Genomic DNA, 112653 nt, shown 5'->3' on the forward strand with positions numbered 1-112653 from the left:
ATGTTACTGTTGTAGCGTTGTAGGCTATAATATTGAGAAGATTCCTATATTGTTTTGCCCATCTATGTGTAACGTACGATCCCTTGAAATGATGTATTGTTTCGATCCCATTGTTTAGGCCAAACTTTACCCGTACAATATTGAATTCAAGTAAAGATATCACACTTTGATATCTTAAAACGTTGATTTCTTAATATCACACTTTGTTGCAAAAATGAATAATTCATAATTATAATTACACGGTAGTTTACTAGTATGACTTTTGAAAGTCGAACAAATTTGAAAGACAAACAAAAGAAAATCTACAATATCCTATATTCAGTCAGTACAGTATTGTAAAAATTATCTGTTAGAAGGATATGATATTCAATGAGAGAAATGGCTATAATAGTTATTTGTGCAACTAGTGCGCAAAGTGACAGTTTGCTGCACCGAAAGAAACGTTTATGCACGAGCCATAGGCGAGTGCGGAATGAAGGTTTCTTGAGTGCAGCAAACTAACATTGCGCATGTATTTCACATTAAATTTTTCCTAGAGTTACCATTGAATATGAAAAGTGATTAATTATAGGTAAAATTCCCTGAAATCCATCAAATGTGTTTCTGTGTAATTTTGTTATTAATAAAAACCTTAATTTGTTTAAAATAAAATAATAATAATTTAACTATAATGATTAGTAATTCAATTGAAAATTTATTTCAATTAATAATTGAAATAAACCAATTAATTTGCAAATGTGAATAATTTTCAATTTCTAAATAATTTATCAACCAATCAATTTTTAAATAAAAAATTATATAGTATGAAATAATGAATGATAAATAAAATTCAAAATTTATAATTGAATATATTTAGATATTTTATATTCAGTATTTTAGTATTTATAATAATATCAAATTATTTATTCATCATTTATTGAATTATTAAATTGGTTTATTAATTATTCCATCATTAATTATTTTAATTTCAATATTAAATATTTTTATAAATTATATTATTCCAAATAATAAGAATATAAGTGAATTTATTCATTATTAATTCATCAATTAGTAATTAGAACAATTTCCATTTCTAATTCTAATAATTTATTTTAAATATTTAGTTTGTCAAAATAACATGAATAATTGTTATTGAAGTTGAAAATTCTCAGCAGAAGTTCTCAGTTTTATAATATTATACTAAAATAGCAAAGAATACAGATAGAACAAATTCGCATTCAAAATTCTCAGTCAACAACAATGTTGATAGCTGATTGGGATGGCTGCAAAATGGCTGAACCGACAAGCGCACGACCTAGTGGAGAGAATTTTATCAGATATTTAGACTTATGGTTAACTAATAGTTAACTATTTTGTGTTGTCATGCTGCAAATCTGGAGTACACAAAGTAATACTTTGCGCACTAGAGCAGAAAAGTGATTCTTTGCGACCAGCAATCAGTGCAAAAATGGTCACTTTTCAAGGAATCTGTAGGAAAAAAATATTTTGTTGATCTTGTAGGCTATCCTCTTAGCTTTTAAATGCTATCCTTTTTTCATAATTCACCAAGCGAAGTGAGGTCTAAGATTCAAGTCTGACGGTTTGGCATTTCTCTTAACGTTTAAATGTTTATATGTTGCACATTTACATCGAAATGCAGTAATAGATTTTCATGAAATTTGACAGGTATGTTCCTTTTCAAATTGCGCGTCGACTTATATACAAGGTTTTTGGAAATTTTGCATTTCAAGGATAATATAAAAGGAAAAAGGAGCCTCCTTCATATGCCAATATTGGAGTAAAAATCAGACTATAGAATTATTCATTATAAATCAGCTGTCGAGTGGATTATAAATAGCATGCCATGACGCATGCGATTCAATATCTCAATGTAACTTGCTAAAAAATCAGCAGCTATGTAGACTATAAATTGCATGCCTCATTGCATGCATAATTGAATGCAATTTTTATGCACTATTAAATAGGATGCAAAGAACTTAAAACAGCTTGTCTGGGCGCCTAGATGTCTTCTGGTTTTCTTGCGCTAAATTCCGGAAAGTGTTATAAATGATAATTAAATCTTGTGTAAGCATGATCTGATCAAATAAATAGTTGGTGTATCAGTGTGGATGTGCATATGGTTTGGGACGTCGTTCAGTTATAGATGTTATTTATTACATTGATAAGATTTTTGCTCATTATTTGTTATTATATTCTTTAATTTTTATAAGTTTTGAATATTCTCAATTTGTTTTATTTTTACTTTTTTTAAGTATTTGAAATCTTTGTATTTGTCATTATTTTTTGAATTAGGCCTAGGTGGTATTTTTGTTGTTTGTATTATTATCGCATAAGTTCGTATTATTTTTCTTTTCTCACTTGTATCCGTACAATTTTTATTGTTGAGGATACATATATTTGGGGAAACCCGTTGTCTCCATTGTGAATAAATAAATAAACTATTGATTTCGTGCAATAACGCATGCAATAAATACCGTAACTAAAATAACATAGTATTGTCACAGAATAGGTATTCTGTGGTATTGTCTCTCGAACTTTCTCTGCTTTGAACTTGGGCTGTCCCAAGTATGTCTTGAAGGAGATTAGCTTTTGATGTTAGCATTTTTGATAGACCAACCCCAACAGCCATTAGCCGTTTTCACAACGATATCTCGCCGACACGACATACAGACAGGATTTACTCTGATGGACAGTATAAGAGGAGGCTGCAGTTTATTACTGCGCGAGTTATACTGTTCACAGAGCTACTAGTTATAATAATTTATATTATATGAGAATCCACTACACTATAAGGGCCTGTAATCACATTACAGGAAAATATACAGAGATAATAATTTTCCTCATCACAATAGGTTGTAAAAAATAAAATATTGATAGAAGTGTTAAAAAAGTTTAAAATCAATCATATCAGCCAACTTGTGTTAAATTTTAAAACTCCCGCTTTCATGCACAGCTGGTTACCAATTGCAAATGGCGACACCCATGAACATGAGTTTGCCGCCCGCCGATCAATATTTTCAGTTGGCTTTTCAATTTCAAGTTGTGAGATGGCGTGTGTTGTTGTCAGTATTTTATTGTGTAAATAATATTAATTCAATATGCTCTTTAATCTTGAATTTTACAAACGTATTAGTTGAATCTATTAATTCTTAATTATTTGCAATTGCTTGGGATAACTTGTAAATATTTTTCTGCATTCTGAGGTGAGCAAAACTATTAATACTGATTTAGGTTATGAACGATTATAATTTTTTATTGATAACAGATATGTTTGTTTTATTAAATTTTAAATTACAATCAATTGAAATTTATGCTCAAACTTACTATATCCTCCATTTATTTTTGAGTAAATCAAGATGATTTATTCATCGATTAAATTGATAATAACATAAACATTAGAATCAAAATAAGTTATTAAGCTTAGTTTGGCTGTGTTGATAAAATAAAAGCGTCTTGTGTGTTTTATGTCTTAATATTTTTATACTAAATTTTAAATTGGGTATTAAATTTTCTACTAAATTTCCACTAGAAAACAAATTCAGTGTATTTTCTTTACATCTAAAGAAATTTTTTTGAGCTTCTAAAAGTTCTTTTAGGGGTTGATTTAATGTGTAAGGACTTAGAATATTTTGATTTCAGTCAATATCAAATAGCTACCTGTACTGTGTAGGCCTTCTCAATTTATTTTATAAAGTATAATGACTTTACGTTGGCCTTCTATTTATCAATTTAATTCATAAAATTAAAAAAGCAATCTATTCTTATGATCATATATAAGGAAGTATATTTATGCCTAAATAATATCCAAAATTCCAGTACCTATTAAAATACGCCTGCTCCAGTATTCCAGTATATATTATTTTAATTGGTTCTAAAAAACTATTTTTTAACTAAAAAATATTTCTATAGGCTAATTAAGTTATCTCAATTTGATTTCGATGAAAATTCGAAATATAAATAGAAAATGACGAAGTGTCATCCAGGTTACATTAATAACCCTTTTTGTACTGTACAGAGACCCATATTATTATGTCGCCAATTTTTTTTTATTATTTACTCTGAACTGGTATTATTGTATTTTTTATCATCATCGTTATCAGACTAGATTATTAAAGTAGGATATTAGGCCGGCTCATTAGGCCACCTTAATGAGTAAAGCCTTTTTTTAATCTTATTTTTGCAGTGGCCTATTACTGACCTCCTCTATCGATCTATGTAGGTCTCACTGCTAGATTCCGCGGCCCATAAACTAAAGTGCCCCCAAATCATTTTTAACACAGAATTATCAAATGTGAATGTAAATTTATCTTCATCTTGTTGTTTTATTCATTGAATTACCTTGGTACAGTAGTCTACTTGCTAGGTTGCCAGTTATCTAGTTTAGGGTTAACTATGAATAAACAAAAAACATTTTTTGGGCTAATAATTTTTGTTTTTCATAAAATGTCAAAAATCCCAAAAAGGATCCGCAATAAATTATTATTCTAACCAATATATTTAGAGTAGAAGGACCATCCAAATTAATTAATAGTAATTACATTACGGTTCTACAAAGATAATTTGTAACATACAGTGCCGTAAATTGAAAGAGGGCAATTTTTAGGAGTTGAACATTCCTTTATAGCTATAAAATTCACCTATAGCCTACAAAATATTTTGTTGAAAAATTACTCCACATGCAAAATAATTCAACTCGGTCTATAAATTTAATATCTAATCCATTCATTCGTTTTTGTGTCTACATAGGACTATGTAATAGGCTATAATTATTTAACACATATCTATATATTGGATTTCCAGTCATCAGCAGCTATTTCGGCTTTTTCATTAGCTAATATATCACGGAGTGAAGTACAACGGAGTCTTTCCTTATTTTGTGCTAAGTCCTCAGAGTACATGTTTCTTGGAGCAACCCGAAAGTCACTATGTTCTGGATGGCAGAACCTGGATATCTGCACATTTGCATAGAGTATCCCTACCAGGGAGTATTTTCCATTTCAGGAAGTATGTTCGTCTAGCATCTGGGCACTAGCATCTGAGTTCTCAACTTATTCAGTGACTTCCACACTGTATCCAGATTATATCCAACACTTATTTCGTCTAATAGATGGGTGAAGAAGCTCACCTAAATTCATAAAAAATTCACCTCCCATAAATTAACTACCCTAAAAAAGGTCGTTAGTCATTTTAATCACTGCTTATCTTTTTTGGAACTCCCCTCAAGATTTGATTTTAAGCCCCCTCACCCTCACCCCAAAGAATTTCAAGGACACAGTCTGTGTCTAAACCCCCCTGTACCCCTGTCTAATCAATTGCATGTGTATGTTAATATATATTTGGCGTTGAATTTAGGCTACATTGAATTTAGAGATTTATCTTATTCCATAGAAGTGTAAAAATAGTAGCAGTAGATCTAGGGTTTCACAAAGTCATTTATTAATAGCTGATCATTAGATTATTTTTTTTAATTGTACTTATCTACTGTGTCTCATTATATTAACATATTAAGCTGTTATTCAATTTTTAATCCAAGCTCCATCGAACTACTGTACAATATTGTATTTTACTATTTTTATTCAGGCCTAAACTATTTCATGATAATCTCCCATCATCTTATTTCTTGAACCACATAAGAAGAAAGACTACGTTCTTCCATTTGTGCTTGAACTAACCACAGTGTAATATTACAGTAGTACTAGCTCAACAAAAAATAGATGGACGCGGAATAAGATCACTGTTCTATTTTACTATTTTTCATTGATAAATGCCAGATATCATGAATGATTGATGACTTATGAAAAACGCTCCCTGGCCTCATCGTTGCTAATGACAGGTCTATTTAGCGCCCCCCCCCCTCCTTTCTCCAGCTGCCCCTGACTTTTGTGTGGAGTTTCGAGCTATCAGTCACCGAGTCACCGCCGACGCTGAACAAGTAAACACTCTTCCCAGTCTCTCAGCTCTCAGTCAGTCAGTGTTGTGACTTCGTACAGTGAACAGTACAGTGCGCTTTCGTGAACTACGTTATCAGTTGTTTGTAACTAGTGACAATTTGTAACTTTTTCGGAAGTAATTATTACATTTTTGAAATGTGAATACTATTTTCATTCTTATCATCTTGAGTTATTATTACTTCAAATATACCAGCACTCCTCATTATTATCACGTGAATTTTAAGGTAAGGTTTATTCGTTTGCATATGTGCATTTGGAACTTGTGGGCTCTTATCAGTCCACTTATATACTTTGGTTTTGTCATGGATATATCCACTCATTTTCTTCGAAAGCGTCATCTTTATCGACACTACAATTTCACATTGAATGTGTACGTGTTACATTGTGAATCGACAATAATTCCTAGATTAAAGTACAATATTCTATTCTGAATCAATAACAGATATTTTTTTAATTTATAAAAGATTTACAGTGCATCATCTCCAATTATACCTATTCGTCATAAATTCAGAAAGTATTAATTTTCAAAATATTGGAGTTAATTATGCATCTATCCCAAAATAACAATTACGGAAATAAAAATTTGCAATAACAATCTTAAGGGTAGAAATAATAACTTATGTCGAATTGCAATAGCTTTATAATTTATAACACATCTTGACTGAAGAAACAAATTTAACTGTTGACTAACCAAATAATAATGAGCAATTCAGTTGCAATTATTGGAATAGTTAAGAATAATAGTTAAAAGATATAATATTCTATTCTCTATAAGATCTATTATAAAATCTAACTATTATTCTTATATCCTAATTGGAATATTGATACAGTATTACCAAACTCATAAATATTATATATAAATTGTATGTATCATTTTCAGTTGGGTAATATAGAATACTATTCCATTATCAGGCTTAGGTAACGAAGTAGCATTCACATGAATTGGACTATCATTTGTATATTTTTGAATTAGTGATTATAAATACAGTACCAATATTTCCCTCTATTATAATATCGATTTTGTGAAGAGATACGCTTATAGCATGTGTGGATAGTTTACTATTTCGGAAATTTTGATTTTGCCTAATACTGTTTGAAGTTTGATTAGTATTTATAATTACAATGTCATATTCATTTTGATTGTAGCTAAATTATGTTATCAGTGCTTCTTCTATCTATTGGAATTGACCAAAGAATGTGTTTCATATCAATATTTGATTGCACCTACCAAATTTCATTAAACATTTATTATAGCCGCAGTGTTTTCATTTTTTGAGCAGTGCGAATAGCTTGCGTCAATGAAAAGAACGTCATTTAGTTGGGGGTTTCCTTGGCGCTAAAGCATCTCTGACTCATCAAAGCTCAAGTAGATGCTTTAAATATGCAAAAACTTCTAGTTTTTTACACTGAAGCATAATGTGGTTTTTGTTCGGCTCATTATGGAGGCCAAGGAAAGAAGTCGTTTCAAAATACTTGAGTCTGCGTCACCATGGTTTCATCTGAAATGTAGAACACTTGAGATTCTCTTCTGCTTCTTAGTATATTTTCATCTTTATTTTTATATTACAGTACTGAAATTATAGTTGATGCTGTCACATATTGCACATTTTGTACTACTATAAATCCATATTATATCACATCTATATTTACTCTACATTTTTTAAATACATCTAGTCACTTTTGCTCGAGCCACATGTGATGATATCTTAGAATTTTGAATTTATTATGAATATCTATGAAACTTTAAGCAAAAGCCGATTTAATTTTAACCGTGATTAATTTCACGAGAACCAATCAGAGAAGGCCTTTCAGAAGAGACTGCTTTTATGCAACCGGCAGTAAAAGTTATTAATTGGACTTAATTTCTCAGCTCATAAACTCAAGGCACAGTTGTAGCTCTATCCTCCCAATACATTAGTATTTTCTTTCAAAATTCAAGGACTCTGCCTCTCTTGTTTATCTTTCATTTTTATGAATAATTCCTCATTTCTATTATTCATGACTCACCACACCCTTTTCCTAGTAATATATTTCCCAGTGTATGTCCAACTTTGCATTTTTCACTCCATTCATCATTCTCTATTCTGTGAAACATTTCAAGGTTGTTCTTAGAGCAATCACGATCTTGTTCTCGAAAGAAACCCATCTGTCATAGATCAAAAACTAAATTCATTCAAAATATTGCACGTTTCAAAATCCTGAATTATTTTAAAAGAACTGTCACCAAATAAACAAAGACGTCACAGAATTGGACAAATGGGAAAGGCCAGTTTTCCATTCAGTCGCAATTGAGTAGGAGGCTGTCCTATTTTCCCGAACATTTATTTCTTCGCAGTCCCATTCTGTTGGTTCATAGTGTCCATTATTTTCGGCTTTTCATCGATATGACGTAATAATCTCTATAGAACAGAGTTTATGGCGTAATAAATGGAAGTGAAAGCATGCTTCCCTCCGCTGCTCCAGTTCAATTAAATGCCTCTGGTATTGCCGTACTGGTGTTTACGTAGTACAGTAGCCAGATTTTCATCACAATAAAATAGGTCCACTCTAGTTCTCACCAATGGGAAAACTGTTGATCGTTTTTGTAAGGCTGTTTATTACATTTGTCAAAGCTGATATTATCTAGTCATCTCCATAAACAGTAAAATTGGACACCATTGTTCAAATGTTATCCATTTGAATTGATATTTACTGCAATTGAAATACTAATTCAAATCTACATATGAAAAGAAATTGATGCTATCTAGTTCATATTTATTCAGTTGATATATTTGTATCCAATCGATTATGCCCTTAAAATATTTCTACATAGCCTATTATTTTTGTATGAGTGTATTAAATTTATGTTATGTTCATATAATACAATTCTACTGTACTTATCCATTGTATCACACTTACTAGAAAATTAAAAATATGAGATGTTCCGACATTACTTTTCTACTCTGGCTCTCTATGATAATACAATAATTACAATTTCAGAAATATTTGATTATTCAACCCAACTATAACTTAATCAATTTAAGGCTAATTAAGCTGAAATGAAATTATTCTTCAATCTATAAAATAGAATTATAGTACCCTTTGAAATTAATAAAATAATAGAGTAAGAATACAAATTATAACTACTAGAGTAAACATTTATTTGAAATTTATTTTATAACCTGACGTTGGTGTGGTCACCGAAACTAGTAGTCTTAGTTTGTATTCTTATTCTGTTATTTTATTAATTTCAAAGGGTACTATAATTCTATTTTATAAATACAAGAATGTAGCCCTAAATTCATACATTTTAAGAAGATTTTCTTCAATTGTTTATCATGATCATATCCTTGAAAAAACTTATTTCAGCACTTATCTGAAGCTGAACTTGATAAATCTTCCGATATTATTTTGTTAGGTATAAAGAAAAATCACTAAAATAATACTTTTCCAATCAAATAACTATTTAAGCAATCTATCAGACCTACAGGCCTATTTGGAATTGAAATTTATTTGTGAAGCCATGAAGTCACTTGAGCAGAAAAAACTTATTGCAATAAATTCTCATTGAAGCTGTTATTGAACTTATGATGTTGTGAATAATAATTTGAAGGTGAACATCCTGAATGTAGTTCAATGGGACGTTTGAGCTTTCATCAAACAGCCCACAAATTAATCTCCTCCTAACATCAACTCCTTTTCAAGTTGTCTCATAGCTTCGCTTAGCGAAGTTGTCTCGCTATTCATACTTGATCCGCTTGTTAGCTTTGGCATGCATCAACCCATTGTTCACTTGTCTGCCTCAACGCATACGGCTGCACTTGATTTAAATTTGCATTGCATTTTAAACTGCAGCTATGCACTTCAGTTGTGGGTGTCAAGTTCTAGTGCGCTGGTATCATTGTATCAAACTTAATATTCAAACTTTGTTCTCGCAAAACGTTACACTTGTAACTGTTTCAAAATGTGGAGCGGATGTTACAAAATTAGGAATTATGACTATTTTTGTTTCGTGACTAAAAGCTTTTGTTGAGACCGTGCTAAATTCTAGATTGAGTGGAAATTTAGCTTGTTCTATGAAGTTTTGTACCGGTGTATTGTTATATTTTGTACCGGCAGTTTTCAAGTAAATTTATTAAACTTGTTAAAATATTGTGTGTTGCATTTTCCATTTGTCTGATCATAGATGAGCTCAGTCATTTTTTACTATTAAAATATTAATACAGTACCTTTATAATTTTTTAAAATTATTACTAAATATTATTGCAATAACTTTACTTGTAGATAAGGTATGGGCGTATTGTGTGTACTATTTGATTGCCAATTTATTTTATTCTGCATAAATATGATAGAATTTTTTGAATTTTTTTCATCTATTATTCTTACAAGAGATAACTGACCGGGAGAGAAAAACTAAAGATACTCTTTGTACTATTTCAATTTTATTGAAATTATTCAATTGAGTGATTATGAAAAGATACATTATGATAATTTTGATTAAAAAACTCTTTATCACATTAGACTTCTTGGTAAATAGAATAAGATTGACAATACAGTAATGTATAGCTTATTCTGTTAGAAAGGATCTGTTAGAAGGATTCATCTATACTCAATCACCATAGTTTAAAAATATTCAACTTATTTCTAAATATAATCTTTATGATTTATCAAGGATAAAATAACAAAAATCGTGGGTAAAACAAAACTATTATTTTAAAATTGAAAAATTGAGTTGGCTAAATCACCAATTTTGGCAATATTAATTATTGTGTAAAAATTATTAAATCTCGACAATTATATTATTTTTCTGTGGACTTATAATTATTCCATTTTTGTTATCATTTTCGTACACCCAGCTTACATATTTGGTGAAGGTTCTCTCTTCTAGCTTACATATTCGGTATTGTTTACATATCTTGTATCGTGTTTATCAAATACTTGGATTATTGATAAAATCCAATATCCATAGATTATCATCCATCAACAGAATTGATTCATATTTTGTGTTTCTTATTTTTAAAACTCGTGACTGGAGCTCAAGGCTACTTTTTCCAGTCACGCCAAAAACTATTGTATTATAATGTATATTTTTACAAATATTGTAAAAATATTTCTTGTATTTAGCAATAATTATACCTAAGATTTATCACATTAGATATATCGGTTATTGGAATTCGATAGATAGCTATGTATTTCATTGGAAAGAATCATGATTCATAGATACGGTACTTAGTCATACCGTACAGTATTTTAAATTTAGGAAACATTCAACTTTTAACCAACTGTACCTTATGTTTTCATCATAGCAAAGTCTCCGTCCCCAGCCATGACATCATGTTAGAATGACGTGTCAGACATCATGACGTCAAGTCTATTTTGTTATTTGCGCGCCAAAACCGGTTGTAACGTTTATTGCACCATTCAAGTGCATGATGGTGTTAATCGGTACCGTTGCGTCCGTGAACCGTCAACCGTCAGTGCAGTGAAAGTGCCTCAAGCGTGGCTGGCTATAATTGTTATCATCGGTGGCCGTAACTCCAAACACAAATGTTCCTTGTAGGGAGATTCACTTTATAACTGTCAGCATTGGTTGAATGGGAAGCATTCATGTTATTTATAGGGAATGTTGACAGTTTGAATTCAATCTCAATATAGTAAAGGTTTTATGCTTGTTGAAAGTGTCCGATTCAAGCAGTGAGGCCCTTTAAATACAGTACTCCTTCAGCCTCCTGTGACAATAGTAACGTCCACTAGTTGCCGCTATCATTTATTTATGCCTTCATAATCTATTTATTTATTCATTCAATCACAAATAATATAGTGATCATATCATCAATGGCCAAAGCCATCACTCGGGGACTTTATATAGCAGTGTCCGAACCCCTTCTCACAGGGACAATAGTCAGAATTTCAGTAGCCGCTACCAATAGCAAAATCTAGTTGACGCCACAATAATTGTCCTTATGTGCAAGGAGCTAAAGGAACAATAGTGACATCTACTGCACCACTCATTAGTTGTAGTTTCCAAAGTCCGTCCATTGCCCTTTGGATGCTGTTGCTAATCAAGAATAGTATAAAGTTATATACAATCCTTGGTTGCTTATGTCCCTGTCTAATGGCGTTTTGCCACTACTGGCGGCTACCAGTGTAAGCCACTATTGTTCCTGTGTGCAGGAGGCTTCAGATCCGAAACCCCCTCCTCAATATTCACAGATGTCCAGTTTTATATTCATGTGTACTTCTAATTTTGTTCAGTTTGACCTGCGTATATTGTGAGGAATAATTAAGCTAAGGGCAGCATTTGATTTGAGTCATAAAAATGAATCAGATCATTTCAATGATGAGTTTTGATTTTGAATCATAATCAGCATTTTATTTGAGTCATAAAAAGGAATCTTAGAATTTCAATGAATCTGTCTGGCCCTACAAAATTGAATTACGGTTTAATTTTAATTTATATTTAAATTAATGTATTCTATTTGTAATTTAATTTATGTAATTTTACATAATTTTTTATTGTAATGCAATGTGTAAAATTGATTTGATTCGAAGGTTCATCCTTATAAATTTTACACATTTGTCCAATTTGTTACTTCTTGCACTCCATTAAATTTTTAATTAATTCGCACTCTATTGCTACTCCTTATAGTCCATAGATAGGCTAAGTAAACGTTAGATCTGTGTCCTTATATAGACTTGGTAGGGTAGGCTATAGCAACTAAGTTTATATACAATGAATTTTCTTGAAATCAAACGACATTTCTTCTCACCTTTGAGAACTCTATTCTAGTCTGCATTTATAAACTAGCGGTCTGGCTGGAGACAATGTTTTTATCTGGAAAGAATTGATTCTTAACGTTTATTTCTGTTGGCAAGAACTGTTTCTATGTTGAGCTGGAAGTTGCTGTTGTGGAACAATTCCCAGTTTCCAGATGATACCGCAAAGGTGTCAATTGTCGTGCGGTTGTTAAGACGTAAAGAAACGGTTCATTTGCAATTTGAGAGCATGATTTGGTTTCGAGTCTTGAAGCAAGCTCTACTGAACTTGAATCTGTTCAATAGGTGTCTACTTGAAAGTTTGATTTTCCAAGGTTACATTCATTTCCTTGATATTGAGTGAAAAATCAACGTTCAGTTACTGTAATCTAGAATTGAAGTATTGATACTATATTTCTACTACATTTAGTACAATGACAATGAGAGAATAGAAATATACTAATTAAAATTCCATCTATATTAATATGATGAGAGAATAGGAATATTACTAACTCCAATTCCATATAATATGAGTACTATGAAATGAAATGGAGGGTTATTGTAGTGTAGCATTAGAAGGAAAACAAAAAATATGAATGATTCCTCTAAAGCTCCAGAATGTTTTCAAAATCAATAAATTGCTGGTCCTAGTTTATGACTGAGAGAAAAGAAATACACTAATTAAAATACTGTAATATAGCATGAGTTTTATAGTATGAAGTAAAAGGTTAGTACAGTATATCGTATAAAGGTAAACAAAAATTAATGGAGTCTTCAACGTTCCATCATGTTTTAAGAGAAAATAAATTGCTTGTCCTAGTTATGAAAATCCATTATTGTTCTCAACATAAATTAAATTTCTCGCCACAAATCCAATTATTGGTAACGGTTTCTTTCAAAATAATGGATAAATCGAAATCTTTATTTGTCCACTAGTTGCACACAGTAGGCTACATGAATCAGCAGTTGTTTTTTTGTGAATTAATTGATTTTTAACAAGTTTTGCTGATCAAAGTGTTCTAAATATCACCAACTTCCTCTTCCTGCGTTGTGAAAATTTGTTGCTAAAATGTCAATCAACTTCTCACGTGAACTGATTAGTTTCTGAGCATGCAATTTTCTCTTGGAAACTACTAAACTGTAATTAGCATATCACTCTGCATCCTACTTTCTAGTAGGTCCCGTGCATTTTCAACCCATCGAAGTTTGAATTATCGAATCACATTGATCTCTAAACTTACTAAAAAAAATATTCAATGTATTTCAATTTAATTTCAATTTTAATCACGTATTGTTTACGTTTACTTTTATTGTTTACTTTTGGTATCTGTGAGGATGATTAACGCTTTCAAATTGTCAAATTAGAGAAAAATATGGACATTTGTTTCGTTATTATATAAGTTAGGCTGTTTAAATTGTACTTTTTTGTTTGAATTCTAGTAATATATTTCTTCTTTTATAGATTAAGTTCACGAGTGCTCTACCTCTAAACATGGTGGACACAACCAAAGGTGAGTAAAACAATAATTTAATATAGACCTAATTTAATTTATAATTTTGTTGTTTAAGTTCAATAATTGAAAATATGTTAACAGATTATCAATATACTCATCAAAATCACATACACTAAACACTCATCATGCTTCAGCAACGTTTTACAAAAGTCAATCTAAATTAATTTCCAATCATTTTTGGTATTTGTTGTTGTTGATCGGAGATCAAACTTGGAGTGATTTTCATGTCACTGACCGGTTTGTCAAATGAAAGTACTTTCCGGTATCAACTGAATCAGTGTGATTGAAATCAGTGAAAAAAGCAAAAAAGAATTTCCTTTTCAGTGTGATGGAATAAAATTTAAACGAACTTAAAATTATCATGATTTAAAATTCCATTCAGGCTTCAGAACAACTCCACCGTTTAGTATTTGCACGGGAACTTCGAATCATCCCACAATAATATTTTTTCTAGCTTGATTAAAGTTTAACAATTTTTATAAGTCTTTCTATGTTCTTGAATACATTTGATTTTCACTTAATGCAAATGCTTATCTCAGATGAATAGCTCTTCTTCCAAGGAAGACACTTGTGGAAGTCTTATCAATTTTTTCTTAGGGCCGTGAGCTTTAAGTGTAAACAAAATTGTATCAGCTGGTAGTTTTAACTCGTAATTTAACACAGCATTTATGAATAAATTCGAACATAGATTAAATCCTGGATGAAGTGAAACTTGAATTGAACTGCTATTGATCAATTCAATAATTTATCTCAGATGAATATCTCCTCTACCAAGGAAGATACTCTTATGAAGGAATGATCAATCTTTTTCTAAATCGGATGCACTTGTAAACCGAAATAAAACTACATCAGTCGGAAATTTATTTTGATCTGGCATGTGCATCTCGACTAGACTAGTCAAAAATATCTAATTGTTTCCTGTTTCAAGTGGCGAGGCAAGTCAGAATTAGACGCTGGAAATGAAAACCAAAACACACCAGAATTGAATCCAGTAGCTATACAGTGTATAGTGAGATTCACTTCCAACTGAAGCGTTAATGTTATTTATATGAAATGCTGACAGTCTGAAGTGAATTTCAGTATAGCATTTGGAACCAACTGTTCCGACTTTCTCCAATGATAACTTAATGAATTTCATTCTTTCTTTGTGAAGACGTTTTCATAAACTTTGTTGAACGGCTGGAAAGGCAATAGCGGGCTCTAAAATAGATTTCCATAGCTTGTGTTTACGTAGCGTATCTCAAATGTGTTCTGAATGTTTACGATTCTCTTTGTTAACTGCTCAGTCAATCATAAGAAATTACCACATTCATCACTGGTCAGTGTTTAGTGTTCACAGCTGAACTCTGGCAAATATGAGTTCAAACTTCATCAGGGATTTTCCGAAATGAGAAATTGTACTATAGAAATTGAGTTTAAATTATATTTTTCTGAAATTCAATTACTCGTGACTAATACTGAAAAATCACTTTCACCATAGAAGACCAAATAACGTTTTAGTGCATTTCAATTATTAAACATTGTAATTTTTCACTGTAAAATTTGTTCTACCTGAGATATCAAACATGAAGTACAAGAAACTAATAGGAAAGACCATGCAGCTAATTCTTCCTGCAGATTTGTTACTTGTCATTTGTATATCGATGTGGAGCTATAACTTGTGTGGAAGAATGAATCTATGGAAATTTCTCTTTAACTTGGAAAAAGTTTCCCACAGTTGAAAAGTTTTCCGATGCAAATTGTAGCTTCCCTGACTGTCATAATTTTTTTAAAGACATTTGAACGACAAACTTCACGTTTAATGAAACATTAAACATCAAGTAGTTAAAAAACAACTGAGAAACGAAGAAACAAAGTCATTCTAACAATGTAGTCAATACTTTTCATGGGACAGAAGCCTAGTTACTTTTATCAGAGACAAGAAATATAGATTTAAATATAAATATGTAAATATGAATATTAAATATAGTATTAAATATAAATATATAAATATACCTTATGCTTATCTATGTATGCTTTTATTGATATCCATTGGAAGAATTAATACAAAAATTCCAAAAATCTAAAACTATATCTATTACCCTAAGCATCACCTAGTACAAAGATACTAAACCGAGGTACTATTTTCTACATATAAATTACCTTATTTAAAAAGAATACTGCTTAAATCTAAATCCTACTTACTATTAGTTCCTCACTACTTTGTATCCCAATACTGAATAACCAATGTCTAATTTTTCTTTTGAACCTATTGAAATTTTCCTCTCCTTTGATTTCTAATGGTATTCTATTAGATATTGTAGGCCCTAAATATCCTAGTGATCTTTGCCCAAACGCTGTATTCATTCTTGGTACTTCTTGATTGTAACGTTCTCTTATTCTAGTATTATGGCTATGATTTATGATATGGTTCCTATTTTGATGTTTTTTCATATACCCTAATAACAACAATATATACAATTGCCTAACGCTGAGTACTCTATTTTCTATAAATAATTCTACAGTTGAAAACTGGATTTCCCTGTTTCCCATTATTTTCAAAATGCGTTTTTGAGTTTTAAATAATGGATCTATAAAACTGAAGTTAGCTGCACCCCAAACTAACAGACCGTACCTTAAAAGAGATTCAACTAATGTTAAGTATACAGTTTTTAACATTTCTTTGTCTATGATACGCCTTAATTGATAGAATTTGTATATAAGCTTCCTTATTTTGGCAGTTGTATATGTTATGTGTTTGTTCCATTTCAATGAATCATCTACTATTATTCCTAAATACTTTATATTGTCAGAGCGTTCTATTAGTGGGCAATTACAATTATTGTTACAATTTCTATCACAATTATGGAGCTTCATTGTTGTCATGTGTGGTTTTGTGCTATTTGTTAAAGAAAAAGCTAAAAATTTTGTTTTTTCTGAATTCAATGACAATAAGTTATTTCTTAACCAACTAGTGATTTTTGTGAGTTCTATCTCTGCTGTTTGGAACACTTCTTCCCAGTTTTTTCCTTGAAAAAGGAGTGCTGTATCGTCAGCAAAGGCTATAACTCTACCTTGAATTTGAATGGAGCACAACTCATTTGCAAAGATCGAATACAAAATTGGTCCTAAAACTGTTCCTTGAGGTATTCCAAACTTCATGGAGCCCTCTGCACTCATATGGTTCTCAACCTTTGTTTTTTGCTGTCGATTGCTGAGGTAGGATCTGAACCATTCAAGTGGCACTCCTCTTATACCTATTGCCTCAAGCTTTTTATTAATAAGTCATGGGAAACAGAGTCGAAGGCCTTTGCTAAATCTAAAAATACTGCTAGACATTTATTCTTTTCCTCTAAATTCTAGTTACAAATTTTGATAATTCTAGTACAGCTAATTCTGTACTTATACCTTTGCGGAAGCCAAATTGGTTAGGAGAAAGAATATTATTAATTTCTAAAAAGCTTATTAATCTTGATTTAACTAGTTTTTCTAAAATTTTTGATACATTGCTAATCAGTGAAATAGGTCTATAATTACTAATAATTAGTTTATCGCCTGCTTTATGTATAGGTCTGACACAGATTTGCTTCATTGCTCTTGGAAAAATACCATATAACAAGCTCAGATTAAAAATATGAGTTAAAGGCTTAGAAATTAAATCTTTTATTCCTTTCAAGGTCCTGTTATCTAATCCATCTAGGCCTGGTGCACTATTGATGTGTAAAGAATCAATTGTGTTTATTATTTCCTTTTCATCTATGGGGAAAAGAAACATATTACTCTGTACATGCAATTCTGGTACATTATCTGCTATAATTTCGTTAATATTTTTATTCAGACTCTCAGATATTTTGTTAGCCATACTCTCTCCAATATTAACAAAGAAATTATTTACATGACTCAATAGTTCTCTAGGATTATCTTTCAGTGTGACTATGTCACCATTAATTTTCAAAGCATTCAGTTGTATATCCTTTTTCTGTTCTGAATCTGTAGCATCCTTGATTATTTTCCATGTCTTCCTTACATCATTGTTTGCTTCATTTAGTTGCATCTTGAAATAATTTTCTTTTGTAGTTTGGATGAGTGACGTCAGTGTATTTCTGTATCTTCGGTAGTAGTTAGCGAGTTCTCCGTTCTCTGGGTCCAGCTTCCTTCTTCTATTTAGAGAATCCCTTGTTCTTATAGCTGAGATAAGTCCTCGTGTTATCCATGGTTTTATGCTCTTGATCCTCTTCTTTTGTCTGTAATGATGTGTATTGCTCTCCATATGTTTTTGTAGAATTTCTAGGAACTTTTCGTAAGCTGAGTCTGTGTTATTTGACTCAAAAACCTCCGTCCATTGTTCCACTCGCAGTCCTCTCCTCAAGCCGTTCAAGTTGACAGATTTACAGTTAGTTGAGAGTTGACAGTTAGTTGAGCTCTGTTCATCCCCATTTGTTCTGTCTAACTGATGTTCTTCCAGTCCAAGAATTGTAATGAAGTGGTCTGTGATACTCGAGTGATACACGATTGGATGGATTTTACTTTTACAGTTGGTCAACATATGATCCAAACAAGAAGACGTTCCCGCTGTTACTCTGGTAGCCTTTTTAATGCAGTTCTTCAAACCGTGTTCACTCAATAAGTCGTAATAATCATCAAGTTGATAATGCTGATGTGGCTGTAGCGTATTAATGTTGAAGTCTCCTGCGCAAATAATAAGTTGACCTCTCAGTCTACCAAGCACTGTTTCAAAGTCCTCTAAAAACTCTGTTATGCTGGCGTAGGAAGGTGATCTGTACACTGCCAATATATATATACACTTTAAACTATCAGTATTTCTCACAAATAACATCAATACTATCCATTTGATTAATGCTGGCAATGCTTCACTATAGAAACCAGAATGTTGTAGTCAAGGGCAGGTGAGGTTAGACGATAAATTAAAGCCACCGTTTTTATTATGGTGGCCAAGGTTATGTGTTGGAGCGCTTAACTTAATTCAGCGCTCAACTGCATGCTTAGTTGAGAGTGAAGTTGATGATTGCAAATCCGGACTCTGCTCCAAATAGAAATGCCGGTACCATGGATGTGCAAGTTATGCAAATGCTGGACTATTGTTTTAACGGCTCGCGTTTGATGTGTTGGTGGGTGCTGGTCTATTGATTTCTGTACATTTGAATGTGGGCTCTCATGCGATTACGTCATTGTGTTCTGCCACACATCATACTGAGATTCACTCAAAACTTTCAGTATTCGTTAAATGAGGAGCTTTAATGTTATTCATGTGAGGAATGCTGACTGACATGAATCTCTCATTAGAATATTATAATTTGTTGGCGGCTTTTAGTGAGTTTTACATCGAACCATGGAATTAACAATCTAGTAGGCTATAGAAGTTTTCTCTGATCGAACTTTTAGCATTGGCAGAGAAAACTTCTATACTAAATTGCTCATTATATGGCATTGGTTAAATGGGAAGAAGTGATTTTATTCATTAGGAAGTGAATTCACAGTTTGAATTAAACTCAAAGTTAGAATATTTGGGCGGCTTTTGATGACGCATGGAGATACCAAGAACTGTCCGACGAGGAAGTATGAATCACGCGTGTTTTTTATCGCTAACCATTTCACAAGTTTTGAAAATAAGTTTCGATCAACAATGTTGTCTCTTTCTGCTGATAAGAAGTTTATTTTCTCCACAACTTGATAAGTGATCATTGTTGGAAATTTGGAGGTCACTAATGTTATAAATATTAGTATTGAAAAATAGGACAGCTACTGAAGGATATGATAGGATCATATACAAGCCACATTATCAATTTCTCATTATAGTAGGGTATAGTTACTGTAGGCCTACAATGATTGTCAATTTAGTGGAAATGAGATTTCCGAAAATAAATAATCTTTCTGAATATTCAGCATGGGTTACAATTTCATTTCCTTTTATTCCTTCAGGTTCTGATAGGAACTAATGAGTTTTATTATCTTTTTCTTATACTCAGCAGTAGAAGAAGTTATAATATTGTGGTTCAATTCTTATCATCCCTTCAGTTCTGATAGGAAGTAATTATAAAATTGAAGTAGACCTACTGTACTGTATTTTATTATAAAAATAGTGCTTTGAAAATGAAGTATAGCATAAGTTTACATAATATAATACAAATATCAATATCATCATTCAAATAATATTAAATATTGGGGCACCGAGCCTCGCTCCGGAGTACAAAAGCTTAGAAGCATAAAAGCATAGTTTATATTTATTTAATTAAGTTTGTAGCGTGAATGTTGATGTTGTGGAACTTTTCCATAATTGAATAGACTTAAAACGTTGTCAAAAATCCACTTTAATTGAATAAAAATTAATATTTTACAGGAGCATGTATGAGCACACACGAAAGCATGCCCCTGTAAAATATTAATTTTTATTTAATTAAAGTGGATTTTTGACAACGTTTTAAGTCTATTCATTTATATTTATTCATTGATAAACAGAACACAATTCTTTAAAATGATTGGGGAAGGACTAACAGGCACAGCCCAAAACTGTTTCTTCGCTGAATTTTTATTTATACACTATAAATAGTCCAAAAGGTACCTAGGTTATGTTCCATACACTTTAATTCAGGTCCAATTTTCAGTCCAAACATTTGAAAACAGAAAAGTTCGAATTTAGATTGTTCACAAACCAAATTGAATAATAAAATAACACTCACTAATCACTTGAAACTGTAAAATAATTATTAACTTTGAAATATTAATAGATTGCAAGAGGAATATGATTATTTTTTTCGTTACATTAATGATGAATTGAACGTGACATGCTTCAAGTAGATGAGAGTTCTATCACGGAGTAAAGAACACTGCTGGTTTCCTTATTCCGTGGTTCTATATAACGTTGAGAACATTAATTTCAAAGTTCAAATTAGCTGGAGTGTTGTCAAAAACAATCCACCAGCTCACCAACTATAGGCCTACTGCTGGACTTTTCGTGGAGAGTTGCTCATTTCAGAAGAAATGTTGGTTGACAGCATGTCCCGAAGTTTAGTCTGCAGTCTGCACTTCGTCTTCTCGAATTTGATGTTACAGTATTGACATTTATCCGACTCATCTATTATGAAGTTGATACAGAGATCCAGTAAATTCTCATAGGAGAGTAGATAATTTTGTCAATTCATAATATCTTGGCTGTTCGTTATGAAATTATAAAATGCAGTATCAAGAAATTGGACAATCTAGATTTGAATAACTTAGCCAAGTTGTATTTTTTAAACAAAATAAATTTAGCCAGTTCAGCTCAGTACTCAATAGTTTTTCAGATTAACTTTTCCGATCAACAAATAGTTGATTAATTTTTAAAGGAAAAATTGTTATTTTTTTAATTTGATAGGCTTACAAAACTATTTTCTGTTTTTTGAAGACACATTATGGATTATATCGGTTATATTATTTTTCAAGTGATAAATTTTAGTCTTTCATTCAATTTTTATAGTTTTCCACTTAATTTCAATGTTTTTCCTCTAGTTTATGTCTTGAAAATGGCAGAATTGGCCAAAACTAGGTGAATCTTTGAAAAAAGAGCACCTATTAGCACAGCCCCCTTTACTGTAATAAGAGGTAGCTGTATCACTAGTCTTATCAAATTCAAAATATGTTTATTCATATCTATATTTTATCAAAAATCATTTAATTCGTTGTATGATTTGTATTATAATCAGCAATCAATTGTAGACCATTTTATTATCAATTCCTTGCCGTAATTCAATTCAAATCTTGTTGAAACATAACCGCAAAATCCAGTCGAGGGAATTGTTAGCGGAACGGTATTTTATCCGCAAACTGAAACCAGCCAGCAATGAACGTGTGTTGGGTATCTGGGCCACTTTAAAAAGGTGCAAGAGAGAGGGAGTGGGCCACTTCAAATAGGTGCAAGCGAGAGGGAGTGGGCCACTTCAAATAGGTGCAAGCGAGAGGGAGTGAGTGAGGGCTGGTAAACGGGTCAATTGTGAGGGGCCAGGGCCCCAGGGATGTGAAGCGACTCTCTGGACACTTGTCTGTCCTGCTCCGTATAACTGAATGCACCAATTATCGCTCTCACTCGATGTCACCGTGGTCAGGTCATTGTTATCTTTCTATTACACCTCCCATTCATTTCAGTCCGCCTTATATTTGATCGGTCTTCTTTACTGCTTCTCTTCTCAACGTCATTTGTCCGAGATGCTGTAGAACAAATACTGTAATTTTATTATTTTGTTTCCTAGTACACTTCTTCCAACTACTTCTCCAACAAATTATTGGTTTCTTCAATAATGTAATTAAATAACTACACATTTTTCATTCAGTTTTTCAGTAGCCTATTTCAATTTTTACATTCATTTTCTCAACTACTCATGTTTTCAATTTATTTTTACCAATTCTTCCGTTGTGTTAATTGAAATACTCCCTTAGTACAAATATAGATAGTAATATTAATCTGAATATAAAATATTAATAATAATTTTCAAATGACATAGTTAATTGAAAATGGCATTAGTAGCCGAAACATGTCGTGACAAAATAAGTCGTTTTATAAGGGTACTCAGATTAATATTTTTATTTATACTAAAAGTAGCCCTAAAGAAAAAAGACAATAAAATGGCGTATCCCTTAGTAGTATTGTATTACTTCGTAACTTTCATATTTCCACTCCATTCTGAACTTCCTATATAGACTTCCTTTCTCACTTTCCTTTATATTCTTCCTCTTTTAATATTTCAGTTCAATATTTGTTATCATTCCATCAAAGTCAAATTATTTGTCTAGTCCAATGTATTTTTTATTATAAGATATATGCAACATGATTCCTATATTTCTAATCCCTTTTCACCTCTCTCCTGTTCATTTTCTACCTCTATATGTAATTCTCTCATTCCACTTATCATACTTCCTCAATTTTTTCCTATTACATTAAAAATTCTACTCCTCTATCATATTCTTCTCATAAATAATGTAATCTACCAACATAACAGAATCTTTTAATTTGCATTAACTCCTTACAATCTGCTCTTTCTATTCCTCTCTATCTAGTCTCCTTATAATTTTCAATTCACGCGAATATTATTCTTTCGACTTACAAAATCCATTTCACTATTTTTTTTTTCTATATCCATCTAGATCTATATTTCTACTCTCTTTTCCTCTCCATCTTCATCTCTCCAACTCTTTTCGCTCAGCACTAATCACTATTATAGTGATGATGAGCCAAAAATAGGGCGGCATTTCCGCCTATGAAGTCACCGCCGCTTGACAGAAATTCGCGGGGGCCGCCACACATTATCAACCTGATTGGTAGAACTTGCACTTCTATCTCCATTATCATTAGTTCCAATAAGCAATCCTCGAATTCAGTTCAAAGAAATTGATGGAACTAATTCCACTCGTACTAGTAACAATCATCAATTGAATAAGCAGATTCCACTCCTCAGTGGAACTTCTAATTATCTTAATTACTCAATTAGACCCACAAAAATAAAATTCATAAATCGTTCATGAGCTTTCAGAAATTAGTAATGGTATAGAATAGAATGACTGCCTTTATTTTTCCTAGAGAGCGAAGCTAGGAGTCATTCGGCCCCCTCTTACATTCAACTCTTTATATTGTATACTGTATACTGTAATTAATTCTCACAATATACATGAATCAGTGCATCTTTCAATCTTTTATGTTCAATCGCCCATAAAACAATAATAATTCATAAAACCTGATTTCACAAAAAAAAAATAGAAGAATTGTCTCGTAAAGCCATGCATACCATTATTTTTTGGTTATATTTCATTATTATTTGGTCGGGGATAGTGATTCACTATACATTGAAGCTATAAATTGTAATAATTGAAGCTATATAATCGAAGTTGCTATGTTGTAATGATACATCTAATCCAATAATCTAAAATTTCCAATTTGATGTTTGAAATTTGAATGAACTTGAAAAAATTTAGCGATAGTTTTTTCATCCCATTTTAGAGAATATTGTTAGTACACTAAAATACCTAACATTGAATTTAGATACTCTCCACTTATATTTCATTTCTGAAATGGAAAAAATTCAAGTACCCTATTTTTAATAGTATATTTCGCACCTAGGGCCGAAAATGAGATATTTCCGGCTCAAAATCGGTTTTTAAGTCCGAGGCCGTAGGCCGAGGACTAGAAAAGATTGAGAGCCGGAAATACATGGTGCGAACGCTATTTTTCGCCACACCCAAAAAAAACTTCCCAATATATAAGAAATTAAAAAATAAATAAAATTCAAACAGCCTATTTTGATAGTTTGAATCTTCGTTATGACAACTTTTACTGTCAATTAATTTCAATATTACTAATTAATAATTTACAATAATGACCATATTTTTATACTATTAATATTAGGCGCGAGCTTTGCGCCCGGTGCAATATCATGGATAGATGGATGAATAGAATTTTCATTACTATTTTGAAATAATGTGATGAAAAAATTAATATAATTGCATATTTCACAGTTTTGTCTCAAAATATATCTAAAAAATTGATTGAAATTTAAATTACGGTAACTAATATAAAAAATAGGTAATAAAAGTCAAAATTCATCGACAAAAAAAAGTCATTGACCGAGATTCGAACCTAGATCATGTTTGTTCACTGAGCATTGAGTTCTGACTGATGTATTACGCCTTTACGCTCTCGGCCATTCCGTACTGTTGAATATTAGGGCCTGACTGATAACCCTTAGCATACACGTAATACTGTAATACTAGACTTCTAAAAAAGTTTACTTCACTCCTAAAAAGCGTACCGTACAACAGACTTTGGCTCATGACTTATATTATTAAAATTAATATTATTATCTGTCTCACAATAAAATTTTCACTCTGAATTAAGTCAGATAACGTAGGCTATGTAGGCTACTATAATAATAGAGTATAGCGCAAATTTGAAGCCGGTTTGCTGGCATTTTCACAACAAAATATTGCTCTGAAAATAGTTAAATCATAGAGAAAACATTCGAAGATTCAATCTTGAGTGGGCCTAATGTTTTCTCTATATGGTTTAATATTGAAGAAAAATTATCTAGAAGTTTTAATAATGAATTACGGAAAAATTACTAGGTATTTTTCAGTCAAGGCTGAGTTTCACCAGTAGGCTTACCTTAAACTTCAGATCTGTGCTGTATTTGCTTATTATTATTGTTGATTGTATTGCATTAAGAAGTGGAATTCGATAATAAAAAAGAAACAATTATTACTCTACCTCACTTTTAAATATTGATACAATTATTGTACTTTGAATTCAAATTCGATTCTTCACTTTTAAATACTTGCGATACGTACCTTTCTGACAATGGACAATGTAGCCAACATTATATTGTTGAGGCTATGGAGATATATCATCGTATTCTATTGTTTGATATCAAAAACACAATAATAAATATTAAATTATGAAACAGTAATTTATAAAATATATTATTATAGACATAATACCGCGATTCACGATACATAATTATATAGATTATTACAGTCATTATGAGATTATCTCTCTATGATTTTTGTGAGATCGGACACGATCAGCTGTTATTCAAGGTCATTTTACAGCCCTAGGGCCGTAAAGTTTTACCGGCCTGGTCGGAAAACAATCACTTTCGGCCTCCATATGACGCACGTAAACCAGCTCATTACATCCAAGTGTGGCGAAAAATTGTTTACTTAAAACATGTTTCAGCCATGATGCCATTTTCAAGATTTTTTACTTTCCTTGCCCTATTACCATTGGTAAGGAAAGTATTGCTTTCCGAAAAAAATCAAGGTACCCCAATTTCGAAATTTCTATACGTTTCAAGGTCCCCTGAGTCCAAAAAACTGGTTTTTGGGTATTGGTCTGTGTGTGTGTGTGTGTGTGTGTGTGTGTGTGTGTGTGTGTGTGTGTGTGTGTGTGTGTGTGTGTGTGTGTTGTGTGTGTGTGTGTGTGTGTGTGTGTGTGTGTGTGTGTGTGTGTGTGTGTGTGTGTGTGTGTGTGTGTGTGTGTATGAGTGTATGTGCGTCTGTGTACACGATATCTCATCTCCCAATTAACGGAATGACTTGAAATTTGGAACTTAAGGTCCTTTCACTATAAGGATCCGACACGAACAATTTCGATCAAATGCAATTCAAGATGGCAGCTAAAATGGCGAAAATGTTGTCAAAAACATGGTTTTTCGTGATTTTCTCGGAAACGGCTCCAACGATTTTGATCAAATTCATACCTAAAATAGTCATCGATAAGCTCTATCAACTGCCACAAGTCCCATATCTGTAAAAATTTCAGGAGCTCCGCCCCATCAATGCAGATAGATTCCCAGTTATCAGGCTTCAGATACAATTGAAACAAAAAAAATCAAGTGGAGTAGATTGAGCATGAAAATCTCTACAATTAATGTTCAGTAACATTTTCACCTTAAATTGAAAAAAAGCTTTAAATTCGAGAAAATGTGATTATTCAATTGCAAATTATTGTTGATTCTATTAAATCATTCACTATCAAGAGATAGCAGACCTCATGTGTGTCTCCAGCGTTATTGCCCTGTCACCAGCTGGCTCAAATCTTTGAATAGTAGACTTGAGATGCGCGGTAACACTAGCGTCAGGTGATCAATTTTCATAACGGCAAGGAAAGTTGTGTGAGTGCGTCACACCAGATTTTTTCTATTCAAGATTAGCCATAACGAAGAAAGACAATTTGATGGCGAATTCAACCTAATAGATTTCATTTCTGAAATATGTTTTTCAGCCAATATAGAATGCAACATCCTTTGAAATGAGAATTTTATAGGACTCACATTTTTGGCGTTTGAAGTGTTAAAGCTATCTCCAGTCTGCTTTAGTACCATTACAGATAAGATATATAACTAACAACTGTTTGATATTACCTAGTGTTTGTTCAGTAAATGGCCTTGCTAAAAAGATAACTTGAAAATCATGAATTTCAACTGAATTTCCATTCGAATTGTATGTTGCCAGTTGAAAAAATCCAGGTGTTTGAATTTTCACATTTCATTAAGAAAACTTGAGGGATAAGAAACTTGAAACGTATTAATAGGTTCTTCACACTTTTATATATAACGGATCAACTATTATCAATTTCATGTAAATAATAGTGATTCTATTCTTTGATTTCCTTCTTAAGCCAATGTAAATCTTGAAGCTGCATCCATGTTTTGTTGTAATGTAAAGTACATACTGTACTATGAGGTACAATAAATCATTCATTGTAGTTCCAATTATCATTTGCAACACCTCTAAATTATATTGAGCATTGAAATTGCTATTGAATTAAAACTGATTTAAATTGATGCCATGCTCATTTCCCCATTGAATTCAAACGTCTAAACTGATCTTAAGTTGTTGAACCTGTTTGATTGTCAATCTTCTTGTTTAGACAAGAATAGTGGTGCTCAGTGCTCCCCTATAGCTGCAGTTGTTTCAAAGATGAAGAAGGAGAAGGAAAAGAAGAAGAAGAAGAAAGAGAAGAGGGAAATAGGAGTTTGACAAAAGAGAGTTATGTAGTGGAAGAGGACTATTCAATGAAGAATAGGAGGATAGTTATTGGAAGTTGTTAGAGAAGTACGGAGGCAAATGTTTGTCAAATATTTTGGAATTGAAAATATTTCCATTGTCTAAAAATATTTCTCATTGGAATTTAATGCAAAGGTATTAATTTTTAATTCATATCAATCAAACTTTCGTACTTTTTGTTCAATATTCAATAACGGTATGAATTAATAAAAAAGAATAAGTCATTCAATAATACAATTGTATCGGGTCATCTCACTAATCATTATAATACCCAGGTTGACCATGTTCAAGTCAGGCAAAAAACTACCTACTAATTTAATTTCATCCATGCTGTACCTGTTATTTGAGTTTTTTTCAATACCGTACCCACTTTATTTACATGTGGCTAGCTACATAAAATTATATTATTTGCAGTTTTTATAAACATGTAGGTGGAGGTAAAATGTTGTGTATATCACGAGTGGAAAATGCTTTTTCTCTCTCAGGGAAATTGTTGCCCGAGGCGAAACCGATATTATTTATTTAAGACTATATTTCTCGGCTTCGCCTCGGGCATCAATCTTTCCCCTCTGGGAGAAAAAATGGCATTTTTCACTCTAGATATACAAATAACTATATCATAAAATACAATTTTATCTCTTTTACAATTACTTGACTTTTAGTTTTGTAAAAAATATAGTCTTTCCTGGAATTATTTAGATTTCCATTATTATATTAATTTTTGTGTGCTCTAAAACCATATTCCATCCAATGTTTAATTCTTTATTTAGCAAGTAAGATGTACTACTCCACTTTAGTAGTAGTTGATCTTTTATAGTGTTGATCTTCTTGATCACCATGATCAGGGTGAGAGTAAATGACATCAGGAAAGTTTGAGAAAGGAAAGATAAAAATAAAGAAACCAATAATAAAGCTATAAAAATGCCCTTGATACACCTATTATTAAAATGTCTTTACCGAATGTACCTTTACAAATGCATCGAAATATAATTCGTGCAAAAACCGAGGCAAATCGGAACCGCTCACTTTGGATTTAGGTTAGCCATCCATCCACTTACCGCTTTCACGAAAATTTGATAAATTGATAGCAGAAGATCGTGACAGTGATTTAGTCCGCTTTTGCTGGTTAGGCACGGTGATTTGGGATACTTTTCTTGCCATCTTTTCTATAAAAAATGGTTTCACTGTTTACTTGATGGTAGGCTACATCAATGGTATCGATACGTGACTTAGAAGGTGGTCAGTATATTTCGTGGTTTTTGCACCATTCGTGTGAAAATCATGCAGTTCAGTGTTGTATGAAAAGAAACCCATATTTTGGCGTACAAAAAACTAGAAGTAGGCTACTATCTTTAGCCTAGCCTGAAAGAGAAAATATAAATATTATATGGACAAAAAATATGTAGATCTATGGTGATAGATGATCAGATCATCTATATTTATACAAGGTCTTGAGTTTTGGCATAGGGCTAGTCCCTAGTAATTTTAATAAATCACTAGTCCCTAGGTATTATTATTTATATAAGTAATATGCTTTGCTATTCTGCTAATATCAGCTCAGTCTCTTCAAACTTTTGTTCAACTTGCCCAAAATAATAAAGTTATATTTGAAATTAATATTCTTGTACTCTTCTAATCTCTTTATATTATTCATTTTCTGAGTCTTCAAATTGTTCTTAGTCTTTAGAAAGGACTAAGCTATGTTGATAGGTGATATATATTTATACAAGGGGTTGAGTCTTGCATGCAAATTTTAGTCTCATATTATTCTCTAGAAATTTAAATTGACTTTATTTTTAGACTTTATATTAATTATCCTCTCAAAAATGAACTTAGACTTCACTTTAGACTTTATACTATCCTCTCCTCAACAAGTGATAATAGTCGTCAATTGTTGGATCAATAATGGTTGTTATCAGGACCAATATGATACTTCCTGTTTCCCATGGGGGCTGAATGAGTGAGTCAACACCGTTTTAATAGAATCACTGCTCTCAAGTACTCTCGGTTATCACTTCGAGTTCATTCTCCCTGGTTATTTCAATCTAGTTACTGTAGAAGAAAATGAATAGGCTTATAGATTTTCTTAGTTTTAAATTTTACTTCCAATGTATAAATGCAAAGTGGGCCAATGATGAGCTCTTTTCGAATGCTCACATTTAATAAGGAATTTCCATATCATATTTCCATTCTTCTCATTATTTCCCTGTATAATCAGTTGAAATTATCATTTGCAACACCTCTTCAACTTCCTTCTCTAATTGTCAACTAAAACTTCCTCTGTCATCTTGTGATTGCGTGTGACTTACTCAATGCTAGCTTTAAAGGAAGTGAATGAATCATGTCTGATCCAAGTGTTCGATAAAGATAGAACGTGATTGATGGTATATAAGTATGTGTACAACTATATACATATTACTTGTACATAGTCTACCTATTGCACAATAAATCCTTTGTGCGAATCTGTGCTGGAGTAATCAAACACTGGTCATGCATTGGAACTAGTTGCAGTCTTTTTTCATTCTCAAAGAAATTATTGAAATAGAATACCGTGCATGTTCATGATACGAAAACCACAGTATTATTGGTCAGAGGCTTGGTTCACTGTTATCCAATCCAATCCAATGAGATCAGGCCGACCACGCATAGCTTAGAATTCCTGTAATTTAATCACATTCATTTGAGGATTCTGAATTACTTGGGAACAAGTAATTTAGTGGAAGATGTTCTCACAAAAAAAATATCCAACTCGAGTTGTTATTTTGGTTTTGGCTGTTTTCAAGTTTCTTGTATTTGTCTCCACAAATATAGTTGCGAAGCTAAGATTTTCTCGCAAATAATTTTCCCATGGAGAGGGGATCAATAATTATGATAATAAGCTACAAATTAACTCCAAATTTGGCTTCTCTCAGGATCACATTTATAGAATGGATTACTCGTAGATGGAATTGAATTAGTAGAGAAACATAATTTGTTAAAATTATCAAAATAATTGAGACATTTCATATTATGATATTATTCAAATACAGTATTATTTGGTACATCAGTTGCACTACCAATCTATTGTTGATATTCTAAGTGGACTGGTTCTGATGTTATCAATAATGTATTTAAAATGGGAATAGATACTCTGATCTACAACACAAACTTTTATGAACGAACTACAAACAGGCTACATTAGAACCAGTAACAGTAAAGCTACAGTATAAAAAGATATAAACTATCCAATATTTTTCATCTGTTTTAGAAATTGTTGCAAAAGTACCTTGTCTTATTCTGGAGTAGTAGATACTATCTTAATAGAAAAGTGGTAATGATACTATTGGATATTTCTAAAAAATCAGTTATCAAATTAATGATGTCACCTTGTCATTCTTCAACTTATTCCTGATTTTCATTTGAGTTAGTTAACCAATTAAATGTTGTTACTGTCATTCGATAAAAATGTTGATTCGCATTGAATGTAATTATTTTATATACTTTCTGACATCTATTTCAGTTTGTAAATTTATAATTCGCTATGAATTTATCATCTTTGCATTCTATAATATTAAAATTTATTAATTTCTGTGTAATTTTGTTCTGTTTGCAGAGCAAATAGTGATGACCCCGAAGGGTCGCACGGCCAACCAAACCAACCTGATAATCGAACGCAAGGCTGTGAAGATAGAGAACAACTCTGACAAAGATAACATCCATGTGGCTGGAGGCGATCATCAGGGCATTGTCATCAACAAGTTTGTCGCTTCAGGTAAACCAATCTATTCCACTTTCACTCAAATTTGCAAATAAGTAATAAACGTATCAGAATACTAAATAGAATGAATCAATTCACACATCATAAGAATGTGTTATCTATGTCTTTTGAAATTGGAAAGTTGTATGTAGTTGATTTAATCAATATTCTAGGTGAAATGAAAGAGATGTTGTCAGTTCCTCCATAGAGAAAAGATAGCATAAGAAGATATCGCATGGTATTGGTTGTTTATGTTCCAAATTTTAAGCCAATTTTTGTCAACTCAAACCGATTACTGTCGTCTACTGTTATTCTTACTGTTTTGGCCAGGTGAGAGTGTAAGAATGGCACAGTATGAGAGATTGCCAGCGTCACATAGCTTCACGAAAAATAACTAGGCCTACTAGGACTATCGGCTTAAGTTAGCAATTAAATTTGGAACATAAACGCCCTATACCGTGGGATATCTTCTTATGCTTTCTTTTCTATATGGTTTTACATAAGTTCGAGCCAAACTGCATTGAAACTATAGTTTGGCTCAAATAATTTATTTGGAACTGACAACATATCTTTCATTTCATGTTAATATGGAGAACATAAATTCCCTATACCATGGGATATCTAGTCACGCTATTGTTTCTCTATGGTAAAACTCTAAGAAAAAGTATCAATTTCGATGAATTTCAGTTTTTAATCAACAATATCCTCCGATTGTCACCATTAAAATATAGAATTAATTAAAAATTTATCTGGGCCTAATTTTGTGCTCTACAACCTAAGACCAGGATATTTTTATCTCATATCGATTTTAATAGGTGTACCTATTTTTTATATTCACTGAATAGGTTACTCCAGTTTTTTTTTTTTGTTTTTTCTTTACTAAACTGATACTATCAAACATTTTCTTACTTCTTTGTGTGTTTTTTTTCCAGATTACGTAGGATTCATAAAAAAGCTCATGAAACTAATGCAGCTGAAATACACTTCCATCAAGAAAGTAGAAGTTATTATAAGGAAATTAGATGAGCCAGAGAAGCTACCGTCTCGACCTTGTAAGTACCTCTCACTTTTGACGTTCATAACGCTCATTGAACGATACTGCAACTACTCTTTGTGTTCTATGTTGTCTCTGACAATAAATTGCTGCTCTTTCGAAATGATAGCTCCAATGCACATAGTTTCCATTCATGAAAATGTAACCTCTGTCTCTATTTTTATTGATAAAAATGTAGATATATTAGTATTTTCCTCTTGAGAACAAATTCGTACACATTCATACTCAATGGAGAAAATGTGGTTGAATAAATATTAATTTTTATTGCTCAAATTATTTGAATGAATTCAAGGCTGAATTATTATTTATCTAATCTATGAATTTCACAATAAATACTGTAGTATTCATCTTGAAAATACTTTTAAAGGTTGTATCACTTATTAATAACTTGATTGAAGAGATTCTTCCTGTAGCAGAGAATGTAATATTACAGTATGTATGAGAGTTCTGTTTCAAAAATATTCATTTATCAGAGCTCTAAATATTTTTTTTAACAATCTGAAGTTTCAAATAAATCAATATTATCTAACTTTCATTTTTTTTCATTTCAATTCAGTCTCCTTCCTCTTCTCACTTGTTTCGATCAATTTACTAAATATTCTTTCTTACTGAAATCGTTGAATAGTTCTTTCAAATTTTCCAACTCGATATAATATGAGTCATTAACTCTGTTTTGACATCTAGACACCATGTTATGATGAAACAGGAGACAATCATAATTCATAATAGACGGATAACTCTTAGCTCGAAATAGCCTGAGGCTTTTATCTAGCTATGCTTTCAAAGCCATTAGCGATGGAAATTATTTTATTTGTTCACATTCCTTCTGTAGTACAGAAGCCGTGTTATTATAAACCGTCAAATACTTCCAGAGCTGATATCCTGTTAATGACAATATTTTTTAAATAATGATGATTCAGAATACGTGTGAAAGTATTTATTGAGAACTTAAATTCTCGCTTCGGGGTTAATTTTTCGCTATTAATCTTGAACACGATGCCGATCGTTAGAAAATTGATCAGACTCTCATTTGTATTATAATATACTCGTATGTGTTAAGTTAAATCTCATTATTCTTAACCTGAGTTAAGAGTCAGGATATAGTGCCATCAACATTTGGTGATTTAGGAAAATGTCTGTACTGAATCAAATTTGCAACTGAAGCGCTCCAACTCTAAAATTATTCGGCGTGCAATTTTTCTGTTCTTGAACGCTGGAAAGGGGCCGGGGGGAGCGTAACCTGGAGGATTGCTTTTTCGAAAAAGAAGCTCGCATGAACAGTGCATTCTATCTGAGGCAATTTCACTATGGTTTCTTCTACTCTTATCTGTAGCTAAGAGAGCAGGAGTGTCGCAACATCGTCTGGATAGACTAGTGAATCTCACAGAACCAGAGAGCTTTCATTGAGAATTATATTCGAATTGGAGCGCTTTAGTCGCAAATTTAATCCTGTACAGACTTTTTCCCAGATCATCTAAAGTTGTCTAATTTGATCTAGACGTCCTATCTGTTGACTGAAATAATTGTTGTTGAATGTTAAAATAATCCATGAGGCACCCAACAGTTACATCACTCAAATCAAACTCATTTGATTCTATCTTCTTGAGCCTGCCGTTATTCACATTCTTCTATGAATCTCCAGTTTTGGTTTATTAATAACCTTTGTTATAGGAGAATATGAAGTGACTTGATCAATTGATTACTCATTATTATAAATACTTCCACTTATTGTAAATTCAAATGTAGCAATTGGTTTATGGAGAGGTTTAGCACTTCCACACTCACATTGAAGCTGGTAGCCTCAACTATGGTTGAAAAATTATCAATTAAGACACTAGTCATTCGTCAATGAACAGTAAAATTTAAATGAAGAATATATTATACAGAGTGAGTCATATATGTATGGGAACCCTTCAATAGATTTGAGACTGTTGTAGATATAATACTGTAACTTTCAGGATAAGTTATTGGTCAAATACTCTATCTTTTGACGTACAAGTGAATTTTAACCCCTCATAAGGGTGTCACTTGGGGGTTGTAACTCAAATATTTTGAATGTAAACACCCATTTTATGGTACATCATTTTCAAGGTATTTCTGAAACAAGAGAGATGACATCAATAAAAATGTTCTATCATACTTTTATCCAAAATGGCGGCTGATTGAAGTTTTAGTTTTTAAGAAAATAATTGATAAAGTTTAATCAGCCGCCATTTTGTATAAAAGAATCGTCTAGCATTTTTATTGGTGTCATCTTTCTTTTTTGAAAAGGCCGTTATAATGATGTATGTACCATACAATGGGTGTTTACATTTAAAATATTCTAGTTACAACCCCTGAGTGACTTCCTTATGTGGGGTCGAAATTCAGTTGTACGTTGAAAGGTAGAGTATTTGACCAATAACTTATCCTGAAAGTTACAGTATTATATCTACAACAGTCTCCAACTTATTGAAGGGTTCCCATACATATGACTCACTCTGTATATTATTTAAGCTTATGGCGTGGCAAGGTCAACAGTTCAGTGTAGTTTATGATCAACACATAAAAATGCCTGCAAACATACAAAAATACATGCTAGTAGTGTGGATTTGTCATAAGTTGATGAATGAATAAAAATGTATAGAAACCCGTTCCAATAAATATAATAGTTGGTAGAAGTAATTTGGTGGTGGAAGTAAGTTGAATGTATTTTGTAGCCCAAGGAGGATGTCTGCTGATTTCTTTCTCGGGCGTTTATGGATTTGAATCAGGTTTGCCTACCATTTGGATCCTTCATTCGTCTGCCGTTTGATCTGATTTTCTAGTGATTAGAGTAGATTAGCAATTGATTTTTTTTTAAATGACTACTAGCGAAAAATAGTGGAATGTTAATAAACATTGCTTTGAAGACGAGAACAAAAAGTAACTTTTCTATTTTATTGCTATTAACTGAATTAATTATTCGTTATCCTTATGTTATTTAAAGGTATAAATACATAAACGTTAATATAAAATGGTTAATGCTTGATCTTCCAACAAATTCCATGCTTCAACATTTAACAGACTTTTATCGATTGTTATCTTTCTCATTTCTGGAGTGATCCGTGGTCTAGTGGATAGAGTGCTTGCGTAGCAGCATAGAGATCCCGGGTTCAAACCCTCTCAATACCAAAAGTTTTTTAACCAGATCACTCCCGTGTTATCGGATGGGCACGTTAAACTGTCGGTCCCGGCTGAAGTATGACATTCGTAAGGCTCATTGACGGCTTAAATTATACATTCAGGCGGTGGGACCTTCCCACAAGGGACTCCCCACCAACAAAAGCCATACGAATTTAATTTAATTTTTTCTCATTTCTCATTATAATGTGAACATCAACGAAACACAAATACACACACCTATTATTTTATGAAGTTACTACTGACATTCGAATAAATTTGATTGGAAAAATCCAACTGCATCGAATAAAAAAAGATTCCATTTTTTATTTTTATTCTATTTCATAGAATAAAAAAAATGTAATTGCTACTAATTATTATTTTGGAAGTGGTGATTACCAAATCATGTTAACTTTAACATAATTTTTCAAATCAATGAACTTCATTAATCATTACAATTAATTTTGAGAGTAGAGATTCCTCAAAGTACAACATACACATAATAATAGAAGTATAATAAATAAGAAAATATATTGAGAATAGACATTGCAGGTCACATTGAAACATCTACTTGCAACTGAACATGAGCTTCCTTAGAATGGCTTCTCAGACTGTAATTTCTTGATATTATATAGAAAGCTCTAACCTTTGTATATAAACCTTCAACGTATGTGGAGTAGAAATAACATATTTAAATAGTTGGCATGAGAAAATTCTCTCTAATAAGCCCTTTCATTCTAAAAGCTATTTTGTAAATTAATCATAACATAATTTATTGTCAAATCTACTTAACATGCTATTAAATTGACTGCAATTTATGAATTTCTTGAAATGCGAAATTGTAACATTTAATATTAATAACTCAGTGGCTTTCAGTAATTGGAAGTATAACCTCTTCTAATTTATTCATTTATTGATCCAATTATTCACATTTCATTAAAATATCTAAAGATTTGGAAAACTATTCAAACTATCTTGAATTCTAACATAAAAAATGTAAATTGGTTAATATTCTATTTTAGAAGGAAGTTGGGTAAAATAGTTAGCTGTACTGATATTAGGTACTGTAATTCTTTTCTACATTTTCTGTAATATCTACATTTTGAATATTATAAGATGAACAATAAGATAAAATAATGTTGATTAGTAGAACTAAATTACTATCCAAATTGATATGATGATTGTAAGTCAGTTTTTATTTATTAAATTTAGTTTTCAAAGTTTCTCCTATTTCAACTAAACTTGACTTTTCAATCCGTATCCTGTCTTTTTTAGACTGTTAGAAATATAATATAATCAATTTTCTTATTTTTGCAGTATCTGCTGATGAAAGCATCTTTGGCAAGCAGATTCCAATAACAGAGGAGAGAGTTTTGGAACTGATCGAATCTTCCTACCCGAATCCAGTCACTATCAAAGACATGGTCAAGTAAGTTCCTATACATTTAATGCATGTATTTATTGATCATCATGGGCTGCATCTTTCATCAACATTTTCAGATTATTGACGACTTGTAGGCTATATAATTTAACAGTCTATTGGCAATGGATCCCGAGCAATCCATAACCATGCTTTAATCATTGAGTAAATATTTTATATTTAAGCTATCTTTATTTGAATGAATGAATGAAAAAGTATTTATTCTCAAGAAGCATCATGTTACACACATTTGAAATGTCAACTTTACAATAATTTCAAATAATAGTACTCCTCACCTAGAACGAGTCCAATCTCATTGATATGAAGCTATATACTATAAGACAGTATATGATGAATTTTCACAGTATATGAAGCTATATACTGTAAGACATTTACATCTTGTAAGTAGCTGATATTGTCAAAAACGTGAATGAGACTCGACCATCCAGGCTGGGTCGCCAGTAAAGCACCAGCAGTGAGCCACCAATGGTGATGACAGTGTGTAAATCAAGCTAGGACACCAATGAGACACCAGGATTGGTGGCCGGGCTGATGACCCGAGTAAGACACCTATACTAAAGCATTCATTGACGCAACAAATGTGTTCCAAGTGAACACTGATTTCAAGGAATTTGCAATATCAGTTCCTCGTAAATTCTATAATGGAAAACGCATTTAAGTAAACTCGTGTATGCTTCCTCTATATTCTGATTTTTATATATTTGTAAAACTTTTAATTCACAATCAATTATTCATAATTTTCAGAGAACACAGTTGGTCTGATGAAGATATTGTAATCCATATAAAAGAACTGCAAAAGAAGAAACTAGTCAAAGCCATGGAACATGGTGCGTTCACCAGAGTTGTCAGCCATGATCCTGATATACAGGTAAGGAAAAACTCCTCCCTCAATTCATAAAGCTGATAAAAATATTCAGCTTTTAAATATATAAATGACTACAATTTATGGTTAGCGAATTGTTGAATTATGTTGTCAATAGATTGAAGCTGTGCGTCACATTTTCTGCTGAAAAGATGAAATAAATGCTGAATTAAAAATTTGCCATTAAAGAAATCTATACGATTGTTTCACTAACCCATTCTCTTATACTTATCATTCAGTCTTTTGATAATAGCCTTGTCAATAGATTGAAACTGTGAGCCACATTTTTTGCTAGAACGATGCAAAAAATGCTGAATTTTAAATATTTTATTAAATCAATTTATAAGATTGATTCACTAGCCTATTCTCCTATACTTATCAATCAGTCTCTCGATGTAATTCTCTTCATTCTCCTCAGCCACTTATCATTAGTCTCTAGCCAAATAGCCTCAGCCACTTGTCTTCACCCTCTAGCCAAAACTAAATTTATCGTTAACTCTGTGATGTCCACAATTAACTAGAGATTCTTTTATGGAGTAGATTATATTAATGGTAACAATAACTGTAAATAATCTTGTCAATAACCTAATGGACTTGTAGATTCACCATAGAAATTCGCTACAGGCTATATCATATAAAAGTTTACGAGAGTATTCTTTATGTAAGGCTGTACTGAGTTGTATTCTTTGTTTGTTTGCAGATAGTGAAGCAAATGCCGACAATGGTAAAGGCGAAACAGCCGACCATCGCTATAATCACGGCCCAGTATTGTGAAAAGCTTGCAGTTGACGCAATGATTGAGAATAAAGAAACATTTGTGCGTTACACCACAGTGGGTGAGTAAACCATTTATAATAATCATTCAGTTTTAGAAATACATTCCATTTCTATTTCCGCAGGTTCATTTATAAAATCGAGGATATTGAAGTACTGGGTATCTTCACAAAGAAAAAGAAATTAAGATTTTCACAGGAATGTATTTTGAGTATCAGATGAATAAGGAAACTCGTATTTTCAAGATTTGAAAACTTACTGGGTATTGTTTCTCACAAAAATGGACTGAGAATATTAAAAATAAGGGAAACTCATCATTTAGAACTTGAAAAACATTTCATTTATATTTCCGCAGGTTCATTTCAAAAATCGAGGATATTGATGCACTGGGTATCTTCTTATGGAAAATGAAATTAAGATTTCTACAGGAATGTATTTTGAGTATCAGATGAATTAGGAAACTCGTATTTCCAAGATTTGAAAACTTACTGGATATAGTTTCTCAAAAATTGATTGAGAAATTAAAAAGAAATGAAACTCATTATTTAAAACTTGAGAATGTCAGGTTTTCAGAAACATAGGTATGGCTTATGGCAGAGCCATAATTTGATTTTTTTATTTTATTTGTAATTTAAATCTTGTTAAATGCTTTCAAGTGCTAGAACAGAATATGTATGTGAAACTAAACTTTCATGTATTTCATATAAACATACCTACCCAATTAAACTTGAATATCTCCTCAATAATGTTCCTCCACGAGAATGATATAACTTTGACATTTAAGATGATTAGTGTTTCAGTAGGAAACATTTTTTCATTTGCTGGGATAGTAAGGTTCAAGAGCTTTGAGAAGCTCTGCTGGTATAGTTCATATTGAACATGTAGGCTATAATATATTAAACTATTGCGATAATAAAACGCTGAAAATTCCATTACTAACCGACACAGGCCCGGTTGCACAAAAGTACTAATTAAAGACTTTTGATAGACCTTGTGCAACCTGGTCACAGTCCCTTTCCGATAAGGTTAATAATCCCTTCTTGTCAAGTGCTAGTTAAAAAAATTATGAGTTCTTCATCAATTCGAAACTTTGAGGTATAAACACACGATTTTTATACTCTTTCACCTACATGCAGACTATTTAAGAAAAATTAAGCTACTTTAAGACTATTTAAATTTAAGAGAAAATTTGTTTACTCACAGGACTGTAGCTTTTTCAAGTTCCATTAACTTATTGTAATACTCTAGCTCTAGTTTCAATTGAGAACAATTTCCATGTCCAGGTGTGAAAGAATACAGCAAAGATGGAGCAACCATAAAGAGACAAACCCGGTTTGGTAAGGTATTTCATCTGAGGCTCCTCCTTATTTCAACGTTACGCTTCATGTTCTGGCACACAGCTTCAAAATGGTTTCGTTCAGTTTTCGTCAGACTTTGTTGTGTTTTCGTTTGCCTCATGTGTTGTGCATTTGAAAAGGTTCTGTTGTTTTTGTGATGTCATTTTCCACTCAGCAATAATAATGAAAATGCTCACAACCAGTCACAGCTTATTTATGTTAGTGTTACTAATAATAATTTCTAGTCATAACACATTACAAGATTGTTTTTATATCAATATTATGATCGCTGAACTGCTGCCGTCGAAGTTGCGACACATTTCAATGTGATATGTGAAGTGGATTCAATACTGTATTGCTATGAAGGTCCATATTTTTCAGTTCTTCATTCACTGTATTATAAAGCACATTAAATTAATGTTACTTTTTAGTTGGCACTTCATCATCAGATAGATAGATCTACTTACAAGCGAAACTCATTATTCCTTCGTCAATGTCTAAAAATTGTTTTTTTACTTTCAAAACAATGAATAAATTATTAGTTTATATTTATTCACAAAATGCCATCTCTAGAATAATGTTTCTAGCCCTTACACAAATTAATTACATGGGTAATTACTGGATTCTCTCAATTTTGTGTATTTATTTTGTCGAATCTAGTAACTGAAAGGATTCAAGATTGTTTGCTTTTGATGTCTTAATTTTGGATTTGGATTGTGATGTTTCCACTGTACATATAATGGTTATTGTCTGAATCAATGTCATACTAATGAAATGTCTGTATATATAGAAAAATTATTGTATTTATAGAGAAAATCATTATATATATATATATATATATATATATATATATATATATATATATATATATATATATATATATATAGAAATGTCTGTATATAGAGAAAAATTAATTTCACTTGGGTTGAGATATTTTTAGACTGTGATACTTATTGTCATATATTAAAGTGTTTCAAAAGATGCAGTTCAGTAATTGAGAATTATTATCAATCCGTGACCAACACTTGCTGGGTAGATTTCGTCAAGATTAAAACAACACACTCCTAGCTGGATCAGTCTTTACAATAATTTTTGCCCTCACTTACGTTCATTACTTTTGCATGTTTATTTTTTAGTTTTAAAACGGCCAAGAAATCTACGGGTATATTTATGGTCAAGAGTATGCTCATGCATTTCCATGGTTATGAAACGTCATGTTTCTTATATACATCTAACTGAATATGAACACATTTTAACTGTTCTCCTAATATTGTTAGTCATTTTCCCCCGTACATTCCAAAATAAACTTTTTGATAGACTGTATGTTTCAATTCAAGTGTTTACGAGTTTGTGTTTCTTGAATAGTTCCAAATTTCTTAAATAACTCAATATTATTCGATAAAAGTGGTAATTGAGTGGAATAGTTCTAATTAATTTATCAATTTAAGCCATCTAAATTCAAAATTTATAGTTTTAATGTTTATTTTGGACCAAAATTTTATAAAAATTGTACACGTGAAATTCTGACCTTGTCTTGGACTTTGTCATCTATAAATTTGGAAGAAAAATAGCACAAGGACTACCTTATTATTTTATATTTCAATGTTATTACATTAGTGTTATTTGCATTGTAAATTGTAAATTCTGTTCAATTCAGTGGAAGGGGGAGGCTGTCAATAGTACTACTTCCCCTAGATTACTGTATGCACTATGCATAGTATCACATAGTTATCAGTAGTTTCACATAGTAGGCCTATTACATTTAGAATGCGGAATTAGAGACAATATCTAGACATGTATCTATCTGAAAAGCTAGATACTGTTACTTTGGAAACAATTAATAATTGAATGTTGTTAGTTACACAGCAGTGAGATTCTCTTGAAACTATCAGCATTGATCGAAAAGCTAGATTTGTGATAGAATTTGGAGCTACCACTAATTTGGAACTATCATAACCAATGCTAGCTTTTCATAAGAATTGCTAAAATTGTTACTGTTTCCCTACTTCGACTCAATGTTAGAATTGCTTGGTTTTAGTCTATAGTCTTCATAATAATATTGCTGAAATTGTTACTGGTTTCCTAATTTTAACCCAATTTAAGAATTGCTTAGTTGTCATACGTATTGCTGAAATTGTAACTGGTTTTCTAATTGTGACCGTGTTTGCCTACAGGAGAGTCGAACGTCTATACCCTGGGCAACATGGGCGCGCATCGCATTGTCTGCACCAAACTGCCAACTGTCGGCCACACGAGGGAAGCCATGACTGCGGCCGGCAACACAACCACTCGACTGCTGGGCACTTTCCAGAAGGTTGACTATGTCATACTAGTTGGCTTGGGAGGCGGAGTGCCTCACTACACCGATTTCAACAAACACGTCAGGCTGGGAGATGTGGTTGTGGCGCATTCTACAAATAATAACAGGTAAGATTTTTGTTGAATCCATAATGATGTTGCGGAACTTCTCCACACTTGAAAAGCATTCAGATTGATAAAATTGGATTTGAAACTGATGCAATGTTTTCAAATTACAGTTGAATTCACATTTTTCTCAAAACAAAATTTAATACAGTATTTTTAAAAACTGAAACAATATCTAGACATGTATCTATCTGAAAAGCTAGATACTGTTACTTTGAAAACAATTAATAATTGAATGTTGTTAGTTACACAGCAGTGAGATTCACTTGAAACTTTCAGCATTGATCGAAAAGCTAGATTTGTGATAGAATTTGGAGCTACCACTAATTTGGAACTATCATAACCAATGCTAGCTTTTCATAAGAATTGCTAAAATTGTTACTGTTTCCCTACTTCGACTCAATGTTAGAATTGCTTAGTCTTAGTCTATAGTCTTCATAATAATATTGCTGAAATTGTTACTGGTTTCCTAATTTTGACCCAATTTCAGAATTGCTTAGTTGTCATACGTATTGCTGAAATTGTTACTGGTTTCCTAATTTTGACCCAATTTCAGAATTGCTTAGTTTTCATGCGAATTGCTGAAATTGTAACTGGTTTTCTAATTGTGACCGTGTTTGCCTACAGGAGAGTCGAACGTCTATACCCTGGGCAACATGGGCGCGCATCGCATTGTCTGCACCAAACTGCCAACTGTCGGCCACACGAGGGAAGCCATGACTGCGGCCGGCAACACAACCACTCGACTGCTGGGCACTTTCCAGAAGGTTGATTACGTCATACTAGTTGGCTTGGGAGGCGGAGTGCCTCACTACACCGATTTCAACAAACACGTCAGGCTGGGAGATGTGGTTGTGGCGCATTCCACAAACAATAACAGGTAAGATTTTTGTTGAATCCATAATGATGTTGCGGAACTTCTTCACACTTGAAAAGCATTTAGATTGATAAAATTGGATTTGAAACGGATGAAATGTTTTCTAATTACAGTTGAATTCACATTTCTCTAATACCTTTCCATGCGAAAGATTAATAGATGAAACGATTCATATCAGATTAACGTTTATATAGAATAAACTATTTTTGTTTCAGTATTTCTCAAAACAAAATTTAATACAGTATTTTTAAAAACTGAAACAATATTTTTCAAAATCAGCTGTTGAATTCACAGTTTCCTAATACCTTTCCATGCGAACAGAACCTTTTTCCATGAGACCTTCGTATGTATCCCGAACCAATGTCAACATAGTCTCACGATCATGTAATATATCTCACACACTATTCATTTTATTAAGTTTTGATGGTGAATGTTTCTCCCGATAATCTAATAAGTTGTACCATTAGGATTTGTCGAAAAAGTATTATCATAGACAAATAATGTTGATAATAATATAATCTAACGTTTATTTCTATAAGGCTAGTTGACAGTATTATTATACAACATCGAAGAAAATGAGGAAGGTATTAGTGATACTACTGTATATGATAAGAATAATGTATATAATATTGATAAAAGTAATCGTATTTATGTGAAACCATCTCTAAAAACTATAATCCCAATTCAAATGCTTCTATTCATCAAGTTATTGGACAGACAATGAAAACATTGTGAAATTCTTATTGTAAATATACGTTATGATCTACAAGAATACTGTTACCGTCTCAAATATTTATTGAGTTTTCTATAGTTGATCCATAAGGTTGATTGAAGAGGATAGGATGAGAATTATTTAAATGAGATGTCCAACCAAATTTATCTGTTCGGTGATGGAACTTTTGATGGTTGATTCCTACTGGTTTTTAATTTTTATTCTATTCCAGAATATAATGTTGTTTTTCTTCTAATCAACCTTGAATTATTGAAACGTTTCTATTTTATTTCAGGGCAGTCTATACTTACTGTGAAAACGCAAATGAAAGGCCTGATGGTCAGTTGGCATTCGACCACAAAGACTACCAACCATCGAACTTCTGTTTGCAGCACATCGCATCTCAGCTCAAAGCACAAGTATGTTATTTATCAAACAGATTGTACTGCAAGTCAATTCTAACATAAATAAATAGAATAGTTTTGTGTATTACATTCCATCAATATAGACAGAATTATAAATTATTGAAATGAAAGTAAATTAGTTGTCTTGTATCTATGCCAACTAGGCTACTGTCTGTGTCGTTATCAAACTTCAGTATAAAATAGCTATATATGATATAATAATAGCTATAATAGCTATATATTAAGAGCATAATGCGCGACTTTATCGTTCGCGCAAAACAGTTACCACGGGACGCGAAGCGGAGCGTGATAATTTTGCAAGAGCGATAAAGAAGCATTACGCGCGAATTACATACAAAATTTTTCCTACAACTGCCCAAACCTGTTAAATTACTTATATCGGCGGAGTTAATAATAATTTGTCTTCACTGATATCCATCATGGCTGCATAGTGCAGAACCGGTACAATTACCGACTTTTTAGGTTAAGATCTGACCTTCTTTTGGCGAGCTGCTTACCATCAGCTGATTAGCGAGCGTAAAGAAACTCTTCTGCGCATGCGCAGTTGGTTAGCGAGCTAAAAAGTAGATTCTCCTCAGAAATAAGCTGTTTTACGAGGAGAATTGAGTATGTTAATTCTTTTTTTATGCGCAGTTGTAAATTAAATGATTTCTATTTTATCATCAAATTCAGTGTGTATTTAACTATAACAATTTCTGAGAAAATATAAATTTCTATTGTTAGCCAACTCCTTCATATTTATTTTGAATCACTTTGAAAAAATGAATTTGTTATTCAATAACAAGTTTTACAATGCACAAAAGAAAAGAGACTACAATAATTTATTCATTACAAATGCCAGTAGACTCGAGAAATTGATGTTTCCTTTGCAGTTTGCTTCAAGTTTTATGATGACAAATTATGTATTGTTTTGCAGTCTGAAGCAGAGGGCGATGCTGCACCATGGCTGAAATATTTAGTCGAGGCTGAAAATATGCTGAGCTCAGCAGAAGCCGAGAGTGATTTCCGAAGACCTCCAAAAGAGACCGACAAGCTTTACATGAGTATAGGCGAGGAAGGAGTCATTGAAGTGGCCCATCCCACTTCCACCGACCCAGATTTACAGAAAAGGTAATTTATAAACACATGTTTATTCATTTATACAGGAACAAATCATACAATGATCGGGAGCGATCGAACACTTCGCTTGAAACTGCTCCTCTCCTCAATTTTCATAGATAAAGATGATTCTAAAATAAAGTCATTTCAAGTTATTGTTGTAGTTAACCTATTGTTGCTTCAAAGTCAGCATATGTGTAAATTATCCACCTTTCAATTTATGTAGTCTATTTCTATGAATAAACATGTAACGATGTAACACGTTTTTCTAAACAATGTTTTATTTTTAAATGTCCCAAGTCTATTAAATAAATAAAAGTCTATTTTTCAATCTGATCAATCTTTATGCTGATTATTCCTAGGAAAGAGAATTAATTTCCTCAATCTTCCTGTAATGTATTCCTAATGTTAAGGCTGTTCGTACACCTTTTTATTTTTATTTAAATTGTATAATCTTTTTCAATATAATAATTGTTAAGATCATTATAAGATTGAGAAAAAGGGGCAACTGAAACTTTCAAGTGGTCTAATAAGCGAGTTATGGGTTACAATTATATTGAAAAAGATTATATCCAATTTAAATAATAAAAAAAGTGTACGGAACAGCCGTAATATATCAGAGAGTGGTTTTTGAAACCAATATAACGATTTAGTCCAGTCAAATGGTCGTTTTTCAGGAAACAGCCCCGAAAGAATTTTTCTCGACGGTTCTATATGTATTTTGGGGCGCTGAATTCGAATCTGAAATTTTCTGACACGCCAGAGGGCGGCTTCACACCCAAAATCCCCCGAAATTTCGGACTTCAATTTTTCAATTTTACCATTTTATCTCGTAAACCTTGAGTTTCTCAAGAAAAATCATTCTCGTCAAAATTAAAGAGAATAAAATTTCCAATAAATTGAGTGGTCGCGCAGGATTCTACCATTTTTGGTTCCGGAGCTACGAATTTTCAAAAAAGGGGTATTTTTAAGGGGTTTTCAAAATTATGCAAACCTACCACTTCCGAATTTTCGAAATTCGGGGGATTTTGGGGGTGAAGCCGCCCTCTGGCGTGTCAGAAAATTTCAGATTCGAATTCAGCGCCCCAAAATACATATAGAACCGTCGAGAAAAATTCTTTCGGGGCTGTTTCCTGAAAAACGACCATTTGACTGGACTAATTATCAAAATTATAAGAAGGCTTGATAGTGGGTAGGCTTTTTATCATTGACTTTCAATTTTCAACTTCATTGCAATGAGGTCTCAGGCTTATTCTGGGAAATCTCAATTTGTGGTTTGGAGTTTTTCAGGCCGTACACAAGTGTATGAAATTGTCCTCCGGCTTCATAGACCAAACTAGGCTCAAATTAAAGTATACACTCATGAATTGTCCAATAACGATTGTTTTTGAAACTTATTCTTTCACGATTATGGAATGACAGAAGTAAAATAATTACGTTAATTATTCTAATTGGATTGTTGCAGATTGGAGGGCCGCTCCCGTATCCACACAGGAGTGATCGCGTCGGGCCGCGCCGTCTGCCGCAACGAACAGCTGCGTCAACAGTTCTCTGAGCAGCGAGTGGCGCTGGCCTGGGACTCTGAGTTCGACTCGGTCATCGAATCGGTGCAGGGCAACTGCAAGGACTGCTTTGCACTGGTGAGGGGCATCTCCGACTACAAGGACGGCACACGCAAGTCGCCCTGGCAGCCGTACGCCGCTCTGGCCGCCGCCGCCGTCGTCAAGGCTATTGTCTGTGCTATGGACCCGCCTACTGATGCCTAGACTCAAATGGCTCATTATTTCTATTCATAGACAAAAACTGAAGTTTCATTCGTTTCATTTTTATTGTTCAGGCATTGGTTACATTGCTTTTTCAAACAGACTTACGCCCAATACACACTGAGGTGGTGTGGCGCTGACGTGGCACAGATGTGGCGAAGGCGTGGTGCTGACGTTTGTAACTTCCATGTAAACATTGGTTCAATGCAAACAGAAATGGCGTGGCGAAACGCCACTCCAATTTGCATTGGACCATATTATGTTTATATAGGAGTGTCGTGAAAGTGGCAAAACTTCGGTGCCAGCGCCACGTGACTCCAGTGTAAATTGGGCCTAAGATTTAAAATAAAAAATACATTAAATTTCAATCCCACTTTCCATTAAGAGCTGCTAGTTTATGTATAAATTTTAATACCTTTTTTGAAGACATAGTGACCTGTTTTCTAGGACACTTATTAAATCCAATCATATCTGTGGGTTTGATGGTCTATTATATTTAATAAGTGTCCTAGAAACCGGGCCTAACTTTTGTAAATAATAGCAAAACGTCTACTCACGTTGTAGAGTGCTTTAAGACAACATACATCCTTAACAATGTCTTAGTGATTATTAACTAGAAGTTTGATTTGATTCATTAACTAGCAGCTCTTAATGAAAAGTGGAATTGAAAATAATCAATTTGTTTGATTTGAAATTGTAGACTGTTGAAAATAAATATTGTAACCAATGCCTGAACGGAACTCAGACTTTTCCTTGGTTTCCTATCATTCTCGTTTCAAGTAAAGCATCGAAAAAATGCAATATTGTTAATGTATTCCTATTGGTAGGAATCTCTTTCTTCAACCGAATTGAGGAATTTAATGAAAAGTATCAAACAAATGCATTACTTGGTGATTTAACAAGTGGAATTTCCAGCTGATGCTTGAATACAAGACACTTGTTTGATCTTTTAATCGTAGACTCTTGGCGAAAGCATTTCAACCGATTGATTCAATAATTTCAATTTAGTTTTTATTTCGTTTTAAACCACTAACTATTGATGAAAGGTTATAGCTACGGTACGCATTAGAAGAGTGGTCATCGAAAGATATTCTCTTGAATTTTCCCGACCAGCTTATGCGTATATCGACTGAATGAGAATATGCAGTTAACGTTTCCAAAGCTATAGTCTGTGCAGTAAACTGAACAATTTATACTTCAAATGCGTATGTATTTGTTTAATCGTAGGTGCTGGTTTTATTTAAAGGTGACTTGTTTAGTCTTGGTCTATTGATTATAATTATTCAGATACTAGACTGTTAGTCTTAAGAAATAGATTTGACCTGTGATACATTTCACTTGGGCCTATCTCTCCCATTCCTTCGACTTGAACAATATCCATTCAATTCTATGTTTCTATTTTATTTTGCCTGTTTATTGGGATTATCCAGAACATGAGAATTATCTCATCAACTCAATATCAAGATTTAGGAAAATTATCTGATTCAATTCTTTTAATATTTGTGATCACCACCAATACTTGTTATATTCGATATACGAGATTGTATTTCTATTCAGTTCCAAAAATTTTAGGATTATAGAAGTTAATGATAGGTATAAAATTCAAAGATAAAAATAAGTACGAGTAGATATGACTTATTGAAATTTAAAAGTATAGATATAATATCTATTGATAGTATAATACTACTTTAAACAGAATCTAGATTAATATTATCACAATCATAAAAAGGACTGAAAAATGGAACTCATTTTCCATTCGAGATTGATATTGAATGTTAGGAAAACATCCGTCATTAGAATATATTCCACAAGAGAATGTCGATGTACTGAGTGGTAGATACCGACTTCAACTGACCATTTGAAAGCACCAATTACGCATTGAGATCGGTTACAGTTGCAGGCCTATTCAAGTGTTGTTTGCTATTTCAAGAAGGAGTATCAAAATAAATGAAGAAATATTTCAAACAAAATATTTATAGAGTAAACAATTTTATGTATATTCTTATTGAAGCCAATCTCAAATATGCAAATTATAGAATTGTATCTCAATAGACTTATTATATTTATAGTGTTATTGAATAAAAGCGTCTCTTGTAAACCTTGAGAATTTTATAAAGACGTTTTGTTTAGAACTTTATATTATTACTCTGTTTGTTTGATATTATAAAAGTAATTTTTGAGTGGCTCATTAACATGTGTAAGTATTTCTCATAATATCTTCTCTATCAGCCTTTCATTTCGATTATTCTTGAGATTCCGTATAAAATTCCAGATATTTTATCATACTTATAGATACTGTATATATTTTATGAAAATTTCAAACAAATATTAATTTGTTGAATGAACAAAAATGAGTTTGTTTCTACAAAAGCTCTTGTCCCATAAGAGCTCTTGCCACATTTTTGTGTATGCCTATTTCATGTTCTATTTTGTGTGGCAATAAGTGGAAACTTCCAAACAGCTTTCCATTTTCCCAATTTTGTTTCATGTCACATATTGCCTGTTTTGCTATGTCATGTGTTGTAAAATAAGGCATCTTTCATGCTTTGTTTTGAGTATTGTATTTCTATTGTCTTGAATATTGTATTATTACTTAAAATAATGGTTTATTTCAAGTGGAATTCCTTAAAGAGATTTAATTGCAAATAGTTTTGTAAGATAAAATAGATAGTAATCTTCTATATATATCATAGAAACAATATCATAAAAAGATTTATATAATAATATTAATTTACTAAAAAGATTGGAAATATACAAATAATGTACAATACATATCATGCCTTGAGTTTCCACTCTGCTTGTTTTTGACTGACATGTGAGTTGATTCAATTGAAATCAGTGCAATTATTAACTTGACCTTAGTAAAGTAATACATTAAAGCTTCAACAAACAAGAATTTCATAAATAACTAGACCAAGAATTCTCAATCTGTTCACAAAGGCTTCTTGACATCAATAAGTTGCAAATTTTATAAATTATCTAATCATATTTCCTCATCTTCCCATTGTAGTGACGTAGTGTTCACCCCATTGTTATACTTTTATAATATTTCTATCCTAATATGTAAAACGTGGCTTAAATGAACGAATTCTGTCAGAGAATTTGTGTTTTTGTGAGGAGTAACAGCTAACAATAATTTTTGGGCGAGATCTATAATTTCTATTATGTCCGCTTCTTCAAATTGTGTAATTTTAGTGTCTTCCTAATGATTAGTTGTGTTTATTGTGTATCATGCTAGCTTCTTTGAAGGTTCAGTGATTATAGTAATATTGTGGCTTCCTTGCTTAGAGATTTGTGTCTTTTTGAGTGAACAGACTTGACTAAATGTGTGTGATGTCCTATAGAATTGTGATATAATACAGAAAAATTTTATTTATTTTTTATGTTTTGTTGGAATTTGTAATTTTAAGAAATTGATTATGTAATTTAATTATGATTTTGCACACAGTGTCTTCTATATGTGAAGATAATGTAATTTATATTTGTACTATTTTTGCTAAGTGAAATATGGCAATCTGTAAGTTGTTACCAAATTATTCTATTTTTGTTGAATATTGAGCACCTATATTTATTTTCTCACATTCTATTAATATTATTTTCGGCTAGAACTTGAAAAATAAACATTTGAACTATAATAATGACAAGTTATTTGATCCTTTCTGAATTATTAGAACCTATTTTTTTAACGATTCTCAATAATGTTCTTGGCGCAGTAATATTTGGATGAAAGGCAACCGAAACGCGCATGGACGAGTTTGTTTTTAAAAATTATTGTTCAAAACATTATTTGCGAACTGAGGAACAGGATTCTGTCATTAGATTTGCGTAAAATTGATACATTCATTGATAGTATATATATTGTATACGTTTGTTATTTAGTATACGTTTTTATTATTTTTTTATTCTTCTATATACAGTATCTACAAGAAACTTAGAACATCGCTATTTAAAACAATAAGCGTTCCAAGCTACTGGTTCGCATGTAACAGTGGGTATTTGAGTTCTAAAACTACATTAATTATTAAAAAAATTAACTTGGTGCAGATTTTTGTTGTTGACAGCATCCCGTTGATTGGGGTGCAGAGGCGCTTGAGGAGGCTGCACCACTTATGAATGGCGCATTATTTTCATAACGAATATCTGGCCTCATTTGCAATTCTGAAAGAAAATCATCCCGTTGAGTTCAATCTCAATCTAAATTTACAGTACATTCGTGCAATTTTGCATCAAGCAATTCACAATTCTGGAACAAGGACATTCCAGTTTAATTTGTAATATATGCAAACCATTAAATTTGCTATTCTACCATTCCCACTTGAAGTAGAGTTGAAAAATTATACCAATACCAAATATGTTAGAAATTTGACCATTCGTTCAAACACTTTTCACAAAAGTACTACTCTGAAAAGTACTATTATAACTCTTAAGTTATATAATTACTAATATAACTCTACACAAGTCCAGAATACCTAATTAGGTGCTTCATAGTGATACTGTGTTAACTATGTTAACTGACATCCTATTGGTCATATCCGATTTTCTCATAATTTTCAAGTATTTCTCACCTAAAAAACGATCACATATTTAATGTTACAGTCTATAACTCCCGATATAGTTTGATCGTCCGTTTAACGAACCTCAAATTTAACCATTAGTTTGATCATGGTTGAACGTAACCGGTGTTGGTAAAACATGATTTGGCTTATTTGACCAATGGAGAAAGACAGAGATAGTTGGAAGATGATTGTGGAGGAGGCCAAAGCCCACATCGGGCTGTAGCGCCAGGATAAGTAAGTAAGACATTCAAACACGTTGAAATCAAATGTCTTGACCGAGCTTGGTGAAACCATGCATAAGTAATTAGCTTAATTCCAAAAATGGTTGAAAAAATTATATAGGATATTTCTGTGCACCCTTAGTTACATTATAAATACTGTATGCTGAAAAACATCCACGTCACTTGAATATTATAAAAGAATTTGACTTACCATAAATACCAGGGTCTTTCTCTTTAGCTTGCACCACTCTTGTCCGTAGTTCCTCTTCGACGGAAATAGAAAATTTAACCAACTGAAACAAAAACCATAAAATGATACATTACTGTAAAAAAATGACAACACGTTGAAATCTCTTGACCAAGCTTAGTGAAACCGTGCATAAGTAATTTCCTTAATTCCAAAAATGAAAACATAATATTTGAAAAAATACATTTATTAAATAAGAATACAAGATATACTTGATTGCAATTTGAACGATTGAATTAAACCTATTGTTAATTGAACGATTAAATTTGTATAGAATCTATGTGATTCTGAAAAATATCTTAATATTTCCTCCAAAATGTTAATTTAGTTCTATATAAGTTTTTTTGTTTATTAATACAAACTATTTTGCATCAACATCACAGAGAAATAGTTGAAGAGAAAAATCCAATAAATAACATTCATTACTTTCCTCTCTATTTTAGTGTTCAGTGAAGCAGAGCAGTTCTACGTGAAAAAATACAATGGGCATGCCTTCCGAGCTTTTCCAGCTTATTTGGCAATTTATCTTGAAATTTGGAAGAGCCAAGTACAAAACTTGAAGATTCTTCTAACTAGACCCGCTTATATCATTATACTGCTCTGAGATTCACTTTAAACTATCAGCATTTGTTGAAAATAACGTCAATGCTTCCCATTAAATAAATTCTGGCAGTTTAAAGTGAACCTTACAATCGCTTTAGGGCAATTGTTTAAAATCAGCCAGTAGATGAAACCAATGTACCTAGAATACAAGGTAGTGGCCGCAAAGATGCGCAATAACAAATCCAAACCAGCTGGTCGGTGTGACGTCATTGGTGCTCTAATATCTATTCTTCCTATCTTTTCAATGTTAAATATTGAGCAACTTTGTAAGTCTTTTTCTCAAAAAGTAAATAACTTTCAACTCCCATCGACATCTCCTATGATTCATACAATATTTATCTTCAATTTTTCTAGAAATGTGATACTTTTAAACGGCTGGATCTTTCAGAATGATCGATTTTGTAAGAGCCTGCACATCGAATTGCTCCCTTATTGAAAATTAACATGCTTTTCCTGGCTCTTTTGTAATTCGATTACTCAATGTTAATGCATTTTATGAATCGATCATTGAATAAGAAATTAAAAACGTGATAACATTGATTGTACTATAATATTATTTCTCTCACAATTCTTTATCTTGTATGTGTAGCCTACTGTATATTACATAGAATCAGTAGAACATCTTGCCGGTTCAACATCTTTAATCCTTCAGGAGTGCACTCCTAATTCAGGAAAAAAATTATTTACACATATCCACATACTTTAACCAGGTGATAGTTGTGTGTTACGGTCATATACAACATTTATCTTATTTTTCTCGAGCAACTTTGTAAGTCTTTCTCTAAAATAGTAAATAACTTTCAAGTATCATCGACATCTCCTACGATTTATACAATATTGTATAAATTGCAATTTGAAAAAATATGTTGAAATATGCCCAACTATCATCTCTCCGGTTATAGGAAAATAATGTGGAGATTGAAAAGAATTGGAATTCACCACACATTATCCTTTTTTAAGTGTATGAGAGTTTAATTTCTAGAATAGAAATGCCCTCAGAGTTGGTTGAAGATATTTCATCCTTACGTAGTCTTTCAAACAGGCATTCAACCGATCACTTGTCTTAAAGAATTATCAAGTTTATTAGAAGGTATATATTGTAGGATCCTTATAGTATGAATTCATATTCATACGTATACTTTTCAATCTATGATTCATTTTTATTAAATCATGACGAGTTGGTTTTCCCTTTCACAAATAAAGAATTAGAGTTTTAAAATAAGAGAACAAGTATCAATTGAAGATTCCTCTCACTAATAATAAATGAGAAATATGTGTTTCACAATACGAGAGCAAGTATTCAATACAATTCTCAATTATTGAGAATTCCCCACGCGGTATGCATGCTTTAATATCGCCCTTATATTTTGCTGTAGTTTCCAATTGGAGAGATAGAGCCAGAAAACTATTTCCTGATCAAGTATGTGGAAGCCATAATTTATCTGAAAAAAGAGATCCTCCTAAGGGATTGGGCAAGATGTTCTTTTGGTTCTACATATAATATAGATCAAAAGATCATCAGCTGTTCTTAGTGAGAATTTGTGTGTATTTTTGGCTTCAAAATTCATAAAATAACTTAATACAATGTGCAGTGATAATTGAGTGTAATATTTAACTATAATTTGGTGTTTAATTTTTCTAAATTTAAAATTTGCATCTCATATTTATTTTTGGACGAAAGTTGAGCTTGAACTTCTTACTGAAGAAACATAACCTATTTTTTGGACATGTAATCAAAATTTGGGAATGGAATAGTTTTGGGCCAAGCCTGTTGTTCCTTCCCAATCATATTTATATGATTTGTTATTGTATCCACGTATAAATAAATAAATAAAATAAATAAATAAATAAATATACAGTATACACAACTATCACCTGGTTAAAGTATGTGGATATGTTTATATCATTTTTTTCCTGAATTAAGAGTGAACTCCTGAAGGATTAAAGATGTTGAACCGGCAAGATGTTCTACTGATTCTATGTAGTAGGCTATACAGTAGGCTACACATACAAGATAAAGGATTGTAAGAGAAATAATATTATAGTACAATCAATGTTATCACGTTTTTAATTCCTTATTCAATGATCGATTTATCAAATGCACCAACATTGAGTAATTGAATTACAAAAGAGCCAGGAAAAGCATGTTAATTTTCAATAAGAGAGCAACAGGTATTCGATGTGCAGGCTCTTACAAAATCGATCATTCTGAAAGATCCAGCCGTCCAAAAGTATTACATTTCTAGAAAAATTGAAGATAAATATTGTATGAATTGTAGGAGATGTCGATGGGAGTTAAAAGTATTTAATTTTTGAGAAAAAAGACTTACAAAGTTGCTCAATTAAATATTGATAATTAGATAAATTAGCTTAATTAGATAAATATTGTATGAATCGTAGGAGATGTCGATGGGAGTTAAAAGTATTTACTTTTTTAGAAAAAGACTTACAAAGTTGCTCAATTTAACATTGAAAAGATAGGAAGAATAGATATTTAGAGCACCAATGACGTCACACCGATCATCTGACTCTGATCATTAAAAGATCGAGATGCGCGTGGCCAGTACCTTTTATTCTAGGTACCTTGGATGAAACTGCTACAGGTTTAAAGTATTATTAATACTATATACCATACTGAAATAACAAGTAGTATTTGTAAATGATAAGTAGCTTGAATAAAATTAAAGTGAACAAAACATTCCTTTACACACCTCTTGGATTGACTCGACAGCACTCACATGCTTGTTCTTCTTGAATTCCTCATTTATCTTGTTTCTGGTGACTGCGGAAAACAAAAACTCAATTACGGTACCAATTTGACCCAAATTTATCGAATTTCTTCAAAACTTGACACAACTACATTTAATTTATTCAATTTAATAATCAAAAAGTTACTGCTGATCAACGGTTGACCACTGCTTTCAGAAACAAATTGAAATGGTTTGGAACCCTCCTCACCTAAGCCTGTAGTTCCATACATTAATTTTTTAAGGCACAAGCCGTAGTTCTATGTGGACATCATAATTTGAATGATCATACTTCATTATCATATTTTATGTCATCATAGTTTATAGTAAAACCATATTTTATATCATCATTCAATATTGATGTCTGAACTGACGCTAATAACGTGGATAGAGCCAAGTATTTTCACTTGAAAACCCAGTTATCACCAATACTTTTTAACCAGGTAACTCCAGTGATATCGAATGGGCACGTTAAACTGTCAGTCCCGGCTGAAGTATTGCAGTCGTAAGACTAAATTTTGTGTTCAGGCGAGGTGGGGCCTACCCGCAAGGAATTTCCCATCTACAAAAACCATACGAATTATTACCTTACGCGGCATTTCAATTAATAATTTAATTCAAGTAAAAGGGAAAGTTTGTTATGATTAATTCCAACTTGAAATCCAATTCATCATTCGAGAAAGTGAGCAGTTTTTTTTCTATAGTGAGGTCCACGTTATGATAGCAGAGTTTGATTAGCAATGGTGTAGCTATACTTGTCTATCATTCAACAAAGCTGATAGCTCTATCTCTTTCTCACTTAGCTCTGTTGCCAAATCGACTTTTAACAATGTAGAACTAATAATGATTAACAAAATATTTCATCTCAATTTTGAAAATTCATTATGAAATTATTGAAAAATATAATTTCTTGCTTAATAAAATATAATTGATTATTTTAAACGAGAATGAACAGTTAATATTACATCAATAAACCTGTATCAGCTACCGTCTATAGAAGACAATGGCCAATATGAATAAAGTTGAGCATTTGCTTATCTTCTAAAATATGAAGCATTTGCTTCATTTTCCATGAATAAACGTGAGCAAAACTTTTTGCTCATGCTCATCAAAAAAATAGTTTCAGCATTTTGCTCAAAAGTAAAAGCTTCTACTCAAAATTGTATGAATAAACTAGAGCATTTGCTCAACTTTTGAAGCAAATGCTTCAAAAAAGGTGAGTCTAGTCTAGAGCAGCTTATCACCTTTTGCTCATAGTAAAATGGCTCAACTAATTCGTATGAGGAAGAGGAAACTATACCAGATACGATTACAACCAATAGTTGAGAACTACAAAACTCTTTTTAGATTCAACTATGATATATATCACCATTATTCCTACAAAAGAATAAATACAGCTAGAATAAAGATATACAGATAGCTGTATATACAGATATACCTGATATACAGATAGCCATCAAAAAATAGGAAAATAGGCATTTAAGTGTAGACGAGAGTCTACTTACGTGCAGATGAGAGTGTAGACGATTATAAAAAGGCTATTGATATTAAAAGAATATGCTGAAGATTATTATAGAGATGACATTTTTTCACGCTATTATTTCAAAATTCTAATCTCAACTAACCTAAAACTCTATTCATAAATAGAAAACAGAGCAGACGACGCAAACACAAGTGGTGCCCCCTACTTGCATATTTAGCGCTTCCGTGAGCTATCAAAACAAAGTAAGGCTACCAAAGCGAATCAGCTGATCAAAAATCTTTAAAATACGTGAGCATTTGCTCCAGAGTTCAGGAGCATAAGGTAAGAGTATAAGATAAAGCTTATTCATATAAAATGAGCAAATGCTTATGCTTCTACATAATGCTCATGAGCAAAACCTTATGCTCCATGCTCTCGCTCATGAGCGTTTGCTCTGGTTTTATTCATATGGGCCATTGACAAGACAGAGGATATCGGCAACGTTGTTCTCCTATCTTTCTCTACTGCCATTATAACGTAGACCTAACTAGAGCACATGAAGATTTCTCAACCTACAGACTCTCAGGGGGACAGAAATGAGTGATATAACAAGTAGCAGCAGTAGTAGTAGTACCTAGTAGTAGAAATTGTATTGTTGAAAAAGCGTCCTTGGGTAGAGATTCATGATTTCGAATTGGGCTCTCCGAGCCACATATAATTGCAGTGAATTATATGTGTTGATTCTAGAGAATGTATACAATCATCAAAATTAATAAATTGAATCTTACCATTAAGAGCAAAGTTGTCCCCTTTGAATACGGATTGCCTCACTCTGTGTAGTCTTTTGAATGTTCGCAATACCTGGACAGATTTTAATTTATTAGAAAGATATTTCTTAGCATCCAAGAAGTACAATGGACAGTGTTTTATGATGACACACGGTAATAAGTAAAAAAATTATTTTTTCCTTCAGCTCTTCACGTCACTTATAAAATTTTCGAAACCGGTACAAATAAGTAGTCTTATTTGGTTGCGGTGATGAGCTATCGATAAGATGAGTCAATCTCCAAGCACTTGCTACTCCCTTTGTGACGGTGCCAACTTCAAGAGCCGAACTCCTCTAATGCCTAGGCCACATGTTGGCCCAGTCGCTAGCTCAGCCTGGTAAGCTTATTGGCCGCGTTGGTCTTGCTATACACACTGCAATGTGTCCAGTGCCCAATTAAGGCGAGGGGTAGTCAGCAACATATCCTTGATAGAAATTGAAAAACAATAAAAAACGCAATAATTAATAACAATAGCAACTCAATTACACAGAGAAGACAGCAGAGCAAACGACAAAACAGGGAACAGCAAGCATAGGTTTATATAGTGTGGATTGGTGGTTTTCCAGCGCTGGCTTTCACTTGCCTTTGGTCGACAAAAATCGGAGCGATGGCTATTGAAGGCTAGCAGTGGCAAACCACCCATCCACACTCTGGTGCTGGTCGTCATTTCTACGCATTGGGCCAACATGTGGATGCATCATGAATGTCATTTAAGAGTTTAAAAACCGCTTCCCGCTAGACTAAGCTTAAGACTGTAAGCCCCTATAACTGTCTTTAAACTCCTCTTATTATCAAGATAAAAATTCTAGATATAGGTTAATCATAATATTATTAGCAAAAAGCTAAAAATAAAATAATTATGTGCCAACAAACCGTCATATGATAGCCCATCTTTAACCATACTGTGAATGTACTAATTCTTAAATTATATTGTAATTCGATTGACTTATTATAAAAGAATTAATAATGAGTTGAATATCCAATGTGGGCCAACTTCAAAAAAAATAATAACCCAAGACTGTGGTCAAGAAGGCTACCGTACCCAATATAGAATCGACCAAGGGGAAAAAATGAGAATAATTATAAAAATTTCAAGTTATTGCTCAACTTACCTCGCCTTTTAAGGATGCAGCCATTTAATAGCAAACCTTTTGAATGTTCTAAAATAATAGAAATTGTATAATTTGAAAAAATAACTAGAATTTATTTGAAGAATAGAAGCACAGGTCAACAGCGACGACGACGACAGGAGAAAAACATAACCTATAACCTTACTTTTTTGAAATTACAATACACACAGAAGTAGTCATGACAGCAGTGGTTTTATACAACGTCAAAACAGCCGCCATTGAGGGGATTGACAATATTTATTTTCTATGAATGAATAAATAAAAAAATAGATTTCCAATTGAATCTAGAATTGTGGAATATATTATTGTTGGCTGAGTTATATTTTGAATCGGGAATATTCGTTATATTAAATAATACTTTTTTGTGTTTCAGTCAAGAAGAAAAAAAAAAGAAAAAAATCTTTATTATTTGAACTGAACTCATTGCTAGCGATCAGACACGTGTCTCTGCTAGCAATTACTGCCGGTAAAATGAGTACAACTGGGATTTCGGTTATGTTATAGGCTACTGTATATAATTTATTTTTATTATTTCTGGAATAGAGTATATTCTGAATTTCTGTATGATGTACCCAATTATTATGTGAATTTGTAATTGTAAAAATCTTGTATATATGGCAAATAAATTGAATTGAATACCTATAAATCTCAAGTAGGTTACACCCAGCCAAATAGGAAATTCAAATAAATCTAAAGATTTTCACAAAATCTTAAAAAAGAAGATTAGAAATGCCTGTTTTACAGAAACTAGGATTACTCGTATAACATTATGCCACCAGAGAGATAAACCATTGGCGGTCCTGTGTAATGCCGCATCCACACTACCGCTCAATGAGGCAATGAGTGAAAATAGAATAACGACGAGCGCTCGTGTGGATGGCTGGCTTGCCAGCGCTCGCCTTCACTGGTCTTCACTCGCCGATTTTTGCCGACCACAAATGGTAACATTGCAGTGTGAACGGCAAGACCAACGTGGCTAAGCTTGCCAGCGACTTGGTGATTGTGAGGATAAGCATAAACACAGTCCTTTTAACTTTGTGGCATTTGACGCAACTCATCCGGCCATGCTGGTATTGGCGAAGAGGAAGGTAATATGGTAATATTCAGGGGCAAGGAAAGCTTTGGACTTTCTATTGCTGATGGCTTTGCAGAACTTACCGGTCAATTTGGAAATTTTGACAAAGACAAGAATTGGAATGACACTGGGCACCCTGTGGCTGGCTGGCGACCTGGTTGGTGTATGCCAGCGCCATACTGTCAATACTTTTGGCTGATTATTTATTTATTTATTTATTTATTCAAGGTGATACACATACTATAATTAGGAAAGAAAAAACAGGTAATTGCCCAAAACTTCTTCAGTTCCTGGATTTTCACATATTAAAAATAGTCCAAACAATTAGGTTAAGTTCAAATTTTGATTTCTGCCAAAGTTTCCGCACCATCCGAGGAAGATAACACAGATATAAAATTGATTTTGAATTTCACAATGTTGATATAAAGCCGAAAAACAATAATCAATCCGAAATTCGATTAAATTAATTGAAATAAATTAAAAATTTGAAGACAAAAATTAGACACTCACTTTCAGCTACTTTACAGCTGTTTATTATACAAAGTGCGCCAGAGAAACTTACTTTATTTGAAAAAATATTGTACGTTTAATTGGTCGTGTAGAGGGGCAGGAGGAGGTGCATCTGGAGGGGGAAGTTCTCAGATTTATCCTCCCTGAAGTAAATTAGCCATCATGCTCTGGTCTAGAGAGCAACGGGCCTTCGCAATTGAGAGCTTATTCTTTTCTAATGGTCAATCACATTCCGCGCTCGATTTGAAATTCCTCCCCAAAGACTCGTGGCCATAATTCGATTCTGTCGTGGGTTAACCCATTTCAGGAGTGTGGATGTGTCGCTAAACCCAGAAATGGTCTTTAACGAATCATCAGAACTCCAGAAAATATCGAAAGAGTGAGGCAGTCAGTTGTGAGTTCTCCAAGGCGTTCGGCTCGCAAACACGCAGCTGCTATGGCAATTTCTGACTCCACTGTTCGACGAATACCTCCACTGTTTGACGATTTAAATGAAGACCTTCAACTTCATCCCTATAAATTGACTGTTGTTCAAGAATTGACTGAACGCGATTTTGTTGCCCGTCAAAATGCATGTGATATGCTGATTGACAACCTGCCTGAAGACGCGGTCATTTTTTATGACAAGGCTCATTTCCACATGCGGTTTGTCAATGTGATTTTTTATGGGGTTATTTAAAATCTCTGGTTCATGTCGATCGACATCGGACCATAGCACACCTCAAGAACAACATTCGCGACGCCCTTGCCAACATACTGATTGACATAATTTCAAAAAATCGACCTCATCAGTGTATGCGCAACCCCCATTGTCTTAAGTATTTTTGTTTTATTGACCTTTCAAATAAGTACGGTACCTCAAGTTTCTCTGGCGCACCTTGTACAAAACTATTGTTTTTCCGACCAAATATGGGGTGAACAGTGGCAGTCATGCAATCCTGAATCAGCATTCGAAGAGGCCACATCAATATGCTGCTCCGAAATGTTCAATATCAACTGAATAAACACAAAAATTCTCCAATATAATTATAGTATCTACGTGCCCAAGGGTGTTTGTGGGTCCGTGGTGAGGGGGTATGACTAATTCTCTTCACCAAGAGAATGAAAAAAGTTCTGTACGGTATAATTGAGAAGTGATTTGTAATCACTGGGATTGCATTGTTAATAGGTATTATTATAAATTATACGTAATAGCATAGAATTTATATTTAGACTTGAGAATAAGCAATATGTGAACATTCTTATTTCCACTCATTCCATTTTCAATGCCATGTACCTTAATTCTCATTTTTTCAATATGAGGTGGAAAATGTTATTTTTCAATTTGAATTTTGTAGGAGAAGGTTGGATAATTATTATGCTCTGACAAAATAGAACAGCAAGTGTTCACAAATAGTCATTTATTTCAAATATAGGTAATACAATTCCATTTAAAGTAGAATAATAAATTTTACAACTTAGAAATGCAGTAAAATCCAAGCATTATCAAAGTATCATGCAGTTTCAAACTTACTAATTCAAATAAAACTTGGAACTCGAAAAAGTAAAGAAAGCGATAGAAGATTACTTAATAATGTTATTTTACAACTAATTTATATACAAACTAAGTATTGAAAACATATAGTTTAAAATCATTACGATAATATAATATAGTATTGAAATAAATGCTTAATTTAGAGTAGAGAACCTTTCAATAGATCAAATAAAATAATGTTAACCCCTAAAAATGTTCTCATTAGTTTAATTGATTGAGCTTAGTAAATGACACTTTTTCAGGAAAAGCGAGTGAGTTATGGATTTCGAAAAGGCACAACAGGTTACCCAATCAAGTAATACGGATTAGCAAGCACAATTATTATCTTCACAATAAATAGATGGGGAGTTGAAATCCAATTTTCATAAAATGAAAATACTTTTAATTACAATATACTCATCAAACTATTACGGTATTAGAAAATGTAGTTATTTTTCTTCTATTCATTGTTTATTTGAATTCTGTTTAATAAAAACTATGACTAATTAATAAATATTAATTCATGAATTAATTTATTAATTCATGAATATTTTGTAATTCATTGATAGTGTTCTAATGCCTATTAGGATAAAATACAAAATTGAAACCTCATAGGATGCTCAATTTTTCAAAGCACATTCGTTAAGCAAGGCACAGTTAGCTATTCAAACCAGATGTAAGTCGAAAAATGCCTAGATATTATAATTATTACAAAATGACTATAGTTCTAAAATCTATAGAGTTCCAACATCAATTTATTCTTTCAAGAAATCGAGAGTCTAAAACTATAGATAAATCCTGATCCAAATGATTGTACAAGATTCCACATCCAAATTAATTGTCAAGCATAAATTTCTTTATAAATACTCCAGCCTAAAACGATAAAATTATGCTGGTTCAAATGGTTACAATGTTTTAAATACAATTATTTTTATGTAAATCCTTATTCTAAACCATGTATCAGAATAACATTTACATTTTCCACGAAATTGATGCTGATATTAAAAATAAGAGTAAGTACAAAATTGTTTTATTGTCATTCAACAAGATATTGCTTAGCATTCCCCTGACAAACATGTAGTATTAGAAAGCGTGCCAAAAATATTTCAAGGTGAAATATTATTGTTAAGATCGCATTATAAATTGAATTAGTTTTTGTAGATATTTTATTAGATTTTCACTTCATTATTTCGAATGACTTTTAAAAAGTAAGTCTCAGACATTATGAATAAAAAAATCAATCATTATTTTCATGACAGTCATTGTATTCACAATATATTGCCCATGTTCTGTTCATTTGTACTGTACCAATATAAAAACAAGTTGAGCGGATTCAATATTTGAAAGCACTATGATAAGTTTTAAGAGAAAAAATACCATTGAATCAAATACAAGAACACTAGGGGAAAAAACATTACAATACAGATTTACAAGGACTGAAACTTCAGTGATCACACAAATTTTGAGCAGAAAATTTTGATTAATTATAAAAATAATTTAGAAATAGAATGCTACTCAGATAAGTACAATACATCAATCACAAATCTCGCAATTTTTTCAAATCAATTTTATCTTAAATTAACAACAGAAATACATTTATAAAAGCTTTATATAAATGCTAATCACGACATAATGATCATGTTTTACAGGATTACAACATCTATTCCACAGCAAACTACATAAATGTATCATTTTTTGACAACTACATGCATCATAAATACTAATCATGAAATAAGACAAACCCACAATTATTCATCAGAACATTTTCCAATGTAATATTCCAAGCACAATTTTGAACTGCAACAAGAAACTAGAAAATATCGGTCACATTCAACATCAAGCCATTAAAAATATTTTAATTGCATTGCTAATTTAATTAGCAATGTTCTTATAAAGTACTATTTCATACTTTATCCTGATCTGGTTTAAAATTTCAAATTCAACTACACACTTTCAATTTTTCAAAGATTCTCAAAAATTAATATATTATATTATTTTAACCTGAGCTGGTTTTAAATCTAAAATTTTACCACACATAGTTGTTGAATAAACCAAAAATTGAATGCTTCAAATTTTGCATTCATTAAAGTGAATATTGTGTAAGTTTTTTTCGAAAAAGGAGTGGGCCCAAGTCTTTTTTTTATACGCACTTAATAAAAAACGGTCAATTAAAATTCAATTACCAACTTTTCAATCTAGCTCAATCTCTCAATACATTCGTTAGTTAATTAATGTGTTAGACAATTAAATGATTGTTCCTATTTATATTGCACATACATTTATAAAATTAATATAGTATTATATAGTAACCGCAAATGAACTTCATGTTTACAAAAATTAATATATAAACCAGTGAACATATTTTCTATTTACTCATGTGAATAGGATTATTGAATTCGTATTTTTGACATAACTATATTTTGATTTTTTCTACTTTGGTGATGGATAGAACATTGATTTCTATTTTTCCTAGAATTATCCGACTTAAGTATGCTTGAAATTGAATAATATAACATTTTACCGCCGCTTTGTAGCAAGGAATAAAAGAAAACTGGCACACCTGGGAATTATTCTGAGCAAAATCAATAATAATTTATTGATTCAAATAAATTAAAATCAAGTAACAGAAATCTACAGGAGCAAAATAGTAATTGGGGGTGAGTTTCAAAAAAGCCTTGGGTAAATATATTTTTATAAGGTAAATAGCCTATAGTAGCAATTTTTCAATGAAAAGGAGAACAAATCAAAATTAAAAGGAATGATGTTTTCAGCAGATATTAATACTGCTCCCTTATCACAGCTCTCCCTATCACGAAAATGTAATATAAACTTTCTATTTATGACACACGGCAAAAGTTCAATAAACCTAAAAATCACACAAAGTGAGAACACTTAAGAAATCAATGAGAATGCAACTCGTGAATTTATTCAAGTTGAGGTTGAGTACATATTTTTTTTGCTGTGGAATTTCGAGGAATTATTAATTTATTTCATCTAATAGCATACAAATTACAGATTGGGAGAAAGGTAACAATCTTGACTCAAAAGCTGTTCGTCTCCCAAGCTTTAAAACATTTTATATACCGAACTATTATCCAATGTTTAGCCATAATTTCTGCAATACTTTACCAAATCAGCTTAGCTAATCTGATAAATTTTCTTAAAGCTATTCTATTTCTTACAGTTAGTCTGCAAGTTTCGTCACTGAGTTGGTTAATTGATAGAACAAATTATTTTATAATTTATTTGTTTATTCGTAGTAATAATATATTTTTACTGATAACTAAATATACTCTTAGAAGTCATTGTCTTGATGAACATTTGTGTACAGTTTATCATGTAATTTATAACATTGTAGAATAAAAATGATAATTACAGAAAAAATATATTCAAGTTTGTGACATAAATCAATCGGTAACAAAAATTATTACATAATTTTATTATTTTGCATTACAAATACATTTATTATTGATGGTACACAATACATTGAATATTTAACTCTCTTAAATAATATTTTATAGTCACACAATTATTTCAAGGCGGAATATACCATTTAAAAAGTTGTAAGATTAAATATATTAAAAATAAAATAATTTTTATAAAAGTGTATTGATCTTAATTGTATTGTTCAACTGGAATACTTCAAAAATTAATAGATACATAGTGGATCTAAAAAGTGTAGATATCAATAGATATATTGTATAATGCACGTGGGAAGAAATAATTCGGAAGGCTACCTACACTCTCTTATCATAATGTTACATCCTTTTGTGAGAGTGAAGGCTTGGGTTAAGGCTTACCTTCTGTTCCGTTGCAGTCAACATGCGGTATATCTGTGAAAATATAAAGAAGAAAACATGCATAAACAAGGTTAGATAAAAACTTCAAATGAAGGAAAAACAAAAAATAGTTCAAGAGTTATGAAATCCTTTAAAAGTTTAAAGTTTTTAAATCCTTTAAAAAATTGTCAAAGAGTTATGAAATCCTCTAAAAGTTTTCTCATCCACTAGCGCATGGCATCTATAAACATTTCAGGAAATGTTAAAATCAGAGACGTGGTGTGGAAACCTGGTAATATGTTGTATGAGCTCTCTTTGCCGTGCAATTTCTATTTTTATCAACCGACAGGGCAGCCAACCACACAAGTCAACCCGATTCTCGTGACCAAGTCTTGTTTGAACGTGGAGAAACCCAACATTAATTCCATCTCACCATAAAACCCAATGTTCCCAAATGTTACAGGAACATGATGAGCAAAACAATGCGCGTTTTCTCAAATGTATTGTGAAAGTCTCTCTGCGTTAGTCGTATTGTTCTGTGGTATGTCGGTCCCACATCCCACATGCGATAGTGGTTCGTCTGCAACCGGCCTTAATTGACCGAGCGAAGTGAGGGCTAAGATTCAAGTCGACGGTTTTGCATTTCTCTTTATGTTTGAATGTTTATATGTTGCGCAATTACGGCGAAACGCAGCAATAGATTTTCTTGAAATTTGACAGGTGTGTTCCTTTTAAAATTGCGCGTCGACCTATATAGGTTTTTGGAAATTTTTAATTTCAAGGATAATATAAAAGGAAATGGAGCCTCCTTCATACGCCAATATTAAAGTAAAAATCAGACTATAGAATTATTCATCATAAATCAGCTGTTGAGTGGATTATAAATTGCAAGCCATGACGCATGCAATTCAATATCTCAATGTAACTTGGTGAAAAATCAGCTTCTGTGTGGACTATTAATTGCATGCCTCATTGAATGCAAATTTTATGCACTATTAAATGAACTATTGATTGCATGCAATCAATAACTATAATAACATAGTATTGTCTCTCGACCTTTCTCTGCTTTGAACTCGGGCTGTCCTGTTGCCAGTATGTCTTAAAGGAGATTAGCTTTCGATGTTAACATTTTTGATACACCAACCCCAACACCCATTAGCCGTTTTCACACCGATATCTCGCCGACACGACGTACAGAAAAAAATACTCTGATGGACAGTATAAGAGGAGGCTCTGATTTATAACTGTGCAAGGTTTACTGTTCACAGAACTAATAGTATTAACCTGCTACATTCTTCAAAAGGTGAAAGAGAGAGTCAATTTCGTCTGGTGTAACAAACCGGGGCTGAATAGATAAATCAGATATCCCACAAATAAACAACAAGTCCAGGATCTAATCATCAGTAAGAATCTTTTACGATCGTTCAATTAATAATAATTTATCAAAGTTTCATGAAATAGTAATGAAAGAACCTTTGGTGTTGTGTAGCTCGGCATTAATCCTTCCAGTCTTTGCGGATGTCGAAGCACCACTCCCACTTGAGGTGTACGTTCTTGTCGTCGTCGGTGAAGAGCGAATGCACCGTGTAGCTTCCCCGCGACACCATGCCGGTGGGCGCGTCCTCCACTGGTGTCGTGTAGCTCTGCAGCTCCGTCTTCGGCGGGTACGAACCCACCATATGCGTCATCTTGTCCACTAAACAAAAACGAATTAAAGAAAAACTATAAGCACTAAAAGATTAAACTGACGATGGACACAAAATCTAAATCGATAAAACCGTAGATAAATATCGATCATTTTTCTTCCTCGAGGAAAAGACTTCAAAAATTCTATGCAGAGCTGAAAATACTCTCCAAACACAGACTTACATGTTATTTACTTTAGCTGCTGAAAAACAAAGGCATGGAGTGAACTCGACAATTTTTTTTAATTGACCGAGCGAAGTGAGGTCTAAGATTCAAGTCGACGGTTTGGTATTTCTATCAATGTTTAAATGTTTATATGTTGCGCATTTACGGCGAAACGCGGTAATAGATTTTCATGAAATTTGACAGGTATGTTCCTTTTTTAATTGCGCGTCGACGTATACACAAGGTTTTTGGAAATTTTGCATTCAAAGGATAATATAAAAGGAAAAAGGAGCCACCTCCATAAGCCAATATTAGAGTAAAAATCAGACTATAGAATTATTATTCATCATAAATCAGCTGACAAGTGATTACACAGATGTGTGGAGAAGCCAGTCTATTGTTGTATTTCCATAAGGTTTATAGTTTCAATCAGGTACTTGTGGATGAGAATACTGCGTGAGGTCTACTGTTCACAGAACTACTAGTAAGGAGGATTTGAATTTGAAAATGACTTTTCAAACTTTGAAAAGACCTTACATGTGTCAAAAAATATTTAGAAGATATTATCACAAATCATATCATCGCAATTTATGAAGGCACTAAGTGGACAATGGTAATTCAACAAGGGTTTAATCCCTAAGAGGAAAATCATTGGTACAAAGTGGTCAGATTGAAGAAAGAAAAACATGAGAGAAAAGATGATAAGTGTTATGGGCGAATCGCAGTAAGAACCATAAACCATAAACCTTCACATTATCCATAAACAGGGCATAATAAATTAAGAAAAAATATTCATATCCGACTCAAGCCTCAAGTTAAAAGTAGGAACTCGCTACGCTTGTTCAAAAACTTATACAATACGAATCTACACTAATGAATACGGTAGCTTTTCTTGAAAGCATATGAATGTGTCAGTACGGAGTGAATAGAATAAACAAATAACTATATAGTTTATATCGTAGAAACCAATGCTAAACAAATTTACAAAAAAAAAATGCAGTAATATATTATGCCTTATAATGTTAATAATATATGAGAAACAATATGGATTCACAAAAATGAATAGGTAGCCTACTCTTGAATCGTCAAGATATGAATGTGTAAAAGTGAATAAATTATTATTCCTACAACACTACATTTCCTACAGAAAATCATAAAAACTATCAAAGATTAACTAGTTCGAAAGATGGAAATAATTCATGCCAATGAAAATAATTTCATCTATTGATACTAGCTTATCTGTGAAACAGTTTCATGTCTTAATTCTATCAAATCTATACGCATGTGGTTTCTATACACAAGCTACAGAACCAGTTTATCTGCGTGCATTCTGCCTGAGAACACAAATATTTGCTATAATCGATCAACTATTGTAACATATTGTGTAAATTATGTACAAAACGCAAAAGGAAGATTAGATAGAAGCAAGAAACATGGTGACAAGCATTAAATTTCAAATACTTTGGTATCTATTACCAGTCCCTGGAATGGCATAGTTCCACCGTTTGCAACCAGAGTCGCTTGAATCGTTTCCACAACCAACTGATGAATATATGCGCTCGATACATAGATATATGATTTACAGTGTTGCCGTATTGACTCATCACAGTCTTGTAAACAAACGGCGTTTGGTTCTTCTTGCTCCCTATTCATAATAATATATAATTTATTGTGCTTGGCAACTGTCCAAGTGTAGTTGGACATCTTATTTACATAGCCTACTATCGCCTCTCTCCCTTCCTTTTCTTTTTGTCCATAATATAAAATGATTCTCCCTTCTGTCTCACCTGTAGGCTTACCAAATAATTCAAAATATTACAGTAAGAGCTATTTCATTATTACATTTCATTTTTTAAAATAAAAAGTAAGTTGAAGTCTCATACATATGAGATACTTTATTCATCAAATGTAATAAGCCTTGGTATTTCTCAAACTGAGGATTGTTAATTTTTGGTTAATTTTAATGAGTTGTATGTGGTTATGAAAAATGTATTGATTACAAAGTTAGGTGGAAAGAAGGCCACATACATAAGTTGAAGTCTAATACATATGAAATACTTTATTCATCAAATGTAATAAGCTTAAGTATGTAATCAGCTTGTAATAAGCTGAAATAATCAAATGTAATAAGCTTAAGCTTGTAATCAAGCCGTAATAAGCCTTAGTATTTCTCAAACTGAGAAATTGTTAATTTTAATGAGTTGTACGTGGTTATGAAAAATGTATTGATTACAAAGTTTGGTGGAAAGAAGGCCACATATTGTAGTGCGACCATAATTATAATATACTATTATTAGGTGTCTAATCACATCCAGTTAATCTTTGTAATCAATCCTTTATCCTGTTCTATTCTCAATTTACAGTCAAGAATTATATTAAATTGTAACTTCTGTGTAAGCTGCAAAGTAGCATGGAATTAATTATATTTTAGTGCTGTCTCTTTATAAAATTTGCAATTTATTATTTTTGCAAATCTTGTTTTGTTATGTGGATAGTAATAGAATAACTTTTTTATTTGATTACGTGACGAAATTAGGACATTAATGTCCACTCTACCACTTAACCACATAATAATGGCAGAGGATTGTACATTTTTCATCAAATCTATAATTCTAATTTCTTGGATCTTCATGGAGGTACCAACTTTATAATTCCCCCTAGTAAAACTAGCTGAGAATTAAAATGAAACCAACTTTATAATTCCCTCTAGTAAAACTAGCTACACACGTTTCAAGACACTCCCAGTCCATTATTTTTTTTTTGGCCAGAGGAGGGTGAATCAACACAGAGAATGGAAATGACCGTAAAGTATTTCTATTCATAATTTCCACCCTCGGCCAAAATCTGCCTGCAAACGTGACTTTCAAAAACGGAAAAGAATTCTGTGAGAGCATTTCTCAGTCGTTCTTCAAAGTGGAAAGGTTTCGTGAGTGAATGAGGTCTCTGTATAAAGATTGAATTGATTGTTTGATGTATCAGTGATTGAAACTAAAATGAAGGTTCAACATTTTTTAAATGATTAACTTTTAAATTTAATATTAGTTTTTAATATAATATAGTTAGATTGTGAATATTCATAGTTAGTTATCATGCCAATACTCGTTGTTCATATAAAAACTGTACCAAAAGCCGATTCAAGAATAGAGGAATCAAAATGCACAGATTTCCCAAAGAAAACAGCGATGCTTGGATCACAAGAGCAGGTAAGATGATGTAAAACTTTTTTTATCATTTATTTTCAATTGAATTATTGTGACATCCCTACTTTTAAAGTTTCGTTTCATTTTGGACCATCATTTTTATGAATATAACTTGTCAAGATTTCATATTTCAAGATGTTGACTCTATATTGATTTTTCGAACATCAAATAGATTAAAAGCCTGTTGTTCATTACCTATCATATTTATACGATTTGTAATAATTGTATCCACAAATAATAATACATGAATACATAAAATCATCATAATAAATACATCATTACCTTTTCAATCTCGAATCTACATAAAAATCTTTTTCTTTCTCTTCTCCTCTTATTCTTCTACTTCTTTCCGTCTTCTTCATTTTCTTTTTCTTCATCTACTTCTTTTTTTCTTTCTTCTTATTCTTTTCATTTTTCTTCTTCTTCTTTTTTTCTTCTTCTTCTTCTCTTCTTCTTCTTCTTCTCTTCTTCCTCCACTTCTTCTCAGACGTTTCTATTATATTGTATCCGACTCGTTTGAGAGACTCTTGATTAACAGTAAAATCACGAAAAAATGAATAACTAAAATTGCTTTTTTTTTAATTGGCTGTAACTTTCGAATTGTATTGAAACCAAAGAATTGTTCATTGGAGTGAGAAGAGGAGAAACTTTTTTACATCTTTTCAAGATTTAGAAATTTTATTGGAAGCATTCCACAAGATACGCAGCTTTGAATAGGCACTATAAAAATGGACCATTTTCTTATGTTTGGAAATATGGGTTGGAGTATACTCAACAATAATTTTCATTTCTTAAACGAATTTGACTCATGATACATAATTTTTTCAAAATACATGGAGCATTCTTATCAGGTGTACCTGGAATTCTATGTGATACAGCGCAGGATTTTGAATTATACATTCAAATTCTGACAATCGGAAGATATTAGTTGACTAAATACTGAAATTCGTCAAAATTGATTTTTCTTAAAATTTTACTCATTTAAAATCATTAAAAATCTTTCATTTAAAATCTTCATTAGGTCTACATTATGAGATCGTGATGATGATAAGTCAAAATCACAAGCAAACACCTCGAAAACAAGATGGCCGCCAAAATTTTCAGGGTTTTACTATATCGCTTTTATTTCAATAACCGTTCAAGAAATTCAACCGTTTTTTTAGACGAAAATATTTTTAAAATCTTACTCTACAATTTTTGTTTCATAAAATTTTCCTATAAACGCATATTTTTTAGTTACAACCATGGATTATTCATTGAATGCATTACACACTACACAGATGTCTGGTCATGTCTATTTCTATAAGGTAGGGTTTCAATATTTTTTATGATGCGTGCCCATCAGTATCAATATTCTCACATTTGAAAAACAAATTTAAAAGGTAATTGAAAATAAAATAAAAAAATGATTAAATGAACTAAATAATGCTGAAGAAATTATAATATTATTGATTGAAAAAAATTAATTTAAAATAGTTGAGAAATATTATTAACAGATGGAAAGATTATCACGGAACTGGATAAGTTATGGGAGACAAATTCAAAAGTGAACTGAGTTTATTAACATGAGTGAGTTTTTGATCTTGGAGAAAACAATAACAGTTTTTAAGAGTAAATTATTATTCAACTGTGAATTGTGATTCAACTGAATCAACTAGAACAGGTGACATCAGAAACTTGTGGATGAGAAAACTGTGTGAGGTCTACTGTTCACAGAACTACTAGTTATAAAGTATTGATTTAGTATAGTTCAGAGATTAGTCTCACATGACTATTACATTTTATCAGTTTGAATGATTTTAAGAACATTTCCATGAAAATTGAATCGTCCATGGATTGATAATAATGAGTAGAAAATGTAATTTCTACATTTGTATTTCTACATTTCAATTTCAGCATTGGAAAGTCAAGAGAAATACTGTAGTTCAATATTAAATTTTCTTCACCTCTAGAGCTGCTTTCATCCATAGTAACCTGTTATCCATTTGTCATTTTATATGTAGAAATTTATGCAACAATAAATATTTCAACTGAAAATAATTTTAAAACTATCAAGTTGCTCCAAGCACCATATTATTTTTATGGTTTGTATAAATATTTTTGTAGAGACTTTTGTAGAAGTGAAAATCGAAAAGACCTAATGTAACTCTATTTCTGACTTTTTAAAATATGTAAACTGAATTTTGGTTGCAGAGACAAGGTTCATTATAATTTATGACTCAATTAAAATAATAAATTCAAAAATTTTGCAATTTTTTCATTTGTTTATCACCAACTATCTATTTGCTAACATTTACTTTACAAGTAAGTTTGCATATGAATTTTATCACAAACTCTACTTAATCTGGGAAGCAATTAATTCCAATAATAGAATTATGAGGTAAAACAGTTGCATCTATAATTTGAGAGCAGCTTTGCATTTTATTTCAAATAGATTACTTGTTTGATGATCACTGGTTTATTCATTCAAAAAGTTGGAGATCACATTGAAAACACTGTTAATTAATGTTGAGATTCAAAGTCTCGCTGCTTTCTCTAAATCTATAGTGTACAGTCATTATTAATTAATTAAACATTATAATATTATAATATTTATGTATGATAATTATATTAAAGTCAAATCAATTCTAGTAAGACCGCATTGCCTAGATCAGATCATGATTGTTCATGTAAAGAACTCTGAACAAATGGCAATTATAGTAATCATCATTAGTGAGCCAAGTTTTATCATCTTGGGCCTCTCTGTCGCACAATTAATTCCCACTCACTCACACCTTCTCACAACATGCTGTGTTCAGTCATTGACAGAGAATCTTGTCAAACGAGTCGCTCTCTGTTCCACACTTCATTCCTACTCGCTCACACCAACTCACGCCCAATCTGGCAACACTGTGAAAGTGCTCACTGTTGAAGTATATTTATAGGTAAGAGTTGATCTGTGATATTTGCTCAGTGATTGTAGCGCTCCAAAGTGAATGTCGCAGCAAGATGGGCTACGCGCACGCCCATTGCCAATCTGTATAGGACTTAGTTTATCTGTGCTATTACTGAAGGATAATTGGTCGATTGATTGACAAAAAGAAACAAACAACAACTAGCCTTCCTTAAAACCTACAAATAATGAATTATGCACATGATGTGCCTATAAGCAGGGGTTTAGCTAATTTACAGATCAAGAAGATTACGACAAACCTTCTGAGCAGCGAAAATTATTTGAATTGTCATCTACTTCTAAAACAGTGCACAGTTTCACTACATGATTTCAAATGCCTAGTAAATTTTTCAGAGAAACTATTGATTTACCGTCTCACCTTCCACAGCTTCTAAACCTGCTCCAACCAAGAATGAAAGCAGAAGCAAGAAAGCACAGCACTTGAGGGTCGATCAACTTTTTAAACTTCAACTTCAACTCAAAACTGGATAGTTCAACTATTTTCTTATCCATCTTCCATTCAATTTTTGTATGGGGAGATTTCAATAAATATCATTGTAAGCCAAGAGAAAATTCTAAACAACCTCCACTTGACAGAAAGTAGAAAAAAGAGCTTAAAATGTTCGATTTTGTGCAGGTCTACATTATTTGTTTTGAGATTTAGTTACCAAAACTTCATTTGTAGACTAGATTAGATTCGGATTGAGATGAAAAATAAATTTACAAATTTAATTCTCGTGCTATACGACATATAAGATTAGATCATTTTCCCTAGTTAACGATCTATTTTGACAACTACCAGGATTGGTAGACGATAGTAGGCTATTAGTGAAGAATAATGTATATATGAACGTATAAATTATTCATACGGTTTTTCAGTTATGTTTTGAAACTTGCTTCTCTATAGTCGAATTATGAAGTGTTGAATTTGTAATCAACCTAGCCTACATGTTGATGGCATAGTTATGCCAGACCCATATTTTTTTATTCAACAAACAGGACTGACAAGCTTCAACAGAATCTAGCATACTCAAATATTGAGTATACAGTCATAAGTCATGACTATATATTTAGTATTCACACTTATTTTGGTATTTTACTTGACAGAAAGGATACAGATAAATTCAGTTCTTTTGGAACGATAAGATATTTGATTATAATTTTTTCAGCCTGTATTATGTATAAGAAGCAAATCTTAGGTAAGTTATTAGGTAAGCTCAAGGTGATTAAAGTTATCTAAGGAATTGTAAAATGTTATGTTTTCGCCAATAAACAAATTATTATTATTAATTTGAGGCGACAGTCAGTTGTTAAGTGAAGAAACTAATAATAAGAAGGATAACATAAATATATTGAAGTAATACACCAATCAGACACAAACAACCAAGGATCAGCAAGCACATTTCCAAATGTTGTAAGTTTCAGATCATGCATGAAAATATTCTGACATTTAAATAATTTTTGAATATTGCTTATTATTCAAGGTGAAAACATTCTTAGTGTGAGTTCCAAGTCACCACTCGATAGACAAACACATGAAGAACCCTACAATTCAAGGTGAATTTCAAACGAAAAAGTAGGTATAGAAGTGATCATCTATCATGATCAATTATCCACTGACAATGTTGATGGCGTAAAAGAAGTGCATGAGATAAATTTTCTTTCTAAACAAATCACAGCATAAAACAAGTATAATGCGGTTGAATCGTAATTTCAATTTGTAGCAGCTCATTCCGTTCAAGGGGGGTATCTTCATTCATCACAATAACAATTACATGCAAACCTGACTTAAAACAGTTCGTGGGTTAAGTTTGTACTATCACTTTTCCAATAGGTCTTGAAATGGACGATTGTTTCATTTGTTTTCCATGTGACATCGAAAGAACAGCAAAAGTTTTGAGAAATTGGTAATTTCTATTCATCAATCACAAGAATTACCTTGCCTTCATGTTACTTGATTCAGAAAGTTTTTGGCAGAACTGGAAGGTTTTAGATTTGGTTTGAAGTGAATATGAATATAGAAATTAATAAAAAATAACTTACCGGGAACACCCATTCTGCAAGTCTTCTGTACATATTTCAGTCCATGCACAATCTCTCGTTGTACAATGAAGTCTATCCTTATCTTGTATGAAATACCTTCCTTGATCACAAACACCTAGCAAAAACAAATGTTTCAATTAAAATTCAAAGTCAAAAAATTATATTATTATTATAGGAAAAAATTCAAATCAAATCAAGTATTATTGTTTACGATAGGCCTACATAAGTTTAGAACAAAATACACAACATAAAAAAAGTAATTAACTAGGTACCAAGAAGAATTCAATTAACTTAACGCTTAAATCAATTAACTTAAGATTTAATTTTCTTTGCTGGTGATTATTCCCATATAATGAGTTATTTCTATGCTTTTGCATTATTTATGACAGGTTACCCGTGCACCGCAAGGATCTATTTTAAAACTTGAGAAACTGAAAACTTGACGCAATAAAATTTTGAAGAATTGAAGATAGGTCTATAAACATCCCCGGTTAATTAGGAATATATAATTATGCAAAATTTGAAGTTAATCAGTCCAGTAGTTCAGACGTGATGATGCGTCAAATATAATTTTCTTATCCCGTATGTGTGTAATCCAGTTCTTTCCTTTATTACCGTATACTATAGATGATGAAAAAACAGAGATGAAACATTTTTCACCGAAATCCGAGCCACCTTGAACCAATTTTTGAAGGAACCAGCTCAAGTGGTCACCCGCTCAACGAGATTAACCTGCAAATGTCTCTCCTAATCTGATTTAGGCTATTAGAAAAACGGAACATCCCTCATTTTTACAGATTTAACTTCTTGTTTCAATGCTGAATTTGCTTTATTATCTTTCGGAGGAGACGATAAGCCGTCGGTCCCGTCTACCTAAAAAGTACATCAAAAGTAGTGATGTGGGCATTACCCTCAGTATTATTATTAATATCATCTGTTTTTAAGATACCAACTTAACTTACCTGTTTTTTAAGCTGGGTAAGATCGGAAGTAAGGTCTAGCTCCATGTCAGGTCGGTCTTGAACGCAGAGTGCTAAACGTTTCACAATCACTTTGCGCTCGTCCGAAGGATCTATAGAAACAATGTTACAGTGATAAGAAATTCAAGCATTTTATGCAATGGATAACTAAACACTTCAATAATTATTAATGAAAAGCTAATTACCATAAAAAACGCAAGTTGAAAAAATAGTATGAGGTATTATAGTCCAGTCAATATAGTCATAAAAAAGGGGGTGTGCTTGCAATTTATATTGTAGTTCTGATTTTCTAATATTATTTGCGTACATAAGAGAAGTCCAGAACCAATTTCTTCATGCAAAATTTCCTTGTGCTAGATACAGGGTGGCCCAAAAGCCTCGGATTTTCGGCTCATATTCCAGTTTTCAGCTATTTCTGCCAAATCTCGTAATCGGACAGAAAATTTTGCTCTCGCCTTTTTTTAGATTATAAAATTCTGAATAAAATGAGATCATTCGGAACTCTCTATCTCCAATGAGTACTGGGTTATGATTTTTCAAAAATGAGTGAAATTTGAAGAAAAAATCAATTTTAATGAATTTTAGTTTTTGATCAACAGTATCTTCCAATTGTTGCCCTTTATATGTATAATTCAAAATCCCTCTGGGCGTATTTTTGTGCTCTACAATCTGAGATCAGGTGGCGCGCTCTATCTCATATGGATTTCCAGGAACACCTGACAACAATGCTCCTCGTATTGTAAAAAACACCTTTTTTCAGTTTCAACTATCATCACCAACTACATTGTCCTCACATTGATATTTCGCACAATGACATAGGTTCATGAGATTATGTTCTATCAGAGTCACCCGTTAGATGCACTTAATTTCAGTATTTCCTAGTGTAGAGGTGCGCTTAAGGACACCTCAAGGATCACAATTTCAAACACTTATAACTCTTGACACAATTTTCAGATTTCATCGTACTACACTTCATTCTTCTCGGCTCGTCAAGGTGGTTGAAAATCATGCATCATAAGTCAAATTCGGTCGAAAAATGGAAAATTTATTGTTGAGTGTACTTAATCTTTATATTTTTTCTGTCCGATCACGAGATTTGGCAGAAATAGCTGAAAATGAAAAATGAGCCGAAAATCCGAGGTTTTTGGGCCACCCTGTATCTAGCACAAGGAAATTTTGCAGGAAGAAATTGGTTCTGGACTTCTCTTATGTACCCAAATAATATATTGAAAAATCAGAACTACAATATAAATTGCATGCACCAATGTATATAGTGACTGGTCTATTAGGTCAATGTTTTAAATTGATAAAAAATTAAATCCACGATTTTGATTTTTACATTGTTGACTTGCTAGAAAGCTCTTTCAAAAATTATGATATTAAACTCTTAATTACTTAAAAAACACTTCATTCACATGAGCTACTTTTTAAATTAATAAAAAAATATAAAATGTATGTCATGAAGAACCAGCAGTACATGTTGACTCGGACTGATGTGCATGAACATAACACCAGACATCGAGAGCTGATTGATATTCCCAGAGTACGCCTTCAGAGATCACAGGTGTGCTTCAGGAGTTCGGCATTGCGATACTTCAATAGGCTGCCTACAGGAGTAAAACAGTTAGATCTAAGAGCGTTCGAGAGAGTTGTATCCAAGCACTTGAAAAGCAAGGCGGGCTACTACAGTGTTAGTGAATATATGAGTGATGATTTGTCGGAAATGCTGTCTTGCTAAACATGCCTTATGTATGTTTTGTTTTGTGTATTGTATTTGAATTTTATGTTTTTGACGCCATCGATCCCTTATTATTGGTAAAGGATGCAGATTTAGGTAAAGGTAAAAATCTTAAAGCTATAGTTGTTAAACTATTCTATTTTTTTTAATAAAGGGTGCCTTAAGATTTTATATTGTTTTATTAATTTATTAATTACTTTTATGCGAATTATTAAAACTCAACATTTTTTTATCAAGATGTGAATGATTTACTCTTTATTATGGTCTAAATCATGAATGAAATGTGTATTCTTTAGAAAATTGAAAATTTGTCAAAATCAACATTATTTTAATGCCGCTTACAAACACAGTCAACATTCAACGCGATGGTTTTCATGGCCATAAGAAAAATTAACACAACATATATATAGCATACCTAAGAAGGTAAAAGGTACTAACCTACAATAACCTTCCCTTCCTTAGCTTCTCCCAATAGCATTTCCTTGTACTTTTGGAGACTTTCATCCTCGCGATCCGCTTCCAATATCTGCTCAATGGTTTTCTCGGGGGGAGGGCGGTAGGATAATGAGGTCTCCTCAGTATCTCCACCTTCAACTTCAGCCAACACTTCTTCTTTTTCAGTCATCTAAAAAATAAAATTCTTTTAAAAAAACATCTGACAAATTTAATAAATAATGATTCTTAACACAGAAAAATAATAGGCATCGAATCTAAATATAGAAAATGTTGCAGCATGAATCACAGCCGGAAATTTTGTGGTTGATAATATCGTTTATCGTACGGTTCTCTAGTTATTAGCTAAATGTCAGGCTACAATATAAGACTATCAATTACTGCATACTTACATTTATGTTTGAAGCACAAAAATTGGAAAATTTCTTATCGTAGAAAAGACACACCTCTTCCTGCCGATAAATGACAATGAAATTCACTTCTTGCAGAGAATCAACAAATTTGCAGAAACACAGAAAATTGAGAGAACTCCATCAAAGATTTGAGATCCACTGCCATTGAGATTAATTTCATTCCAGAGTTTGAAGTCAATTTTATATAAATGGTGACAGAATAAATTAGTATGAACATTGTAATGAATATTTCATGAAGAGAATAAAATATATTTTCAAAAATAAAATTAGCTCTCTTGTTATACGGATAAAAAACTTTTCAGATTCAATAATAAGTGCACTATCAAAGTGAGACAACGACAAACTGGGACTGTGTCAGAGTTCACAACATTCCTCAGTGGTGTCAGTTTGACAGTGAGTGTATTAACAAATAGGGACAAATCTTGTTTGATTGAATCACAAAGTAGGAGAACATTCTCTTCTCTGTGATTGAATCCTCAAGTAGAAGGAATTTTAAAAGAGAGTAAAGTAGATGGAATGAATATTCCTTCCACTTTGTGTCAAATCTTGTGTCCAACTTGATGGAGCAACTTAGTAACATAGTTTACTTTGATAAGAACAAAGTAAACATGTTACTAAGTTGCTTCATTTACTGAGCTCAGGGTTGTAAATATCAGGGTTGAAAATCATGTAAATTCCAAACTTGAGATTGATTACTACATGGAATTTTCAACAAGAAATGATCAGTAAAATACTTTTTTTTGGAAATATGTTGATTCTTTGATAATTTTTAAAAACGTAAATAACTAGAAAACTATTAGTCAAAATCTAATTTTAAGGATATGACTGTGATGAAGGAATTTATAATAATATTAATACAATTTGTTACTTTGTTTGATGTTTATGGATTTTTTTTAGTGCTGGAAGTTGAACAAAGTGCATTAATAAAGTTTAAAGTCAAACATTTTGAACGCTCATAAAAAGTTCAAAAACATTAAAGAAATATTGATTTTTTAACATATATCAAAAACAAAAGTCATATAAGGAATAAGAGAAATTTTAATGGTCATTTTTTGTAGCGAATTCCATGTAGAATCCATGGTCTTTGGCTGTTACACCCTGTCCCTGACCTGTATATATTTGAGCACTGTACGGTACATGATTGTGATGGTGTTGATGATATAAGATGAATTTCTGCAATAATATTACAACTGGAGAAATTATTTCCTTTATATTTGAGCGCATTACCTGTAGCCTACATGTCAAGGTGAATTTCTGCAATTACAACAGGAGGAACGACTTCCACAATCATAGCACCAAACAGATTCACAATCGATGTACTGTTTTGCCACTTTCTAGGACTCAGGACCCATTTCCTACTCTGGCTCTGAAGATCTTCAACAAGCTTCCAACAAAATTAAAGAGCTCATCAGTGCTCAGGAATTCAGAGTGAAACTTAAGCGTTTGCTACAAGTCAACCCAATCTATAGGTTGCATTAGTTTTTTAATTAACAGTGGACAACTTGCTGTATCTTGGCCTATCAAGTTCTATTGTTGACCAACTTTTCTAGGTTCAACATGAGCTGTTGTTGCACTCATCCTAATCTCTCCAATTATTACCCGCAAACTAACTCACAAAAAATCTTGGATAAAAATTATAAGATTCAAGGGAAAAAATAAAAATGGAGCATCACTCCAATCAATCTTCTAGAATCACAGTCTATATTTTCAAATATAAAACAATACATTTTATTTTGATGCAACCAAACTGGCTTAGCTGGTCTCGGTTCAGAATAAGTGTGTTCAAGTTCTCTATAAATCAAATGTATGAAAATTAAAGGTTTATGCAAAATTTGATCAGTTTTTGTGCCGGCTGCCTAAAAACAGTAGTTAGGTCATGTCAGAGGCCCTGAAATTGATCAGGTGCGACCTAAAAACTCTGACATCAGACCTGAGCCAGCCAGGTCACTAGATATTATTATAATTAGTATATTATATGTTGTATTATAAGTTACCATATGGCTATCAGAGTAAGAGTTATAATGTAAGTTATGACAAAGTCCGACAGTGCCCTAAATATCTCACGAGTTATTTGTTTAACTTGTAAGCAGAATAGGTACATCTGTTGCATAGACACTAATTTATCTGCGGTTACTACTAGGATATAGAATATAGCTTTCTTTAATCTTAATGGGCCTAAGCGTTAATTTCATATTATTAATTGCTGCTAGGCTATGACAAAAACAGGTACCCTTATCCCTCATGGTAGAAGGGTTGAGGAATACAGTAGGTGAATAGCTTGCCTATTTAACTACCAAATCGCATTTCGCTTACAAAAAGCAAGCCATTATCTACTTAATTTCAAAGAGGTTAATAATCAACTGCTTCTTAGCCCACCTTAAGCTGTTGTTGCACTCATCCTAATCTCTCCAATTATTACCCGCAAACTAACTCACAAAAAATCTTGGATGAAAATTATAAGGGAAAAAATAAAAATTGAGCATCACTCCAATCAATCTTCTAGAATCACAGTCTATATTTTCAAAGATAAAACGATACATAAAAACATTCTATAAATATTTTATGAGAAAACAAAACACGTCATAATTGAATGAAATTCTATTTAAAAAACTAATCTAAAGCAAAAAAAGCATGAGTAGGTTACACTCACAACTTATTCTAAAACTCTTTTGGTATAGTAAAGCATTGTCAATGGAATAATTATGACTGTAATATTCACTCTGGTATTTGGAATGATGTTTGTTAAGTACGGCACTTTGCTCAATTCAATCTGTGCTTGATTGTGAATGTTATTTCAGAGTTCAAATTCACAACCAAGGTATAACTTTATTTCATAACTATATACCTATACATTAGCCTTGACTACTACAAAAAACAAGTTTCAAGACACAACAGATAAATTATCATAAATTAACATCAAACACTACGGTATATTATTAATACTTTAAATTTAACTCGAATATGAGTGTATGGAAAATAGTAACGATAGATGAACAGTCTTCATGAAACAGGCTCCAGGTGAGCTTGAAATTCTATAATTTGGCGACAAAAGCTACATAAATTTGGAATAACAAGATTTTTAAAAAATGTGGAATTATATTACTCTCATGTCTATCCAGTGAACTCTAATTTGCATGTATTTACTTTCAAATACAACAGGAGAAAGGAAATATAGATAGTACATTGAGATAATGTTAATCACAGGTATACTAGTAAAAATAAGTTACGCAATGAGAATGTTAGCAGTCTTCTTTGAATACTGTGTTATTATTTTCAACAGTAAGTTAACTAACTCACTGTTAAATAAAACTGGAATCAATGTAAAATGCAAACGGAGAGAGAAGGAAACACGAATTGACTACCGTATATTTTTCATAGTTCATAGAATGTTTGAGTTCAACATTATTAAGATGATATAGCAAAGTTTAATTGACAAGAATTTCATTAATACTACTGGTATGATAGATACTTTCAAATTCTGGAAAACGGAGGAATTAAATATCACATAAACCGAACACTGATTATTATTTTCATGGATAAATTTATCTAATAAAAAATCCTGTCGAAGGAATTTGATGAAAATAATTATGTGTTAAATGAATTTGTGGTAACTTCAATTTGAAATTGAGTATTCTAATAGAGATTTCATAGTATACTTAGCACCACGAAACTTGAGTTTCGTAAGGAGATTATTATATAAGTAGTAATATTTTAAAATTATTTAAGTAGTCGTATTTTTAAATTATATAAGTAGTAGTACTTTTAAATTATATAAGTAGATGTATTTTTAAATTAATCTAAATGGCTTTACACTTGTATTCATCAAGATTTTAACTATATGAGTTTCATATTTTGATAAGTTGATGAAGGAGTTGTCTCATTTTCTAAAATAATTGAGTAAGATAATACTGTACATTAAGATGAATATTTTTGGTACAGGTTTCATTATAACAAGTATAATATCTATCACATAGAAAATGGGAGTTCTCAGAGAGATCATTGAGTATTCATAATACACTAAATAAAATACACATGAAATAATACTACTGGTAATAAAGAGTAGAGTGCTTGTAGATATTTCAATAAAGAAATGGATTATATTAAGGAGATTGATAATTTCTCATTTGTCAGGAATAATTAAAAAGAGTATATATAATATAATTAAAGAGGATTTTATTGGAATAGAATGTAGTCGTACCTTCTCAGGTTGTCAATACGTCACAAGGGATTGGAGTAAAAATTTCAATCTTTGAGACTGTTGATAGTACTCATTGAGAAATAATTTTCTTTGTCTAATGTGAAATGGACTAAACAAGTTTAATATGATCTCTCAAGTCAATAAATAAATTATCTAGCAAGGGTCTCAAAAATTACAGATCTAAAAGAATGAAACAAAAAATAATTATAACCTCCACTGCCCGATTATTAACTTCAACACAGCTACATAAATTATTATTTCAATAAACATAAAATTTAATAGCTTTAAGCAAGAGTTTTATTAGAAAAAACCAGGAACGAACATATTATTCATACATTTCTATCGCTTGCATGAATTTGGCTAAACAAATAACGATCTAGAACTTTTGTGACAAACACACAGTGTGATAGGTGAACAACCATATAAACACGTGGAGAATTATACATAATCTTAGAGAGAGCTCAAAAAGTAGTAATCATTGGCTTTTGTAAGTTTGATTCTTGACAAACACCTCAAAGCCCAAATCAAACCTTCCTTAATCCCTAAACCTATCCCCTCCCGCATCCCCAATCATTCACAAAACGGCCGTTTTGAAGATTAGTCGTCAAAACGGTCGTTTTGAAGAAGTAATTTGTGAAACAACGATAACAATTGGATACGTTTGCGAGGAATTACTTGGAAAAACTGCAAGAGCATTTGTACTTCCCTCTACTAACGGGCGGCAAAAAGTGACATTTTTATATAAATTATCTGTCAACAAGAGACAAAACTGTCGCTTGATTGTTGGCTGAGGTGACTGTGATCGTTGCTGGCTGCTGAAGCCAGGGTTCGCCATCGACCTGCATCGCTGTCTTGCTCTTCATTTTGATCTGAAAAAGAATGTTACAGTAATTTTAATAGAAAACCATCCTCTATCAGTCAAGAGAAAACGTTTCGAATTACAGATGCGTGGGAAGTTCTAGAGTACTACTCATTTGCTCTGTCTCTTTCTTGTAATTTGTTTTGCGATAGTCGGCAGGACTACTCCTGAATTATCAGAGTGGATTAGGCTTAATAAAACTATCAAATCAATTTCTAGAAAGTAATAATCTGTTTCAAATTCATTCGAGAACTCTTCATTACGGTTTATCAACATTACCTTCAACTACTTGATATCGAGTAAAACTAAAATTACCTAATCACATATTCAACGTTTTAAATACATAATTATTAGTAACTTCTTCAGCCTTCAGTGATGGGATGAAGAAGACTTTTTTTACAAGAAAGACGCAACGGGGACAAGAGTTGTTCATTTACTACAAAAAGAGTTGATTATTGATATTCATAGGGAGCTGATAGCAATGTGACTAATCCATCCATGGAGTTGGTCAAGTTTCCGTCACGTTTTTATCACTCAGTTGGTCACCGTGTGTAATAACTAGATGTGAAACCTGAGAGTAGGCATGAGTTCATTAAATAATGTAAATTTAGAATTGAAATGTTGAGTGTGTAGTTGTGAAATTTTCAATTTTTCCAAACATCTATAAAGAAATAAACAAATAAAAAAAATTGTGAGAGAAATATGAAGTGAAGATTTCTTCAAAATGAAAATAATATCCATTTTTATAGTTATTAATATTATCGAGACATTATTTTATATTACATTATATCGAGACATTTTTATATTATTTAATATTAGCGAGACATTATTTCTTACCTTAACACACTTGGCTTGACCGATACGGAGTGGCTCAGACAGACCAACCTGAAGCTGAGCGATGTGGAATGATGAATAGACCGCCACCACTTCAAGAAGACCGTCATTCACACTCTGTTCTGGCAGGTCACTGTTCTCATCTAAACGCAAAACATAAATACATTTAATAAATTGATAAAACATTATTTGAGTTGACGAGTGATTTATTACCTGTGATAGAGACCTACTAATAATTGATTAAAGTCTGATTAGTTATAAAACAATTTTTTCATAGTGAATGAATGTGAACGTCAGTTACAAACTTTATTTACAATTAAATTTATGGATATACTTGGAATATGGTCCTGTCTGTTTATAACAATTACTTGAAAAACAATTAATATTATAGTGAATAAATGTGAAAGTCAGTTACAAAATGTATTCACAATTCAATTCACGGATATACATTGAATACAGAAATAGTCTATTTATAACGATTGCCATGGGCAAAAATAACATGCTTATTCAGTTAGTTGTCTGCAAAATATATCTACAGTGTCTTATACAAGCTCATCATTTACAAACAATTTACCGAAATTTTGAGCTGACAGGTGAAAAGTTTTCTGTAACAGTTGAACATCAAGAGCAAAAAAACTCTATTACAACAGCATTGGAAGCGGAAGCCAATAACATTCCGGTTTTCAATTTATTGTACAATCGAAAACGTTAGTCCAAATACAACTTTAATGGCTGGTCTAAAGCATAATCGATAGATGAATGAATGGAGTAGAGACAATGTAGAAAACTGTGTATTGTAAATTGTGTAGTGTAGGCTAAATGTAGTAAATATTGTGGAAATGAATGTGTAAATATTGTAAATTTAGTGTATTGTGTAATGTAAAAACTGTGTATTGGCCGAATCAGAGAGACCAGTAATAAAAGTGATAAACTAACCTGATCCAACTTGCCACAAGTTGACACCAGCTCCCCATGATGGAATGTTGAGCACAACTATGGCCTCAATTGAAGGCAATTCCTGTCTCACTCCATCCAGGTACAACTCAATACGCTGGTCAAGATCTTGGCAGCTCCTCTCCATCACTTGTTGTGTACCAAACAATAGATAAAGCACCTGAAAATCAATAAATTCTGAAAATATTATCAAAATGAAGAATAGAAATAATTGAAATGGGTTCAGGAACACTCATTGGGATACAACAATCTATAGTTTTATGAATAATTACAGAATATCTAATTATCGGTGTTGTGATAAAATAATGGGTACTTGATAAATTTTATTGGGTTTCAATAATTCCAGTAGCGCCAAAAAGAAAAGTTAGTATCCACAGCCCATACAAACCTTATTTTGCAGAATAGAAACCATAGTTTCTTACGAGAATAGAGGCACTCTTGCCTTTTTTATGCTTATTCTATAAAAAAATCTACATTCTCTTTTTTGCCCTTTCACTTACACGATTAGCTCACTAGCTTTCTGGCTTCTGCACAACACTCCATAAAAGCAATGCTGCAATGTAAGGTATGCACAGACAACAAGAGATTTCCTGAATTTCAACTAAGCAACTTCAAATACACAACTCGCAGCAAACAAAAATACAAATAGGCAAAAAAAGTAATTGAATGGAAATATAACGTTATAGATTTTATGAAAGTATAATAATCGAATATTATTCTGGGAAACGCACCTTATTGAAAAGTCTGCTACTGACTATGTAGAAGGGGGAATGCCGGGTACGATGGAAATCAAGAGTTACTTGGGCATCGACTCCCACACTCAGGTAGTTGTACATGCAGAGGCCTTTCTTCTTCCCTAAACCCAGAGGCCGCGTGACTTCCACTTCTACAAGCCACCTGAAACAAAATTTCAAATATATTTTCAGTTGGTAGACTATCAACCGATCTTCAAACCTCTTCGAATTCAGTTATGAATATTGTTGATTCGTATTAAATGTAATGTCATAAATAATAATAATATCGTATAAGAGTGATCCGTGGTCTAGTGGATAGAGTGCCTGCATAGCAGCATAGAGATCCCGTTTTCAAACCCTCTCAATACCAAAAGTTTTTTAACCAGATCACTCCCGTCTTATCGGATGGGCACGTTAAACTGTCGGTCCCGGCTGAAGTATGACAGTCATAAGGCCCATTGACGGCTTAAATTATATATTCAGGCGGTGGGACCTTCCAGCAAGGGACTCCCCACCAACGAAAGCCATACGAATTTACTTTACTTTATATCGTATAAGAGATTATATTGATTATTCACTAGTATAATTATTTTAAATTTAATGTATAAGAGGAGGGCGGTTTGACTCAGAGTTCGCGCAGATAAGCTATCGCTTAGATAAGTTGAGAATCAACCGGTATTCCCGTAGTAACGGTGTCCACTTGAGCCAACTCCTCTGAATATGATCCATGAGTTGAAAAATCGCTTCCCGGTAGTTCAGAACCCACCTAAAACTGTAGGTGTACTCGTCTCTCATCAGCATCTGTTTCATTATCACACACAAGCCTAGAGCATATGTGGGGCATCACTCAGAAAAAAAGTAAATCCAGTAATAATCAAGAGCGCATAATGTAATAGAGCCTAGAGCGTAAAATGCAATTTCACTTATACTTCAGTAGTATTGCTATCCTTTCAACGTAAATGGGGTAATGGCAATATAAGTTTTTCTTGAATTTTCAATTCTCGTTCAGTTTACATTTTCAGTTATGAATAGACCAGATCAATTATAAATGATCCCATTTGCATTTGAAATAATCAATAAATTAATGATGAATGTAGTAGACAATATTATGATTTATTACTTCTCTCATATTCGATTTCTTTTCAAACTGCTGACTTTTCCAGACGTATTTCTGAAGTGGAGAACACATGCTATAATAAATCATTAATAAGTGATTTTTATTTATAAATTTCCCACTTACAAGTTACCTATTTATCTAAGCAAATTTAGTGGGACAATATTAAAAATCCTGCCCGTGATAAGGAGTTCACAACAGTTCAATACATACATGAAAAAATTGCAACGAAATATTTCCCATACCATAAAAATGATACATTAAGGAATATTGAAAAAACATAGGACAAACGAATCTTCAAATGAGATCCATGCAAGTGATACTACTGTATTTGCATATCTTCACAAAACCTTTTCCCCATTATTTATTCTCTTATAGTGTTCTATTGATTTTACGTCCCCTTTTTTAGAGAATCCTTACATCCATCAAACTGATGAATTTCAAGGGATTACAATCTATTTCCTAGGTGAGAAGTATTATTCTAAAACTGCATTTCTCATTTAACTTCAAAGTCTTTTTCGTTCAAGGCGATCTTACCTGTCAAGAGGAATGTGTTTGGCAGCTTGCACTTTGGTGAGAATCTGCAGTCCACCGTCGTCAGTCGGAGTGTAGGAGGATCCCCAGCCCAGCACTCTTGCCAGATCGTTGCCCGTACCAAGCGGAATCACACACACGGCCGGAGAAGGCTGTAAGCAAAACTTCATAAGAATCCATTGCCAAATAAATACAATAATTAATAATCATTATTATGAATTATACATAATTAATAGATCATAGTAAAATAATTAAGATAATAATATTATTCAAGATTGAGATTTACAAGTATTAATAATTATTTTAAGAAGGATTATTTCATCACTAATTTTATGATTTAAAAACGCAGTAACTAACAGTTCCTGTATTTTTTACTACAAGTTATTTATTGACTTTAGTGCAGTCACCTATTCTTATTTCAACCTCTGAGTGAGGCTGATGTTGAGGCTGATAAAGCTCCTTCTCAGGATTGAAATGCATTCCTCAATACGCCAAAAAATTAAGTGTTTTTCAAATATTTACAAAGTAACACAGTGTCAAAACTCAACAAAGTTACGATATAGTGTTTCGTCATGGAAAACAACATCAAGAATGAATAAATTCATTCATTCAAGAGTCTAACAACAGTATAAGCCTAACGAGCTGAAACCTTTAACAAATGCTGGAGCACAGGCCTTGAAACGTCAATAATATACTGAATGTAACAGTGCTGCTGGCGATACCCAATGCAGTGTTGCCACATCGAATACATAAACTTGAGCGATCATAGATAGACGATCAAATATTGTTGTTGCCAGATCGACAATGATTGCCAGAGGTGATGGAGGTCAAAGTACATGATGGACTGTTGTGCCGGATAAAAAGAAAAAATTGACAATCCTTTATTCTTAATTTTTACGAAAAGCACATCATTTAAATGATCGGGGAAGAAGAAATGATGTTACCTCGTCTGATATAAATTATGTCAGTCTGATATAGCATTATTAGATATGTGGTCCCTTTAATGACGTCATAACCAAGTTCCGCTGTATTTTATTAATTATTTTCTTAGTACTAGCCTTGATGTTGAGCCGATGCGCGGTGGTGAGGAACCAGGCGACCGTGCCATCACCGCCCGCAATGAGGAAGAGGGGACGGACGCGGGGGCCTAACAGTGCACACCACTCGAGCACCGCCTCCATGGGCACCGCCCCCAAGTCAACCACCTGCGCTGGGTTCAGGAGGCGGCGGAACATCGACAGCACCCGTCCCCCGTCCTTGTTGCCTGATGTCTTGTTCGCTGCAAAAACAAAACGGTACTAATTAGTTTCAATCAGAATATCGATATTTTTATAAGCTTGTGATTGAGACACTTACAAGTATTTTATTCAACATTAGTAATTATTGTGCAATACAAACTTCATTACGTTAAACTGAAACTCGAAACCGCGCCAGTCTGTGAGTGTGCGAAAAAACCTAGTACACGACGAGAAGGCACCTGGTTTTCATTGTTGGGAATGGTTTCAAATGGTAGCAGGAGTCTTCTCATCGTACACTCGGTAAAGAAATGTTCCTTACATTTACATTTTCTGGATGCCGATGTTTAGAGTGAACAGAATAGTATTTGTGTACATTAGAAATGGATCGTGGAATCATCACGTTTGATTTGATAGTTTTTATACAATTTTGATTTAGAATTGATGAGGATGTGAAAGATTTATTTATTTATAATTTTTACAAAGTAGCACTGGTTGGGAGAGAAAAACTAAGGATACTCCTTTTACCATTTTTCTCCCAGATAGATGGATGGATAAAAATCTTAATCTTCACACTTTCATGCATTATTATAAGTTTTGTAAAGAGAGTTCATGCAATAAGAGGCCACTCTTCCAACCAAAATAATAGAGATAATCATTAATAATGCATCATTGGAGACAATTAGGGTTTTAGAGTGTTACAAGGCAGATGCCGTCAAATAAGTTCATGGATTTGAACTCATATTCCAAAGTACTCTTTAGAATGATCCACTCCAAGTTTTAAAACTGTTATGCCCACTTTTCACGACTACAGTAGACGATCCATTCAACGGAGGCAAGTTACTGTGAGCATATAGCTCGAATTGAGCTATACAAGTAGGTGCCTACTTGAATCTACTTGAACTGTGCCAACTTGAATCAAGTGGACACTTAATTGAGCCTGTAACCTGTTCAAGTACTTGCCCACATGGTTAATGGTTCCGGTAACCTACCTGCCGTAACTATTGAAAGCCAAAAACTAGCATCTAACAAAAACTCTACTGGTGGAAAATAATTAGAAACAGTTGCGAGGCAATAGGCTTTCCTATATTTATTGAATTTCAACAAATTCTATGAGATAACTCATGATGTTACCTCGTTTTTTATCAATTTACTCACCCAATACGATGATGGGAGTCCATTCAGGCCAGTCGACAGGTTTAATACTTTGAATCCGAAGTCGATTGGATATGCTCGCCCTCCGACCGGCTAGCTCCAAACTATGGGGTGGCACTATGAACTGCCTCAGTCTTCCAAAATCACACACCTGAAGAATTGGAAGAGTTTATTTATATATTTATTAATTTATTTCTACATTAGGAATATGTCAATTGAGTAATAGTAGATAATTACTTATTATAGTTCAAATTTCCATCGAAAATAATCAATAACAATTAATAATAGTTAATAAATTCAATTCAAACGGATAAATATTCGATATATTTAAATAGGACAACAGAATGAGGCTAAAGGTGCCTTTTCGTTTGTGCGTAAATTTCCGCAGTCGACGACGACAAGCATTGTTGAAATTCATATTGTCCAAATTTCAAGTGTGCTAAAACAGCTGATCAAATAACTTTTCATTATTTGTGCTTATTATTCAAGAATCAAAACATTTCAAATAATATCAACATATTGCAATTTAAAAGTATAAAAAATTATAAATTCAACCTCCCCCATTAAAACATGATTGAACATATTCTTCTAGGTTATTTAGACAAATTGAAATCTACCCAATCTGAGATCCTCACCCTGTCGTGGTCGATGACGGCATTTACGTATAAACGAAAACCTAGCTTAAGATATAATCAAGATATACACAGAGATGTACAGCTATTGACCCAAATAACTTCAATTCAGATTCAGAGTGTTTCTTGGTGGGGGAAAATTCTATAGCTTCAACTGCCTCTTGGATTTACCCGTGATTATGCCTCAATCATGCCATTAGTGCGTTTGGTTTCAAAGACAAAAACAGAACCGTTTTCAATAATACCCAGCTAACACATTTTTCGAATTTACCAATCTTTTCAATTCCAATGCACGATTGTCCGGAAAATAGCTAGGAGGAAATCAAGGAACGTTATAACAAAAAAGTTGCAATACTGATATTTCATGTTCCGTCCACAAGTATATTCTACTGAGATGCAACATCGAAGCATTTGGATACGTGGGGCATTGGAAAATTTTATTACACAGAATCAACTCATCTACTGTTGTTGAATAATAATATCGAGTGACCTGGCTAGCTCAGTTCTGGTGTAAGAGAGTCAGGTCGCAACTGATCAATTTCAGGTCCTCTGACATGACCTAACAACAGCTTTTTAGGCAATCTGCTATTGAATAATTTGACTCAATATGCGATATTCATCCAAATCAATCAATGTATTTACAATGTATTCTTTCTTACAAGCCGATTGATCTTTTCGACAGTAAGAGTCTATATTTGATGCGTGCTACATCTACTCATAAATTCTTCTTTGCAAAAAATACTTTGATTGCAGCACCTGATTGCTTGTTTCTCAGCAAACAGTAGTAGTTGTTGACTCAAGTATTGATTGAAATGGAATTAATTGGACAGGCATTGTTGATAGTTGACTTACATTAGCTAGCTTGGCTCGACAGGAGGAGTGAACAGCTCGATGACACCAGCAGCACTCCAAATCCAGATCCCCTCCTTCACCCCCTCCACACGTGCTGCCACTGCACTCATCCTCGCAAACCTCACATTTGGCATCCAGCGATGTGTTACCTGTCACATTAAACAAATCAACTTTCACTCAACAATAAATATGGTTGATAAGGAAAATATAGCAGAGAAAATATAGTGGAATTGGCAATATAATATGTATCTATATAATAAGAGAGAGTGTTTGTTCGCATCAAAACATGTCAACTTGTGGATTACATACCGGAAAAACGGGAATGATTTAGATCTCCTAATTTTGCACATAGATTCTAAAAATATCAATTTCGTGCACCTTGAAGTCCAAATTTCAATTTTCCATCTAGATTTTTCAGAATTAATGTTCAAATTTCATTCATGCTACCGTACATGAAGTTCCATACGGCATAGACTACATTGTTGTAGGCCAGAAGTGTGTTTTTTTATAAGGAGGTTATAATGCTGTTACAAGCTAATCATTTTCAAACGGAGCCGTGTAGCGTAATGGTAGAACACACGCTTTCGGAGCGATGGTTTCTCGGTTCCCATCCCGATTCTTCCTAATTTTTTGTTCTAAATTTTTTCCCTCGAAACGTATTATTATAAATTATTTTTTTGGAGGAATTTGTTTTCATTACAATTGTACTTCATGCACGGGCTTCATGCTGTATCATTGAATTTCATAAGAAAAACATGAATAGATCACAATAAAATAAGTAATAATTTATATTCTTCAGTTATAATGTACTATCAGACACAAATTCGGAGTGAAACGAATATTTTGAGTATTTTGTTTAGAATTTTTGAATCAAAGCTGCCTGATTCAAATTAAGGAGGATCTAATCGATATTAAAATTTATTGATGTATTGATAAAGACTCTTTATCATAAAGACTGCATAAAGACTCTTTATTAACCGAGGATAATTATAGGCCTATTTTCAAATTTCGAATATTTTATTACGTCAAGTTTTCAGTTTGCAAAGTTTTAAAATAGACCATTGCGAAGCACGGGTTACCTGCTAGTAAATGTATAATAAGTAGAACATATTGTGTGAAGGATGCAAAATGGGTTTCCACCTTATATTCACTTTATAACACTTATATTCTGAATTATTTTAAAATAGTTATGTTGAATCTTAAAACTAAAACTTCAATCAGCCGCCATTTTGGGTAAAAGCATCATAGAACATTTCTATTGATGTCATCTTTCTTGTTTCGAAAAGGCCTTTGAAATAATGTGCCACACAATGGGTGTTTACATTTGAAATATTTGAGTTACAACCCCTCATTTCTTTGAAAAATAAAACTTCAATCAGCCGCCATTTTGGATACAGATACCATAGAACATTTTTATTGTTGCCATCTTTCTTGTTTTAAAATGCCTTTGAAATGATGTACCACACAATGGGTGTTTACATTTGAAATATTGGAGTTACAACCCCTAAGTCACCCCCTTATAAGGAGTTGAAATTCAGTTGTACTTCAAAAGATGGAGTATTCGACCAATAACTTATCCTGAAAATTACAGTATTATATCTACAACAGTCTTCAACTTATTGAAGGGTTCCCATACATGTGATTCACTCTGTATATCTCTGTATATCGATCCTGACTTGTTGCCACCATCTCTGTCTTCCGCGAAGTATGAATTTAAATTCTGAATTGAATTAAATAATTGCCTTCATTTCGGTAGATTATTACCATATCTGCCTCTGGGCAGATTCTTAAAATTTAAAAGAATTAATGGATGTCTTATTGATCAACCCATTTTCTTTTCTACTCTATCAACATGGCTTTATTTACTTTTACCTTTGACGAGAATGATGACCTTTGACTAAAATTTACCTTTGACGAAATGATGTCGCCAAGGCGTTCCAGCCGGCTGCCGAGTGGAGACCGCTTTGCAGGGCTGATGTCTGTCGGCGGTTCGCATACATCCGCGATCCACGCACAAGCCACAGCAGTCGCAGTAAACACCCTCTACCAGCAATGCCTCGCAAACACCGCAATGAGACGCCTGTGCCAAACATAATTACAATTGTGTTATTGTTATTCCATTGAATCATTGATACATTTTGAATGAGATGTTAACGTTAACACACAGATTATCTGATAATCAAATTTTATTAGGGTGGCTATTTGCTAATAAAATTGTGCTTAATTTATAATACTGAACAGCAAGATTACGAAACATAGATTCAATGCAGTGCACTTGCAAGAAGTTATTGAAGTGTACAAAATGTAAACCCAGCATTAACTTTTTTGTAATATTAAGTTACATCACGTCGAAAAAAATAAATAGATAGATTTTTTCATGATATTTTCATAATACGCTCCAATTTTCTAGTCCTTTTACCCAAATTTTAATGTAATCTATGAAATAGAAATTCAGTAGTAATAAAAAATGTATAGTTAAACAGTAAATTTAACAGTATGCCGCAAACAGTTCATATACATGAGTAAATTGATAAATATTTTGCCACACCAATTAATTTGAGATAGATTTAATAAATTAGCCATTAAAAATATAGAGTGATGGATCAGAAGTAACAATGTTTTTCGCCTCATGTAGGCTACAGTTAGAATCTACTTTATTGAAAAAAGTTTTCTTTGTTATTATTTTCACTAAGTTACTTTTTCAGATATATTATATTACTACAATTATTATTATTATTTATTTATTATGACTACTATTTAAATAAAATGTTTAATCATCTTTTATGTTTCTGTTAAATTGAATGACATCTTCTGGTACTCGTTGCTAGCACACATACTTGGGTTTTGCTGGCAACGCCAATTAAAAATTTAAGTTTAAATTTTATTTTTATTCTGTATAAGTATAAAGTATTTGTTTTATTTATTACTGATCTCTTTAATTGACAAATAAATAATTTTAATTTTTTTTGTGTTGTTATATACAAAATGAATATAATATTTTACAACTAATTCCTTAGTTACTGCAGTAGCATAGCCAGGATTTTGAATTGGAGGGTTGTACAACAATTTTGGGCTACCTATAGACTTCAATAGTGGAATTTGATGAGCGGGGGGTTATCATGGATTTTTGAGCCTCTTCTCCGGGCTCATCCCCCCTTCACTACGCCGCTGAGTAAAGATTAAAGAATATGCTAAAAACGTCCGCCCATTGAAGTTAGCCCATATGCTTTGACTCTGTTCACCATAATATTCATGAATTCATGTCATGGTAGAAGACATTCTGTTCAGCACAGAACATCACACAGCAAGGATAATTAACTCGCACTGTCAAGTTTCGTGTGTGAACAGATTTAGAAGGGCTAAATTTCGTGCAACGGAAAAAAATTTCCTTTATTAGAAATAAATTGCCACAGACTTGCAACTTACAATAGAATAACAGGACTAGAAAATCATTCTGTATATTCATAACTGTTGAAGATATTGTTGCATGAATGAGCTTCGGATTGGTTTGCGCAATGCACTCACCTTTGGCAAAGCATCAAGACTCGTCCATGAATGAGTGGCACCGCTAGGTGCATCAACGTGGACATCGGACAGAAATGAACTGAGCAATTGCACACTCACGTAGATAACGATGCAGGCCGAAACTACTGGCACAAACACCGTTACTGACTCCCAGTCAAGCATCTACAACACAAAAAAGAACAATATTCTGCGGTTAGAGAACAACTTATATTCCAATTGAACTATTCCTAAGATATTGTAGAAGGTAGAACTTTAGTTCAATAGGCTTAGGTGTATTGTAAAATTTATTATTTATAACGAATGATCTCAAATAGAAAATCCATTAGGATCATAAGAATATTGTTTCCTTTCATTTTTATAGAATTGCAAGGCATACAATCATCAAAGACTAAATTTGCTTTATGGTCTATGAATTATTGTGACTTCAATTTTCTGAGATACATTTGTTGGATGCATCTCAATAATATTGCTTCATCAATATGAATGATCAAGTTGTGAGTTTTTCATCTATTTGCATTGTTAAAAACATGCTTTTTTACTCAACCTATTATACAAGTTACTTGAAAGAGGAAATAAAGGTAACACACTAATTAAACCTAAGTTGGAATAAAGAAAACCAACAAAACAAGAATAAACTTTGAAAAATCAATTTTTAATTATTATAAAATAGAGAATTTTGTTCGATATTGAAGTGATAGGTAGTAGAATAGAAATTTATAAGATTATAATCATCAAAGAGCATAACCTCAACCTTACCTAGCTCGGATGATTAACGCAGAATTTATCAAGATTACCTCATAAAATTATTATGAGAATGGTTAGCAGGCTTCAAATTACCGGTAAGTAAGAAAACCATGTAGATTTCAAAATGTCCATGTTGAACGTTAACAATAAAACGCCTTATCACTCCCATTATTTTGACATTTCAATTTTATTATCACATAATAATTTTTAGGTTATGATTGTTTCGATCCAGGTGAGCCAACCAAGGCAGGAAAATAATATAATTCAGTTACTTTACATAACAGTCAATTTTTTTCTTCTATGATTCGAGAAAACAGTATGCAGAAGAATAATTCTTTATAAATTATTATTATCTATTGAAGGGTTGATAATCTACATAGAATAGTTTCGTTTTTGAAAATAGTGTTGGTATTCTGGAACGGCGGCAAATTTTACTAACTTTGAATTACAGTATTGTATTCCATAAAAGTGGAATAAAGTTCTCAAATATTTGTTTCGAAAATTTTATTATTCTGTGTGATGAATAATACCTGCAAACTTTTATGTTTAGAATTTATTCCGCATGCATTTATCTGCTGAAAATTAAAGCAAAAATATCTGTTCCAAAAATATAGTGAGTCTATTATCGTCAACTTACTCTCTAGTGAGGTCCACGTTATAATGGCGGTATTTGATGGAATTTGATTGGTGTTGCCATAATCCTTGTCTATCATTCGACACAGCAGACAGCGCAATCCTTTTTTAGCTCTGCAACGTTTCCAGATCGTTTCTAACAATATGTATTAAATATAATTAATTGACAAGATATGCAATCTCAATTATGAAAATGCATACGGTAATCAAATAATTGAACAATAATATGTTTTCTTGATGAGTAAAATATATTTAATCATTATTAACAAAAATGAACTGATGATATTTCATTAGCTTTCTTCTACAGAAGGCATTGGCAAGGCAGAGAATCGGCAACGATACTCTCCTATCTTCCTCCACTGTCATTATAACGTGGACCTCACTATAGACATAATAGCACAAATATCTCACAAACTAATAAAAAACCTTTTTAGGAATTTATTCAATTTTGATTACTTGGTAGTAGGTCTATTGCATAGTATCCAAATAGAAAAACTAGTAATGTCACCAGACGAAGAATCCTTTCAAAAAAGTATAGGATGCACAGCCTTATTGATTAATGTAAATGCGTTTTGTATAGACAGAAACCCCATTCAATTGCTTTTGCATTGGGTGATGATCTTCTTCTGATAATAATATTATTAATAAATCATGGCATTGTATGTGATGAAAATGACAAGTACCTAGTCACGTAAAGTAAAAGATAGTAAAGTTAATCAAGATGAATGGGTAAAAAGTAATATTAATTTATAATAAAAAGTATAATTCCATCTCCTCTTACTTAGTAGAGAAGTAGTTAAAATGTTCGAATTTGATTTGAAACACACTAAAAATTCTGATACATCCACAAGTAGGCTATACACATATTTAATGTTTCTCAAATTATTTTTAGTGAATCACTTTTCCTCCCCATATAGAAAAAATATGTTGCAGAAGTAGCTGCCTTTATCTCATGTATGAAAACTTGAAATTTTAATAATTACCCTATCAGGCTATTATTCAAAAGTTGCTGGCCTAGAATGAGCAACTGAACACTGGGATGATGATAGCAGGGGAAGGGAATGTCTAAAATAATTTATCAATTCATCCACTTTTTTAAACTTGAATCAATCTCCTCACTGAATACATATCATTATAACAGCAACAGTTGATTGTCACTTCCACTGCATAACAATTTGAACAACATGTTTGTTATGTTTTCAGAGAACTGCTTTGCATTGTGACGTCAGAGGCTCGGAGCAAATGGAAGGGTATGGAGCTGGTTACATTGTTGGTTGGTGGTCAAGGCTGAATGAAGAGGTCCCAACAAGTTCCAGTAAAGTCATGGCTGATGAGTGTCAAGTTCTTTGAAATCTTCAATGTTACTTGAAAATTGTTTTAATCAACCATGATAATTGCTTGCAGCTATTAGATGACAGTCATAATGTCTCAATAATATTTATGTTTGCTTCAAATTGATTTAAAATTGTTTGCTCTATCCAAAAATTAAATATTATTGTAATAGATGATAAGAGCGGTATATATTATACTTTACACTTAACAGATAATAATATTGTAAGAGTGTTAAACAACTATTCAATCAAGAACACAATGGGATTTTTCTATAACGAATCTCAAATATTCTAGCTAAAGAAGGAACTCTAATGAAATACGGAAGAATCGTCAATTATGTGTTGCCAGACTCATACATTTTTCTTTGGAACTCCTTAGTAGATGAGTTTTCCATTTAGTTTTCTCTCTCTTTTGAAATTATTGTAATTAGTAAAAAACCTTTTGCCACAATACATGATACAGAAATCTATTTGAAACTTCCATGGTATAAAAGCTTCACGAATCTCAAAAGTTTGAAACAGATGTACCACATTTTATAATTCTTTTAAAAATAAACTACAATAATTAATTGTTCCTGAAAGTTCATAAATTCATAATGAAGACACTAGAAAGAACTAGTTCAGTTTCTTTAACAATAGATATCAGCTTTATATATTATTATTTCTCTGAGATGAACTGAGAGCTCAAGACCTAGCCTGGAAAATTTACAGGATAATACATGAAAGGATTGGATTAAGGAAGACGTTCTACACCTGAACTCAGGTTTAGACAAAGATTCATTTCTGACAAGCTTGGCTGCTAGTCTGATTGTCAGAGCATGCAAAACGCTGTGACAATACCAGGATTTGAATGCTATTCTGCCGGAATAAATTAAATTCTATTTTTCACTCCTAAAATCCTAAGAGAATCAGAGAAGATAGAACCTGATCTCCTTGAATAAAATGCGAGATTTTATCATACATTATTCCGTGCTTTGACTTTGAATTTTTGAATGTTTCGTAATGTTCAGATTAAATGCAAGCAGTGTGTGTAGGTGTGTTATAATGAAAGGTCAACTGCCGAATCAGTCTAGAATATATCGTCTCTAATAATAACAATCCTACGTCTTTAATGACAGGAACTGAATAGTAAATTACAGAAATTCTCCAGAATCGTTAATTTTGATGTTCCTAATTTACCCAAACCTCAACTACGGTACTGCAAGATTTTATAGATTGATGAAAAAACTATCATATTATACAGAGTGAGTCATATGTATGGGAACCCTTCAATAAATTGGAGACTGTTGTAGATATAATACTGCAACTTTCAGGATGAGTTATGGTCGAAAACTCTACCTTTTGACGAACAACTGAATTTCGATGAAGGGTTTCCATTTATATGACTCACTCTTTATTAAACAATATGGCTGACTCATTTTTAATAATTAATTTCGAATAACTTTTCATCTCTCAAGTCCTTTCATCTCAATATACACACAGTAGTTTGTCCTAAATAAAAAAGAGTATAGGCTCTAGTAGGTGCTCTATAAAATTATTGTTATTAAAAGTCCAATAAACTAAAAAAGCAAGCAGTTACCACATCATTAGCAATAATAAATTGGAGTTGGCGAATGAGGTCATTCTAATTCATTCATTGGATAATTTGGTTTTTCGCTGAATAATAACTTAGTAATTGAATGGAGGAATAATTTAAATCACCGCAGATTGATGCATGTGAGTCCTCACTTATTGAACTCGAGAATGGTTTTCAGCAAGTGAATATTATGTATGAATGACTGGCAAAAAGTCAGTGAGAATATTGCGAGAACAAATGGTACACAGGTCAGAATTTATATTGAGATCATAGAGTTTTCCATTGCATTTTCATTGAATGATTTTTTCTAAATATATTTATCGTAAGAAAACATTTATATCGGTATGAAGCCTTGATAATATTCAATTTATATCATAAACTGTACGGTATCGTCATATTCATGTTATGTCAATGAGTTGAAAAATATACGTATATAATACATGAAATTTGAGTAAAATAAACAATATGTGTTAGATTTATAGCCTACATCTAGTTTTTCCAGCCACTGCAGTGCATCAGGTGTACAATACACGAACATTTTTTTCTAAATATGATTTGCTTATAAGAGAGATCTATATAGACTTGAGTTAAGGTGATTGAAGGAAAATGATGAGAGAAGAGAGATCAACGTTTTAATATTCCAGAAAAATACATTGCATCAGAGATTAATAGTCGACCATTTTAATTTTTGGAGTGCTGTTGATATAACAAGTTGAAATGAGACAAGTTTGGTCAGCGACTATTCAGACACAAATCAACTACTTAAAATCGGAACCAACTTTATGATGAGAGAAGAGAGCTCAACTTTTTAATATTCCTAAAAAATGCATTGCATCAGAGATTAATTTTGTCGACTATTTTAATTTTTCGAGTGCAGTTAATGTAACAGGTTGAAATGAGACAAGTTTGGTCAGCGACTATTCAGACACAAATCAACTATTTAAAATCGGAACCAACTTTGACCGGTCATTCAGGAACAGGAAGGAAGCAATTACTAAAATGATCACCTCTTCCAGCTGATAATAATCTTGCCAAACTACGTTATTTTCCTCGTGGCCAGTCTCGTTCCAGCAGGTATCAGGTATATCTGAGTTAAATGCAGTTCTTTATTGATTTTTAATCGGATGTTTGTTCATTTGAAGATTCAATTCCACCTTCTTCCTATTTTAATTTTCTTCTAGTTGATCGCTCTGAAATTACGTAATGAATTCTGATCTGAGTTGTCTAAAGGTAATTTTTTCAAATCCAAACTTTATTCTTTTCAAGAAACTGTTTACAAAATAATGTAAAATACATCACAGAACCCACAAAAATGAACAATAGTGATACAACATTTCACAGAAAAAGCAGTTTATGATCATTACCACGAAATCAATAATAGCTTTCGCAGAGGTATTGAAAGAATACGGTAGTGTTTCTACCCGACAGCTCTTTCTAGGAATGCATACTAATGCATAATGGTAAGTATATTCGGGGAAATAGAAAGGACGTCGATGCATAGTATTTCTCCAAGACTATTAATCTCCAAGTATATTTCTCCAAGTCACTCACAAGAGTATTAATATTGTTCAAAGAATCCAAAATAAAATCGCAAAAATTGTAAAATAACGTGAAACATGCCATGAAGATAATATTTCAAAATACTTTTGAATTTGGTCACATTTTTCCAAATCAATGTAGTCTTTCTATTCTTTGTTATCAGGTCTCACAGCTTGAATTTGAATCAAGACGACTCAAATTGTATTATGAAACTGTCGTATTTGAGGGCTCCCTTCGCAAGATGAGAGCCCCACATTTCCTGAAAACTATTGATTCCTCTATCAATTCATAATGCAATACTCTTATACCGACTACCTTTCACCTTTTCCAGGGCTTAGTTTTGAATATGGTACTGACTCACAAATCTGACCCTTGAATACGCTCTTCAAGTTAATAACAAAGTTTATTGCAACCTTCATATTATTGCTCCAATCGAATCAAAAATAATATGATCTACTGTATCTCGATGATTGCTCCTACATAGAAGAACAAAACCATGCGGCTATCCTATAGTAGTTATTCCATATTAACCCATTAGGTGGCCACGACAAAACAGTTTAGTACAAGACTTGAGAACTGTGAATACTAATATATACTATATGTATAGTATGTGATCATACTGTAGCTCATTGTCAAACTTGATAGATTTTTATTTGGGATTATCAAATTCCATATGCGAAAGATTTATACTACTTGCATCTTTTTTATATGTCACTGTATCACATATAAATCGATAATAACTAGCCTATTTTACTATACTTATACCGTATAACTTCACTTACAGTATAAGTTTATAAGTTTACTACCGTACCCATTTACTTATTCCAATTATTTATTTGCAACTTCAATGTCCATGATGGAATGTTCCAAAAGAGATCAGCTATTATTGAGTTTGAGGGAGCAGATCTCTAGGTCGGTCCCTTTCCGGTTGGACGATACTAATTATTGAACTTTTGTGACGTCACGATTGAAATTTACCGGAAAGTCCGGTTAGATGTTGCGTCAATGCGACTGCCGCAGCCGTAGACATACCAGCCTTGCAGGTTGAGAGGCGCTAAGGTGACGTGCTCTAATCTTATAAAAATAGTATTAGGATATTATACAGTCGAATCCACTTTGATCTGACAGCTTTGGATGATGGGAAGCGTTGATGGTATTTATAAGGAATGCTGATATTACTAAAAGTAGATCTCAGTAGATAAGTAATTGACTGTAGTAGAACATGCACCATTGCGCAAGCGCAAACAACGTATATAAACACCTCTGATTGATGTCCTCCAAACTCTATTTTTGTGTGTAAATGTGTAATTTAAAATTAATTACGACAGGAAAAACTTGAAGAGAAGATTTGGATTGCAAGTTCCAATAATATCAGCCATCACTCAAACTTCAAACACTAATGATACATAAAAATTATTGTAATCAACTTGAAATTAGAGGGAATAGAAGTTTGTAGACCTAGTAATATATTATTAATACTTGTCCAGTACTTAGCATTGTATTTGAATGAAAAAGGTTGTTTTTGAAAGGCGGGTTACCTTTTTTGATCTGGAAGAGAATGCGTGATTCAAAGACATCTGGATCGACTTATCAATCGAAATCTCTAATCATAAGTTGTATCTTATCAGTATATTATTCATCTTATCAGGAGAGACCTCATAAATTACCAGTTTTTTAAAAACTTCTTATGATTACAGTGGTGATAATATAGACCTAATATCGATCTGTATCCAAATCTGAAGAATCAAGTTATTCTGGAAATAATAGCAGGCTATTCCAGTGGTTCTCAAACTTTTTACTTCAAGCCCTCCTGCATAATTCAGCTGTGAGCCGGACCCCCTACATGTATAAGCATAGACTACTACACATTTTGTACATATACATATACGTACGTATATACCTACATATTTTACACTCAATAATATTTTTTTAAGTTGAGTTTTGCACATTCTATACATAACCCAATGTTGCAATAGTTTAAATCATAATAAAACAACAAATTCTATACAAACAATAAATTATAATTTATTCAGGTACTACAGCTAGGTACTATAGTACATAGTTATTATTGTTTCTCATAGAAATTAACATTACAAAAAGCGTCAGTGTGAAGGATTAGCTTGTTTTTTTTTGCATAGAGTTTGTTGAAACGAGGTGTCAGCTCCGATAACGCTACTCTAAGTTTCTGGGTCACATCCAGTCTTGGTCTATACCGTATTCACTTTTCATGGCAGCTAGAGCAGAAAACCCAGTTTTACATGGATAAATTGTAGCAAATAGAGTCTATATCTTCAATGCCTTTTCACTGAAAATTGGGTGTTCCTTTAGCACACCAATCCAGATTCAAGGATGTAAGAGAATATTCTTCAAACTTCATTTTAAGCGCAAAGATCAATGATATTTTCTTTTCCTAACATGTTGAGGGAGCACTTATTGATTGAGAATTTGAATTTGACAATACTGTTGATACAAATATTTTATGAGTAAAAATTACTCACATGTACTTTTAAAAATAGAAAGATAGCTTATCGTAATTATTTTAGAAGTAAATTTAAAACATTTTCCAACCAAGCTTTGCGCCCCCCCCCCCCCCTGAGCATTCATCGCGCCCCCCTTGGGGGTCGCGCCCCACACTTTGAGAACCACTGGGCTATTCAATACTGATAATGTGTTGATATGCTGGCATAGGGAGTCTCAAAGTTCAGGGTGGGTTTTCATATCAGTTCTGCCAAATGACCAACATAACTTTACTCTAATATCAGTATTTTCGATTTTGTATTCTACTCTTCTGGGAAAAATTATTACGAAAAGGGCAAAATCTAGACAACTACAATGATTAGTATCTTGCCAAGGGAGTTTTATCACTCATCCACATTTAACAAAGTGAGTATAGTTTGGTTCTTGTTTAAAAACTCTTTTCCACTTTTATCATGAAGTAATTTTTGAGTAGCTTATATAGTGGAGTGAATAACTACTCCTTTTCCTGCAATGCTATGGAATGAGAATATTACCCTCAAGTACTCTATTTCACTTCTTACTAAAGAATCTCTTATCGTTAATTTTTTTCTTTTCGAATAGACAATGCATTTTTCCGGCAAATTGACTCAACCAATAATGTGCTTTCGGTAATTAGGAAATCATCCTCATTGCCCTTGATAAAATCTATGAGTTCAGCTGAGTAGATGAGTTTTGAGAGAGTCATTATTCAACTGATCAGAATCCGAAATAAGGTTAAGTTACACTCTTCACTGCACGGTCTCTTCTACTATTTATTTTTATCTGTAAATGGAACAAGAGGGGATAAATAGTTGATAGTCAGTTGAGTTAGTGGAAAAATTATTATTTTCAATTGTTTTTTTTAAACTAAATTATCAGAAATATAAATTTTAGTACCTAAGAAAACAGGAAATGTTTCGGGAAGAGTTCTTTGGAGCACTTACACATCATTCAACTGCTAGATTCAAGATTCATTTTCATTGACCATCAGGCTACAACAAGAGCAATAGGCAAGTCATTTATACATTTTAAAAGTACACGCAATTGGATTCAATATTATTTTCTAGAATAACGATTGTATATACTTATATCCTATTATATTAGGCGAGCAATTTCTGTATATTTATATCTGGTTATTTATGTTCAACGGATCTCGAAAACGGCTCTAACGATTTTCACGAAATTTTGGAACATGGTAGGTTTATGATATAAAAATTCGATTGCACCAGATCTCATCCTTGGGGAAAACTCGCTGATTGACATTAAAAGGATAATTCATCCTTGGCTGAAACAGCTGTGGATAGTAAAAAAGTGAGTGAGCGAATATGTGAAAAATCAAAATATCGCATTCCCGAAATTCAAAAGATGACATATAGCAAGCTGTGAAATATAAACACGATCATTTTAGAGAATTGTGTTCTGTTTATCAATAAATAAAAATAACGAGCGAAGCTCGGTGCCCCGATATTATAAATTGAAGGCAATGCAGGAGGGGAATGAACCTTATTAATATAATCTCGGTCAGGTACCTACCGTTAATCGAGTAAATGCACTGTTCTTAAAATTCCATTAATCTGTCTCCAGACATTTAATATTATTGTAAAATATTCATGGCATACTTATATGGTTGTAACATCAGGCCACACAACTTGAATAATCACGTCCTTGACGACACTGTTGCCTCAAGTTATAAGTAGGTAGGTAGCTAGGTACTACAGTATATTGTACAATAATATTGACCATCATCTAGGGACCGCTTGAAATTTCATCAAGAAACATCCCGGTTTTTTCAGCTTCTCATGATGTGATCGCTCTCAATGAAGCCTGATGCTGCGTTCATATCTTGTGATTATGAAATGAGAATTCAACACACTATTACGTATGTGATGTTATTTTAGGATCATAAGCTTTCATCTCATGGAAGCTTGGACCTATCTCCGAGAGGTTTGTGGAGATTTACTTCAATATGATCAGGCCTACAATAAGCTTCCTTATTCTCGTGGGTGCAAGAAATTAATGACATTAACCACGTATGTTGTTATTGTTGTTTCTGTTGTTGTTGTGGTAGTTGTTGAAGTATTTATTATGAACAATGTTACGTTCAATATTGTGGCCTGTAATTGTGGTTGAGTAATGTCTAATGACATTCGAAAAACGCACTTTCATCCTATCTTTTTCATTCCCATGCACTTTACTCCATAAGTGGAGTTACTTTCACTTTCTTAATGCCTGAGCAGAGAGCTCTGATACTCCGCTATTCATGCAGTCGATATTTATGCATAAGAAAAGTTACGATCATATTTTTTGCAAGACTCACTCAGAGTAGCGCAATAGAGTATCGGAAGATGAGTGATTCGAATTATGATGTGCGTTCAGTTTAGTACAGGTCCAGCTTACAGGTACATTATTAGAAGAATAAGGCTATGTCAGCTTAATATGCTTCCACACTGGAAGTGAGACTTACTCCTACTCATCTTCCTCCTCATCTTCATCCTCACACTCATCCTCCTCCTGCTTCTCCTCTTCCTCCTCCTCCTCTTTCTCCTCCTGCTTCTCCTCTTCCTCCCCCTCCTCATTCTCCTCCTCCTTATCCTCTTGCTCCTCCTCCTCCTACTCCTCCTCTTCCTCCTCCTCCTCCTCCTCCTCCTCCTCCAATTAACAATATCAAATACCTTTGATGATCATCGGAAAAATCTTTCAAGTCTAATATAATATCAACCTAGTACGAGGAAAGATATAGAAATTGATATTTCAATTTCAAGATGTGACAGGTATTGAGGTATGACACATACCGTTTCATCGTTTCGAATTGCTGTACAGTATTTATCCGTATATTTGTATAATGAACTGTCACATTTCCTCACATAAGAGTAAAATTATTGTAAATAATTTCTCCTCCTTAATAATAAATTATTATTCATAGCAGCTGAAAATTCAAAATTACATATCTTTATTGATAGTCGTATTTTACAGTCAACTGTAAAGTGTAAGTTCTCTTACTTCTTTCAAAGGTAAGATTGTAGAATCTCAATAAATTTTAATTCGTATTAAAAATAACTAATAACTTTGATTCAATAACTTACTATTCTATTGGAACTCTTAACCCAGCAACAGCTCTACCTACTGGCAGAGTTTAGAATGAGATAAATTACGAACTGTCGACCAATCAGGAGAGAGTAGGCGGAGTTTGAGACATTACCCAACAACTGCTACAGCCTCGTGGCAGAGGAGTTCCGAGTTAGATTACAAGCTGTTGCCCAATCAGAAGAGACGAAAGAGCAGACGGAGTCGGAAGTAAAAAAAATTGTAATCTGCTTCTTACTAACAGAACTCTTACTAACAGAACTTGCTATCAGGCCCTGGTGCAGTGATAGAAGTTTCCAATCCTAGGATATCATGAGCTCTCATAGAAGTAAACTTTGTCATAGAGGTACTACAGTTGGACTCATTGGGTGAAATAGATTGATAATTGATGTACCTTATCTGTTGATGCTAGCATATTGAGATTCTCAAATCAAACTTCCTTGGAGAGAGTCCCCACTTATAAATTAATGTCTCATGTAACAAAATATGAATCTTTTAATTTCAAACATCATGATTAGAGTACTTATTTTCTGTAGGATTAGACCTGGATGTTAGTATCAATTATTAGGTTAATTTATTATTCTGAGGAAGGAAAAATTGAATCGATTTAAAGCCAAACTTGGAAACCAATCAAGAATGATTAAAGACTATTGTATGGTGATGATTATCGTGGACGGAATTAATGGAGGAAAAATTGATGAAAAGTCTAGAATTATTATTTTCTGTTTATTGTTTCAGATCTTACAGGACAGTTGGCGTCAATATTCATGAATTGAGACCGATCATAAATTTGAAATTTATGTCTGCACTTTATCCAATCAGCATTAATTAGAATTTCAAAGAGTGGAAATTGCATTAGTATAAAGGTTGAAGGTCTTCAGAATACACCGTATTGCATTAATTATATCTTTTATCAGCTTGCAGTAAGCCTATTCTGTATTTTCAAAATCTAATTCGTGAAAGAAAAGCTTCATTCATGAACGCTTTTATTCAAAACAGCTTACAGATGAAGTCTTCTGATTATTTTGTTACTTGAAATCGTGAAAGTGTGATAGATTATCACTCGATTGGGAATGCAGAGATTAATTAGAAACATTACTCTTGGAACATAACTTAGCTCAAGCACAGAAGCATGAACCTTGGAAAAAGAAAGTGGTGATTAGTTAAGGTAGAACCACCTACCTATCCAATTCAGACGTGCGGGCAAGTTGTTTCAAGAGAAAGAGGTCGATTATCATTGAAGAAACATGACTTGTAGATTTCATTATAATAGTATTTCCAATATTCACTGAAAAAATGAGTTTCAAGTACTCGTATCACAGAATTGGCAAGTGGCCTAACATTATATAATAGATAGGATAGAGACCCAATAGTATGATTAGAGGCAAGATAGATAGATTTCATTATTGTGTCGTATATTCAAGATATTGAAAAAATCTTATAAAATAGGTTGGATTGAATTTTTGAATTCAATTGAGAACATAATTTAATTAGTGTTAACGAGCTATGTTGAGGCAGTGTGAGTGAGTGTAGAAATGCTGAGGTTACAATCATAAAAAACTAAAAACTAGATTATTCGTAATAATTATAAGATATAAAAATCCAGACCTGAAAACCAAATTATATAGAAAGCTAATGGTGAGGAGAGGTTGAGTGAAAGACTAAACCCCCACTGAGTGATTTTTGGATTTTTGGGTGGTGGGCCAAAAAGTAGCTTGCCTTCCAGAATATGACTACTATTTCATGACAGGCCTGTTATTAAGGTAGTAGCCTAAAGAGCTTCAGTGACCCAGCACGTACCAAGGAAATCGAGAAGATCCTTCATCTTCCTACAAAAAGCATCAACGCATCTTAAAATACTGCATCAACTTAATGGACTATCATATGCGTGAATACAGTTAGAAAGTCAGGAAACATGGAATGTTTCTCACCACAAAAAAATCTTATCGGATGGTTGGAGATATTGCGCCAATTGTTTTGCTGGAGAAGGAATAGTAGGCCTAATCTGTCTTTTTCCACGCTATTTGAAAGTGAAAGTGACATTAAAAATTCATCAACCTTTCATATTACTAATCATGTTTGAACTGAAAATATACTCCTTCACGACTGTATCAAATCACTAAGCTGTATTTCCTTATACTAAGAATGAGCGAGCTCTATGTCATTTGGCCTTCTAAAGTGCTTGCTAATTTCAAATCATCCTCAATTGGACACAAACACAAATAACAACAATGAAGTTAGTCGACATTTTGTGTGCCTCTATTTTTAAATAGAAACCAGTTGCTTTGTGAACTTGTATTATATTGAAGTTACCGGTTTCCTTATTTTGGACAGGCCAATTAAATTCAACTATCGAAGTAAGAGACTGATACATTATGAAAAACTTGAACTGAAGGTTCTGTCAGCTCGTATATTATCCATTGTACTGGATTTGCTTCTTAAAATTTCAACCGTTTCCGTTTAGTTTTCCTATTTTTGTTATTATCACCGAGGAAATTTGATTTTTATTATTTCTGTTGCTACTTATCCTGTAATATAACTGCTTTGAATAATGATTATTCAATTATTATTTTTTATTCAATTATTAAAATAATAATTGAACTTATACATTTTCTAATGTAATATCAGAGACAAACAAGTTTACGCCTATCTTATCTTACGCTTATCTTTTCTCTATGGTAATATCCCTATCCCTTATATTATTTCTTTCTATGATTTAATCGACTATGAACACTGTATCTCTATTCCTTCTCCCATATTATGAAACATACTTAGATTACTTTAAAACAATCCTCAAATTGTTTAATTTTCAAAATGAATATAATTTGCGAACTGATCTTGTCGCCTTTTAAAAAATTAGAATTCCATGATAGGTGATTGATACAGGCTGGTCTATAGTGTTACAAGTTTATTTGTTACATTTAAATCCAGTTGCTTTTTATTCATTGCAGTATATTAATTTTAAAACTAAACTCATTGTATTGGAAAATAACTCAATCGAGCAACCCTTTGCAGTGGGGGAATGATGAAAATTTAGTTGAATATTTCCTTGCATAGATGGCGTGATTAAATGGAATAGGTACGATAGCATTGGCAACTAGCAACCAACTGCCAATTTCTGTGAATGGCTCCTCCATTCAGACGATAAAAAAGTTGTCTTTTTCTGCTATAATGTTATTAGATAATCCATAGAAATGTATGAGCAATCGTTGGCTGTAATAATCATCCATAAACAATAAACAATATGCTAAATATTCACTGTAATTATTATAAAAGCTTGAAATACGTATAGATAGTCAACTTGTTTAGAATGTTGAGTGACCATTGTATCGTGCAACTTGAACAACTGCTTTCAACCCGTCTCAATAATGCCATATTCGTAATGGAGTGTCTCATTGTTAGCGATAAAGGCTGCATTGTTTTTGAATGTGTTTTCTCATCATCCAATAGCCCATGAATTAACTGTTATATAACAGGATAGCATCACTTTGTAATGATAGGGTAGTGATAGCATCTATACATGGTTACGATTGCATAAGAGATTCATAAATGTTTGCAATTTTGGAGAATCAAAACCTAATCCTCTTCAATCTAATCATCTACTCTGGAAAAAGTAGAATAGCTCGTATTGAAATGATATTGATAATGATAAAACAGTTCAAGGTGGAAACGATATCACGAAAAGAAGCTGAATTTTCGGTAGTTGTAATGTAGTACAGCTGTAAGTTTGTAATGTAGCGGGGAAAACAGCAAATGATAGAGGAAAGAGAAAACCACTATCACAATCGACAAAACTTGATAATAATAATTTAGGTGATTAATTCTGTCGAACATTATGCAAAGAAGGTGAAAATTTGATAAGCTCTGAAAATGCATAACCTCTGCTCCCCTATTGATTAACAAGTAAAAGTGAGTGTTTCCATTGATCAGTAAATCAGTAACGTAAGGATTTTATGAATCGAGGAAATACGAGAGATGAGAGATACGAGGAATACTATATGTATAATAATTATGGAACTACGAGTACAAGCACACTTCATTTGAACATCTATGATTTTTTTGTTTTGGACTTGGAGGTAGAATTACAATAGAAGCGTTACAATCCTATTCTTTCTACAGATTCTATCTAACAATTCTATCATTTTTAGAGAACCAACAAGAGTCATTCAGAAATCTAAACTCATAGGTCTTTTTTATTATTTTAGTCTTTATCCATACAATAAGTACATCATCAAAATGATAGGGAGAGGAAAAATAAGGTAACCTTGTACTATTCCTCTCCCAAATTTAGATGAGATTACACATGGGTAAGGTCTAATGCACTTATTTGTGTAACTATTGTAATGTGGTCGATCGCGATATCAATAAGAATTGATTGAATTGGACATAAACTTGAAATGAGGGAAATTTAATCAATAGTTTTCTTGAGACGATTTGAGAAATAATGAGACAATGAGACAGAGTGTATGAACAACGATGGAAGTTTCTCAAGAAAGGCTTGGAAAGTTCAAAACATTGTTAGGATATTATTAAAACACTAATAAGATGAATATGAGCTAACAATCTCCGCGTGAAAGACACGACGATTTCTCCGGAACCGGTGCAGCGCAGTGCAGCGGACATGTAATGCACTTGCACTGCAGAAATGTAGTGAAATTCACTTTACACTGTCAGCATTCCTAATAAATAACAACAATCCTCTCCATCCAACAAATGCTGTCAAAGTGAATCCTAATTTAGTGCGATTCTTTTCAAAATGTTAGTAAATATGAAAATATGACATCAATTCTTTCTATTAAACTGATCCTGACAGTTTGGAGTGAATTCCATTGTATAAAAGCTTGCACACTGCAACCAACCAAAGAGAGAAAGTGATACGCTTCTCTGACTTTAACCGGTCACTTTATGTTTAATCTTCGTTTTTGTTTTCAACGTTAATCATGTTCAATCTCCTTTTAACATCAAGTAGAACG

At 32.5% G+C, this 112653-nt stretch overlaps 4 protein-coding genes across 5 annotated transcripts; 1 reads left to right on the forward strand and 3 right to left on the reverse strand.

Annotated features, from left to right (window-relative positions):
- Positions 1-5899: 5899 nt before the first annotated feature.
- Positions 5900-49315, forward strand: LOC111044867. Its single transcript, XM_039435074.1, has 13 exons — positions 5900-6175; positions 14149-14197; positions 31320-31511; positions 32390-32515; positions 36976-37087; positions 37844-37967; positions 38662-38797; positions 40019-40072; positions 42247-42499; positions 43110-43376; positions 44381-44504; positions 45427-45620; positions 47074-49315. Exons 2-13 carry the CDS (start codon positions 14179-14181, stop codon positions 47372-47374), a joined length of 1902 nt encoding a protein of 633 aa, XP_039291008.1. The 5' UTR covers positions 5900-6175; positions 14149-14178; the 3' UTR covers positions 47375-49315.
- A 795-nt stretch (positions 49316-50110) lies between these two features.
- On the reverse strand, positions 50111-59366 carry LOC111044866 (complex III assembly factor LYRM7). The gene is made up of 5 exons (XM_039433985.1): positions 59147-59366; positions 57996-58068; positions 55710-55780; positions 52360-52441; positions 50111-51529 (listed from the first exon to the last, which is right to left on the reverse strand). Exons 1-5 carry the CDS (start codon positions 59168-59170, stop codon positions 51402-51404), a joined length of 378 nt encoding a protein of 125 aa, XP_039289919.1. The 5' UTR covers positions 59171-59366; the 3' UTR covers positions 50111-51401.
- A 2766-nt stretch (positions 59367-62132) lies between these two features.
- On the reverse strand, positions 62133-79803 carry LOC111044865 (rho GDP-dissociation inhibitor 1). Its single transcript, XM_022330105.2, has 6 exons — positions 79631-79803; positions 79224-79410; positions 77030-77139; positions 76068-76182; positions 67515-67737; positions 62133-66095 (listed from the first exon to the last, which is right to left on the reverse strand). The coding sequence occupies exons 2-5, from the start codon at positions 79408-79410 to the stop codon at positions 67538-67540; spliced, it is 612 nt and encodes a 203-aa protein (XP_022185797.1). The 5' UTR covers positions 79631-79803; the 3' UTR covers positions 62133-66095; positions 67515-67537.
- Positions 79804-82299: 2496 nt separating this feature from the next.
- On the reverse strand, positions 82300-97231 carry LOC111044864 (diacylglycerol kinase epsilon). Of its 2 annotated transcripts, none has more exons than XM_022330104.2 (11): positions 97034-97231; positions 96278-96439; positions 94661-94832; positions 92753-92901; positions 91272-91419; positions 89937-90157; positions 88882-89030; positions 87228-87393; positions 86479-86656; positions 85546-85685; positions 82300-84718 (listed from the first exon to the last, which is right to left on the reverse strand). In XM_022330104.2, exons 2-11 carry the CDS (start codon positions 96437-96439, stop codon positions 84596-84598), a joined length of 1608 nt encoding a protein of 535 aa, XP_022185796.2. In that variant the 5' UTR covers positions 97034-97231; the 3' UTR covers positions 82300-84595. The 2 variants fall into 2 exon arrangements, with proteins under 2 accessions (XP_022185796.2, XP_039289921.1); XM_039433987.1 differs by having other exon boundaries at positions 97115-97216.
- Between the last annotated feature and the right edge of the window lie 15422 nt (positions 97232-112653).

Source organism: Nilaparvata lugens, chromosome 8, assembly GCF_014356525.2.
Source record: "Nilaparvata lugens isolate BPH chromosome 8, ASM1435652v1, whole genome shotgun sequence".
Classification (NCBI taxonomy): domain Eukaryota; kingdom Metazoa; phylum Arthropoda; class Insecta; order Hemiptera; family Delphacidae; genus Nilaparvata; species Nilaparvata lugens.

Excerpts from the sequence above, each read along its gene's own strand:
- LOC111044867 (XM_039435074.1), top strand. Across the intron at positions 31,512-32,389 it reads TTCCACTTTCACTCAAATTT|TTCCAGATTACGTAGGATTC; the intron begins GCAAATAAGTAA and ends TGTGTGTTTTTT. Across the intron at positions 43,377-44,380 it reads CATTCCACAAACAATAACAG|GGCAGTCTATACTTACTGTG; the intron begins GTAAGATTTTTG and ends ATTTTATTTCAG.
- LOC111044866 (XM_039433985.1), bottom strand. The coding sequence starts at position 59,170 with ATGGCTGCATCCTTAAAAGGCGAG. Across the intron at positions 58,069-59,146 it reads CTGCATCCTTAAAAGGCGAG|GTATTGCGAACATTCAAAAG; the intron begins GTAAGTTGAGCA and ends AAATCTGTCCAG. Across the intron at positions 55,781-57,995 it reads GGACAACTTTGCTCTTAATG|TCACCAGAAACAAGATAAAT; the intron begins GTAAGATTCAAT and ends TGTTTTCCGCAG.
- LOC111044865 (XM_022330105.2), bottom strand. The coding sequence starts at position 79,410 with ATGACTGAAAAAGAAGAAGTGTTGGCTGAAGTTGAAGGTGGAGATACT. Across the intron at positions 76,183-77,029 it reads TTACCCAGCTTAAAAAACAG|GTGTTTGTGATCAAGGAAGG; the intron begins GTAAGTTAAGTT and ends TGTTTTTGCTAG. Across the intron at positions 67,738-76,067 it reads TTGCAGAATGGGTGTTCCCG|TGGACAAGATGACGCATATG; the intron begins GTAAGTTATTTT and ends GTTTTTGTTTAG.
- LOC111044864 (XM_039433987.1), bottom strand. The coding sequence starts at position 97,153 with ATGGACATTTTGAAATCTACATGGTTTTCTTACTTACCG. Across the intron at positions 90,158-91,271 it reads GACTCCCATCATCGTATTGG|CGAACAAGACATCAGGCAAC; the intron begins GTGAGTAAATTG and ends TTGTTTTTGCAG. Across the intron at positions 89,031-89,936 it reads CGCATCGGCTCAACATCAAG|CCTTCTCCGGCCGTGTGTGT; the intron begins GCTAGTACTAAG and ends TTTTGCTTACAG.